Source organism: Oncorhynchus clarkii, chromosome 2 (assembly GCF_045791955.1).
Source record: "Oncorhynchus clarkii lewisi isolate Uvic-CL-2024 chromosome 2, UVic_Ocla_1.0, whole genome shotgun sequence".
Lineage (NCBI taxonomy): Eukaryota > Metazoa > Chordata > Actinopteri > Salmoniformes > Salmonidae > Oncorhynchus > Oncorhynchus clarkii.
Window position 1 is genome coordinate 56,874,249 of NC_092148.1, and position 118,399 is coordinate 56,992,647.

The following is a 118,399-nucleotide window of genomic DNA, read 5'->3' on the forward strand; positions in this document are numbered from 1 at the left end:
GACGATCCCGCAGATGAAGGAGTCGGATGTGGAGGTCCTGGGCTGGCGTGGTGCACGTGGTCTGTGGTTGTAAGGCCGGTTGGATGTACTTCCAAATTCTCTGAAACAACGTTGGAGGCGGCTTATGGTAGATCAATTAACAATCATATTATCTGACAACAGCTCTGTTGGACATTCCTGCAGTCAGCATTCCAATTGCACGCTCCCTCAAAACTCGAGACATCAGTGGCATTGTGTTGTGTGACAAAACTGCACATTTTAGAGGCCTTTTATTTTCCCCAGCACAAGACACACCTCTCAGGTGGATGGATTATCTTGGTAAAGGAGAAATACTCACTAAAAGGGATGTAAACAAATGTAAACACAAAATATGAGAGAAATAAGCTTTTTGTGCATATGGGACATTTTGGGGATTTTTTTATTTCAGATCATGAAATAGCAGGACCAACACTTCATATGTTGCATTTATATTTTTGTTCCGTGTACATAAGACCAAAGTATCAACTCTCCCCAGACTCAATGGAACCACAGTGACGCCACATGTTCTGATCCAGTACTTCTACTAATATATTGGTAAAATCTCTGTAATTCCCCTCCATGCTCACTAGATGGCACCAAGAAATATAAATCAGACCAATATCAAGTGTTCCACTGCAAAAGCAGGATTTGTACTTTCCATTGAGCTGTATTGTAAACTTGAAGCTTGTAGGTAACAAGTCCATAGGCTTATTAATAACTCACCATACTGTGAATGAATGTATCTTAGCAATAGGAACATTGTCTGTATTTATATGATCTCTCACCATTTTGGATAATGCCAGACTTGGAATGCTTCAGGCTTGAAATCATATGCCTTATCCCAATTCTTCAAATACGTGTTTTCCAGACTTGAAATCATATGCCTTATCCCAATTCTTCAAATACGTGTTTTCCAGACTTGAAATCATATGTCTTATCCCAATTCTTCAAATACGTGTTTTCCAGACTTGAAATCATATGTCTTATCCCAATTCTTCAAATATGTGTTTTCCAGACTTGAAATCATATGCCTTATCCCAATTATTCAAATACATGTTTTCCAGACAAGTCAATTGTCATGGCTCCTGCACAGGACAAATGAAGATTGTATAATCACAACAAGTCTAGTATTAGAAGTGATTTATGTAACAGTCAAGGAGAACTGTCACTATGAAGCTTGTACAGTATCAGGTTACAGTATAATATCCCATAGGAGCTGAAAGGAGCACTGGGGGCCGAGAATAGCCATTTCCCCAAGCTAGTTTCAAACACAAATACCCTGAAGTAGCTACCAACACTGACTATGACTGCTTAATGCAGTAGCCTTTTTGATATTTGTATTGCTAGTTGCCAAGATTATAGAGAGTGGGTGAGTTCCCAAGTGAACGGCAGGCTATGCATCCTCCATCTGCCTACTCTCTCTGTCATTGTCATAAGAGGCTGTTTGCATTATTGTTTATTTTTGGCTGCATGGCCACATGTTTGAATTACTTTATTTTCCTGACAGCACTTTAGGAAATGATGACATGTGGGCATTACAAAGTAATTACATTTCCTGTGCCTTGACCCAGATGAGATTCAGTATTAATAATGAATTGAGAGTTGGAAGCTCTCTCATACAGCAGATGTGCTTCCTTGGCACGGTTGTCGTATTGGAAACAATAACTTGGTTATATTCACAATGGCTGCCCAGTGTTACCAAAGATAGGTTGAAGAGTAGATAACTAAGTTGGATAAAGACAGACAGCTAAAAGTTGGAGTATGGAGAGTATTTGCCATAGATTCACAACAAAGCTCAAAACATAACTATGAAGCAACAATTCCAATCAAGACAATAGCAATGAAGTGTTAAAACAATTCCAATCAAGACAGTAGCAATGAAGTGTTAAAACAATTCCAATCAAGACAGTAGCAATGAAGTGTTAAAACAATTCCAATCAAGACAGTAGCAATGAAGTGTTAAAACAATTCCAATCAAGACAGTAGCAATGAAGTGTTAAAACAATTCCAATAAATACAACAGTTGGACAATGGATGAAGATAGCCCAAATTTTTATATTTTTATAATCCATCAGATATTGACTAAATTATAGCACATAAAACATTTTTCTGGCGCAGACAAATCATGAATGGAGTTCAGGGATTTTGGTGGGAATTCAGGTATTAAACTTTTTTCTGTAACGGCTGTCGTAGGTGGAAGAAGGAGAGGACCAAGGTGCAGCGTGGTACATGTTCATGATCTTTTAATTACACTGAACACTAGAACAAATATAACAAAACGGAACAAACGAAACAGTCCTGTCTGTTACAGAGACAGAGACAGAAAACAACTACCCACAACTAAAGGGCAAAATCAGGCTGCCTAAGTATGGTTCTCAATCAGAGACAACGATTGACAGCTGCCTGTGATTGGGAACCATACCAGGCCAAACACATAGAAATACAAACATAGAACAAAACATAGAATGCCCACCCCAACTCACGCCCTGATCAACCTAAAATAGAGACATAAAAAAAAGGAACTAAGGTCAGGACGTGACATTTTCTTAGAACGTACTACACACTTTATTATTGTATCAGGTATTATTTTGTACATTTCGTGTTAAAATATAGACAATTATATGTGCTTAATTTGCTAAATATTGCAGGTGTATTTGCATATATGAATCAATAAAGAATAGAGGGGTGGAGCAGGGCTGCAAACACCAAACATTTGCTCTGTCTACCCTCCCTGCTCTGTCTACCCAACCTGCTCTGTCTACCCTCCCTGCTCTGTCTACCCTACCTGCTCTGTCTACCCTACCTGCTCCGTCTACCCTCCCTGCTCCGTCTACCCTCTCTACTCCGTCTACCTACCTGCTCTGTCTACCCTCCCTGCTCCGCCTACCCTCCCTGCTTCGTCTACCCTCCCTGCTCCGTCTACCCTCCCTGCTCCGTCTACCCTCCCTGCTCCGTCTACCCTACCCGCTCAGTCTACCCTACCTGCTCTGTCTACCCTCCCTGCTCTGTCCACCCTACCTGCTCTGTCTACCCTCCATACTCTGTCCACCCTATCTGCTCTGTATACCCTACCCGCTCTGTCTACCCTACCTGCTCTGTCTACTCTACCCGCTCTGTCTAGCCTACCCGCTCCGTCTACCCTACCTGCTCTGTCTACTCTACGCCCTCTGTCTAGCCTACCTGCTCTGTCCAACCTACCTGCACTCACTGTGCTGTCTGGACTGCCTGTTGTTGTCACATTCTCGTGTATAACTCGCCAAATGTATCAATAGCAGGATACCCTCTGATTAAAAGTCAACACGCTTGGCTCTAGATTACACCTATCTAAACACACCTTTACATTGTTTGTGAGGTCAAACATTATATCACTATAATCCAAGTGTGCATTTTCAGAAGTTTGATTTCAGCGCATCTAATTTGTAAACATCTCAACTGTATTAAATTATACACATTTTTAATTCCGCAAAAAAATGAACACCATCAAAATTATCTTTCTTCTCTTTATTGTGATGTAGCCTAAGTGTCGAGACGGTGCGTTAAATTCCCGTCAAAGCTTTAGCGTTATAGATAACACACTGTATTATCACTTGCAGTGGAGGCTCCTAACAGGAGGAAGGCGAGGACCATCCTCAGTGAATTTCTGAAACATTTAAATAGTGAAACATTAAAACAGTTATCTTTTTTAGATAAAACTCTACAAAATATATTCACGTCACCAAATAATTTATTAAAACAGTGTTTTGCAATGAAGGTCTACAGTAGCCTCAACAGCACTCTCTGGGGTAGCACCATGGTGTAGCAGGAGGACAGCTAGTTTCCGGCTTATGGTTTTCACCCCCTTCCATAGACTTACTCAGTAACTACGACAACTTCCGGAGGACGTCCTCAAACCTATCAGAGCTCTTGCAGCATGAACTAACATGTTGTCCACCCAATCAAAGGATCAGAGGATGAATCTAGTTCTGAAAGCATAAGCTACAGCTAGCTAACACTGCAGTGCATAAAATGTGGTGAGTAGCTGAGTCAAAGAGAGAGAAAGACAATAGTTTAAAAAATGTTTATTCAAAAATGAAGGAGAAGTAAGAGGAGGAGAGAGGGAGAGAGAGAGAGAGATATTTAATTGTATTTTTTTTCACTTTCACTTACTTAGCTAGTGAATGCAGCTAGCTAGTTTAGCCTACTCAAAACACCCATCTAAAATAGAGAGGGTTGCTATGTTAGCTAGCTGGCTATGGCTATCCAACACTGGAACTCTTCCAAGTCAATGAAAACTTTTGGTTTTATTAATTTATTGCCACTGGGGCCCGTCTGTGTTGCTGCACACTGTACACTGTACTGCATGACTGTAGCGGGTTTACTAACGTGCTAGTTCTAGTAGCTATGTTGACTATGACTAGTAGCTACTGTATGTTGACTATGACGTTAGCTAATATGCTGACAACGATGTAGGCTGAGTGTAGCAGTTAGTGGTTATGGTATGAAGGTTTGGCTTGGAAAGTTTTTTTTGCCTGGTCACAGACAGCTTTTGCGTTGTGAACTGAAGTCCACAAGCGAAGGGATAAGGTGAGAGGAGAAGAGAAGAGCGAGAAGGAATTATACAATGAGCAAAGTGATGATGCTGCTATGAAAGTGAACTGGGTTTGCAGATGATCAGGGGTGTATTCATTCCGCCGATTCGGTTGAAAAATGTATCTTAAGCAGAAGCAAACGGGAACGAAACAGAGATAAACATAACGGAATTTGTCTAATAGAAACTCTTATTTGCAACTGTTGGACTAATGAGTATGCATCAGCTAGATGTAGGCAAGGGTGTGCAAGACGGTATTCAATGTGTCGCTGTCTGTCACCTTGATTACAAAATAAATTATATCAACCTGTGCACCTACATTGTAAACTTTCATTTGTCGGCTAGGTTGTAGCAACCTCATGATGGGTATAGGGCAAATTTGAGTATCATGTAGTTGCCTAAACCTATCGATGTTACATTGAACTGGGTGAATGGAATATTAATGCCAGTCATCCAATATGCTGTAGCTAATAGAAATAAGGTCATGCTCATTAAAATTAAAAAATCATCCTCTCTCATCATAAACGACACCGACTGCCACTGATGCCTTGATCTCTTGATCAGTGGTGTAAAGTACTTAAGTAAAAATACTTTTAAGTTCTACTTAAGTCGTTTTGGTGGGTATCTGTACTTTACTTTACTATTTATATTTTTGATTATTTGAACTTTTACTTCCCTATTTTACTCCATACATTTTCCCTGACACCCAAAAGTATTTGTTACCTTTTGAATGCTTAGCAGGACAGGAAAATGGTCCAATTCGCACACTTATCAAGAGAACATCCCTGGTCATCTCTACTGCCTCTGTCTGATCTGGCGGACTCACTAAACACAAATGCTTTGTTTGTAAATTATTCCTGTGTGTTGGAGTGTGTCCCTGGCTAGCCGTCAATAAAAGGAAAGACAAATTGTGCAGTCTGGTTTGCTTAATATAAGGAATTTGAAATTATTTATACTTTAACTCTTACTTTTGACACTTAAGAATATTTTCTCAATTACATTTAGTTTTGATACCTAAGTATTTTTAAAACAAAATACTTTAAGACTTCTACTCAAGTAATATTTTACTGGGTGACTTTCACTTTCACTTGAGTTTTTTTCTATTGGTATCTTTACTTTTACTCAAGTGTGATATTTGCGTACTTTTTCCACCACTGCCCTTAATCACTGCCCTCATACTTTAGAGTGTTTTAGTATACTGTGTAGAATACTATACAACAACTAAGGGATAATCAACGAGGGGCTAACCATTCTATGGAAAATAATTAACTACATGGAAGGTGAGTTTTCCACAAAGCACGAGCAGAGTGGAACGGACCTTCCACAGAGTTGCATTACTTTCCAGAGAATGCATAGAGCCCAGAGTTGATTATCCCATTCATACCACAGCTCTAATTGATCACATTTGTGTTCATTTTCAGGTAGAAATGTGTTCAACATCCACTGAAGTAGCTAGGAAGTTTACTAGATAGCTACAGTAGTTGCAGTGGTAAACTAACAGACTTGCTAGTGTAGCTAACCAAACCATTAGTCCTAGCTTGCTAGTGTAGCTAACCAAACCATTAGTCCTAGCTTGCTAGTGTAGCTAACCAAACCATTAGTCCTAGCTTGCTAGTGTAGCTAACCAAACCATTAGTCGTAGCTTGCTAGTGTAGCTAACCAAACCATTAGTCCTAGCTTGCTAGTGTAGCTAACCAAACCATTAGTCCTAGCTTGCTAGTGTAGCTAACCAAACCATTAGTCCTAGCTTGCTAGTATGAAAATCAAATTCAAAAATACCAATACTGTTTTAAAATCTGACTTTTGCTGTCAAAAGCAGCTCAGGCAAAACATGTAAAAATTAACTATAGCCATTGAATTCTACCGGGCAAATATACAGTGCGTTACAGGGAAATAATGCACGCTCTAGAATGCCATTCAGAAAGGAATATTCAACAATGCCATGGTATAAACTGTATTATAAACTGGGTGGTTCGAGCCCTTAATGCTGATTGGCTACCACGGCTAAGGACTGTATCCAGGCACTCCACGTTGCGTCATGCTTAAGAACAGCCCTTAGCCATGGTATATTGGCCATATGCAACATCCCCCCCCCCCCCCAGGCCTTATTGCTTAAGCACCCCTTGATCACATGTTTACTTTTGAATTTTTAAATCGGTATTGGATTGTTAGCTAACTTTACTGCTATCTGCTAGCTTTGTCAATGCTGTTTTGATTTGAACGTGCTGTCCTTGGGGAGCTCATGCCGGGGATTTCCTCTGAGGTTCCCCAATCATAGTATTGTGACGACCCTGGGTTTATAAGCACGGAGCGCCAGACCTCGGGCTCGAAGGTCGAGGGTTCAAGACCTGCTCCCTGCTGTTTCTTTACAGTATAGTGCTTACTATAGAACTTTGTAGTATACTGTAGAATACTATCCTCAACACTGTAGTATCCCTTGATTGATTACATTTAATTTAAAGATTTAAAAACACAATAGAACCGCAAAGAATAACGAGAACAACACAAAAAAGTTTAACAAATATATTTCCATTGTTGTCCCAGTTCAAACATGTTACCCACATGAAAAACTACTATATTACGGTCTAAATACTGTAGTATAACTATATTTGCACTGAACAAAAATATAAGCGCAACATGCAACAATTTAAACGATTTTATTGAGTTACAGTTCATATAAAGAAATCAGTCAATTTAAATGAATAAATTAGGCCCTAATCTATGAATTTCACATGACTGGGAATACACATCTGTTGGTCACAGATGTCTGGTGAGTATAGAGGCCATGGAAGAACTGGGACATTTTTAGCTTCCAGGAATTGTGTACAGATCCTTGCGACATGGGTCTGTGCATTATCATGCTGAAACATGAGGTGATGGTGGAGGATGAATGGCACGACAATGGGCCTTAGAATCTCATCACGTTATTTCTGTGCATTCAATTCGCCATCAATAAATTGCAATTGTGTTCCTAGCTTATGCCTCCCCATACCATAACGTTACAGCCACCATAGGGCACTCTGTTCACAACCTTGACATCAGCAAACCGCTCACCCACATGACACCATACACGCTGTCTGCCATTTAACAGTTACAGTTGAAACCGGGAATAATCCATGAAGATCACACTTCTCCAGCGTGCCAGTGGCCATCCAAGGTGAGCATTTGCTCACTGAAGTAGGTTACGAAGACAAATTGCAGTCAGGTCAAGACCCTAGTGAGGACGACCAGCATCCCTGAGACAGTTTCTGACAGATTGTCCAGAAGTTCTTTGGTTGTGCAAACCCACAGTTTCATCAGCTGTCCGGTTGGCTGGTCGCAGACGATCCCATAGGTGAAGAAGCCGGATGTGGAAAGGGAAAGGTGGATACCTAGTCAGTTGTACAACTGAATGCCTTCAACTGAAATGTGTCTTCCACTTTTTACCCAACCCCTCCGAATAAGAGAAGTGTGGGGGGCTGCCTTAATCAACATCCACATCTTCGGCACCCGGGGAACAGTGGGTTAACTGCCTTGCTCAGGGGCAAAATTACAGATTTTTACCTTGTCAGCTCTGGGATTCGATCCAGCAACCTTTCGGTTACTGGCCCAACACTCTAACCACTGGAGGGGCTGGTGTATCCCCAGCACAAGGTGCACCTGTGTAATGATCATGCTGTTTAATCAGCTTCTTGATATGCCACACCTGTCAGGTGGATGGATTATCTTGGCAAAGGAGAAATGCTCACTAACAGGGATGTAAACACATTTCTGCACAAAATTAGATAAAAACGCTTTTTGTGCATATGGAACATTTCTGCTATCTTTTATTTAGGCTCATAAATCATGGGACCCACACTTTACATGTTGCTTTTATATTTTGTATAAAAGAGGAGAAGAAGAGGACTCTCACCAGTTTTTTTTTGTATAATTGATATTGGCTCCTAATGACTGTGAAATGCTAGGGGCACAGTCAAGCAGCCATTTTGAGTCTATTGATCTGTTGTACTTGGCACTTGTACTGTTAATGGACACCTGTTAATGCTAACTAGGATTGTTTTATTGCTATGCTTGCTACTTTTGTTAGCTTTATTTTGCTTACTTACTTGCCATGCTATGCTATGTAGCCATTGATGAATTAGCCTGCTGCAGCATGCTATTGATCCCCCTTTCTGGCCATTCATTGTTAACTGCTGCTATATTTATGCATAGGGTTACCAATTTATATGCTTATTGCATTTATATTTTCATTGATTATTGCCATTAATAACAGTCTATTAATTGTGTATGTTCATTGCTGTTATTGTCCGTTATTGTTTGCACCTTTCTGTCTCCTTTTAGATACACCATACTCTATACAAAGCCAATCAAGTCTCCATTCAAGACAAGTCTCATTTCAACGACGGTCAATCATTCTCTGCCCTGTATCATCTCCATTACCTGAATCTATAAAGACTCTTAAACTGAACTGCATCTCTGCCTCCACCTGCTCTTTAACAGGAGTCCCACGGTAGATGGGCATCACCATAACCCTCACCTAAACTTCAATCAGTTACAATCGTGTAACTGAAGAATATTGTGACAGGCTAGGAACCAACGTTTTGGTCAGTTTCCCTTTATTAGGGGAGGACATGCAGGAAATGTATAAAGGCATGCCTTTGTCATGTTCAGGTGAGAGCGTTCTACTTGGAAGGGCCTTTGTGTGTATAGGCTGTACAGTGTTGGGGATGTTGGTTTATTTCTGTACGCAACCATTTTGTGACCATGCTGTCTTGAAGAAGGAAGTCCACTCGAATTTCAGTTTTGGTTGTGGGTTAAAAATGTCCGTAACTGATAAAAGAAAAAGCTGACTTGTTGGGGAAGACATTTGGTAGGGTACACAGTGGGGTTACTTTGGATTAAGTATATAAGCAACGCAGGTGTGAGATTTTAAATCCTCATGTTAATGTGGATCAGAAAAGGGATACTGTTGACTCTTCTTTGGATGCTGTTTTTACTACACATGAAATGCATTCAGCCGTAATAGACTGTGGATATACAGCCCCAGGTCATGATCAATTGTGCTATGGAATGTTTAATCATCTACCTGATGAGATCATAGATGCTCTGCTGGTATTATTTAATAAGATTTGGAGTGAGGGGGTTATACCTTCTGGTAGAAAACGTGCAGTAATATTGCTGGTGACACTGTCTGTGATTTATTTAGAAGGCAAAGGGTGGCTACTTTGAAGAATATCAAATATGTTTTGATTTGTTTAACACTTTTTTGGTTACTACATGATTCCATGTGTTATTTCATAGTTTGATGTCTTCACTATTATTCTACAATGTAGAAATATTAAAAATAAAGAAAAACCCTTGAATGAGTAGGTGTGTCCAAACTTTTGACAGGTACTGTATATATATATATATACATATACTGTATACACTACCATTCAAAGTTTGGGGTCACTTAGAAATATGTCCTTGTTTTCCATGAAAACATACATGAAATTAGTTGCAAAATGTATAGGAAACATAGTCAAGACATTGACAAGGTTATAAATCATGATTTTTAATTGAAATAATAATTGTCCTTCAAACTTAGCTTTTGCCAAAGAATCCTCCATTTGCCACAATTACAGTCTTGCAGACCTTTGGCATTCTAGTTGTCAACTTGTTGAGGTAATCTGAAGAGATTTCAGCCAATGCTTCCTGAAGCACCTCCCTCCCATAAATTGGATTGACTTGATGGGCACTTCTTATAGTCAAGCTGCTCCCACAACAGCTCAATAGGGTTGAGATCCGGTGACTGTGCTGGCCTCTCCATTATAGACAGAATACCAGCTTACTGCTTCTTCCCTAAATAGTTCTTGCATAGTTTGGAGCTGTGCTTTGGGTCATTGTCCTGATGTAAGAGGAAATTGGCTCCAATTAAACGCCGTCCAGAGGATATGGCATGGCGTTGCAAAATGGAGTGATAGCCTTCCTTCTTCAAGATCCCTTTTACTTTGCACAAATCTCCCACTTTACGACCACCAAAGCACCCCCAGACCATCACATTGCCTCCACCATGCTTGACAGATTGTCACGGTCTTCCTCCTCTTCATCTGAAGAGGAGAGGCGAGAAGGATCGGAGGACCAAAATGCGGCGTGGTATGTGTTCCTGATGAATATTCAATTAAAGAAAGTACTGAACACTGAATACAAAAACAATAAACAAATAACGACCGTGAAGCTATCATAAGGACTGTGCTGACACAAGCAACTAACATAGACAATCACCCACTAACAAACAGTGCAACCCAGGCTACCTAGTATGATTCTCAATCAGAGACAACTAATGACACCTGCCTCTGATTGAGAACCATACTAGGCCGAAACATACAAATCCCCAAATCATAGAAAAACAAACATAGACTGCCCACCCCAACTCACGCCCTGACCATACTAAATAAATACAAAACAAAGGAAATAAAGGTCAGAACGTGACACAGATGGCGTCAAGGAATCCTTCTGCATCTTTTCTTTTTTTCTGCATCTCACGAATGTTCTTCTTTGTGATCCGAACATCTCAAACTTAGATTTGTCTGCCCATAACACATTTTTCCAATCTTACTCTGTCCAGTGTGTGTGTTCTTTTGCCAATCTTTCCTTTTATTGGACAGTTTTTCTTTGCAACTCTGCCTAGAAGGCCAGCATCCCGGAATCGCCTCTTCACTGTTGATGTTGAGACTGGTGTTTTGCGGGTACTATTTAATGAAGCTGCCAGTTGAGCACTTGTGAGGCGTCTTTTTCTCAAACTCTAATGTACTTGTCCTCTTGCTCAGTTGTGCACTGGGGCCTCCCACTCCTCTTTCTATTCTGGTTAGAGACAGTTTACGCTGTTCTGTGAAGGAAGTAGTACACAACGTTGTACGAGATCTTCAGTTTCTTGGCAATTTCTCGCATGGAATAGCCTTCATTTCTCAGAACAGGAATAGACTGATGAGTTTCAGAAAAAGGTTATTTGTTTCTGCCCATTTTGAGCCAGTAATCGAACCCACAAATGCGGATGCTCCAGATACTCAACTAGTCTAAAGAAGTCCAGTTTAATTGCTTCTTTATTCAAAACAATGATTTTCAGCTGTGCTAACATAATTGCAAAAGGGTTTTCTAATGATCAATTAGCCTTTTAAAATGATAAACTTGGATTAGCTAACACAACGTGCTATTGGAACACTGGAGTGATGGTTGCTGATAATGGGCCTCTGTACACCTATGTGATATTCCATTAAAAACCAGCCGTTTCCAGCAACAATATTCATTTACAACATTAACAATGTCTACACTGTATTTCTGATCAATTTGATGTTATTTTAATGGACAACAATTTGCTTTTCTTTCAAACACAAGGACATTTTTAGGTGACCCCAAACATTTGAACGATAGTGTATATATATGCAGAAGCATGTGGATTTGGCTGTTTCAGCCAGGTGTATAAAGGTGATAGGTGAATAAAATCGGGCACAGCCATGCAATCTCTATAGACAAACATTGGCAGTAGAATAGCCTTACTGAAGAGCTCAGTGACTTTCCAACAAGTTAGTTTGTCAAATTTTGCCCTGCTAGAGCTGCCCCGGTCAACTGTAAGTGCTGTTATTGTGAAGTGGAAACGTCTAGGAACAACAATGGATCAGCCGCATAAGTGGTAGGCCACACAAGTTCACAGAACTGGACCGTCGAGTGCTGAAGCATGTAAAAAATAGTCTGTCCTCGGTTGCAACACTCACTACCAAGTTCCAAACTGCCTCTGGAAGCAACATCAGCACAATAACTGTTCATCAGGAGCTTCAAGAAATGGGTTTCCATGGCCGAGCAGACGCACACAAGCCTAAGATCCCCTTACACAAAGCCAAGCGTCGGCTGGAGTGGTGTAAAGCTCGCCGCCATTGGAGCAGTGGAAAACACAGGAGGCCGCTGAGGGGATGACAGCTTGTATAATGGCTGGAATGGAGTGAATGGAATGGTATCAAACACATGAAAACCATGCGTTTGATGAGTTGGATACCATTCCATTTTTCCATTGCAGCCATTCCCAAGATCCCGTCCTCCCCAATTAAGGTGTCACCAACCTCCTGTGGTGGAAATGTGTTCTTTGGAGTGATGAATCACGCTTCACCATTTGGCAGTCCAACGGATGAATCTGGGTTTGGTAGATGCCAGGAGAATGCCACCTGCCCCAATGCATAGTGCCAACTGTAAAGTTTGGTGGAGGAATATTGGTCTGGGGCTGTTTTCATGAAACACAAGCATTTAGCTACATCTGCAAATCTGTGTAAGCAACCAATAAACTTTGATTTGATTTACAGTATACTACAGTCAAAAATGCAAAAAGACTACATTAAAGTCTGCAAAAGCACTAAATGAAATACCATAGAATACTACAGACGTACGCAAAAATATTACAGTGAATATATTATATACATGTATTAATACTGTAGTATTTAACCATAGTAGTATACTTTCATGTGGGAAGATCTGGGATTGGTTTTGGGAATGTCCCCAGAATAGAATTTTCTGGCTCTTGGATAGCAACACTATCCTGTGACTGTCCTCTTCCAGTCAGCCCAGCTAGACACAGTAATCCAAGAGATTTTCACTGAGATCCGACGTTTGACCAAACCGTCTTGCAGTTGAGATTGCTTAAGAATCAGAACTGTCTGTTGAAAAAAGTATTTTATTAATGTCCATCTGGCAGTCGGTTTATTCGGATTCTTTGCAACTCAAACAGTGTTTATCCAGATTTGGGGAGAATTAACATACAGTGCCATGCAAAATTATTCAGCCCCCTTGGATTTCTTTCATGTTATTGTGTTAGAAAGTTGGATTGAAAGGAATTTAATTGAAACATTTCTGTCAACAATCTACACAAACTACACTAATGTCAAAGTGGAAGAAAATAAATGTTTATCCTGAAAATCTCCACAGTATTTGTCAAGCCTACTCATACGATGATGCTGCCACCTCCATGTCTTGGATTTACCACAAACATAGAGCTTTTACATTTAGGTCAAAAAAATGTATTTCTTTGTTATGTTTTTTTGCAGTACTACTTTAGTGCCTTGTTGCATACAAGATGCATGTTTTGGAATATTTTGTATATTTGTGTTCTTCTTTTCACTGTCATTTAGGTCATTATAGTGGAGTCAATACACTGCTGCTGAGCCATCCACAGTTCTATCTCATCACAGCCATTGAACTCGGTAACATCGCTGACCAGTTTCCTTCCTCTCCTGCAGCTCAGTTCAGAAGCATGACTGTATCTTTGAGGCTTCTGAGTGGTTTAATACATAATGCACTGCATAATTATTAACTATACCACGTCTAAATAGATATTTAATGTCTGATTTGTTATTGTTACCCATCTACCAATTACTAACCTTTTTTTATGAGGCTGTTTGAATCTGTGCTTGAAATTCAATACTTGACTGAGGGATCTTACAGATGTAGTATACACGGGGGACAGAGGAAGGGTTATTCATTTAAAAATAATGTCAACCCCTATTATTTCACACAGAGTGAGTCCATGTAACTTTTTATGTAATTTTTAAGCCAAAATGTACTCCTGAACTAATTTAGTATTTCCTAAACAAAGGGGCTGAATACTTATACATTTACTATGTCTTTTTTCAGCTTTTATTTTTCATGGAAAACATAGTCCACTTTCACATTAGAATATGTTGTGTCTATTGTTAAAAAACAAATGACAAATAAACCCATTTAATCCCACTTTGTAACACAATAAAATGTGAAGAAATCCAGAGTCTGAATACTTTTGCAAGGCACCGTATTTACTGGCACAGCTCTCTGTATACTAAGTGTTTCATATTGCGATTGCTCCCGTGGAGGAGAAATAGCTAAGTGGTATCAACACATTTGTGGAACACAAAGCACCTGTGATGGTCTATGAAAATTAACAACAGATTCCTGTCAGAGCCGAGCATTCCACTTCTCCACGCGATGATGGGTCACATGCGAGAAACTACAGTAACTTGGGAAAATAAGGTTTGAGTGGATTGATGGAGGAATCAACACACACAACAAGTATCCCTGTCATTAAAGGGTCTATCCGCAGTTGAAACCATAACAATGCGACAGCACACCACTTTGTTTGGTAAAAAACTGAGGTATAGGGCTGGAGAAATGTTACCACAATCAAAGTCATAGTACATTAGATACAAGGACCAACCATCCATGATATAAAAATGATAGATTTAACTATGTTTTGAGGCTATACAGTGTTTGTTTGGTGTTCTTGTTAATGTTTTGTATACTGTGAATAACGACTACAGTATTTCAGTGCGCGTTTGGGATTATCAAGGCATTTTCAACCAAGACCACAAGGGGGTTTATTGATCCATTCGCTTCGTTCTGCTTTCCTTCACACCCTGAAAGCGGGTACCGTCTCTCTCCTCTCCTCTCCTCTGTCGCACTCGTGCAGACTGCTGAACAGAGGAGCGTTTCAGGGACTGGGAAGATTGCTTTGTTACAACCTCTATTGCCTACCCACCTGTGTCGCCGACTGACCGATGCCAGTAGTATAACATACCGTATAAAGTAGCTCGCACTGAATGGAATAATATCTCTTGGTGATCCGGTTATCACAAATGTGGGATTTGTAAAAGGCTACTGAGCTGTTGTGACATCGTTGGATTGAACAGTACTGCCTCTTGGAAGTGGACAAAACATGGACTAATTTTGATTCACAATGGGATTAAAACTATTTCTTGTCCTCGGTTTATTCTGCGTCACCTCAGGTAGGACACACATTTGCCATTGATCATAATGTCTCGTAGCTAATTAATGTCAACGACTTGAGACACCCACTTTACAACATACATGATTGTAGGCTATCATCTAACTGGGTTGTCATTGTCGTGTAATTTACTATTTTCCTATCCACTTTCAGCTATTATTAAAAATTGCAGTTGTAAATGTCAGATATATTTCTGAACACTTAGATGCGCATCTACCCAGCATCAATAACCTTTCAGGACAGGTCACGGAATATGCTATGAATTTTGTCCTTCATGCGTAGCCTATTGTGTTTGTTTTTCTATCAATAAGTTTTAGGTTTCGGGGTTGATCCTGCTCTACGCATCAACGTGTTCGATGAATTGACGCTTGGAGAGGGTTTTGATGGAGTTACTCAAGTCCAGGGCTTTCACAGCGAGTCTCGGGCGTTCCACTTTCAAGGTAAAATGCTGCCATAAAGACATCCAATATGCTGTGTTGGGCTGAAGGAGACAGGGCAACAATGATTGTTTGCAGTTTTTTCTTCATAAGAATGAAGTCCAAACTCATCAAACATGGTAAGGGAAAACACTTGTTTTGTACTATATAATATTAGATTGACTAATGGTAAATGGGCGTTGATGCTCTTAGAAGCTCTCACAAAAAAATGAACCATTCAATTTATGCATCTTCTCCACAATACAACCTGTTTGCACAACCATCTCTTTTGACATACAGTAGCGTTGTGTTGTCATTTTCTCTTTGAGTTAGGCCAGGGGCCCAGGATGCCACCTGCCCATAACAAAGGCAATGGTTCCCATAATAGAGAGAGAGAGGGGGGGTGACACAGATCGGGGCAGACACAGACATGCAAATAATGATGGAAAGACGGCATAATGAGATTAGTCAGCAACAACACCCCGGGCTCGTGGAGATGTATGGAGCGTGGACGACGGTGAATTGGCCGCTCTATGGACCCTAGTCAGACTGGTCCTTCAATGATCCCCCGGTGTCTGAAGTATATTTGATTATATTTGATTTGATTATGGGTTGTCTAGTCTGAACCTGTATTAGTTTGTCAGAGATAGGAGCCATTAGTAAGAATATCACTAGAAGCAATCTCCACGTTTGTCCCGTCTTAACATGCTAGTCTTGATCAAAGTGGTGGCGTGTTGGACAGAGAAATGCCGTTTGTCACAGGAGTTCTGCTGGTGTCGCGCTCTAGTTGTAGGTTTTACTGCTCTGCCCTCGCACCTTTTAAAATAGCACTAAATAATACATCATTTTAAATGAGGGTAAATCCATTTGAATTCAATCACTTTTTGACAGCACCTATTTTGTTTCGAACAAAACCTTCCATACCCATTTGGCCATTGTAGAAGTGCTAAGAAAGTGACTTTTTGGACCTGAATGCCAAAGCAGTTACGATGTAAAGGTACACAAATTTGACCCATTTTTTGACCCACCAGGGGTGTTGTTGCTAATTATCTAAAAACGCACTAACTCCCATTGTTGTCATATTCACGTATGTTGTAGCTTAGCCCCTGTTTTACATCATCTAAGGTGTTTGTGTTGTGTCCGCCCTCGGTTGAGACAAAACATGCTCTTCAGTACAGGGTGGGTGTCATGTTTTGGCTGATAAATGTACTAAAATGGGAATACATTTGAAATGTCAACTTTCAAGTGGTACCACAAAGATGATTGTAGATCCACACGTCAGAGAATGTTGACTTGAATGGGAATATCTGTTGTTTTAAATTATACTGTCAATCCCCCAATAGATCATTTGCTGTCATATTTGTGGTCGTAATTCGAAGTTACAGTACAATTTCAGTCAAATTTACATTTCAATGGTGTACCAGCTAAATTGCAGTAGTCTGAAGGGATAGGTGAAATATGTTTCTATGATTGAAATGACACCCAACCCGTGTTGAAGAGCATGTTGTGTCTCAGCTGATGATGTGAAATAGGGTCGAAGCTACAACAACAAAAAAATCAGAGTTTACGCGTTTTTAGATAATTGACATTAAATAAATAAAATAAAAATAAATAAAGAAATAATCAAATCGTTTGACAACACTTTTTAAAAAGCTTTTAAATGACATCGAACTCAGCCGTTTATATTTTCCAGTGGCAAAAACATGGATGGTGGGGAATGCATAATGGGTCAAAATTGAACACCTTTATCTTCTGAAGGTTTTGGCATTCGGCTCCAAAAGGTCCCTTTCTGGCCACTTCTACCATGTGCAAACATACATGGAAAGAATTCCTTAAATCAAAAGGAATGCTGTCAAAAAAATGATTGAATTCAAATGGATTCACCCATAGGTGTTTGCATGGTAAAGTTCTCTGGAGAAGAATATCAACCCGTGTACGTACACATGAACAGATAAAGCTCTATGCATCCAGATCAATGTCTACAAAATGTGGAGTTATGCCTTCAAAAGGAACCTTTGGCATCTTATAGCATATCATCCAATACTAAAAGGATGAACATTGATGTTATAGGAATATCTCATTTCCAAATCCTTCTACTACACATACCTCATGTCTATCCTCTCATTTAAATCTACTGCTCTGTAGCCCTGCCCAGCAGGTCATGGCTAAAAGGGATCCTGCTTTTGTCAAATTCACATCAGATTTGACTTTTCATAGCAGGTTAGGATAACGTATTCATCATGTTAGGAGAATTAACGTAGCAGGTTAGGAGAATTAGGTTAAGGTTAGGAAAAGGGTTCATTTGACAAAAGCTGTATCCCTTCTAACCATGACCCTGCCAGCACATTTACGCACAGTGCATCAATGTCTGCAGCTAGAGCCCCTTCTCCTCTTTGTAACGTCCCATCCTCTACTATGCCACCCTCTCTCCTCCAGTTCGCCATTGGTGTCACAAAATGGAAACATGACTCAGACTCCCCCGTACATTCTTCAGTGTGCCTCTGTCAATACAGCCCTTATTTCTCTGGATTACCTTTGAGCAGAGTTTAAGCACATTCAATTACCCACCCAGCAGAAAGGAAAGCGCTGCCTTATTTATGGCTGCTTCTGCCTGCTGACATCATTCATTTAGGATGTCTCTGTTAAGTAAGTGATGCTGGGTGTAGGCGCGGTGCGGAGCGGCAGCCAAACCTTCTGGCCTCTGTAGTGTATTCACTGGATATAGAGCTGTCTGTCTGATTGGAGCTGATAGACTGTAATCCAGATGTGTGGCTCTGGCTCGGCTAACATGGCTGCATGGGGTCATTCCTACGCTTATTAGAAACCAATCTGAATGTATACAGGGCTGTGGCTGCCTGTTTCTCTGCCTGCCTGCCCATGGGGATGGCTGGTATCTCTAGGAGGTGGGCGAAGGCGAGAAGAAGAGAGGATTCTGGAGGTGGTAAAGGAGGGGAGGAAGATAGGGAATGTGTGTGTGCTAGCTTGCATGCACGTGTGTTTGTGAGAGAGAGAGAGAGAGAGAGAGAGAGAGAGAGAGAGAGAGAGAGGGAGGATGGGATTGCATTTTAGAACGACCCCCCCTGCAGCGGATCGTCTTTGAAGGTATATGTCAGCAGTACAGCAAAGCGCAGTTCACATAGAGAGGCATGCCTCAGGGACTGGTATGGTAAAGCTGGAGGAAGGAATGCCCCTGGTTATATCAGTCACACCTAATTGGGGCAGGTGGCACCCTGCAGAAGGAACTTTGTTCATCCTATGTTTTGGTTGCAAACACGACATCTTCATGATTAAAATAGGGTTCAGAGTAGATCCCTATGTGGTACATATGAAGCACACCCACAAACAGCACTGAACTCCTATTGGACACAGTCTTACTACAGTAACTGATGCTGGAAAAGCAGCCTGCCATGGTCAAGACAGTAAGCGGTCAGCGAGCGATGTCCTATCCACAATGCTGCATGCGCGTGAACCCAGAGCCTTGCGTGCCGTGTGATGCTTTTGTGTCACCAGCCAGCCAGAGCTGTGTCAGAGAGGCATTAGTTCTTGTGGGATGGAAGAGACTCATTTATTATAGAGCAGCACTCCCTGTGTGTGTCTTTGTCTCTCTCTCTCTGTGTGTGTATGTGTCTACCAACCAAACAGGAGGCATCTAATAGGCTAACCTCTGGGGCTACAGACAGCTACTAAAGCTATTCCGGCAGAAACACAGCATTCGCATCTGACTGTTTCTATGTGGAAGGACTTGTGACAGTAACTTGGCCCACAAATCAAGGTGTTTTTAGCCCTGTCAAGCCAACCTGATCCTTTGTTCCAGAAGTGCTGATGGTGGTTGGGGGTTATTTCTGTCACCTCCAGGCCACCATACACCATACATTTACATAGATAAAGGACTGGTGGCTGGCTGACACCAGCTCAAAGACTCTGAATGTCAGACAGTCAGTGGCTGGCGGACTGACGGCAGTGCAGAGTCGATCAGAGAGTTTTGGAGACAGTGCTGCCCCAGCAGTCCTGGAGGTGCCCTTGGCTCAGTTTAGTGTTTGTTCCAGTAGAGCGGACACACAGTAGAGGGATAGACCATCTTCCGAATGCAGATTGCCTGAGCCGGCCGGAGCCGGCGCTGGTATTGGATTATTCAGTTAGAAGCTTGCTAGCCAAAGGGGGGTAATGGAGGGTTTGGAGTTGCTGTTGAGTTTATCATTACTGTTATCTCCCAAAAGAGACGTTCTCGGATCCAACCCTCCCACGCAGATACCTCAGCCTCACCTCCAATGTTTAAAACAAAGAGTGTTTGGGGAAAATTCTATGTCATTTTCTAACTGGCGGTGTTACCCAATGTTGAGTGAGGCAGGAATGTATTTATCTGCTATATCTTTATCTGTGGTATATTTTGTTCTCTTTGTTTGGGGATTTTTAGATGTTTGGACTGACTGGTCCCACTTGGTCATTCTGTGCTAAACATATTTTATGCATGGTTAAATTTTGAGAGCTGAAGAGATTGCATATTTGTGAAATGTTAGAGAGGAGTTGTTTTAAATACGTGGCCAGTGCTATTTTGTTCCAGTAGTCCACTTGATAAAGTTAACACTATCCTCATTATTTAGATCAAAACATCGCTGTGATTAGTGATGCACCGATTTGACATTTTTGGCTGATACCAATATCCAATATTTTTCTTGCCAAAAAAACACAATTCCGATAACCGATATTTAACATTTAGCGTCTTTTTAAGCATTCTAGTACAATTAAATAGTTAACACACACACATGGACACAGCGGTCTACTGCACTGCATCCCAGTGCAAGAAGCATCACTACAATCCCTGGTTCGAATCCTCGTTGTATCACATCCGGCCGTGATTGGGAGTCCCATAGGACGGCGCACAATTGGCCCAGCATTGTCCGTGTTTGGTCCGGGGGAGGCCGTCATTGTAAATAAGAATTTGTTCTTAACTGACTTGCCTAGTTAAAGGTTACACACACACCACTGACCAAAATGTTATTTTGTTGCCGTTCACGTATGTCCCCATTACCAGTAAAGCATAATCAAAACCTACTTATTTCACTTACTTGCTGTGCTGTTTGGTTGTTCATTTGTTCAGTCGTTTAATTCTCAACAAGGATTTCATCATACATGTCAAGCAGTGAAGTTTCAACCGTGGCCTCTCTTCCTCTGTGAGCACAGTCACTGTGTCCATTTTCATCTTTTTCCAGCTGTGTATGTAACATTTCACGTAAACCCTGTTTCTTGTCTGCATCGAAGTAGTGGTCCTCGTACCTAGTATTAAGCATGGTGGCGACACAGTAAAGAGGCTCAGAGAGAATGCCACCAAATTGCTTGTTCACAGCCTCGAGTACTTTTGTAAGTTTTAAACCCACGGTCTCTGTCAGCAGTTTTGTTGAGCAGGCGTTTCAATACCATGACAGAGGGTATCACATCTGCTACAGTTGCAGTTGATTAACTTATTTCTTGAGTCAGTTGTTCGAATGGCGCTAGGAGTGTGTTCATGTTTCCAAGCCAAGTTTCTAACATGTTCTCAATTGCCATTGAAATGGTAGCAGCGGTATGAGAACCAGCACATTCCTGAGCATGCAATACGTCTTTCCTCAGTACAAAATCCTCGTCCACCCACTGTGCTGTCAGACTCAGCATGCTCATGGGGCTGACATCGCTGTTCAAAATGTCAGTCGTGAAGCTAATAGCAGTAACACCCATAGCAAGTGGCTCATAGATGTACATTTCAACAATACTGTGTAACTCTGGTAGGGCAACATCTGAAAAATAGTGTGTACCGGGGCTCAACCAGTCGGCGAAAGCCAACATCATCCACGACAGAGGACAGTTGATTGTCAAGGGCAATGAATTCCATTATCTTGGCGTTAATGGATTTTACCTTTGAGTTGTCTCGCTGAAATGTTCATACTCTTTCAAATGACTGCTGAACTTGAACTGGTTTAGTTGTTGGAAGTGTGCGCTTAGTATTTTTCTGCCTTTGTTCTGTGTAGCGCTGTATTTTTAGTGGCATCATTCCGTCATCTACCTACGTTATATAGGTATGCACGTCATCTACCTACGTTATATAGGTATGCACGTCATCTACCTACGTTATATAGGTATGCACGTCATCTACCTACGTTATATAGGTATGCACGTCATCTACCTACGTTATATAGGTATGCACGTCATCTACCTACGTTACATAGGTATGCACGTCATCTACCTACGTTATATAGGTATGCACGTCAGCTTTGACAGTTTTGCACATCAGCGTTATATTAGACATTGGGCCGATGCCGGCATTTTTAGCTAATATCGTCCGATTCCGATATGCTCACCGATATATCGTGCATCCCTAGCTGTGATCTTTAACTTGCTATTATTGTTGGCCTCTGTTCTGGGTCAAGTCAGGCATCTTCATCATTGTAAATTAGGGCCCGTGCAACTCTTATGGAATGATAAAAAAATAAATATCTATATGATCTATGTAATCTATAGATGTTACCCAGTGAATGAGCGGGTAGCCTAGTGGTTAGAGGCAGGGTAGCCTAGTGTTTAGCGGCGGGGTAGCCTAGTGGTTAGAGGCAGGGTAGCCTAGTGGTTAGAGTGTTGGACTAGTAACCGAGCTGTCACCCCCGAGCTGACAAGGTACAAATCTGTCGTTCTGCCCCTGAACAGGTAGTTAACCCACTGTTCCTAGGCCGTCATTGAAAATAAGAATTTGTTCTTAACTGACTTGCCTAGTTAAATAAAGGTTAAACCAATTTAAAAAATGAATATTGTCCTTGAGAGGCTGTTTACATCCCTGTACAGTGTACACTTAAGGAGTCACAGTGTACGGTGTACATGTGTACGGCGTAGGAGTTCATTCTGAAAATACTGGAAGATATGTGAGCAGTGTGAAAGGATTGTGTGATAGTTAGGCCAGGTTTGGAGCTCTAAAGGCACCTGTTCCAAATGATGAACCATTGATTACATTGGCATTACCCCCATGCGTTTCTAAATAGTTAACCAATAAGCTACCCGGACTATCTGCATTGACCCTTTTTGCACTAACTCTTTTGACTCATCACATACCCTGCTGCTACTGTTTATTATCTGTCCTGTTGCCTAGTCACTTTACCCCTAGCTATATGTACGTATCAACCTCACGCACCCCTGTAGATCGGAGATCAACTCAGTACAGGTACCCTGTGTATATAGTCGAGTTATTGTCATTGTGTATTGGGAAGGGCACGTAAAGTAAGTAGACACTTGTTGTTTACGAAGTATGTGACGAATAAAATGGGATTTGATTAGCCTCATAATAATAATATTTCTTAGACAATTGGAGGGGAGCATTCACCGTTGTGCACAAACTTGGAGTTCAGACTGATAGAAAAAAGTAGCATTACTCAGTTAAAGATTACCATTAAAGAAACCATTAAAGCTGTATACATTCTGCAGATAAGATTAGTGTGCTGGCTAGGCTACCACAAAGCTCTGCTTTCCAGGAACCCTCTCTGAGCCTGATGCTTTGAACTTCTCACTTTGTCAATGCATTTCTTGATGCCTGAAAATTAGTGTTTTTCCCCCTTAATTAATCTGTGTCCGTTAGTTCAATGATAGCATTGAAAGCGATGCCGATGTGAGATAAGGTATAACACGGATGTTCCTTTCCAGGCTACTTAATGTCTGTTTTGCCCATGTTAGAGTGGTCATTAAACGCAGGTGGTCGCCCCATGCAGGCGCCTGCCAATACCTAATCGACTGATGGTTTCTGATGGCTCCTGCCTTGCAGTGCAGTGCATGGGGATGGGGCCTAGGGTATTGATTTGGCAGAGAGCGGGGGAATCTGGCCCTTTCATCCACTCCTCTTTCATGTGGAGGGTTTTTGGGAGGGTTACTGGTAGGGTACTGTCTGGGGCTAATCTTATGCCCTGTGTGAGCAGTACCGACGCAGAGGTCCTATCTCTATGCTTTTGATGCGGGCGTCTCCAAACACAGCCGTGCTCATCAGTAAGTCTGAGAGAGGGGTCCATCTAGCTCCCTAAAGCCCCACCCTACCCCATCCTCCCAACCAGTCCCTCCCCCCATTTGACACTCCCCACCCCCCATGGGGAAGCAGGATGCGTTCTGAAGAGAAGAGGTTACCACCAGATCACAGGCTGTTGGCTTGCTGTGGAACCCCGGGCTCAGTCCCTCGGCCCCTCGTCCCAAACTGTCCCCAACCTCACCTTCATTCTGCCCCTCCATTGTGCCTGGGATTGAGATATCAGTGTGGTACCCTTTTCTTGGTCTGTCACACCCGCCATGCTGAGGTCTGGCACGTGACTGACAAGCACAGCACTGTACCATCTGCGGGCCAGAGCCTTTTGCTTGGGTTCAGTTTTGTTTTTCAAATCTGACAAATGGCTCATTGTATTTCTGTTGTAGGGAAAAGTCACTAAACCATTATGCGTCACCCTATTTGATCTGTAATTACGATTCAATGAGGTAGTCCACTAAGACACCTCAAAGCATTAATAATTTCCCCCAATGTCCTACATTATTATGAAGAGTGGCCACTTAGATTTAATTATTCATTCAGAGGCTTTCTGTTGCTACCATCAGGTTACTGCTGGGCAGACTAATCTGGTACATGTCACCGTTGCATCTGTCCCACCTCAGCCAATGACACTTTAATGACACCAGCTGTGGTGAGAGGACGCAGTCTAGCGTTGCATCTGTCTAGTGGACCTAAAAACCAGACAACCTTTTTTGTTGTTGACAGAAACGACTCAAAACATGGCCTCCCCATGGAGTAGCCTAGCCAGCATCCGACAGATGCTAATGCTAGCAGCACACGTTACACTCCTTCCCCGAAGACTGTATAACGTGCTTGTCTCCTATCACACGCATCGTCGACTACTCTACATGCTCTCCCTGCACAGTGCCAGGCGTCATCGTGGCCTTGGTAGTGTTTGCAGATTGCATTGTGTTAATTGTCTACTCCCACCAGCTGGAAGTTAAATGTTTATGCGCTGAGGAGAGGCAGCGATGCTAGCTTAGCTTCCCGTAGTGCTAAAGAATGCCATCCTGCATGCGTCCCCTGGCTGGGAGTGAACCCTTTGATGTGATCGCTTCTGAGAAATGTCATCATTTATTGATGCTTCCATTAAAGTAGCATAGACGTTTGGGGAGAGTCAGGGGAGAGGGTGGCACACTGGTGGGACTGGAGAACTGAAGACTAGCTACAGAAGACTAGCTAGGCTACACAGAGATCTGAAAATAATATGTAATATACTGTATATATACAGTACCAGTCAAAAGTTTGGACACACTTACTCATTCAAGGGTTTATTTTTACTATTTTCTACATTTTCTACATTTCTACAAAAAATAGTGCTAACATCAAAACTATGAAATAACACATATGGAATCATGTAGTAGCCAAAAAATTGTTAAACAAATCAAAATTGATTTTAGATTTAGATTCTTCAAAGTAGCTACCCTTTGCCTTCATGACAGCTTTGCACACTCTTGGCATTCTCTCAACCAACTTCACCTGGAATGCTTTTCCAACAGTCTTGAAGGAGTTCCCACATATGCTAAGCACTTGATGGCTGCTTTTTCTTCACTCTGCGGTCCAACTCATCCCAAATCATCTCAATTGGGTTGAGGTCGGGTGATTGTGGAGGCCAGGTCATCTGATGCAGCACTCCATCACTCTCCTTCTTGGTCAAATATCCCTTACACAGCCTGGAGGTATGTTGGGTCATTGTCCTGTTGAAAAACAAATGATAGTCCCACTAAGTGTAAACCAGATGGGATGGCATTTTGCTGCAGAATACTGCGGTAGCCATGCAGATCACCATGCACAATGCCAAGCGTCTGCTGGAGTGGTGTAAAGCTCACAGCCATTGGATTCTGTTGCAGTAGAAATGCGTTCTCTGGAGTGATGAATCACACTTCACCAGCTGGTGAAGGAGAACGCTACCTGCCCCAATTCTTAGTGCCGACTGTAAAGTTTGGTGGATGAGGAATAATGGTCTGGTGATGTTTTCGTGGTTTGGGCTAGGCCCCTTAATTCCAGTGAAGGGAAATCTTAACGCTACAGCATACAATGACATTATAGACGATTCTGGGCTTCCAAATGTGGCAACAGTTTGGGGAAGGCCCTTACCTGTTTCAGCATGACAATGCCCCTGTGCAAAAAGCGAGGTCCGTACAGCAATGGTTTGTTGAGATCGGTGTAGAAGAACTTGACTGGCCTGTGCAGAGCTCTGACCTCAACCCCATAAAACACATTTGGGATGAATTGGAACGCCGACTGCAAGCCAGGCCTAATCACCCAACATCAGTGCCTGCAGCAAGTCCCTGCAGCAATGTTCCAACATCTAGTGGAAAGCCTTCCCAGAAGAGTGGAGGCTGTTATAGCAGCAAAGGGGGGACCAACTCCATATTAATGCCCGTGATTTTGGAATGACATATTTGACAACCAGGTGTCCACATACTCTTGGTCATGCAGTGTATATATATATAATTTTACATTTCACAGGAAATTTCCTTCAACAACAGGGTGACCAGATTAAGATCCTACATCTGAGCAAATAATGTTCATGTTTGCTCAACCGTAATGCTATCTCAGATATATCCATTATTTCTGGCATAATGTGTATTAATGACAGGGAGACCGGTGTTACTCTGAAACTTTACATAAAGACAGTAGGATGCAGGAAAATTAAACAAACCACAAACAATTCACGATGCCTCAGTTGTTGGTACAGACAGGCAAAAGAAACAATCCACTCTTGAAATTACAGCAGAACACAGCTGGCTATTTCAGCTCCTCAAAACCTCTGATCAATCTCCGACAGGCAGCTTCAGAGCTCCACCTTCGGGTTTCAGCTTTATCTGCCGAGACAAATCGATAGAAAGACATGGAAGTGAAGAAGAAGAAGAACGCAGCGGCTCTGTGTTATATATGTATATACATATACATATATATACATACATACATACATACACACATACATATATACAGTATGTAAATGTGTCCACCACACAGAGCCCCTGCGTTCTTCTTCTTCACTTCCATGTCTTACAATATAAGTGAATAATAAGAAGAAGAAGAACGCAGCGGCTTTGTGATATATATATATATATATATATATATATATTTGTCTCGGCTGGCAGATAAAGCTGCAATCCAAAGGTGCAGCTCCGAAGCTGTAAAGTTTCAATGACAGAGTAACATCGGTCTCCCTGTCATTAATACACATTATGCCAGAAATAATAGACATATCTGAGATAGCATTACGGTTGAGCTATCATGAACATTCTTTGCTCAGATGTAGGATCTTAATCTGGTCACCCTGTTGTTGCAGGAAATGTCCTGCACAGCAGGAAATGCAAACTTATAGTGTATTCACGGTTTAAAAAGGCTTCTAAAGTTTGTAATTTCCACTTTCAGAATTGATTTGCCCTAACGAAACATATCAACCCCCCCAAAAATGTCCATTAATTATAATCCACACAATAATTCACATTTCCGGTTGCTGCAGAATAATTTTCCTGCTGTGGGAGAAACTGGTCAAATTAAGTTCCTGCATCTGTATGTAACATGCAATGAGGTATTAATATCAAGGATAACCAATCTGCAACAATGATAGATAACTTCTAATGAATGGAAACACATGGAAATGAAATGCGTAAATTAATAATGCTAATGTATTTGAATTCTCAAGTGCTACTACAATATTGTCTTTTTAATTATCAAACTGCCACTTGTTCTTTTGCCAGGTTCGTCCAGGGAGGTGAAGGCCCCTGAGGATGTGTCTGCGCGGATGCTCCAGAAGTTGAGGGGCCGGACTGAGTTCACCGTGCTGGTCACCCTGAAACAGGAGCACCTCAACTCTGGGGTCATCCTCTCCATCCACCACTCTGAACAAAGGTACGACCAGAGTCCTTACAATACTTACTGAATACAATGCTGGAGTCCTCACAATACACACCGAACCCAATGTCAGAGATCTCACAAAGCACACTGATCAGAGTATGAATGGCTCACCTTTGCAGTGAAGTCTTCTTAAAATATGGGAGTGTCATTTGTGTGTAGAATGTGTTGAGGGTACATACAGTATGTTTGTGTTTTTGTGTAACTGATGCACACACACACACACACACACACACACACACACACACACACACACACACACACACACACACACACACACACACACACACACACACACACACACACTAATTTGTTTAAATGTAGGTACATTTTAAAGTATTTTGTCTTTAATGTATTTTCCGTTATGTGTCGGACCCCAGTAAGACTAGCTGTCGCTACTGGCGTCGGCTAATGGGGGTCCTAATAAATAAATAAAAAAGGAAAAAATACTGATTTGATACCTGCAGTACTAACAGACCTGTAATGGGTGCGTGTTGGTGGCAGGGAAGTCAGGCGCAGGAGAATGAACTTGGTAAAAACGGAGTTGTTTAATAAATGCTGATAAAACTCCAAAAAACAAAATGTACAAAATAACAAAAGTGGGAACAAAACCCGTCACACACCAACATAATACATGCACATCACATACAAACATACAATCTCCGACAAGGACATGAGGGGAAACAGACGGTTAAATACACAACATGTAATTGATGGGATTGGAACCAGGTGTGAAGGAAGACAAGACAAAACCAATGGAAAATTAAAAATGGATCAGTGATGGCTAGAAGGCTGGTGACTTCGACCGCCGAACACCGCCCGAACAAGGAGAGGGACCGACTTCGGCGGAAATCGTGACAAGACCAGACTTAGCAAATGACCGTGTACACGTTTTATTCCTAGTGCAGCACTAAAGCAAACACAGGCCCATTGGGGTTGTGAACAGAAAGGTGATGAGCCTCCCTCCCCTTCCCAGTTAGTTAGCATGCTGATCTGTTTTCCATTAGCTAGCTGTGCAGCCAGCAGATCAGACTGGTAATCAGAATGCCACATAATGTGTTGATTGAACTGTGTACATTAAAGTCAGCGCAAAGTAAAGACCTCACTGCAATGTTAATGACTTTCCCCAGCTCTGATAAGCCCATCCAGGCTGTGTGTTCACTGCACGCTACAGGCTCGCTTCACTGTTTCATTTGGTTTAGAAATGGTTTGCTGAGTGATCCCGGCAGGCAGAGTTACTGGATTTGTGCAGCTGGTATATTGTGCATGGCTGGGGCAGAATAACTCGTTATATCGGTTTGTAGATAAATCAACTCCAGTTCCTCTTCAGTACAGTTCCTCTTCTAAGTGGTTGTTTTTCTTTTGAATAATACTTTGAAGCGAGTAGCTCCAAAGAAATCTCTGTCTTTAAAGCCAGAGCTGATGACTCTTTATTGGCAACTCGGGCAGCTCTTTCCATTAGTGTCACTTCATATAGGGAATCTCTATGGACTGGATAGATGGAAGGCAGGGGTTTCCTGAAATACCAATGTACCAATGTCCCCATGAGTTTACTCCTCTCACTCACATCACATGGTTGTACTAGTGTTTGGTGTTGTGGCTCACTGAAGCTCTCATTAACAGCCATCGAGTAGCATTAAGCTTGCACATATTCCTGGGATTGAATCTTGAAAGGGTTATCAGACCTAGAGAGACCATGATTCTTTGAAACAGGGTGAGGCAGTTATATTTCACCATGGGGTGTGAGGTGAGAGATCTACTTTACTGAAAGGATTCTGGGAATGAAGAGGAACTGTTCAGCTGTCTGTAGAACTATGGGTGTGGTCAGTCCTTTATTGTACTGCCTTTTACCTCTGTTAGAGATGTTGAATTGGGTAGAAAGGGATGTGTGTGTGTGTGTGTGTGTGTGTGTGTGTGTGTGTGTGTGTGTGTGTGTGTGTGTGTGTGTGTGTGTGTGTGTGTGTGTGTGTGTGTGTGTGTGTGTGTGTGTGTGTGTGTGTGTGTGTGTGTGTGTGCGAATAGCAATTCCCCTCTCCATATTCCATCTGCTCATTATTCCTGGTTCCACACGAGACAAACTCAAAGTTCCAGTCAAAAGTTTGGACAGAATAACAAATATGGAATCATGTAATAACCAAAAAAGTGTTAAACAAATCAAAATATATTTTAGATCATTATCCCGTTGAGAAACAAATTATAGTCCCACTAAGTGCAAAATAGTTGGGATGGCGTATTGCTGCAGAATGCTGTGGTAGCCATGCTGGTTAAGTGTGCCTTGAATTCTAAATAACACAGACAATGTCACCAGCAAAGCACCCCCACACCATCACAACTTCTCCTCCGGTGGGAACCACACATGTGGAGTTCATCCGTTCACCTACTCTGCATCTCACAAAGACACAGCGGTTGGAACCAAAAATCTCAAATTTGGACTCATCAGACCAAAGGACAGATTTCGACCGGTCTAATGTCTATTGCTCGTGTTTCTTTTGTCTATTGCTTGTGTTTTTGTCCTTTAGTAGTGGTTTCTTTGCAGCAATTCGACCATGAAGGCCTGATTCATACAGTTTCTTCTGAACAGTTGATTTTGAGATGTGTCTATTACTTGTACTCTGTGAAGCATTTATTTGGGTTGCAATCTGAGGTGTAGTTAACTCTAATGAACTTATCCTCTAGAGCAGAGGTAATTCTGGGTCTTCCTTTCCTGTGGCGGTCCTCATGAGAGCCAGTTTCATCATAGCACTTGTTGAGTTTTGCGACTGCACTTGAAGAAACTTTCAAAGTATTTTGACATGACTGACCTTCATGTCTTAATTAAAGTAATGATGGACTGTCATTTCTCTTTGCTTATTTGAGTTGTTCTTGCCATAATATGGACTTGGTCTTTTACCAAATAAGGCTGTCTTCTGTATACCACCTCTACCTTGTCAACACAGCTGATTGGCTCAAACGCATTAAGGAGGAAAGAAAATGAACTTTTAACAAGGCACACCTTTTAATTGAAATGCATTCCAGGTGACTACCTCATGAAGCTGGTTGAGAGAATGCTAAGCGTGTGAAAAGCTGTCATCAAGGCAAAGGGTGGCTACTTTGAAGATTCTCAAATATTAAATATAATTTGATTTGTTTAACACTTTTTTGGTTACTACATGATTCCATATGTGTTATTTCATAGTTTTGACAACTTCACTATTATTCTACAGTGTAAAAAATAGTAAAAGTAAAGAAAGACCCTTGAATGAATAGGTTTGTCCAAACCTTTTGACTGGTACTGTATGTCTAAATCAATTCCTTGTCCACTTGTCCATTCAGGTTCCTGGAGTTGGAGAGCAGTGGGCAACGCAGTGAGGTGCGTCTCCACTACCGCACCAAGGGTCAGCAGGCCCACACTGAGGTGTTTCCCTACAGCCTGGCAGACGGACAGTGGCACAAGGTCTCTGTGGCAGTCAGCGCCTCCCACATCATATTGCACGTTGACTGCAACAGGTACGCTTCATAAACAGTGCCATAATAATGAAACTAATCAAGTTTCATTTATTCCAGTATCAGTATCAGTGTTCATTCATTGTCCGTTTAGGATTTTTACTTGACCTTCTATAACAATATTTTAATATTTGATTTGTTTGCAATAAATAATTCCTTAATGACTCAAAACAATTATGGAAAACATCAGTTTTTATTGTTGTAAAACAACTGCTAAGTTGAGAACTGCTAGCTAACTTTCCAGCACAAGTCAACAACTTCGGGAGGGCAAGCTTGCAAAATAGATACAGAGAAATCTGACTACCCCTAGTGGCGAAAGTAAAAAGTGCAACCCGAGTCAGTCAAAGAGGAGAAGCATTCTTCTAATAAAGGAAATGTTTGTTTGATGAAATAGAGCCATACTAAGACAAAATAAATGTGACACAATGTGTAAATGATAACAAATTAGTGCACGATATTAAGACATTTATGAAAATTCTGGAACTGAATTCTGAAATTGAATGAGAGGCTACAAAATAGGATTTGGATTCCTATGCAACGTTCTACTAATAGGAATACTTCACTGTTAGTTTTGTCCTTTTATTCTTTTTGTTTGAACAGTAAAACAGTCAGCATGGAGAAAGGCCAATAAAACCACTTAGAAGTTATTTGTTGCCATGCACTGCCCATAAAGCATATTTAGAACTTGTATTATTCAGAAACATAAAATATGGTCAAAAATTTGAGAAAATCTGTGATATGATATTTTGGCCATATCGCCCAGCCCTGAGGCTAAGTAAGATGACAGAACAGGGTGTTTTTAGTGTTAGGGGCATTATTACTATTCCGTTTATTCAAATATTATTGTTTTAGTGGTAGTAGTAATAGAAGGTGTGGTGTAGTTGGCAATTGTGTTTAATGATTAGCGGTAATCATTTTTTGTTGACCCTCTGTGTTGTTTTGACCTGTTTCTGTCTTTCTGTCTTTGTAGGATCTATGAGAGGGTGGTGGAGATCCCGTTCATGGACATACCTGATGACGCAACTTTCTGGCTGGGACAGAGGAACAGCGCCCATGGCTTCTTCAAGGTAAACATGACATGTTTTGTAAAGCTGAAAACTCTTCACGGTGGCCTGTGTTTGACGGTGCGTCATAAACGGTGATGATGCTGCTTGATAAATTATTCAAATCATTGAGGAGAAAATGAAGCTCATTTTCATGGACCTTGTTTTCCCACAATCCACATACTCCACACCCACTTCCCATCCTTGGCTGTTTAACCATTGACTTTATTTATCAAGTCTGGGAATTGAATTGGTCACATTTCTCAAGTTTGCCAATGTAAATGTTACATTCTTTCTCTCCCCTCCCTCATATTAAGAATGAATTGACATGTTTGTCCCATATATTGTGTCCCCCCCTTGTTTACTGCTGCTGTGCATAGCCGGCGTAATTATCCCACATAATTATCCCAGAAATCTGTAAAGGCCTTTGGAATGGACCGTGCTCACTAAACATGCCCCATTGTTATATCAGACTAGAAGATGTATCGCCCCTCACACAGGTTTAATCCCCCAGGAACACCTTCCCACAAGGATAAGTTAGAGTATATTGTCCTCTCATCTGCTTTTAACGACACTGGTGATCCTTTGTGTCTGCTGTCGGGACAAACTGATCACCAGAATGTGTCTGTGTCTGTGTACATATTGCCTCTGTGTGTGTAGGTACGACTGCCTCTTTGTGTATCGGTCTGTGTGTGTGTGTGTGTGTCGCTTCTGGCTGTTGCATTTCCCTCAGCGTTAATTGGCAGATGAAAGAAGACTTGGAGGTCACCCACTAGTCTTGTCGTGTGCCCACCACACCTTTCCCTCCCTGATTAGTGCTGGGAAAGGAAAGCCACATCTCTTCTAACGAAAAAAAAAACCTTAATTAACATATCAGACACTCTCTCTTTGTCTCTGTTTGTATAGGGGTTTAGAGGAAGCAAACAAAAGTTGCTTCCATAACAGTCTAGTGGCAGACACTTTTATCACAGAAATGGATGATGCCCAATCAGCAGTTCAATATTATACATCCTTCATACACTGAGTATACCAAACATCAGGAACACCTCATGTTATACCATGATGTATATAAGGGAGAAATGACTCACAATTGACGACTAATTAAGTTGCACTTAGATCCTAATCTTTCATTACCAGACACTTTGCACGGTTTACCCCTGTAGGCTACGTCTAGGAAGCAGCTCGTTTTGACAGTAATCATCCGCTCAATAACATTTAACACGTCATGCATACATTCATCAGTGATACATACATGCGTTATCTTCCCTAGTCTGGCGGTTTTTCAGCCTTCCACTGAGTCAGAGTCTAAATTACCGGGAGACGGAAACATGTGTAACGAAACATGACTCATGCCTGCTTCCATCTGACCTGATGTTGCCATGAGGAATCAGCCAATTGGGTTCTTTCGATTTGAATGTATGGCCAGTAAATTGAAGTAGCAAGACAATTTAAAAAAACAATTTCTCATAAGTTGCGCGGCTCCAAAAAATCCACTCAAGGAATGGAAGGGGCCAGGTTTCCATGGTTACCGAGTGTCTGGATGTGCGGTTCGGCCACAGGACGAAAGGCTATCAAATTAAGAGACCTATGAATCAAATTGAAACTGTATCTCATAGTTATGCTTATCAAAGGGAATCAGGAGAAAACAGAAATTGCTATTACATTCATGACTCCCGTATCATTGGTTCACTTTGCATCCAATTTCAGTCCAATTATCTCACCACACAGACTGTACCAGTCCAGAGAACACATAACTCAGAATAAACTTGTCAGACTGCCTCCCCGATATTGAAACACACATTTCCAGTAACATTCACTAAATATTTCATACATTTGTTTTCTGATAACAGTAGTTATTGAGGTTGTGCAAGATTTGAAGATGATAAATTGCGTGTGTGTGTGTGTGTGTGTGTGTGTGTGTGTGTGTGTGTGTGTGTGTGTGTGTGTGTGTGTGTGTGTGTGTGTGTGTGTGTGTGTGTGCGTGTGTGCGTGTGTGTGTGCGTGCGTGCGTGCGTATGTGCCTGCATGCCACAGTAAATGAACAATAAACTAGACCATGTTTCATCTCTGTTATCTCTCCTCAACCTATTGCGCATTAGTTTCCTTAGCTTCTCTTTATATAACACCATCCACTGCATTGATGATGGCTATCCTCTCATTTCAGGTGCTATCTGTGATCAAGTAGGACACATTTAGTCTGAAGAGACAGTATGCTCTGTGCTGGCTGTAACTAAGTCTGGGGTTTTTTCTGTGTGGGTGTGTGTCTGCAGGGTGTAATGCAGGATGTTCAGATACTAGTCCTGCCTCAGGGATTCATCTCTCAGTGCCCAGATCTCAACCGGAGTGAGTCCACACCTATTGTATTGTAATGTTATTCACCTGTAACATTAAGGCATGTCTACACATTTTGGATCTGTGGTTGGTTCTTTTCTAGCATGCCCAACCTGCAATGACTTCCACGGACTGGTGCAGAAGATCATGGAACTGCAGGATATCTTAGCCAAGACATCCAGCAAGGTACTGGGATGTATACCTGGTTATACACCTTTATACACCTGGGTGATAGCTTGGGCTATTCGTTTCTGCTTCAACATGTTTCCTTCACCATCAAAGATGCAACCATACTGGCTATGGTCTACCTTCTTATATAAATCTAGTTTGATAATGTTATACTGTGAAGATCTCCTTTAGTGCATGGTCGACTGTAGCAGGGCTTGAAGTAGGACTTGTTTCATGTGTATAGAGATGGATGATATGCACCGATCTGAGGCTCACTCCCCCCTCTCCCTCCCCCTTCCTCCCTTTGTATCTGGGCTTGGCGTGGCCAGCTGTCCAGGGCGGAGGAGAAGATGAATGGTCTGGATGGATGCTATTGTGAGAGGACCTGCAGTGTCAAGGGGGTCGTCTACAGAGAGGACGAGTCCTGGACAGATGGCTGCAGGAACTGCACTTGCACGGTGGGCTATGTGTGTGTGTGTGTGTGTGTGTGTGTGTGTGTGTGTGTGTGTGTGTGTGTGTGTGTGTGTGTGTGTGTGTGTGTGTGTGTGTGTGTGTGTGTGTGTGTGTGTGTGTGTGTGTGTTTGTGTGTGTGTTTCAATGGCCCCATTGTAGACCCTGCCTTTGTTTTGGGCTTCAGTTCATCAAGTGTTGGTGGGGAGGCGGGGCCATACCCCATTGTCGATGGCTTATGTTCTCATTACTGCATTGGATTGAAAGGAGTGTTGCCCTAGATTCCCAAATAAAACAGGACAGAAAACAAGAAGGATAGAAAATGTACGCAGTAACTTGGATTATACAGATAGAGCTGCAGGACAGCCATGCTGGACATACCCTCTCTAGGGTCTACTTTCCTCTTCACCAAGCAAGAATGATTAGAAAATGAAGTTATGAGCATAAATATATACCACATCAACAGACATATTTCACCCCCTGTCATTCTACCAGCTATAAGACACCAATTCCTCTCTATGCCACTGAACTAGGAATGGGGGTTTGAAATAATTTCACAATTCGAGTAATATCATTTTTCGTCAGATATCCAGATATTTTAGAAAGTATATATTTTTTACGTTTTTAACTTGAGCACTGCTGCGCAAGGGAGAGAGGTTGGCAAGGGAGAGAGGTTGGCAAGGGAGAGAGGTTGGCGCTCTATTCCTGCAGCTGTGGAGGGGCTGTGTGTGTGGGAGCAAGGAGACGAAGGGAGAGAGAGAGAGACGCAGTAGCCGACTCGGCTACAGCCAAGACGAACTAACTTGTAGCAGCCACAATGTTATTTATCATCCCATATTACAGTGCCTGTCTTGGCTGGAGTAGACTAGAGAAGCCAGCCAGCTAGCTAAGTTAGCCAGCTATAGCTAGCTAGGCTAATTGAGGCCAAATGCTGCCCTTTCACCCCAACCCCATTCAGATAAAACAACAGCCTAGCTATTGCTTGCTCATTGGAGCCTACTCCTCATTTCACAAACCTTTAATTCCGAAATTTTATTCCATCTTGCATTGCATTAGTGAACTCTCACTCCACTTGCTACACATGGAGCCACTTTGACTGACCAACATAAACAACAATCAACACACGTGAAGGCTACCTGTGGGCTACCGGTCTTTTTATGGGGCGCACATCATAAAAACCACATTGAAAAGTTTTTTGTTTTATTAAATGAATAATTTGAAATGTAATGTTATATCCTTGTATGTAACAATGTCACATGGATATTTTTTATTTACGTTAAAGGTCCAATGCAGCTGTTTTTATGTCAATATAAAATCATTTCTGGGTAGCAATTAAGTACCTTAATGTGATTGTTTATTCTAGGACTGTCTGGGAGTGATCTGAGTTGTGAGGGAAAACTGAAAACTGGCTGTTATTGGCAGAGACGTTTAGAACTCTCTTTATTATTGTTCTATCAACTCATTTACCGCCTGGTGATGTCATCAGGCAGGCCAAAACTCCATCCCACCAACAGCTTGTTCACAATTTCACAGTATTATTCCCTCATCAGTGTGTAAATATATCTAAAACCCAGGGAAATCATGTTTTTTGACTGCACTGGGCCTTTAAAATAGGCATAAATGAATACAATATTCAGTTTTCGAATACTAACGTCCGTTCGGATATTCGAAAAATAACTGTGAATATCCCTACAATGAACTCCTCAGCTGATGAGATCCCATATTGCTTAGTACATTATATTGGTATAATGTGAGTATCATTTTTTATTCAACTAGGCAAGTCCATTAATAACAAATTCTTATTCACAGTGATAGCCTATTGTTCACCACCCTATGGAACTCCCAATCCCAGCCAGATGTGATGTAGCTTGGATTTGAACCAGCTACTGTAGTGACACCTCTTGCACTGAGATGCAGTGTCTTAGACCGCTGCGCCACTCAGGAACACTGTGAATGTATATATCTTTCACCTAATTACTCTCCACAGATGATCATTATCAACAGCGATTTGTTTCACCCACTCGTCCAAGGAATCGTCGGTGCTCATAGACTTGTCGTGTCCTCGATGAAGACTGCAATTACGCCATTAGATAGACATGTTCGTTACGTTACGTGTGGCAATTAGCCGCAACCTTTCAAACTAAAAGGTCACAGCATTAAGATGGTATCAAATATAGTGGATGAGTCAGTCCATGTTTCTTTAAGTAGAGTTCAGTTCTCAGGGAGGAATGTGGGTGAGTTACAGAGGTAGAAGCACCTCGTACTTATTCAATTCTTAAGACTGAATATCTTATAGAGGCTCTAGGGGAAGAAGGCCGGGGCATCATTTCATCTTAACCTAGGTTATGGCAAACATTTTTTTTACGCTCATTTACTGCATTTCTACACAATTTAAAAACTCTGAAATGCCATTTGGAGAGCCGCAAAAACAAGCAAAATGGACTCCATCCATTATCACCGTGTACAGTAGCTGTAGCTCTATTCACCTCAGTCAATAGGGGACTGAACATTCTACAAACAGCTGCCTGCTTATGCACTAGCTCAGCACCGGGATTACAACTTTAGTTGAGTTTCATGTCTAGTCAAACAGCAGTTCCCTTAGCCAAAGCCTTCTACTACAGCCATCTTTACCTCTGCAATGTGTTGAGAAAAAGTCCTGCTGGTCCCTGCAGCTGTGTCGATGTGCTTTCCCACAGAGAGGAAGATGTGAAGCGAAAGGTTTCATTCTCGCCCAAATCTGTCCAAAATAAGCCCAATGCATTTCTATGGGCTTATTTTGGTCCTAAGCTTGTCGCCTTGCCTTCCCGCCTTTGGGACAACGACTTCCATTGTTAGGGCGGAGACATGAGCATCTCTGCTCTCCATAAAGCGAGCCGGACATTACAAACAGCCTTCCTTCCTCTCCAAGGCATCCGAAACTCCCAATTGAGGTCAGTGGAAGAAGGTTGTGTTTAATACTGTTGCCTGTCAGTTTCAGTGACTTCCTGTCATTTCTCTCTCCCACAGAATGGCACAGTGCAGTGTGAGACCATCTCCTGCCCATCCCCTCAGTGCCCAGCGGGCACCACGCCTGCCTACGTGAAGGGCGCCTGCTGCATGGAGTGCCAACGTGAGTGAAATGTCTTAACACACACACATACACATGCACAGATCGACGTACACACAGATGGACGTACAAACACAGATGGACAAACACACACACACGGACACGGACACATGCGCATGCACACACAAAAACACTCCGTAAAGGCTGCCTGACAACTGACCACAGCTCTGCATTGCTAAACTGCTCCCTGAGATGCTCCGTCCTTTTGCATATACATGGACCAATTATTTAACAGCCAGCTTATCAACACAGGTGGCTACATTGACACAAACGGGAAACAGACACCAGGGTTCCGCAGGATGTGAGATGAACTAGTTCCTGTTTACACTAGACAGGATGATGCTACTGTATGAGGCGGGGGAGCTCATCATGGACTTTCAAATCGAATTTAAAATTAAAAAAACGTATTTGAAGTTGAGGAAAAACAACATGAAAACCATGTTTATCTGGAGAAAGAAAAGGGAATTATGAGATGGATGCAGGATGCCGTTGGAGTAGCCTTGTGTCTGGCTGAGCAGACCATGAAACATTAAGATAAATGTCTGTCTGTTTTATTTGATCAATAACCGCTTAGCCCGTGGATGTGTTCTTTTCAGATAAATAATTCTGTTTCATCACGTATCTACACAGAGAGGTTTTTTCTAGCAGACTCGGAAGATAGGAGGAAAGCAGCGCTATTATCCTCCTATATACAGGACCTTACCACTTATATTTCCTCAATTTCTGTTTTCAACATAGAGATGGATTTCAGAGAATATTAGCTCCATAGTGAGTGATGTGTTTACCTTTCAAAAGCAATAGAAGCAGTATAGTTCCTGAGATGACATTCCTCTTAAACATGCATGCTGTACGTCACAACATTCCAAGGTTCTCTCAACATTGTGTTTGGTCTCAATAAGCCTCTTGTTATTACTAAGAAGAGCTAGTTCCACTGTATAATGTGTGGCAGACTATATATTTTTAGAGGCCTGGGTTACACAGTACATCTTTTCAAGTGTAAATTTAATTCAATTTAAACTCACTGCCATACTCACACACACACACACACACACACCATCAACACACACATAAACACGTGCAAGCTGATCCATGGGAATCAGACTCAGTCAAGCTATTCATACCACATTCGGTTTGACTCTTTATCAAAGGGAATCCATTAGCTTAGCTCGCTAATCATGCTGTGTTGGCATAAACACTCCCTCTCCCTACCCAACTCTGCACTGCGCTGTGACAGGCGCAGGGGGTTGAAAGGCCTTTAAGCATCCTAATCTGACATCAACACACTGGTATAAATCCTCCTTAACTCTGCCACCTCTGTGTCTCTGTGTACAGCACTGAGGTAGACAAAGACAGGGCTCATTAAGCTTGCTTTGGTGTTAGAGACTCAAAGGAAGACTCCCTCTCCAAATGCAAACCTTATCTGTTCACCTACTGTACATTACCTCCTCACGGAGCGGGAGGCAGGGAGCTAGGTTCTGTTTCGAATGACTTGTCAAGCACAATGTTTTTAATAGCTTTTTCAAAACTTCATCAATGCTTTTCCTGGTAATCAATTTAGTTTGTTTTACTGGTTCTTGTGCCGATATAATAATTCACAGTTTGATTGACGGGCAATTTGACGGGAAATGGCTTGTGGGTTAGGGTTTGGCCTATATATGCAATTCTGATAATCAGGTAGCCTATCCACTCAAACCTCCACATCAAACTGACATATTTAATAGGATTTTCTGCCCAAGTAAGATCATCGCCTTTCCCCCAGTCATACTGTGTCACGTTGAAGTCCAATGCTCCCACTCTGTTTTCAGATAGGGACAGACATGAAAATCTTTCTTATGTGGCTTCACCACAGTAGGTTGCCACAGACTGCCACAGTATAGTGAATATCACATTTTTTTTGTGCGCTGCCATTTGTGTGTGTGTGTGTGTGTGTGTATGTGTGTGTGTGCGTCTATTTCCAGTGGTATGCCTGTTCAAAAAAGAAGAGTTGGTGGAGGGAGCTCAGAAAGCTGTACGCGACAACTCCGGCAGATGCCAGCTGTCCGAGTGCAGGGTGAGTACACAGCCATTATGAAAGCATGCTATTGGTGTTTTCTTACCTACATCACTACTTGGTTTAAACAAACTCCCACAACTGCCACGAAAAGACAATAATTCAAGCAACCAGGCACTTACAGTGTATTAATTTTCATCACAAGGTGTAGGACAGCCTCGTTAAATAGTGATTCCAGACTAGAGTTGCTCTCATCAGGCCAGAGGCTAAATCAAGCCTGAATGAGAGACTGCAGTCGGCCGTCAACATCAGCTAAATTTATTGATCTGTTTTTTCCTATGCGCTCTATGGGGAAAGTAAATGGGCATAACTGAGTAATTGAGTTTCCAGGAGGGGCCCAAACCGTCACAGCATGTCAATCACTGTTTCGATCAATCATCATCAAATATAGCTCCTATATTCCTGTTTGACCATATAGATTGTGCAGTGTGAGACTGATGGCTGTATGGTGAGATCAGACACCTGGCCCATTGGCAGCCCTTGCTTTCTGACTGCAACTGCTGTCTTATACAGACACAGGCACTGACATAGCTACAGACACGTACAGACACATAGGCACAGACGGACACGGAAGCAGTCCCAGACAGCTGCAGATCAAAGGGCTGTGTAATGGGGACAGTGTGAGACATCCTGGTCCTACAGTCTCAAGCAGGATGGCCGTCTGGGTAAGCAAGCCTAAGTATCTTAAATTGAGTGATAATTGTTTTTCTTTCATTTTTCTTACCAAGCTAAATTATCATTGGCACATCATTTTGCTTTTATATTAACCTGACAATGGCCTAATACAAGTAATATATCTTATGTCAACATATTCTTCTAGATATTTTACCTAATAAGATGTTTAAGGTTAAATAACATGATTGAGGTAAAATATCTTTAAAAATATCTGGGGGAAAAATGAATTACCTGTTTTAATTTTGCTTATGTTGACCTAAAAAAGCCTTATCTGCCAATGACGTTAGATCATTAAGCTAAAAAAAATACTTTAAGTGAATTACTTAAATTTAAGATATTTAGTCTTGATTAGATGTTACTTTTTGCAGTGTGCTGCTGGTTTTGGGAGTTTTTGTTGTTGTTTGGGGGGGGGGGGGGGGGGGGGTGACAAACATAGGGACACAACTATTTGTTTTATCTTTATTGTGGCTGACCTCACCCTGTGTGGAACGTAGCTAGTCATAGATGTGTTCTGAGTTGGTTGGTTTGATTGGTATTTCTCTGGCTGAGTGTTTCTCGGTTGTGTGTTAATGATGTTATTAAGGATCATGAATCAGCATCAGTCAGGTAGACAAGAGTGGAGAGGAGTCAGGGCATTAAAGATGGCTGTTAAAGAGATGGTGGGAGAGGGAGCCCCCTAATTACATTTACTCAGTCTAATCACACAATCGGGGACAATTGGACTGGTTTCATATCCTTCTCTGTTCAATTTGTTATCATAAACCTCACTAGATAAGAGAATCAACATGCAGAGTCTTACTACAGCGCAGCAGCGCTTAACACTAACCTGAAATATGTATACATTACTGCTATTCACCATCATTATGTCATTTTAGTTGGGAAGTTGTGCACAGTAGAGAGGGAAGCACACCATGGATGCCTAATTGCCTCTGATTAAATTTGTGCCTTATCAAATCTGTGGGAAACCAGCAGCTGAGCAAATCTAACCCTAATGAGGTTGTGTCTCATATTGTTTCTCATTGTTTCCCTGTTACTAGGAGACGGCTATGCATCGGGTCGTCATGACTACCCCCTGCCCTGAGCTCAACTGTCCAGAGTCCGAGCAAGTCAACCTCACCGACAGGTGCTGCAAAGTCTGCAGAGGTATGGGAAAATACACACTCCTGCCTATAAAGGCATTTCACTGTACATTAAAACGTGAAACTCTATATCAGTGATTTCCAACCAGAGGTACTAGGACCCCTGGGGGTAGTTGGCTTAATAAAACTCATGAGACTATAGGAAATATTCAGTTGGTGGTACAGTAACCGAATAAGGTTGGGAACCACTGCTCTACAAAACAGATGACAAACCTAAAAAGAATCAGCAAATCATTACAGGAATCATTGCAACAACAAAAAAAACACCTGGACTCAGTCTGAGAGGAGTGCCCTGTGTGTAACCTCTGACCTCTGTGCCCTAGGTCATGATTTCTGTGCGGAGGGTCACGACTGTGTGGAGCACTCTGACTGTATTAACTTGGAGGCTGGGGCCCGCTGCAGCTGCAAGGATGGCTTCCGCCCGCTCAGAGATGACAACGCATACTGCGAAGGTACACAAAGGATTCTAGTAGAATAACACTAGAATTGATAAAACACCTTCGATTGAACTGTTTATCTCCAAGAGTGGCAGAATCTCTTTTCATTTTGTGAACTTAGGTCGAACTGCAAGGGCTTTGTGACAGCATCATTTTGGGGTTGCAAAAATTGAAAGAAGAAAGTCTTCCAACACATTGAGAGATGACATACTGTTGTAGTCATAGGTACGGATTGTGCGTTCACATGCTATTCGGAACTAGGACACTCTGAAATGTCCGACTTGCTAAGTGATTGTAGTTTATATACAGTATGTGCCGCGTTCTACCAGTTAGCAAGTCGGAAAGTGTCCGATCCAGGGACTTACTTTCACCGACAGTCAAATCACTGTATGCTTTTGTCTGCTTTCGGTCAGTCTCTACTGTGTATTGACATGAACATACAGAACGCTCCCTAGCTGTGTTTGTCTCACTGCCAAGAACGCATGATGAGCAGAGACCCTCATAAGTAGTGCTATTCATCATGAATGCGGGAATATTCATTGCTGATTGCATGTCACACTGATGTTTCAGGCCATGGTGTTAACTCTAGTAAAACAAACGGGGCCAATTGCAGCCATCGACGGCTACTATATTATTCCCAGCTGATCTCTCGTTAAACCATCAATACGCGCTAAATTCACCCGCACAGCTGATCTCTCGTTAAACCATCAATACGCGCTAAATTCACCCGCACAGCTGATCTCTCGTTAAACCATCAATACGCGCTAAATTCACCCGCACAGCTGATCTCTCGTTAAACCATCAATACGCGCTAAATTTACCCGCACAGCTGATCTCTCGTTAAACCATCAATACGCGCTAAATTCACCCGCACAGCTGATCTCTCGTTAAACCATCAATACGCGCTAAATTCACCCGCACAGCTGATCTTATTTGCAACCATTATTGGTTGCCACATTATCGCTCCCTGAAAGATGATGTCGGCGTTAACTTAGTCCTGCGTGCTACCAAAGTCTTTCGAGATATTTTCACCCTCTTGTGGGTGTTATCATCAAAAACAACTTGGGACCTACTTTTTGAGAAGACTAAGGGTGGTTGATCTATTTGACAATCATCCTGTACAAATGAATTAAAGTATTTCCTCATTAGCTGTGGCAATGTACCGACACATTGTATGAATGGAAAACTAATGCTGGTGTAGCTCATGTTATTTTATTTGTTTTCAATTCATGTAATCCATTAAATGCAACTGTCTTATCAAGATAAAATATCCCAGGACTATTTGAAATGTGTAACTAAATCAAGTCGATTGAGTTTTATAATCTGTATTTTTTTAATCAAATGAAAAATGCAGGCTAATAGTTATTTCAAATGAATATATATTATATTATTTAGCCATTAAAGGTGAAACGTTTGAATGAATAAGACCTATTACGTCTATATTCTTATACTCAAATGCGATTTTGTTTACATTCTTACTTACGGTTTCCGGTGCTCCTGATAGGTCGATATTTCACTGGGGGCGGGAGTAAAGAGCAGACGCAGCTGTCTGGTATCATAATCATTTGACACGGAAACAACGAGAGATCAAATGATTTGCGGGGGTTTTTGGTTGCAAGCAAGTCTGCTTTAACACACTAGTGCATGTAATCTCCCTGTTATTAGCGTTTGAAGAAATCCAGCTGTAATGCGTAGCACATCGCTACGTTCCGCCTGTTGGTTGCCATACACCCAATGCGTTTGATCTTTTCATGATTGTTTTCTTATATAACAGATGCTGATATGTTTTATACTCTATGGCGATTTGGCCCTCCACTTTTGAAGATTGGAAAATGTGTCAATACTTCAAGGACATTTAATCACATGGACTGCCTACTAAAATACATGCAAATAAACATTATATAAACAAACTGTGAATATAGATGTCTTCGCCGGTCCTTCCCTTCCTCAGTGGAAATTCTCACATACGTCTTTGCTTCTTACTCTACGGAATCTTCCTGGGATGATCAGAGAAGTGACTTCTCCATCTGCGGTGCTGTAAAATCTACAATGTTCACCCAACTCATAGTAATACATGTGGGGTTCCGGGAGCTAAATCTATGGATGACGTTGATGACAAGCGCAAATAAGCCATCAAATCTCGACTCCATATCCCTTTCATCCTCGTTGCTTCACTCCGTGCCTGTATGCATACATGCCCTACTTTTACCAAGCTGATGAATTCCCTCCAACTTCTCTCTTCTGTCACCTTCACCAGCATCAGTGCGATGTCTTTGGTTACATGTTCATTGGCTCTAATAACCAGGAGGGGAAAGGCATGTGGTAAGAAGATAACAGCCATTCCTGACCTCCTCTCAGTCTGTTTTAACATGCTAAATATGATCAGTTGGTCAGGTAATTATAATGTCTCAGGGAATTTGCATAATTGAAGATGCTATCAGCCCCCTGTCTCCAATTAATGGAGTATAAAGGTCTCTGGGCTACAGGTTAAGCTCTTGCCGCATGGCACCACCTCCACCTCAACTCACCACCTCCACCTAAACTCACCACCTCCACCTAAACTCACCACCTCCACCTCAACTCACCACCTAAACTCACCACCTCCACCTCAACTCACCACCTCCACCTAAACTCACCACCTCCACCTCAACTCACCACCTCCACCTCAACTCACCACCTCCACCTCAACTCACCACCTCCACCTCAACTCACCACCTAAACTCACCACCTCCACCTCAACTCACCACTTAAACTCACCACCTCAACTCACCATCTAAACTCACCACCTCCACTTCAACTCACCATCTAAACTCACCACCTTCACCTCAACTCACCACCTAAACTCACCACCTCCACCTCAACTCACCACCTAAACTCACCACCTCCACCTCAACTCACCACCTCCACCTCAACTCACCACCTAAACTCACCACCTCCACCTCAACTCACCACCTAAACTCACCACCTCAACTCACCACCTAAACTCACCACTTCCACCTCAACGCACCACCTAAACTCACCACCTCAACTCACCACCTAAACTCACCACCTCCACCTCAACTCACCACCTCAACTCACCACCTAAACTCACCACCTCCACCTCAACTCACCACCTAAACTCACCACCTCCACCTCCCTCCGCTGCGTACTGGCTGCACCACTTCTCAAGCCAGCAGAGACTGGTGCTTCTGCCCACTCTAAGTTGGAGGGAAGAAGTTTGGTAAATACTTGTAAATCTAGGAGGAAGACATGTCCAAGTTCCTGTACACCCAGGGTAAACGTGAAGGTCGAAGTTGTGGGCCTATTTCAATATAGGTTTTGGCTCTATTTCACTTACATGTAGTTGCATCCAGTATCCCCTTAGAGAAGATGCTGAAACACCCAACAGCAGTATTGTGACATGTTTGGAAATGAATAAGATCTGTAGTTGTTTCAATGCCAGCCATTCCATTCAACACAGTGGTGGTTAGAACCAGACTCATCTCGAGAGCGACCCAGGTCCCTGTATGAAATTGGATGGGGGTGTGAAGAGGGTTACTTCTGAAACTGCGGAGGGACAAAATTGACTCAATTTTCTGATGTTCTCACAAAAGCAATTGATTTTTTTGAGGGGCTTCTGGAAATCATTTACACTATGAGTATTGTGCCCTGCAAAAATAATCGGAACCGCCAACATAGTTGTTTTGAGGATCACACAAGTGTCTGAGAGAATGTTGGTGTTCCTATAATAGTCAGGACAAAGGTAGCTACACCATTTTGCTGTTGAGGGTTGGTATGCGTCAGTATACAGATGGAATAGCTGTTTGTCAGCCTCAGTATCAGACCACAGAACACATGAGATGGATTCCAATAGACAGGCTCATGTGCTACACACAATATACATAATGTACACAATATACATAATGTACACAATATACATAATGTACACAATATACATAATGTAAATAAAGTACGCCGTGTACACATACAATTCCCTTCAGCCATCTGGTTGGCCTCAGATCGGTGTGGTATCTCAGGAAAATACATACACTGGCTCTTTAAAACAGTCCTAGGTCACTGATGTGCTGAACATAGCCTATGAGATCACTCCTGTGTAAATGTTTCATAGAAGCAGTGGTAGCAGAGCCTCAGGGGGAGACTCTCCTCTCCCAGCCTCTCTCTGCTCATAGAGTGCTGTTCTCTCAGACAGAAAAGCACAGGGCCCCATCCCCTTAGAAGGCAGTCATGTAGAAGGCGTATTTTCCAACACAGATCCATGTGATGGGTAGTGTATTAAACATCTCTATTAGAGTGAAAGCCAAGCTGCTGTGGCCAAGTGACAGACTGTGATTGGCTCTAGATTGAGTCATCTGTAAAGCGCCCAAGGTTGAAGCTAATATTAGTACTCTAGTACCACAGGAGAAAAGGGACGGAGCAGCTCGCATTGTTTTCTTATACTCAAATAATTGTTTTCATATTATTTTCTGCCGTATCTGAAAATGAGTATAGTGTCTCTTTTCTTCAAAGACCTCCTTTATTCAGATGATTCACTCACACAGGCTTATTTACACCATTTTGTCCCGAGATCAAAAGGACATCGTTCTAAATGCTTCTCCGTTTTGACTATTGCTATTTGCACATTGGTGGCATTCAAATGCAAACCAAATCACATTGGTTCAACTGGTGTATGTTTTGCATGCATATCATTGCTTTGGTGGAGTGGCATGGAGTAGTAGAGTCGGGCGCTTGCAGGGGTTGCACACATGGGCACATTTTTAGGCTGGGGTCTGGGGGAAAAAGTGGCCTTTTTATAAACGAATTCCATGCAATTCTGAGTCATTTTACTTGACTAGAGACTTCGGCAGAATCTTTTTTAATATCGCACAAATGATCGAAATGACAGGCTACTTTGACACCGACAAACTGAGCTCCCGAGGTCAATTAAAACGGCCTTGTCTTGAATCCATCAATAGTGTAGGCCAGGTGTGTGGAGACACATATATTATACAATATGAGGAGGAAATTATAGTCCTACAAAAGCTTTGTCGTTTCACTGACTCACCCAATGATCTGCAGCTCCCTCACCGTTGATGGCCGATGCGCTCATGCCAAAAAATTGCGAAAGGCTTGTTCACTGATAGATTTGCTGTGTGCTCTCGACTATACGCTATGCTTTGTGATTGGGCCACACACAATCCACAGCTAGGCAATTTTTTTTTGTTAAGCTATTGATCCTCTGTGGTTAAATTATAGGCCTAGTACTATTCTGAATGATTTCATTTATTTCTGAACAGACAATAGTACTGTAATTCTATAACTTCGGCAAATACATTTCAACTCATCTGGGGAGCTGCAGCACCTCCAGCATCCTTCCAGCAGCTCTGATTCTATAAGGAAATAAATGATGAAGCGCAACACTGGAGAGATGAGAGTTGCAGGCTCATGTCTATCAGAGCAGAGAGAGATCATAGACAGTGAATCTCATTCTAGTTCTGTGAGATACAGGCGCGCTTCTCTCTCACCACAGCAACGGCCACACGTTGGTCTCTAGGCTACAATGTTGCGGAAACCATAAACCTGGGCTGGCCCAACCCGAATCAATACTTAGAATATCAGGCGTGGCTGAAAAGCTAGGTTTTCACATTAGACAGGAGAATTACAGAGGAGGCAACTCGAATGAACTCTGATTGCTTTAGTTATAATGTTAACATTGCAAACAGGGACAATTAATTTTCATGCCATGAGAGCTACCGGAGACAAAACAGGCCAAAACTGAGAAGTGACGGATTAAATTAAGCACTGGTTGTATCCCATCCAGTGATAACTAGGTAGCCTGTGGCATGTTGCTGTTTGTTGTAATGTCACAAGATGGAGGGGGGCTAATTGGCATTTACCAAAGGGCATCCTACTAGGCACAGGCGCCAATTAAACGTCTTTTCAAAGTTGATTCAACGTCATTTCATTGAAACGTGGAAACAACATTGATTCAACCAGTGTATACCCAGTGGGATGGCTCATCCCACATCACAATCACTGCTGGGATGAGCCTGAGGTCTGACACACACACACACACACACACACACACACACACACACACACACACACACACAAACTCCACTATCCCGAACCCGCTGTGTGCCAGCAACACCAAACACTCTCTGTGTGTGAGCGTGCAAACACCACAAGAGCTGACAAAAACCCTGCCGTGCTGAAAACCAGGCCAGTGTGGAAATAGCAACAGTACACGACAACAACAGCGCTCCTATCCCTCAAAAATCACCAGGCAGAGACACTGTTTGTCAGCATTACCTAGCGCTACTAGCACCTTATTCATTGGTTAGACCTCTGCCCCTTCTCTGGGACGCAGAGAGAAGGATGACAGATGATGGTGGGGATTCATTGATTCATGCAAAGAGGCAAATCTCCTCAAGATTAATGCGTGTCAGGAAGGAGAGTAAGCCCACTCACTCCGTCAGCCAAATGTCACCATCATTTTCTAACATCCCACTGGTCACAGATAGTTTTGATTTACATTTGGTTGAGTTGTCAACGAATGTGAATCCAACAAAAACAATGACTATGTATTTAGGTTAAAGTGTGGGTGACAAAAATACTAAATTCTCTTACGTTGCTGACGTTTTGCAAGTCCAATCCATTTCCCACATTGATTCACCGTCATCACATAGAATTTCTGTTGTTGAAATGACGTGGAAACAATGTTCATTCAACCAGTTTTTGCCTAGGGGGATGTTTGATAGCCTAAGCAAGGAGTTTATTCCATAAAACACATTAGCATTAATCTAGCTTGTTGTGGCACACACACACACACACACACACACACACACACACACACACACACACACACACACACACACACACACACACACACACACACACACACACACACACACACACACACACACACACACACACACACACACACTGCATTCCTCATTGTCTGGTGATTTTGTTCATACCAGTCCATTATTCTAAACTCAGGTACTGTACTGGGCTAATTCCTCTCACTTCATTTGCCCTGTGATTTATCACTTGTGGTTATTGCCCTGCTAAAAAGACAATGCCTCTGCTTTTTAAGAGGAGACGGATCTGTTGTTGCATCCTAATGTGCTTCTTTTCAATCCATTGTGTTAATTGTCTCGCTTCCCAAAACAGTTTGAGGCTTTTCCATGTTTGTTTTGGTCTTTTTAAAAGATCACTCATTGAGGAAATAATTACCTGGTGTTTGGAAGAGATGAAGAGATGTTGAGCACCACATTTTCTTGTCTCTTGCCCATTAAAACACAAGCAGCAAAGCATATCATCTCCCTACCAATGTTTAGGTAATTGTTCTGAAGAGATAGTAATGGCCTCCTAGATGTTTTACTGAGAGGCCCGTTTGGGTAGAGTGAATAAAACATGTAGTTTGGAAATAATCGGAGGCTCTGGGGATTTTAACAATAAAGAAACAAGCGGATTAAAAAATTGTTCACTCCTTTATCAATTACAGCAGCAGACTTTGCTAAATAAAGAAATTGGAGTTACATTGACTCTCCCTCCTACTGTTGAGGCAATAGTATCACAATAAGTGGGGTACTGCCTAGACATATTGAGCACCTCTTTTGTTATCATAATACATAGAATCGTTAGGAACATAATACATACAGTAAGCACGTAGTGAATTGTCTGAAAGACAGAAATGTCTACTTAAAATCTCTCCAAACAGAGAAGCCTGTCTTTATACTCTGTTCACAGTCGAGGGCTAGCTAACTGTGCTGTGGTGAATTTCATTGAGTTGCTTTACTGCTCAGTCTGTTGAGACACACAGCCGTTGTCTTTCCTCTGACTACTAGCCCTGCCGTGGTGGGGGACTCTGGGAACTGTGTGAGAATATCAGCAAACAATCTGGCAGCCCATTTCAGTAGCAGTAGCAGAGATTTTACATCAACTGTTTGGGTAAATGAGCCCAGGCAGCAGCGAGAGGCTGTTGGCAGCATGGGGTGGGTGGTCTGGGAGTCTTTGTCGGCCCTCCAACAGGGACGCCACTGTTATCTCCTGACTCACAGACTTCCACACAGCAGTATGGTTCACAGATAGGAGGCCGCTCCACATTAGGAATCCACAGGGGCGTTTTATGGCTCTGGAATGACCAGGATGTGCAACAACTGGAATATGATTTCTATCTGAATTGATATGACTGAGTCTACACATTATGTTTTAATGTAATGACAAATAAACTACTCCGGCTATTGAGTTGAAATGATACTGATTACAATTATGTTTCGTATTCTTATCTTTTCTTATTTTTTTTATTGTTGTTGCATTGTCGCGAAGGAACCTGCCAGTAAGCATTTGCTTGAACAGTGTATGACATATGTATCCTGTACATACGAGTATATAAGACTGTCGTCTTAAACAAATGAACCTCTGACTCATCTACGTATGACTGTGATGGATTCAGCCTTTGTAGAGAGGGGGGGGGGGGGGGTTGAGATAAACGAAAGTCATTCTCTGCCCATCCATCCAGCGTGCCAATGACTTGATCCAGATCGTTCCATTGAGAGATAAAAGCCGCCGGTGACTCTGCCATTCTTTTAGGGTGGCACATCGCATGTCGCTGTAGTGACAGGCCAATCAAGGAAATGGACTGGACTAATGGAGATGGAGATTGTTCATGCTCCCTTGCTGGCCGCTTGGCCACTACGCAGGCACGTTCCAACATATTGTTTCATCGAGCGTTATGCGTGTCACGGGGGGGAAGACGGATGACGTCCTACAGTTAATAGGCTCTAAATCAAAGCCGCCGCATAGACAGCCAATCGCAAGCCCGAACAAGTGTCACCTAGGGCCCCCGCTCAAGGTTACCGCCCGCTATAGCTGCCCGCTGTGGAGAAACAGTCCGTACCTCTCTCTCTCCCCCCCCCCCCTCATCTCACTCTCCATCCCCCTCTCACAGCCAGTAACATGGTTCATTTAGTGAAGGCCAACTCATTTAGTGGGCGACGTGTTCAATAATTGGTGGGATTCATTGTGTTTTATCTGGTATTCAGTGGATGGTTGAATAGAAGGAATGATCAAGAGCTGGGGGCAAAGCAGAGTGTCAAGTAGAGTGGATTTGAATACAGCACAGCCAGAGATGGTGTATGCTGTGGTGGTTGGAAGAGGCAACCAAGGACATGTAAGCGGGTGAATGAGATGCATATACAATGCATTTTCATATCAAATGATGATGTTTTCAAATATGGTTGACAAGGAAGCAGAGAGTGAGTAGCCTAAGGTGCACATGTGTTTAACTACAGAGTGAATAAATTACTTCAGGTCAAGGACCTCTATCTCAACTCCAAAACAGTTGGGTTTTCACAGTTGGTCTATTTACATTTGGCGTATTGCAATCTACAGCACCACTGCCATATTAATACAGTTGAGCTCTGTTTGCATTTCACTACGTTGCATCACCATGTGAACGTCTGTTTAGTCCCGTCAGTTTCATGGAGATACAGCGTCTCGTGTAAGATGCTTTCAACTTGGCTGTTTCTTCGTGGACCACGAAGAGTTGCTGTTACTAAAGGTTAGCAGCTAATGGGATTATGAATAAATGAATAAAATATTGAATCTACTGCCTTGTGGAGTGTCATGATGCATAAGTAAAAGATATATAGAGTTTTGGGAGGTTGGACCAAATGGGAATTGACTACCTGACTACCCCATTAAACACAGTACGTAGACCACAGTAAGAGTAAAGGATTTTCTTCTTTGAGTACATGGAACATCTACAGTAGAACCATAGCTGCCTCCAGTGTTTCCCTCTCCTCCCCCTTATTTCCCCCAGGGTCTCCACTGATAAAGATAAACTATCCATGGGCTCTCCCTGTCTCCCTCTATGAGGCGTTAAGGCTGAACTGGGGTCTGAACTAGGTCTTTAGTGTAGCCCCAGTTAGAGGAGCCTAGTGTTGACCATGCGTGACCTGCTCACCCCGTTCTCCCTCTCTCCTCACTGTAGATATCGACGAGTGTGCGGAGGGGAAACACTACTGCAGGGAGAACACCGTGTGTGTCAACACCCCCGGATCCTTCATGTGCATCTGTCACAGGGGATACATCAGGATCGATGACTACTCCTGCACAGGTGAGTTCTTTCTTCTGGCAGACTGTCTTATAGCTGCTACCAGAAACCCATACTGTACTTGTTTCATGTTTATGGCTTCACACTAAACTATTGAAAGCGGCATTGGGAGGGAGTGTGTGTGACTGTGTGTGTGTGTGTGTGTGTGTGTTTGTGTTTGTGTGTGTGTGTGTGTGTGTGTGTGTGTGTGTGTGTGTGTGTGTGTGTGTGTGTGTGTGTGTGTGTGTGTGTGTGTGTGTGTGTGTGTGTGTGTGTGTGTGTTTGCGTGTGTGTGTGTGCGCGGGTGTGTTTGCGTGTGACTCATGATTGTGAGGCTTTTTATAACACCTGCAGAACAAATCATGTGAGAAACACTTTAAACACTGCATAGCCACGGACATAGCGTCCGTGGCTATGCAGTGTTTAAAGTGTTTCTCACATGATATGTTCTATCAGTGACGGAACCTGTTGCCTCAGTAGGCTACAGTAATTATGCATAGCTCATTAATTTAATGCTCATGTATAGAAATTAATGTCAGGGTTTGAGTCGCTCCTATTGGATTTGGTCCGATTACCGCAGGCCACATGAGAGTCATATGCACACAAATCAAAAAGGAATGTTTGTAATTCTGTCCACTTTGCTGCTTTATAGTGTGGTAGAATTAGTTGGCATTAGCCCGGGCCGGTGCATCTTAGATGAATACTGGTATGAATTAGTATTGATTTTGGGAAGCTATTGGCTGCATTTGCTCTGTGCTGATTACAAAGCAGATTGCTGAATACATTGCGTAATGTAATAACTGAATGGTTGAGAAACGCCGCAATTACACCATTCAATTCCAATGGTAGATTGAGCGAGAACTCAGCATTAATGTGCATCTGACCATGATTATACTGACAAAATCTACAATTATCTTTGTGTTCATTCCGCCTATTTTGTCGGCTTTTCTCTTCTGTTATGTCGTATATAGAGTTGATAACAATGTCATGATTCGCTGTTAAAAACGCTCCAAGTGTGGTTCATTTGTGCGGTTTACTTTTGTCCTCTGAAAGTTCTAGAAGGAGTTAAACGTGCATGGCCTTTTGCTGTGTTAGGCCAGATTTACTAAGTTTGCACACAGTGTTTTTCTATTGTTGTGACTTAGATGAAGATCAGATCAAATTTGATGACCAATTTATGCATAAATTCGGGTAATTCCAAAGGGTTCACTTACTTTTTCTTGCCACTGTAGGTACAGTATGGGGTGTGGTCGTCATGATTTCTGGGAGTTGCTTACAGTGTGAGTTACGAGGCTAAGTAGATCCCTGTGTGTGCCATCTCTGAAGAGGAGGCCGCACAACACATTCCTTCTCCATCTGTAATTAAAAAAAGCAATTTGCACTAATGCACACTAACTCAGCAAGGAGGAGAGGAGGCAGAGAGAGAAGAGAAGGAAGGAGGCAGAATGCGAGGAGCTGCCTGCCTGGGTTGAGACATGCCAGAGAGAAGGGCTGGTCCTAAATGGCACCGTATTCCCTTTATAATGTGCTACTTTTTACTAGAGTACCGTAGTACCAATGGTGCCATTTGGGATGCAGAGAGAGAGGATTCAGGCCCTCTGCAGTGCTGCTTCCCTCCCCCCAGCCACCCCTCCCCGCTGAGCTTCTGGGTTTGACTGAAGCAGTTAGAGTCTAAGTCCCACCAAGACAATGCAACCACACGGCAGAGTTTTTACATTTCCTGCCTGCCATCTATCCATACCTCTGGTGAGTTTTTCCCTCGTCAATGGGAATGGGAATGAGAAGAGGATATGTTAATAGGGGGTTTGAGGCTGTCTGTGTATTTCAGAAATGTTTCAGAAGGAATAATCAGGAGAATTCTCACTCATCTTTTGTTCTCTGATTTATTCAGTGAAGAAGAGACATACCTTGCCTACTCAGTCTTTTTCCATGTGTTTTCCTTAGACACACCCGGAATTTATATTCCACTCACAGTTATATTTCTATGTATCTATGAGCCGGATGCAAATGTTATTGTCTAAGTAATATGTCTCCTCTTCTGCAACCCATTTGTTTCACCGATTTACAAGGATGATTAATACCATAGCCCAGTGGATATATTTTTGTAACTATGTATTACACATAGATTCTTATTAAAATGCCTTCAAGTCAAAATTCAGTTGTGCATTTCCCTATAAAAGCCAATTTCATGATTAAACTGAGGCGTATTCAGGGGGGCTGATGTAATGACTTTCTGCCTACTACAGTAAAGTTATTGTCGTAATCTCTCTGAGTTATTGGACTATCAGTGTACATTCACAATCATTGCCTCAGTGCATGATATAGAATCGTTCATATAGAGCTACTCTCCACCTCTTATTCCAATATTAAAAAGATGAATTATGGTTCAATTGGACTTAATTCAAAACGTGTCCGAGGACCCATATGTGTCTAAATCAAATCAAACCGACATTTGATAACGTTAGAGAACATACACAAAAGGCACTCCATCCAACAATAGATTCATGTTTAGATCCAGAGTAGGCTATCTCCCCCATTCCTGTTGTTCAGTGATATATATGAGATAGGGTTGTGCTCTAAGCTAGCCAGAGGGTTCTGTTCGTTATTAATGGCAATCAAACATCTGTTTCTGTTTGAACAAGGTCCATAGGTAATGGGCTATTCCCCAAGTGGCTTAGAAAATAAATATAGCACCAGCTCAACAAAACACTAAACTAACCATATATCTCCCACATCCATTATAATAACTCATTTGGATGAAATATGAGGATCTTTCTTATTCTCCATGGATTTTTAGCAATTAATAGATTGCACACTCAGCATAAATAATGTACAAGTTGCCTAACGACACCCTTATTTCTCCATAAGTGCATGGATCTATACTAGTGTAGCTATACTAGTCCGCACATTGAGAAAGAAAATATTACAGTTACACATACAGGTATAGTGAGTAAGAAAGACGACACTTGTTTAATTTAGTTACTCTACAATTTTAACAGTAATTCTGGAATAACATTTTACTACAGTGGGATGAATCAGGGTCACACAGAGTGTTTCTTGGTAGTCTTAAACAAATCTACTTTGAAACAAAAGTATACACCTCACACACATTGTTATGGGCTTTAAAAAAAAAGAAGGCATCTGTACTGTCACATATAGAGTTGAAATGTATTCAATTTTGAGCTTGAATCTGAATATTACACTGACATAGAAACACCATATTTTCGGGGTACAAAATAAATACATGTTTATTAATTATGAAATTATGAAAAATATGAATAACATTCCACCCATGAGGCCACTAGAGGGCGATTTGATCATTTGACTGCAGGAAAGGCTAAACTGCCTACAAGGCTAAACCCAGGAGATGTTCTACAGTAACAGCATAAGGTTCTGGGTTCACATGTCCCTGGGTCTTTGGAGCCAGTGGGTTGAAGTGGACATTACATTTACATAATACACCCTGCAGTGAAGGAGGTCACTATTTCAATTCCCAGCCGGCGACAGACTCACTCCGCAGCCACACTGACTTCATGTTCTTCTCCAAATGAAATATGTATTACCAAAGCCTCAACACAACCCCTTTCCTCCAAGTCCAATAGAACCATGAAAGAAAGGAGCATCCAACGTTCCCCTGCTCTTTGACTAGCATTTTACCCTTGATGTTGAAGGTCAAGATAGCCCTTCTCTCTTCCTCCCTCCCCAAAGTGCCTGGAGCGTGCCCCTCGCTCCTAAAGATTAGTGGCTTATCCATGAAAGGTGGCAGATTGGCTGTGTGCTGCGGCCTTTGAATGTTATTAGAGTGCTGCTGTCCTGAGTTGTGTGTGGAGGGGTGTGAGGGGTGTGTATGTGCCCCCACTCTAATCCTATGATAACCAGACCAGCTCTGGCCTCAAAGCTAGAAGAAAGGGAGGGAGGGAATGAGAAAAGGAGGGCGGCGGGGGGATGGAGGAAGGGCGGAGGTGGGGATCGGTGGGCAGCGAAGATTAGAGAGGATGACATCCACTGTGTGAAGTCAAAGGGCCTGGCAGAGGATTATGGGAAAATAGTGTGCCTTGGCCCCTGTCTCTCTTCCCTGTCCTTTCACGCTTTGTTCACAATCTATTCCATCTCAGATAGTGAATCTAATGATGAATTTGATACTCTCTCAAATATGGAAAACAAACGAACACTGTTTCAACACAGCCTTCACATGTAGACATGTTATTATGATGTGCCTGTCAAGGCCCCAGAATATCTACATTTTGCATAAAGATCAATGAGTCTCTCGCAGAGTTGTCCACGGGTTTGTAAGTATCTCGATTAACTGTTACAGTGACTGTTTTCCCACGGCCTGATGCAGTTTTAGAGACCGTGTGTCAGTCAGTTTGTTGGACAAAGGCTGAGTAGGCTCCGGGCTGGGCTGGGCTGAGGCTCTAGTCAGCCAGCCAGCCAGTGTGCTGTAGCAGCAGGAGATGGAGAAGAGGACAGCAGCACGCTACCAAGGGATCCCTGGTGACAGCCTGTAAATAATTGATTGTTTATCTGTCTGCCGCATGAGCAGCACAAGTCAGGAAGAAAAACCTTACACAGAGACACACACACACACACACACCTGGTCTGCCAATCCCTCTGTCCTGACGATTCAGAGTGATGGCACGCTGCTCTACTGGGCCCGGCAGGCATAGACAGATGTGACCTTGGGCAAATCTCCTCTCTCTTTTTACTCCCCTCTTATATTACAGTTTTATATGCTGCCTGTCTCGGTGGGGACTCAGACCAGGTATGCATCCCAAATGGCACCCTACTCCCTTTATAATACACTCCTTTTGACCAGGGTAAATGTGCAAATAGTGTGCTATATGGGGAATAGGGTGTCATTTGGGAGCCACCACAGGCAGGTTTTAATTCAGGACATCAGCAGTTGTGATACAGTGCAACAGCAGGACCAGTCTTCCTCCACGTCCTTCACTCTGTCATATATACATCATATGCTCAAAGGAGGAGCTCATCACCATGTCACTTTCAATTTGTTTGAGCCCGATACTGTTCAGGAGATGTAATGGATGGGATGATGACAATGAAATGGATGGAGCTCAGGTCTCTCCCGTGGCACGCATTCTGACTCACATCCCATCCATCCTTCTCACATACAAGACGTTCAAGTTTGAGGGTCCTGCATTTGTTGGGTTAGCTGTATAGTACAATTGTAGAAGTCTGTCATATATGGAAACATTTAGATGAAAGGTTAGGACACAACAGTTCACCTGGCACAAGACTGAATTCAAACATTACACTTGATTTTATGTGCATTTTACATTTGCTGTATTTTTCGCTGCGTTTGTTGAAAGCAAAATATGAAAATACTCTGGCTACATTCAGTAATACGATAAGACTGTTCCTGGAGAATGTGGGGTTATTTATAATGAGGGTTACCTGGAGAAAATCGGACCTTTGAAATGAAAATGGATGGCCATCCCTTCAGTAAAATGTATTTTTACCAGAACCTTCCTGAACGCTTGAAGGAAAAAAGTGACCCTCCCTTATACCTAAAATAATAATTAAAACATAGTGGATAGAAGAGAACGTGCCCACCGTTTACCCTCCTAGCACAGACCAGAGCCTTAGATATACCGTTTTAAAAACAGCTCTTCATTTTGTAAGCATTACATGGCAAAGTAAACAGAAGGTTGTGGATTCGCAGACCACCCTGTCCATGGTAAGGGTGAAAATATCTCCATTATCTATCATCTTATTTGCAGCCTAAAAAAAATAGCCTTTTATGAACGCATTTCATCAAATTCTACGTAATTATCATAACTGGAGACAAGTAGAATGTTTTTTAATACCACAAAAGCACGTTTTAATTTCTATACGGGCTATTGTAGTCTTAAACAAATCTACCTTGAAACAAAAGTTTACAATCCTATGATAACCAGACCAGCTCAGGCCTCAAAGGGCAGAAATGGGCAGAAAAAAGACACCAGTACCATGTCAGATATAGAGTTGAAATGTATAATATTTTGAGTTTGCATCCCAATATTATACTTTATAGGCTACCTGGCTACTTTGTTTACTTAGCAGCCAGATATCGGGTAGGCCTACACTGAGTGTACAAAACATTAGGAACCCCTTCCTAATATTGAGTTGCACACCCTTTGGCCCTTATAACAGCCTCAATTCGTCAGGGCATGGACCCTACAAGGTGTCAAGTGTTCCACAGTGATGCTGGCCCATGATGACTCCATTGCTTCCCACAGTTGTGTCAAGTTTTCTGGATGTATGTTGGGTGTTGGACCATTCTCGATACACACGGAAAACTGTTGAGCGTGAAAAACCCAGCAGCGTTGCAGTTCTTGACACACATTCCTCCTTAGGCGACCTGGCTTGCTCCTGATTGATTGAGTGTTAAGTATGTTGTTTAATAGCCTTTGAAATTATTGAACGTCAGTTGATAGTGACCCGAATCACATATTACTTCTCAAGCAAAGTACATGTTTTTGTCTCCTCAGCTATAGAAGGTTGTAGCGCAGCCTCTGAATGGCAAAGAGACAAACTAAATAAATCCCACATGCGTCGGAGTCACGTCTTTCCTCTGCGTTATACGGGTTGTTTCTAGCATTGCAGACTAAAGCGTCGTCATAGATTGCTTCATATAAACCAGGTCCATTACATTTTTTCAAACTTGTAAGCTAACAAGGGGTAGCCTACGCTTTTAGACATTTTCTTTCACAAAAGCCACAATACCCTCGCATACCCCTTCAATTTGAGCCCTGGTTTTAACTTAACACACCAAGCCCTTCACTGACACGGGAAGTATTTAAGGAGTGCATGGTGACTGAAATAATTGGCTGATAAAATCTATGGATAGCAGACTGATTTTGTCTGTCAAACAGGTCGGCCCACCTCTTATTTCTTGAGTAGGAAGAAATAGACTCCAGTACAAAGTGCTCTTGTTGTTAGTAGCCTAAAGTCAAATTATGAATTTTTAAATGAATTAGGCCTTATCAAATTAGCCTACTTTCAGCACCTATGTGCTGTCCATCTCCATGGCTGCCACTTCATAGCTACAGTATGTACATTACCTGAATATAGCTTATTGTGAGGTCAATAACTCTGATAAAGAGATTCATTGTGGGTACCGAAACATTGTTTTTATTCAACACTATTATAGCACTAGCAGGCTTACCGCAGGTCCTCATCTTCGGGCGCTCCCTCTCAAACTTAATATATTATTTTTTTGGGGTGGGTGGGAAAAAGCCTTTTGTGCTGCCTAAAGAAGCGAGTCAAAGGGTTTATTTACATCAGCAAGAGCAGGGCTTATGATTGGGATAGCCTATCCATTGCAGTGTAATGTAGTGTAGTCTAGTTTCATATACACCATCCCAGCAGCGCAAAATCTCAAAGGAATTACATTTTCTTAAAAATATAACTTTGCCCTGTGCTTCTCCCCGAGCATGCTCTTCGTATAGCCCAGGTCTATAGTATAGGCTATGGATCATTTGATTGAGATCATACTAGACACACTTGATTGTTGCGTGCCCATTGGAGCATCAGGGGTGAGGGGCAGCATCAGGCACACATGAAGATATAATGAGCAACTAATTCTCAAACACTGAGCAATATGACATTTAATTGATTACAAATTACATGACCCTCCCCTGGACAAAATAAAATAAAAATATACCCTCTCCATGACTGAAATTGAAAAAGCATGACCCTCTCCATTTTCCTCCAGATAACAATTATGTACATTTCAACCACTCCCTAAAATTAAAAAAATGACAAGAGTTTGAGTGAGAGGACTAACTGGTGTCTCCAAGTGGCCACACACCTCTCCAAAGTGTGCACAGTTCCTAAGTAATTTCAATGCACTATTATGACTTAAAGAAGAGTCTTCAACTAAGTTACGTTCCCCAGTAAGAAAACCAAAAATGTCACTCAAACAGAAGGGTGAACTAACAAAGAGTCACTGACAACAGGCAAAACGAAAGAGGTGGGGTTTTAGGAGGGGTTCTGAAAGACACTAATTGGGGTGTCCACTGAAAGTTGCATAGCAACAACAACTGGGACCTAAAAGACACCCACCACGGGCACCCATCAAATTTGCCCCTAAGAGCCAAACAAAAGAAAAACCCACACCAATCTTAGAGACAGGAAGCAAACTAAAAAAGTTCAGGAAAACAAAAACAGGGACCGTTAGACAAAGGAATGCTTTTCTAGCAATCAACTAGGGAGCTAAAAGACTCTCCACATCTTTCAAGACAACTGGAACACTGGGCTAGCCACTCTTAAATGTCACCTGAGCCAGAACAGGTGAAACACCTTCCAACTAACGAGATGGACAAGCCAGCACAGGTGTAACACATAAACATGTATTTTTGCTCTTCTAGCTGTGCCGTTGAGGAACTAGAGCACACTTGTAATTGTTTTGTTTGGAACACAGCGCTGCATCTCCGACAGCAGACAATTACTGTTGTTGTTTACGTAAATACAAAAACGGTCCATTATAAATCGCAATCTGGGTCAGGTGGGCATCATTTGAAAGCCTATTCTATTTCCAACATGACTAGCTAAGTTTTAAAATATGATGTTACAGTGTTAGGCTTTGTCGTGGTTATATCGTATTTCACAAATACCGGAGCATTGTACTGGAAAATTCACAATAGCTTTCACAATGTAATTGAGGAAAACAGATCCACATTTTGGTACGCATAGAAAGGAGCCATGAGTGCATTCAGCTGTGTGTGCCCTGGCAAACTTCCATCACAATTGACAAACACAGGCTTATTCTGTTACGAACAACCCAGGGTGTGACGCCATGTCATCCTCTAACTGTACATTAAACATAACGATTGCTGATTTCTTTAGATTTTCCCATGATGTCAAGCAAAGAGGCACTGAGTTTGAAGGTAGGCCTTGAAATACATCCACAGGTACACCTCCAATTGACTCAAATTATGTCAATTTGCCTGTCAGAAGCTTCTAAAGCCCCGACATAATTTTCTGGAATTTTCCAAGCTGTTTAAAGGCACAGTCAACTTGAGTATGTAAACTTCTGACCCACTGGAATTGTGATACGGTGAATTATAAGTGAAATAATCTGTCTGTAAACAATAGTTGGAAAAATTACTTGTGTCATGCACAAAGTAGATGTCCTAACCAACTTGCCAAAATAATAGTTTGTCAACAAGAAATTTGTGGAGTGGTTGAAAAACCTAAGTGCATGTAAACTTCCGACTTCAGCCGTATATAGGGGTACGAGTGTAAAGGGCTACAAAATATATGAATACTGTTCTTTATTCTCATTGTTTAGTAAGATTCATGAGAGCTAGTCCGTGCGTGAGCACAGGAGAGAAAGCTGAATGTGATATTTTAGTCCCCTGCCAGGCTTAGGATGGCCCAGAAATCCACTAACACAAGTGGAAAGAGGACAAAGTGTTACCCAGAGATAAGCAATACAATGTTATGTCCCATAGGTTTTCCTCTAGTATTATTGATAGATTTGATCAACTATTTCTGGTTCTGTCATTTCACACTGCAGAGCAGACTCAATCAGGATTAGAACATTCTCTCTGCCAAAAGGAGATGGATAGTTGGATAACTAATGCCAGGTTTGCGTCCTTTGGGACCTAACTTTTTTGTGTCATTCTAGAGACTGAGTCATCTAAGTTTAGTTTTGTTCACGGAATAATGGTTCACATGAAGTTTCCAGTAGTTTTTGGAAAGTCACAATGCCAAAAAGTTTAGTAACCAACTGCCTTAAGTAGTATACAGTAAGCAAATACTTATCACGAAGAAGCAATTATAAAACCTCTGCAAAGCTCCACACAGAATAGATGTATTCCTGTGCCCGTGGTATAAAAATCTCACTGTGTGTTCATGGTCAGTTCGAGGGCATGCAGCAGAAATTGCTCGTTCAACTTTGCAATGTGAGTGAGGGAGGATAGATAGATTCCCGAGATAGGTTTGCGTGGGTGGGAGTCAGATACAGGTTTGTCTGCCTCTGTCTCCTGCTGTTAACATGTGATTGGTCTCTGGATAGAGGGGAAGTGTGAAGTTTTTGTTTTTGTCTCCAAGGTGCTGTTAAGGTGTGATTGGCCTCTGCAAAATGTGACCGACCACCTCGATTCAATCTTATGTAGCCATATTTGAAATGGTGTTTTTAACATTGGATAAAAGTAGAGAATCAGAGCTAGAAAATTGTATATCATACACTGCAATTGAGGAACAATGGGAAAGTAATTATACTATGAAAGTTGATCAACTGGTAACCCCACTTTTGAGAAAATGGCCCTTGAATGTTTTGGTACACCTACTGGAAAGCTCTTCTTTGTCAACACCCATTCAGCATTGTTCACACCCTCTTAAGCCTTAGCCCCACCCATCTCTTTGGATTCACAGGTGAGGCTATGTGATACACACACGCTATATCAAATCAAATCTACGTTTATTTGTCACATGAACAGGATACAGAAGTTGTAAACAGTACAGTGAAGTGGTTACTTATATATTAGCAATATCAAAAACAGAAAGTATCCAGATAAAATGTTTTATCATTATTAGATGACACTTACCCGACACACTTGTCTCTATTGATGGGTCATGTGAAGGAAATGCTATAACCACCCCCCAGCCACATCTACTAAGTGGATGGGTCACGAATGTCCAGACATGTACACATGTTCATGAAATATAATAGATGGCTGTAATCACCCCCAGACACACCTGACTAATTTGCTGGGTCATGTAATAATTCGGCCAAAGTGGAGTCTTTTGTTTAGACATGTCGCTAGCTAGCTAAACAATGAACCGTTATAATCCCAACTCATACTACTACCAATACAAACATTTTCATAGCTGTAGTATGAATCTGCAGGTAGCTAAATCTAACAAACTAGGTTCAATGTTAGCTAGCTAACATAATAACTAGCAAGGCAAATAGGTTTCTGATTTGAATAATATTACTACACAGATCATACACGTAATTTTAGCTAGCGAGCCAGCAAGCTAATGTTTGCTAACTAACTAACAGTATGCTTTAACTTGCAATAAAAATGACTTTCTGTCAAAATTAAAAGCTTATGTCTGAAAATGTAGCTAGACTCTTACCCATATACATGGATGAATGCTTCATGGCAGACTGGCACCATTTAACTCTGTTTTGTTTCTAGATACATCTTGTTTGGCCAGCATTGTGTCAAGTCACTCCAGTTCACACTGACCGTGGCGTGTTCAGAAAGTAACTGATCTGTCGATAGAGCCTGCTAAATTCGGGGCATCAATGTTGTTGGGAAAATTAGCTAAACTTTTGTAGTTCTCGATGTCTAACGTTATATCTTTCAAAAACGTCACGGTAGAAAGGACTGTCAACACATACTGAACAGCTCACATTACAGACAGAAACATGGAACATGGAAGACCAATCCAAACTCATCTCCAGGCATGTCCAGCCCATCCATTATCTCAGCCAATCATTGCTAGCGGGAAGGTTCCTGTCTTTTCCTGTGGCTAAACCAACTACCCTCGTAATTTAACAATTTGAATAGTTTTTATGGATGGAATACATGTTTGTTGTTAAAGCACATGAAAGTTCACATGTTCCAGAAGGCATTTATGCCAAAACGCATTTTTATAAAATAATACATGTTTACGTTCAAATGCCGCTTCTGTGAAGTAGTGACGTGCAACATACACCTAGTTTTCTGAAACGAGTCACATAAAGAAGGCCAGGTGAAGTTTAGTTTTGGTCTTAAAGGTGCTGCTAAGGTGTGATTCACCTTTCTAAGGGGGTTTTCGTTTTGGTCTCAAAGGTGCTGTTAAGGTGTGATTGGCCTCTGTAAAATAGAGGGCCAGGTAAGGTTTTGTTTTGGTCTTAAAGGTGCTGTTATGGTGTTATTGACTTGTGTAAGGTGACGTTTAGTTTGGCTCAGGTGCTGTTATGGTGTGATTGACCTGTGTAAGGTGAAGTTTAGTTTGGCTCAGGTGCTGTTATGGTGTGATTGACCTGTGTAAGGTGAAGTTTAGTTTGGCTCAGGTGCTGTTATGGTGTGATTGACCTGTGTAAGGTGAAGTTTTGTTTTGGTCTTAAAGGTGCTGTTCTGTCTGTTTGTTTTTCTGTTCCAGAGCATGATGAGTGTGTGAGTGGACTACACAGCTGCGACCAGAATGCCCTCTGTTTCAACAAGGTGGGAGGGCACAGTTGCTCCTGTAAGCCAGGATACACTGGTAACGGCACCGTCTGCAAAGGTAAGCTCTACTGACCAGAACCACACACAGACAGATAAAGTACAGATAGTCTCTTGTAGACCATTACTAACGTCCAAAAAGTATGTCATTATTTTATCTCTCTCAATTACATTAATCATTACTAAGAAAAATGTTTAAGAACTGTAATGATATATTAAATCACATTAGTAAATGAGCCCATCAACTGTATCCAAATACATACTACAGTCCTAATTAAAATGATAATCTATCTAAGTTAATATTGAATAATGGCTGTGGGATACCTGTGGTCCTCTAGCGATGTGCGATGGCCTGTGCCAGAATGGAGGAACCTGCATCTCCCCAAACAACTGCATCTGCCAGCAAGGCTTCACAGGGAAGAGGTGTGAGACAGGTAAGACTTCCTCTCTGTCTAGTCTGCAGTCCTAATTAAAACACTGCATCAAGACTACACAGAATATAAAGTAGGAGGGAAGAGGTGAGCTGTGGAGTTCTTCAGATAGATTTGATTTGTATTTGAAGAAGGAATGACTCAAGATGAGACGTTGTTTGCTAAAAAAATCTTAAGATGATACTTTCAGTGTTATCATCACTTTGGTGTCAGAATTGATTTAGTTCTCTCAATAGAACAGCCTGAGCTCAGATCCTCAGAGCCCATGATGTCATCTGCATGCTTGTTTAAAATACTTATTGTAGCATTTGGAAGGCATTTGACTGAGACATCAAATGAGACTGATTTCCATTGTAAGTGTTGGCCCTTACTGACCGTCTTTACACGCTCACTGTAAAAATGACATGTGATACACTTTAAAAAGCAAAGGTTGCTGGAGTATCCTTTAGAGGTTCTTCAAATTGAAATAAGTTATTTGAATAACCCTTTAATTTAGTTCATACAAGGGACAACCCTTACCTTAAATTGAGGAGATCTTTACATTTTTCAGTCCTTTCAAATTAAAATACAAATGTTTCAGTGGGGCAGTTAGGTTCCTGCAAGAACCACCACCAACTTAGGAGGTTCCTCGATGAACCCCACCTCCTATTGGGTTCTTGGAAAAACCTTTTGGGGGCAATTTTCAGTGCCAAGTACCCTAAGGTTCTTTGAAGAACTTTGAGGATTTTAGAAGAAATCTTGTTGAACTCCTAATTTTTAGAGTGTATAACTAAAGTGTTACTGAGCTATTTCCCTATTCACCAGCTGTTGTTTTCACAAAAAGCACCAGTCTTCAGTTTCCCCAGAACCATTATCCATAAATACATGGCTCTTACTTTCCCCATTTCGCCTGTTCATCCTCCTTTATCCCCTGTGTGGCTGGGTTCTGTTCTGTGGTGACTAATGAGCTAGTTCCTGTTCTAATGGGCCATTTGAGGATTTGAACTGCAGTTGTAGCATTATGGGAATGACTCTGTCTGCATCACACCTGATATTAATTACAATAGCACACTGACACTGATGCACTGTGCGTTATAGTGCATAATTTTTATCTTTGTCTTGGCCAAGCATTATTAGGATCCCCAATAGCCGACGCCAGTAGCGACAGCTAGTCTTACTGGGGTCTGACACATAACGAAAAATACATTACAGACAAAATACTTTACAATTCACATACATGTGACATTTAAAATCATTACCATGGAGTGTGTGTATCTATCAGTTACACATACACGTCAGTACATGCACACAATAAGTAGGTCACATGGGGAGAGTCATTGTGCCGTGAGGTGTTGCTTTATTTGTTTTTTGAAACCAGGTTCTGTTCACTTGCGCTATATAAGATGGGAGTTCCATGCACTCATGGCTTTGAATAATACTGTACGTTTCCTTGAATTTGTTCTGGATCTGGGGACTGTGAAAAGACCCCTGGTGGCATGTCTGGTGTGTGTGTCAGCGGTGTGTGTAAGTTGAGTATGCAAACAATTTGGAATTTCCAAAATTAATTTTTCTTATAAAAACAAGAAGTGACGCAACCAGTCTTTCCTCAACTATTAGCCAAGAGAGACTGGCATGCATAGTATTAATATTATCCCTCTGATTGCAATGAAGAGCAAGACGTGCAATTCTGTTCTGGGCCAGCTGCAACTTAACTAGGTCTTTCTTTGCAGCACTTGACTATATGACTGGACAATAATCAAGACAAGAGCCTGTAGGACTTGCTTTGTGGAGTGTGATGTCAAAAAAGCAGAGCATCTCTTTATTACTGATAGACCTCTCCCCATCTTTACAACCATTGAACCTATATGATTGTTTACAATCTAAGTTAACACTAAGTAATTTAGTCTCCTCAACTTGTTCAACAGCAACACAATTTATTACCAGATTCAGCTGAGGTCTAGCTTAGGGAATGATTTGTACCACATACAATGCTCTTTGTTAAGGATTTCAGTGACTTCATTAGCTGTGGTTGCTGATGTGTATATGGTTGAATCATCAGCATACATGGACACCCGTGCATTTTTTTATGCCAGTGGCAGGTCATTGGTAAAAATAGAAAAGAGTAGAGGGCCTAGAGAGCTGCCCTGTTGTACACCACACTTTACATGTGTGACATTGGGGAAGCTTCCATTAAAGACAACCATCTGAGTTATATTAGATAGACAGCTCTGAATCCACGATATGGCAGAGGTTGAAAAGCCATAACACATACATTTTCTCAAATGTACATTTTCTCATTTTCTCTTTGTCCTTCTGCCCACAATTGCATTTAAAGTTGTTTTCCATCATTCTTTATGTCATTGACCTTGACTATATAATACAGTTTATTTTTCAGTGACTTCATTAGCTGTGGTTGCTGATGTGTATATGGTTGAATCATCAGCATACATGGACACCCGTGCATTTTTTATGCCAGTGGCAGGTCATTGGTAAAAATAGAAAAGAGTAGAGGGCCTAGAGAGCTGCCCTGTTGTACACCACACTTTACATGTGTGACATTGGGGAAGCTTCCATTAAAGACAACCATCTGAGTTATATTAGATAGACAGCTCTGAATCCACGATATGGCAGAGGTTGAAAAGCCATAACACATACATTTTCTCAAATGTACATTTTCTCATTTTCTCTTTGTCCTTCTGCCCACAATTGCATTTAAAGTTGTTTTCCATCATTCTTTATGTCATTGACCTTGACTATATAATACAGTTTATTTTTCTGTTGGTTTAGTTCAGTCACAACATTTCTCAATTCGGAGTAAGTCGGCCAGTCAGATGTCCAGCCAGACTTATTAGCCACTTCTTTTGCCCCATTTCTTTCAAATATACAGTTTTTAAATTCCTCATCAATCTATGGGGCATTAAAACAGTTCTAACAGTCAGTTTCTTAAGATGTGCATGTTTAGCAATAATTGGAAGAAGCAATTTCATAAATATTTTTAACATCTTCCACGTAAGAGTCACAGCTTTTGGAACTTTGGCTTTCCTGGAAATAGCCACTATATTGTGATCACTGCATCCAATGGGTACGGATACAGCTTTAGAACAAAGTTTTACAATATTAGTAATGTTTGTAAACACCCTGTGAGTTTGATTAATAACCTTAACCAGATTACAGGCATTGTTTACAGTGAGAAGCTTCCTCTTGAGCGGACAGCTTGATGTACACCAGTCAATATTCAGGTCCCTAAGAAAGTAGACCTCTCTGTTTACATCTCTTACAGGCATTTCACACACATTATTTTGATACTGACTGTCAGCCTTATTCTAAAATGGATTACATTTAAAAAATCCTCAGCAATCTATACACAATACCCCATAATGACAAAGCAAAAAACAAGTTTTTAGAAATTAAAAACAGAAACAGCACACACCTGTCTATATAAGGTCCCACAGTTGAAAGTGCATGTCAGAGCAAAACCAAGCCATGAGGTCGAAGGAATTGTCCGTAGAGCTCTGCGATAGGATTGTGTCGAGGCACAGATCTGGGGAAGGGTACCAAAAAATGCAGAATTGAAGTTCCCAAAGAACACAGTGGCCTCCATCATTCTTAAATGGAAGAAGTTTGGAACCAAGACTTCCTAGAGCTGGCAGTCCAGCCAAACTGAGCAATCGGGGGAAAATGGCCTTGTTCGGAGGGGGTGATCAAGAACCCGATGGTCACTCTGACAGAGCTCCTCTATGGAGATGGAAGAACCTTCCAGAAGGACAACCATCTCTGCAGCATTCCACCAATAAGGCCTTTACGGTAGAGTGGCCAGACGGGAGCCACTCCTCAGTGAAAGGCATATGACAGCCCGCTTGGAGTTTTATTTGACCTTTATTTAACTAGGCAAGTCAATTAAGAACAAATTCTTATTTTCAATGTCGACCTAGGAACAGTGGGTTAACTGTCTTGTTCAGGGGCAGAAAGACAGATTTTGTACCTTGTCAGCTCGGGGATTCTATCTTGCAACCTTTCGGTTACTAGTCCAACGCTCTAACCACTAGGCTAAAAACTCTCAGACCATGTGAAATAAGATAATAATAAGATCTGGTCTGATGAAACCAAGATTGAAATCTTTAGCCTGAATACCAAGGTGAAGGTTCACCTTCCAACAGGACAATGGTGCTAAGCACACAGCCAACACAACACAGGACTGGCTTTGGGACAAGTCTCTGAATGTCCTTGAGGGGCCCAGCCAGAGCCCAGACTTGAACATCTTTGGAGAGACCTGAAAATAGCTGTGCAGCGACGCTCCCCATCCAACCTGACAGAGCTTGAGAGGATCTGCAGAGAAGAATGGGAGAAACTCTCCAAATACATGTGTGACAAGCTTGTAGCGTCATACCCAAGAAGACTCAAGGCTGTAATCGCTGCCAATGGTGCTTCAACAAAGTACTGAGTAAAGGGTCTGAATACTTAAATAATGTTTAAATAATCAGTTTTTATTTTTAATAAATTAGCAACATTTCAAAAAAACTATTTTTGCTTTGGCATTGTGGGGCATTGTGTATAGATTGATGAGTGAAAAAAAAACTGTAACTTAACAAAATGTAGAAAAAGTCAAGGGGTCTGAATACTTTCCAAAGGTACTGTATACAGTAACACCTCCCCATACGCATTTCTGTCACTTCTATAGATGTTATATCCTTGTATTGCTACTGCTGTATCATCAAATGATTATCTCAGTGAGTCTCATAAATTGCTAATATATGAATGTTATCTGATCTTAGCAAGTTATTGATTTCATGAACCTTATTTCTAAAGCTACATACAATATGAGCTATTTTCAGCCCTTTCCTGGGTACCTTATGATAATATGCAAAAGAGCAAACAAAGTAAGAGAAGAAAATATATACATTCAGCAGTCCATTAATCAGTTGGTGTGTGTAAGTATGTGTGTGTGCTGTGGGGTTGAAGCTACGAAACCATAGGCTTGGCTCGCTCATCTCTTCAAGGCTTTTGGGAGGGATGGTGGACAATGAGCCTGTCATTGAGGATGTAGCCATGTCCCCACATGCTCAAGCAGCTTTCATTGCTGGGATAAGTTTTTTCCTCTTCTGGCTCACAGCTTCAAGATAGTCCTCATTGAGGAAGATGTACATTCCTCTCAAGTTCTTGGCTCTTTCCAGAACATCTACATTGTCCTTGAACTTCAGGACCTTGACCACTATCGTCCTGGGCCTGTCTCCTGGGACGGTGGTGGGTTTTCCAGTCCTGTGTGCGCGCTCCACCTCAATCTTCCTGTGGTCCATCTTCAGTTTCTCCGAGATTATTTCCCTTACTTTGTCCTCAGACTCCATCCAGGTCTCATGTTGAGATTTCTCCGTCATCGTTATCATGGATTCACCATACAGAACTGATGTCCTCTCTCAAGGATGTACAGATGAACCGCTATGCAAACAACTCATCCTATATCTATTGATTGTATTTTGTTTTCGTAGATATTTCCATCTGCAGTGGCTTATGTGGGAGCATCATGGGAAAGGGGCTCATATAGCAGCTCCTTATACCTGATCTATACAACAGATACTTTGCTTTCAGCATGTCGTACATAGGAGAATAGCTGTCAGGACAAGACAACAGTGAAAGCTAATAGAAATCAGAGGCATGACAGTTTGAGACTCTGTTTCTCAAGCTTCCAGACAGGGCAGAAACAGAGAGCTGCTGAGCTGCAGGTATTGATTGCACATAAAGGACCTTTATGAGGCGTACCATTTTACTGCCTGTCTTAAAGCAAATTACTTTTCTCAAGGTGCTGTTCTGTCCTGTTCTGTGATGCTGAGAACGGCTGAATGGAATGCTGGAAAGCTGGCTGGTGTTAGGAGCATAATAACCATGATCTCTTATCCACCTCTGCAGTGGACCAGCTCTGATGACCATGTATCCTAGTAATGATACGGTCAGAGCTCTCAACCATTTCATTATCTTCACTAGGCTGGGCGTCGCCTTCACAATTTTTTCTCTATAGAATCTGGAACAGTCTGTACTGTGGACAAGGAACAGCTGCTAAAAGGGGAAATTGTGAGATGTTCTTTTTTTGCTTAATAGAACCATTTAGAATGGAATGCTCAGAGTGTAATTAGTGACAAACAAACAGTTGTGGAGCAGAATGACTGTCAATCTAATCACAGAATGAGGGGAAACTGTGACGATGTTGTTGAGCTCAGGCCTCTGTTTATTTTGGGCTCCTATCTTCCCAACAGTTAATCATCAACGTTGATTATAATTCAAACAGTAAAGGTTTGAGAACACAAACACACTCAAAAAGATTCCCAGAGAGGGTGCCTCAGTTGACAAGGCGTTTGTCACCACTTCTGCAGCTGTCTTTCTCTTCTATCTCCAGAGCTGTGCATTTCCCCTCCGATAGTCTTTCCCGCCTTTCCACTCTGTCTCCAGCCCCGTCAGGCTTGTGACAGCTCTTGCCCTGAGTGCCCTCAACACAGAGCTGGAGCCACCTCTGGAGGCCTCTAGCCACTGCTACTGTACTGCAGAGACCTCACCGGGCAGTCAGTCCGTGGATAGACTGGAGGAGTCAGTCCGAGTCGCCATGTGTCTCTTAACGCAGTGACGTGCTCCCAGAGAGAACTCACTCTGCTGGATAGGAGCAGTTCATACTGGAGTTCCCACTGTTCCCACTCCTAATATAAAACTCCCCAGTACTCACTCTGGGAGAGAAATAGAGGGATGGAGAGAGAGCAGAGAGAGCGAAAGAACAGAAAGGGGTAGAAACAGAGAAAGAGAGAGTGATGGAAAGAGAGAGCGTGAGGGAGAAAGGGGGAGAAACTGAGAAAGAGAGAGAGAGAAAGTGAGAGAGAGAGACTAGGGAGAGGTGGGGCTAGGGTTAGCTCCCTTCATCCTGCCTGGAGGGCGAGGCGAGGTCGAGTAAGGCGGTGGCTGAACATGGAAAAGCTTTCACAGCGGCCCGCTCCCCCCCACCGACCCACTGTGCTGCTTTTAGTTCCCCCCTGGGACACACACTGACTCAAGAACAGTGGTAGGCTGCCTGCCTATGACAGCTGAGAGAGAGGTCCTAAAACACAGAGTGAGTATAGACACGCACATACACACACACACACACACACACGCACACATGCACACACACACACACACACACACACACACACACACACACACACACACACACACACACACACACACACACACACACACACACACATCTTACAGCCAAGAGCTGAAGTCCTCAGAGCCCATGATGTCACCTTTGTGTGTGTTAGGGGTGCATGGGTCAGCTGTTTGTTCACCTGCACCTTCCCATAATTTCTAATAATCCATCCTAAACCGCCCAACTACATGTGAAAATCTGAGGCCCGCACCCGACTGACTCTCACCTGCAAATATAGAACAAATGCGCTGAAACTACAGTCAGAAATGGCAGAACGATTATTTTACAGCGGGTGTAGGATTCTTTGCCAAATAAGATGTTTCTGACATTTTGGTAGGCTTTTTGTTAGTCAACTTGCCTATTATTAGATACATGCAGCTTCTCATGTATGTTGCCCTAGAAAACTAAATAAACCCTTGCTCACCAGAATAATGTAATAAATCACTAGAATGAAATCAATGCTTCAATTTAGTTGACATGGGTAAAGTTTTCTCTGTCATCTCTGCTTCTTTCGCAGAGCAAAGACATTTAGGGACCGGTGAGAAAATGCACAAAAAAAATAAAAAAATAAAATAAATTATTGTACAAAATGTCCAAGTGACCGGTTGAATGGAAATTGAAAGCTGAGAAAATGACCCAACATGTCTCTGATAAGATTTAAATTCAGCTTGGTTTCATATTTGATGTGGTTGAAATACTATCATCGTTTATGATGCTGATAAAGAGAGCACCTCTGCATAACTGTTCCTTTGCGTTCTCTCAAGATGCTGAAAGAAATAAGTCATATTTCTCCATTCCTGTTCCCGAGGAAAGTGTACATTTGGTTTATCATTTTATTGCAAGAAATGATTCATTCTGCAGGAGTTAATATGAAGGCTATGTGAGAGGTTATAGATCTACAGACTGTGTCCAGATTTCAGTTTCCATTTAACCCATCTGAACAGTTCCCTTGACGTGCCATAGGCCTATTTGAAGTCCCGTCTTGTGACTGTGGGATTTGTACAGCGCCTCACAATCATCACACACAGCATCCTCTTTTACAACTTCACCAAATCTTTCCCAAACATGACTTTTCTGGTCCTTCCTTCTCTTTATTGTCAAATCTCCATTTCACAGCTTTTCTCTTATTGAATTCAGCTCTGACATTGTCCTTACATTTTCAGCCCATTCCCAAAAGCATTGGCTATTCACGTGTAGGTTATTTGACAGGCATACAGTGACGCCCTAAAGCTTAGGCTTATGCACTAAGGCCAGATATCTTAAAAATAATGAAAGAAAAACCTCAATGTAGCCAATAGATTTTGCACAAGATTGATACATTCATGTTTTTTTTATGTATTGTTTTCCCTTTATTCAACCCGCCCGCCACCCACACAATATTTCATGACACTAAACTCGACCGGCCTCGCGAATATAACCCATGCATCACTAGTGTGTGTGTGTGTGTGTGTGTGTCTCTGTGGCATATCATCCCTGTACAACAAAGTGATGGCCGGTGGCACATTGCACTGACAGACAGCAACAGACTGACAACTCTGACACATCATGCATTATTCAGTATATGGCTGCTATGGGGAGGCTACTTACAGCTAGGGATGTACAGGAGTGACCATGGCATATTGGCTGGCATATTGCATAGTTGGTTGATATGCACTGTAAAACTTTTCTGTAATTTAACAGTAACACACGGTAGAAATCACTGTAAAATAAATTAAATGTGTTTTACAGAATTAATGCTATAGATCACATTGCATTATGGGTAAAATAAGAATTGTAAAAATACTCAAAAAAATACTCTAACATACTTTATTTCTTTACAGTAATAGTTTATGCCTACAGGAGATTAACATTTTCAGTTTAAGGCGTCAATCTCATGCTGTCAGGTGAGCTCAGTCCATTTTAGTAAAAAAAAAAAAAAAACCTAGATAATAAATTGTTGTAATGATTAGGCTTTGCTGTACTGCAGCTTCTGGGTGCCATAGTGAGATAAAAATGTTTTTTTTTTATATCAGATCAGTGACAGTTATGTTTGCACCATTGCTATAGAGAAAATGGCTTGTTTATAGCCCAAACAGTTCAAAAGATATGACCCATAATACAGGAGCAACAGTTTTTCATTCTATGGCAACACTGTTAAAAAATCTTGTTGTTTTTACAGTGGACTATTATACAATAAAACTAACAACAATGTACCGTATAATTCATTTCAGTAAATTGACCTAAATCGCAATGCACTCTGGGTGATTTTAGATGTAACTGGTAAATTATACAGTAAATTTCTATTAAATGTTGGTTTAACAGAACATTACTTTAAAGAAGTACTAGATTTGAAATAGTACTGTAATTCCAACCCACAGAATACAGTACCCAGTACCCCGTATTTTTGGAGCACCAAAAACCTTTTGACCACTAGTGTTTGCATGCTATTGTTGTTTCGGGCTCATTAACATATTTTGAGGAGTGCCTTGTAAGAGGCTACATTTGTTTTACCCGTGAGTGAGAGTGCTATACCAATTTAACTGGTATGTGGCGCCAACAGTAAATGTGTATAGGGGACAGATTGGAGTGGAAGTGAGTCGAAAACATTTAATAGTGGAGTATGTGCCATGTCCTTGGTCTGTTATGCCCAGTACATTTTATGTTACAGCCTTATTCTAAAATAGATGTTTTATTTATTCCCGCATCAATCTACACACAATACCCAATAATGACAAAAATTCAAGATAAAAAACAGATATTACATTTAAATAAGTATTCAGACCCTTTATGTACTTTGTTGAAGCACCTTTGGCAGCGATTACAGCATTGAGTCTTCTTGAGTATTACTCTACAAGCTTGGCACACCTGTATTTGGGGAGTTTCTCCCAATCTTCTCTGCAGATCCTCTCAAGCTCTGTCAGGTTGGATGGGGAGCGTCGCTGCACAGCTATTTTCAGGTCTCTCCAGAGATGTTCGATCAGGTTAATGTCCAGGCTCTGGCTGGGCCACTCAAAGACATTCAGAGACTTGCCCCGAAGCCACTCCTGCGTTGTCTTGGCTGTGTGCTTATGGTCGTTGTCCTGTGGAAGGTGAACCTTCACCCCCATCTGAGATCCTGAGTGCTCTGGAGCAGGTTTTCATCAAGGATCTCTCTGTACTTTTCTCTGTTCATCTTTCCCTCGATCCTGACTAGTGTACCAGTCCTTGAAAAACGTCCCCACAGCATGATTCTGCCACCACCATGCTTCACCATAGGGATGGTGCCAGGTTTCCTCCGGACTTGGCACTTGGCATTCAGGCCAAAGAGTTTAATCTTGGTTTCATGAGATCGAAGAATCTTGTTTCTCATGGTCTGAGAGCCTTTACGTGCCAAGCGGGCCTTCATGTGCCTTTTACTGAGGAGTGGCCTCCGTCTGGCCAATCTACCGTAAAGGCTTGATTGGTGGAGTGCTGCAGAGATGGTTGTCCTTTTGGAAGGTTTTCACATCTCCACAGAGGAACTCTAAAGCTCTGTCAGAGTGACCATCGGGTTCTTGGCCACCTCCCTGACCAAGAACCTTCTCCCCCAATTGCTCAGTGTGGCCGGACGGCCAGCTCTAGTCTTGGTGGTTTCAAACTTCTTCCATTTAAGAATTATGCAGGCCACTGTGTTCTTAGGGACCTTCAATGCTGCAGACATTTTTGGCACCATTCACCAGATCTGTGCCTCAACACAATTCCTTCGACCTGGCTTGGTTTTTGCTCTGACATGCACTGTCAACTGTGTTACCTTACATAGACAGTTGTGTGCCTTTCCAAATCATGTCCAATCAATTGAATTTACCACAGGTGGACTCCAATCAAGTTGTAGAAACATCTCAAGGATGGTCAATGGAAACAGGATGCACCTGAGCTCAATTTCGAGTCTCATAGCAAAGGGTCCGGATACCTATTTAAATAAGGTATTTCTGTTTTTTATTTTTGCAAAAAATATATATATTTGTCATTATAGGGTATTGTGTGTAGATTGATGAGGGAAAAATGTATTTAATCAATTTTAGAATAAGGCTGTAACGTAACAAAATGTGAAAAAGTCAAGGGGTCTGAATGCACTGTTTATATACAGTACCAGCCAAAAGTTTGGACACACATACTCATTCAAGGGGTTTTCTTTATTTCTACATTGTAGAATAATTGTGAAGACATCAAACCTATGAAATAACACATATGGAATCATGTAGTAACCAAAAGTGTTAAACAAATCAAAATATATTTGAGATTCTTCAAAGTAGCCACACCGTGGTTGGATTCACAAGAAGTTCATATTTAAGCGTGTCTTGAAAATGTAATGGCGCCGGAGGAGATGGCTGGGCTCTTAACCAATTGTGCTCTTGTGTGTGTTATTTTTCTCACTTTATTTGTAACTTATTTTTTACCGAAAAGAGCTTCTGGATATCAGGACAGCGATTACTCCCTTCGTACTGGATGAAGATTTTTTCTTTAACCTCTCTTGGGTATGTGGGATGCTAGCGTCAAATTAAAATACAGAAATACTCATTATAAAAATTCAGAAAACAAAACAAAAACAAAATATTTTACATAGGTTTAACCAACATAGCTACCACAGCATTCTGCATCTGGTTTGCACTTAGTGGGATTATTATTTGTTTTTCAACAAGCCAATGACCCAAAACACACCTCCAGGCTGTGTAAGGGCTATTTGACCAAGAAAGAGAGTGATGGAGTGCTGCATCAGAAGACCTGGCCTCCACAAATATCAAATACCCGACCTCAACCAAATTGAGATTGTTTGGGATGAGTCGGACCGCAGAGTGAAGGGAAAGCACCCAACAAGTGCTCAGCATATGTGGGAACTCCTTCAAGACTGTTGGAAAAGCATTCCATGTGAAGCTGGTTGAGAGAATGCCAAAAGTGTGCAAAGCTGTCATTAAGGCTAAGGGTGGCTACTTTGAAGAATCTCAAATATATTTTGATTTGTTGAACACTTTTTTTGGTTACTACATGATTCCATATGTGTTATTTCATAGTTTTGATGTCTTCGCTATTATTCTACAATGTAGAAAACAGTAAAAAATTAAGAAAAACCCTTGAATGAGTAGGTGTGTCCAAACTTTTGACTGGTGCTGTATGTAACTGCCAAAATAATTTAAAGAATTGAGTAAATGAGGGATACAAGGTATACTGAAAGCAGGTGCTTCCACACAGTTGTGGTTCCTGAGTTAATTAAACATTTAACATCCCATCATGCTTAGGGTCATGAATAAAAATGCTTAGGCAGGCTATTATTTTGGCCACTTTGGCTATGTCCCCATAGAAGGACAATGCACCCATCCACAGAGCACGAGTGGTCAATAAATGGATTTGATGAGCATCAACCCCATTGAACACGTGTGGGAGCTTCTGGAGTGGAGCCTGAGACCGCATTTTCTACCACCATCAACAAAACACCAAATTATGGAATTTCTTGTGGAAGAATGGTGTCGCATCCCTCCAATAGAGTCCCAGACACTTGTAGAATCTATGCCACGATGCAATGAAGCTGTTCTGGCTTTTGGTGGCCCAACACACTATTAAGATACTTTATGTTGGTGCCAACCTGCTTGCACCAATCCCATGCAATTGTGGTAATACAAACCCAGTCTCTCCTCAGTAAATGTAATTTATTCATTACAATTACTGTATAAAGATTACATTATTGGTACAGTAAAACTGATTACAGTAACATGCTATATCAGTGGTCATCAACCTTTTCTGAGTCAATACCACTTTCAAGTCAAAAAGCAAGCTAAAATCTACTGCTCATATTTATTTTTTTACATTAACCTCACACAAACAGTTTTGTAGGAATGAGGTTTGGGCAGTAAGCCTAATACATTATCACAGCATATTGGCTATATGATTTGCCTGCCAATATTGTTAATCAGACCATATTATATTTCAAAACTCGAGCTTTGATAACAAAATAGATCAGTTGGTTTGGCACTTGTGAGGCACTGTGGAGCATGAATTGAAATCATTTTAATTTTTATTTTACTGGACTGATGGTACCTGCATCGGATGGTCAACGAGGTCAAATCACAATGTCAGTGATCTTCAGGTCGAAAAGTCAGAGCTCTAGAAAGATGCCTGAGTTTCCGACTTGGAATTCAGAGTTGGATGACCGTTCAAAACAATTTTTCCCAACCGCCTCTCATGGTCCCTGCTCTCTCCTTCCTTTCCTCCGGTGAGACTGACCAGAGAGGGGACACCGTCTCCACCTGATGGCGCAACTCGAGTCGCACCGCATCTGCCTCATGCACAAATTCATGTTGTTCCTATGACCAGAGAAAGTTAAATATTCCTTAATATTAAAATCTACACGACGAGCTGCTAATAACAATACAACGCAGGGCTATCTATACTTTGCTACTCACTCATTGCAGCTGCAGCCCGAGCGGAAGTACGGAGAAGCGCGTTTTGTAATAGTGTTGAATAAAAACAGTGACAGTGCTGAATATAAACTTAAACATGAACTCATTCATAAAAACAGCAACTCTTTGCTGTATTCGTTGACAGTCTATCTGTAGTCATGGTTTTAAAAGTTATTAAATCTTACGTAGGCTAGTAGCCTGTTGTTGCCAGGGTCATGGAAGCTCTGTAGCCACGGGGATTTGAGCTATCCGATTGGGCAGCACAGTTGGTGCACTCGATTTAGTCACAGATTTGCCGGTCCGCCAGGTAGGTGGAATATGTCTCATTGGAACACCTTGAGTGCTCGGCGGCCGGAACTTTTGAATCAAGTGCACCTACGGTTAACAGCTCAACGCGATTTTTAAAAAAGTAGCGCAAACCTTTATTGTTCGTTGGCTTTTCTACAGAAATATTTGGTGATCGACTAGGAATGCCTTGAAGATCGACCAGCATTATACTGGCAGCAGAGTTGCCAGAAAATTACTGACATTATATAATACAGCTGTGTTGCTGTAATGATTACAGTAGCCTCATTTACAGTATAATGCAGTATTGTATAATACAGCACTATTTTTCTTACTGTAAAACATTTTACAGCATCCCTGCTGTAATGCAAAATTACAGTATTTAGCGTAACTCTGCTTCTTGTACAATGCTGTACATTTACAAGGTAAAGTTTGACAGTGTGGCCGTCAAGTCAGTGGTCATGGTTGATGCATAAATGACTTAATAATACGATTATACATCAGTGCATTATCACTTGTCTACCTACAACATATTTGTCTGGCTATTCAAAATAACTTTAAAGCCACGTTTCTCAGTTTCACTGTTGGCGTTGTTAGTGTAGGGTAGTATGATAAATCGAATCCAATGGCTTCAATACTGTGGCAGCTGCATTTATATAGACAATATCGCCATTGTCTGTAACCAGTATCACTGTCAACTGAATGATTTGTATTCTGCTATTTAATTAAAGGCATGACCTATTCCTATAAAATATGCCCATTTTAATTGATGTGCTAACTTGCTGAGGTGTTCCATTGTGATGAATCTTTATTTTGTTTTCAGCTCATTTTATTCTCCTTTCATTTCTGTTAAAAGTAATTCCAAGCTTGTTAGGCTTTATTGTTGTTTTGTTCTCTTCTCAGATTGCCAACTGTGCCTTCAGTCGCTAATGGCAACCCGTTGTTGCCCTTGGCGGCAGTTTTCTGTGGATACAATAAGACAATGAAAGCAGCCAGAAGAAGAGTGGTCTTGGTACTTGTCTCATTCCTACTGTTTGTGACTCATCTTCACACAAAAAAAGTAGTCAGGCTACTCTTAAGAATGTGCTTCAAGGATGCAGAAATAAGGACTTATTTTAGATGTTAATTATGTGGAGAACAACTTGGTAGGTAGCTTTGAAAAGCTTTTAACTATTCAAGGCTAGTTTTTCAGACTATTACAGTACTTTCATACTCAGGCTAAATTATAATGTGATATATAAAGTGACATCTCAAGAAGTCATCTACCATTTTGGTTTTACTGTTATCTTTAGTGGACAGACGACGTAAACATAAATGGTGCCGTGGATCTGTCATGATAAAACGGGATGCGTAAGATCAGCAGCATTAGTTCCGGTGCTTAGGTTTTTTTTGTCACTTATTTGGACAAATCACAATTTCGCAGGTGTTAGCATGTTTAGAATTTCAGAAGATGAGGGGACATTATGCTCATAGACTTGCCTGTAACATGCAAAGAGAAAGGGTGGAGGACTTTGTTCTGGTTCCGATCCTCGCTATATCTCTTTTCTTACATATATGGACCCGGAACTTAATCGAGCATCTGACCAATTAGGCAAGACTTTAGTTCTGGGTTAACCAAGATTCATTTTACTGTAGTGTTTTCCACAGTGATCATGTTTGATCCACAGTATCTAGATGTACTATTGACCATAAGAGGATATAATGTACTGTATCTGGTTATAAGAGCTAGGCAGGCAGGCAGGCAGGCAGGCAGGCAGGCAGGCAGGCAGGCAGGCAGGCAGGCGGGCGTCTACCCATTTTAGATGAAATATCCTTGGAGTGTTCTAACATCCACTAAAATGTTGTGCACAACATCTGTAACAACCACCACAGAACATTCTCCATGTTTGTATAAAACATTTGCCTGATGTTGAAAGAACGTTTCTAGAACACATTTCCTCTGTTCTTTAAAGGTTCCCAGAATGTTTCATTAGGTTGGGGGAACAGTCTGGTGGGAACTTTGTGGGGACATCCCAAAAGATATGTTCCCAAAACGCAAAAACTGTCCAGTTGTGCTGACATTCAGATAATGTTTGTATCAGGGTGCAAGAATGTTGACAAAACAGCCTTTCTGAGTTTTTAAAGGTTCCCAGAACAGGAAATTACATTGTGGGAACAGTGTGGGTACATTACAAGAGATTACAACCAAATATGCTCAGTTGTGATGACATTCCTGCAATGTTTAAGTTAGGTTGCAAAGGACACTCCCTTAATTTTGAAAGAATGAAACAGCCATTTTTCTTTACACTTCAGATGTTGACAATCGGCATATGATTTAATTCACAGGACAACATTTCATCATACAAACACAACCATATGTTTTTACACTTCAGATGTTGACCATCTGCATATGATTTAATTCACAGGACAACATTTCATCATACAAACACAACCATATGTTTTTACACTTCAGATGTTGACCATCTGCATATGATTTAATTCACAGGACAACATTTAATCATATCAACACAACCATATGTTTTTACACTTCAGATGTTGACCATCTGCATATGATTTAATTCACAGGACAACATTTAATCATATCAACACAACCATATGTTTTTACACTTCAGATGTTGACCATCTGCATATGATTTAATTCACAGGACAACATTTAATCATATCAACACAACCATATGTTTTTACACTTCAGATGTTGACCATCTGCATATGATTTAATTCACAGGACAACATTTAATCATATCAACACAACCATATGTTTTTACACTTCAGATGTTGACCATCTGCATATGATTTAATTCACAGGACAACATTTCATCATACAAACACAACCATATGTTTTTACACTTCAGATGTTGACCATCTGCATATGATTTAATTCACAGGACAACATTTAATCATATCAACACAACCATATGTTTTTACACTTCAGATGTTGACCATCTGCATATGATTTAATTCACAGGACAACATTTAATCATATCAACACAACCATATGTTTTTACACTTCAGATGTTGACCATCTGCACATGTGGGGTTTGAAAGTGCAGTGCTAGGTTCCCAGGTCTTTTATCCTCTGCACCACCATGGAACCCCTCTTTAATCTTTTTTCCTGTATATGGCCGTATGATCAGTCAGGAATTCCATGCTTCCATTTTAGCCTTCTTAGACATAACTAACCCAGGGAAATACTGGTAACTGGGTTATTCACCATTACTTCACCCATCCTCTTTATATGCTGTGTACTTTTGGGCCCATATTTACAAGGTAGTTTACAAGTTAATGAGTGCTGATCTAGGAACACTTATCATGATAAACAAAGGGGGCCATATCAAGTGTCTCAAAGTATGAATTCTATGGGGGTTTTTTTACACTCCTTTCTTTTAGTAAAGTATGTCTGAGCCTCCATTTCACTTGTTTCTACAGAATATGTGGGTTGGAGACTGCAATCTTTAGCTTTGACTTAATATCATTCCTTTTTGCACTAACTATTTTGACTCATCACATATGCTGCTGTTACTGTTTATTATCTATCCTGTTATCTAGTCACTTTTTCCCTACCTATATGCAATCATCTACCTCAATTACCTCGTACCCTTGCACATGGACTCGGTACTGGTACGCCATGTATATAGCCAAGTTATTGTTACTAATTGTGAATTTTTTCCTAGCTTATAATTTGTATATATATATTTTTTTTTATTATCTCTGCATTGTTGGGAAGGGACCGTAAGTAAGCATGTCACTGTTAGTCTACACCTGTTGTTTACGAAGCATGTGACAAGTACATGTTTGATTTGATTTGATTTCTTTAATGGGCAACTCAACCGACTGGTAGAGCAAGAGTTCCTGAAATTGTAAAACAACAACATATTAGTCATTTAATCATTCTGAAAGGATGTTTGAAAGGTCAACAACATTTGTACATTGTTGTCATATCCCATTTTATACAACCGTCAACATTCCATGAACCTCTACACAACACATCAAAAGTGTTCTAGGGACGTTCTTCCAACATCAGGTGAATGGTTTTGTACAAACATTCTACCATCATCAATGGACAGTTTTTGTGTTATGAGAACATTTGCCGCGACCTAACGGATGTTCTGGGAACCTTCACAGAACCAATTTTGGTTTGCTGGGTAGTCTCTTCTAATCACGTCACTGTTTCCTGAAGAAGGGAGTGAGTGTTGGAACAATATGGCAGTGATTGCTTTTCCTCCCTTAAAGGCATAGTTCATCCAAATTACATATTGGTTTCCTTACCGTATAAGCAAACGTTTGCATGGGGAAACAGTGCTAAGGAAAATAAACCAAAGCATGGATTGCTTTCATACCTTGTCCATAGACTTCTTACAGGGTAAGGAAAGCAAAGTTTTATTTTGTAATTTGGGTGAACTATCCCTATAATAGCCCCCATGAAGCTCCCTCCCTCCCTCCCTCCCCATGAGTATCCATGTGACTCAGGGGTGCCACTCTAGTTGATCTCAAACGGGTTGTTTGTATTCATTATTTATTTAGAGCCTTATGAAAGAGTACTCCATCACGGTTAATTAGCACGTCTTTAATTAGGCTGCCTACTAATGGCCTGATGAGTTGTCGTTTAGCTAAGCACAACCTGCTGCTGCTGGCTAAATGACATATCTCACAGGGGGAGAGCTGGGGAGAACACAAATACTGTGAACACTGTACTGTGGAAAGCATCACTGTACTGTACGTTTTTGGCTTCGAGCTGATAGCTTTTACCAACTCGCACTGTGGAAAGCACAGCTGCACTTTACTGTACTGTCCTATACTGTAAGCCTTTAGATATCAGGTTCTGTTCTGTTTCTGAGCTGACATTAGCATGTACTCACACTGTAAAACATCTGTACTGCACCTCTGTACTGTACTGAAAGACAAGGTCCCTGGTTCCATTCTCATTCTTTTACTCTGTCTTCTGTCTGTGCTTCCTATTGTTCTCCTCTCCTCTGTTCTCCTCTGTTGTCTGTCTGTGAGTCTGTCTGTCTGTCTGTCTGTCTGTCTGTCTGTCTGTCTGTCTGTCTGTCTGTCTGTCTGTCTGCCAACATATTAAGGAACTGGACGTACACATGTCTCTCTGTTTTCTTCCTACCTCTACTACACTCACCTCTGATCTGTCTCTGCTAAAACTAGCATCCTTTCCCACAGCACTGGTACCAGAAGACCAGGGGACCACACTGCCTGTGCTGGCCCCCAGCAACATCCTAGTTGTGAATGAATAAACACATTTATTAGATACAGAATAAATGCCTAATAGATTACCCATGGCTCATAATACCTTATGAAAGCCTAACTACTTATATTGCAAATATATACTGAGTGTATAAAACATTAGGAACGCCTTCCTAATATTGAGATGCACCCCGTTTTGCTCTCAGCCCTCAATTCGCCGCCGGGGCATGGACTCTACCCCCCTCTACCCCCCCCCCCCCCCCCCCCCCTCCATTTTGCCCTCAGAACAGCCTCAATTCGTCGGGGCATGGACTCTACAAGGTGTCGAAAGCGTTCCACAGGGATTCTGACCCATGTTGACGCCAATGCTTCTCACAGTTGTGTCAATTTGGGTGGTGGACCATTCTTGATAGACACTGGAAACTGCTGAGCGTGAAAAACCCAGCAGCTTTGCAGATCTTGACACAGTAGTGCGCTTGGCACCTAATACCAAACCCTGTTCAAAGGCACTTAAATATTACGAATTGCCAATTTACTCTCTGAAAGGCACACATACACAATCCATGTCTCAAGGGTTAAACATCTTTGATTCCCCTTCATCTACACTGATTGAAGTGGATTTAACAGGTAACATCAATAAGAGATCATAGCTTTCACCTTGATTCACCTGGTCAGTCTACTTCAAGGAAAGAGCAGGTGTTCCTAATGTTTTGTACACTCAGTGTCAGTTCCTGGCTGTCATACATGTCCCCCTATCCTAAAAGTTAATTACTATTACATATAGACTGATGGATTGATTTCCAGCGTTGTGCTTCATTTGACAGTATGCAAATCCTTCTGTCAAGAAGTGACGCCTTTCAAATTTCAAGCTTAAATATCACAAGTACAGTGAAATACCTTTCTTGCAAGCTCAAAACCCAACAATGCAATAATCAATAACAATATATTACTAGAAAAAAAACACACGAGGAATAAGAAATATGAAATACACAATAAAATAAATATGTAAGCATTATATATACAGGAAATATTTAAAAAGTCAGTTCCAATAGCGTATTTACATGTGCAGGGATACTGGAGTGAGGGAGGTAGATATGTACAGGGTTAAGAGGACTGGGCAACAGGATATAAGATATACAGAGTAGCAGCAGCTTGCATGTGAGTGGGTGTATAGAGTCAGTGTAAATGTATGTGCATATTATGTGTGAGTGAGCAAATGATGGAGTGTTTGTGTGTGTGTGTGTGTGTGTGTGTGTGTGTGTGTGTGTTGGAGTGACAGTGTGTGTGAGTGTGTAGGGCCCTGTGAGTGGGCATAGAGACAGTGCAAATATTGGAATAAAAGGTCAGTAAAGATACAAGGTAAACTTGGTCCGTGTAGCTCTTTAATTAGCTATTTATCAGTCGTATTGCTTGGGGAAAGAAGCTGTTCAAGAGCCTGTTGGTGTCAGACTTGATGCACCGGTACCTCTTAGTGTGAAGCAGCAGAGAAAATAGTCTATGGTTTGGGTGGTTGAGGTCTTTGACGATTTTCCAGGCCTTCCTTTCACACCGCCCAAGTGATGTACTGGGCAGTCCACACAACCATTTCTAGTGCCATGCGATCGAGGGCGGTGCTATTGCCCTACCAAGCAGTAATGTAGTCCACGATCAGCTCCTTGGTCTTACTGACGTTGAGAGGTTGTTGCTCCGGCACCACACTACCAGATCACTGACCCCTCCCTGTAGGCTGACTCATCGTCGCCAGTGATCAGGCCTACCACCATTGTGTCGTCAGCGAACTTGATAATGGTGTTGGAGTTGTGGTTGTCCACACAGTCGTGGGGGAGCAGGGAGTACAGGAGGGGACTAAGCACACACCTCTGTGGGGCCCTGTGTTAAGGGTCAGAGTGGTGGAGGGTATGTTGCCTACCCTCACCACCTGGGGTCGGCCCATCAGGAAGTCCAGGACCCAGTTGCAGAGGGAGGTGTTCAGACCCATAGTCCTATGCTTGGTGACGAGCTTGGATGGGATAATGGTGATGAACACTGAGCTCTAGTCAATGAACAGCATTCTCACATAGGTATTCCTCTTATCTAGGTGGGTAAGGGCAGTGTGGAGAGCAATTGAGATTGGGTCATCTCTGGATCTGTTGGGGCGGTATGCAAATTGGAGTGGGTCTAGGGTGGCTGGGAAGGTGACGTTAATGTGTGCCATAACCAGCCTCTCGAAGCACTTAATGATTACAGAAGTGAGTGGTACAGGGCGGTAATCATTGTGGCATGAAGCCTTAAGAGTTCTTAGGATCAGGGATGATGGTGGTCATCTTAAAACATGTGGGGATTACAGACTGGGACAAGGACAGGTTTAAAATGACCGTGATTATGCCTGCCAACTGTTCTCTGCATGCTCTGAGAACGTGCCCTCGAATACCGTCCGGGCCCGCGGCCTTGTGGGTATTGACATGATTAAAGACCCACATCGGCTTCGGACATTCGAGGTCACCCAGTCCTCTGTGTCTGTGACGGCCCTCACCCAGCGCGATGCTGTTGTTGTCAAAGCAGAATAAAAATGCATTGAGTTCATCTGGTCATCTGGTCATCTGGGCATCGTTGGGCAGATCATGGTTGGGTCTTCCTTTGTAATCCGTAATGGACTGTAGCCCCTGTCACATACGGCGGGAGTCAGAGCCAGTGTAATATGATTCCACCTTATTCCTATATTGTCCTTTAGCTCGTTTGATTACTCTGCAGAGGTCATAGTGGGCCTTCTTGTACTTATTCCGGTCTTCGGCCATAGCATCAGGGTTGTCTGCGATAGCTTTGTGTGCAATAGCTCTGCTCTTTAGGTCAGTGCCAACCTCAGTGTTAATCAAGGGCTTTTGATTGGGGAAGCAGCGAACCCTCACCATGGGTACAACGTCGTCGATGCATTTTCTAATGAAGCCGGTCAAGAAGTTGGTTAGCTCGTCAATGTCAGGGTCGGAGTCTCAAAAACATATTCCAATCAGCGCTAGCTAAGTATTCCTGTAGCATACCCTCTGATTCTGGTGACCATTTCTCAACGGAGTGAATCGCGGGTACTTCCTGTTTCAGCTTCTGCTTGTAAACAGGAACAAGTTTCTTGCTTGTTTATATCAATCAATCAATCAATCAATCAAATGTATTTATAAAGTCATTTTTACATCAGCCGATGTCACAAAGTGCTATACAGAAATCCATCCTAAAACCCCAAACGGCAAGCAATGCAGATGTAGAAGCACAGTGGCTAGGAAAAACTCCCTAGAATGGCCGGAACCTAGGAAGAAACCTAGAGAGGAACCAGGCTCTGAGGGGCTCTGAGGGGTGTCCAGTCCTCTTCTGGCTGTGCCGGGTAGAGATTATAACAGAACATGGCCAATATGTTCAAATGTTCATAGATGACCAGCATCAGGTCAGCACCTCATAGCCGATCATTCAGAGTTAGAGACAGCAGGTGCGGTAGAGAGAGAGTCCAAAACAGCAGGTCCGGCACAAGGTAGCAAATCTAGTGAACAGGTCAGGGTTCCACAGCCATAGGCAGAACAGTTGAAACTGGAGCAGCAGCATGACCAGGTGGACTGGGGACAGCAAGAAATCATCAAGCCAGGTAGTCCTGAGGCATGGTCCTAGCTCAGGTCATCCGAGAGAAGTGAGAGAGAAAGAGAGAGAAAGAGAGAGGAGAAAGATAAATAATTAGAGGGAGCATACTTAAATTCACACAGACTGACCATAGCGCTCCGACACATAAACTATTGCAGCATAAATACTGGAGGCTGAGACAGGAGGGGTCGAGAGACACTGTGGCCCTGTTCGACGATAACCCCAGACAGGGCCAACCAGGCAGGATATAACCCCACCCACTTTGCCAAAGCACAGCCCCCACCCCACTAGAGGGATATCTTCAACCACCAACCTACTACCCTGAGACAAGGCCGAGTATTGACCACGAAGATCTCCCCCACGGCACAAACCCGAGGGGGGCGTCAACCCGGACAAGAAGATCACGTCAGTGACTCAACCCACTCAAACGACGCACCCCTCCTAGGGACGGCATGGAAGAGCACCAGTAAGCCAATGACTCCGCAATAGGGTTAGAGGCAGAGAATCCCAGTGGAAAGAGGGGAACCGGCCAGGCAGAGACATGAAGGGTGGTTCGTTGCTCCAGAGCCTTTCCGTTCACCTCCACACCCCTGGGCCAGACTACTCTCAATTATAGAACCTACTGAAGAGATGAGTCTTCAATAAAGACTTAAAGATCGAGACCGAGTCTGTATCTCTCACATAGATAGGCAGACCATTCCATAAAAATGGAACTCTATAGGAGAAAGCCCTGCCTCCAGCTGCTAATAAATTCTAGGGACAGTAAGGAGGCCTGTGTCTTGTGACCATAGTGTACCTGTAGGTATGTACGGCAGAACCAAATCGGAAAGATAGGTAGGAGCAAACCCATGAAATGCGTTGTAGGTTAGCAGTAAAACCTTGAAATCAGACCTATCCTTAACAGGAAGCCAGTGTAGAGAGGCTAGCATTGGAGTAATATGATCAAATTTGGGGGTTCTATTCAAGATTCTAGCAGCCGTGTTTAGCACTAACTGAAGTTTATTTAGTGCTTTATCTGGGTAGCAGGTAAGTAGAGCATTGCAGTAGTCTAATCTAGAAGTGACAAAAGCATGGATACATTTTTCTGCATCATTTTCTGACAGAAAGTTTTTTATTTTCGCAATGTTACGAAGAAGGAAAACAGCTGTCCTTTAAATATTCTTGATATGTTCGTCAAAAGAGAGATCAGGGTCCAGAGTAACGCCGAGGTCCTTCACAATTTTATTTGAGACGACTGTACAACCATCCAGATTAATTGGCAGATCCAAAAGATCTCTTTGTTTCTTGGGACCTAGAACTAGCATCTCTGTTTTGTCTGAGTTTAAAAGTAAAACATTTGCAGCCATCCACTTCCTTATGTCTGAAATACAGGCTTCCAGGGCGGGCAATTTTGTGGCTTCCCCATGTTTCGTCGAAATGTACAGCTGTGTATCGTCCGCATAGCAATGGAAGTTAACATTATGTTTCCGAATGACATCACCAAGAGGTAAAATATATAGTGAAAACAATAGTAGTCCTAAAATGGAACCTTGAGGAACACCGAAATGTACAGTTGATATGTCAGAAGACAAACAATCCACAGAGACAAACTGATATCTTTCCGACAGATAAGATCTAAACCAGGCCAGAACTTGTCCGTGTAGACCAATTTGGGTTTCCAATCTCTCCAAAAGAATGTGGTGATCGATGATATCAAAAGCAGCACTACGGTCCAGAAGCACAAGGACAGATACAGAGCCTTGGTCTGACGCCATTAAAAGGTCATTTACCACCTTCACAAGTGCAGTCTCAGTGCTATGATGAGCTCTAAAACCAGACTGAAGCGTTTTGTATACATTGTTTGTCTTCAGGAAGGCCGTGAGTTGCCGCACAACAGCTTTTTCCAAACTTTTCGAGAGGAATGGTAGATTCGATATAGGCCAATAGTTTTTTATATTTTCTGGGTCAAGGTTTGGCTTTTTCAAGAGAGGCTTTATTACTGCCACTTTTAGTGAGTTTGGTACACATCCGGTGGATAGGGAACCGTTTATTGTGTTCAACGTAGGAGGGCCAAGCACAGGAAGCAGCTCTTTCCGTAGTTTAGTTGGAATAGGATCCAGTATGCAGCTTGAAGGTTTAGAGGCCAAGACTATTTTCATCAATGTGTCAAGAGATATAGTATTTAAAAACATGAGTATCTTCCTTGATCCTAGGTCCTGGCAGTGTTGTGCAGAATCAGGACAACTGAGCTTTGGAGAAATACGCAGATTTGAAGAGGAGTCCGTAACTTGCTTTCTAAGTTCATGAATTTATCACTGCTGAAGTGAAAGCCATCCTCTCTTGGGGAATGCTGCTTTTTAGTTAGCTTTGCGACAGTATCAAACACAAATTTTTGATTGTTCTTATTCTCCTCAATTAAATTGGAAAAATAGTATGATCGAGCAGCAGTCTCTTCGAAGCTGCATGGTACTGTCTTTCCAAGCTAGTCGGAAGACATCCAGTTTGGTGTGGCGCCATTTCCGTTCCAATTTTCTGGAAGCTTGCTTCAGGGCTCTGGTATTTTCTGTATACCAGGGAGCTAGTTTCTTATGACAAATGTTTTTTGTTTTTAGGGGTGCGACTGCATCTAGGGTATTACGCAAGGTTACATTTAGTTCCTCAGTTAGATGTTTAACCAATTTGTGTACTCTGACGTCCTTGGGTAGGTGGAGGGTGGAAGGACATCTAGGAATCTTTGGGTTGTCCAAGAATTTATAGCACGGCTTTTGATGATCCTTGGTTGGGGTCAGAGAAGATTATTTGTTGCGATTACAAATGTAATAAAATGGTGGTCCGATAGTCCAGGATTATGGGGAAAAACATTAAGATCCACAATATTTATTCCACAGGACAAAACTTGGTCCAGAGTATGACTGTGGCAGTGAGTAGTTCCTGAGACATGCTAGACAAAACCCACTCAGTCGATGATGGCTTCGGAAGCCTTTTGGAGTGGTTCTGTGGACTTTTCCATGCGAATATTAAAGTCACCAAAAATGTGAATATTATCTGCCATGACTACAAGGTCCGATAGGAATTCAGGGAACTCAGTGAGGAACGCTGTATACGGCCCAGAAGGCCTGTAAACAGCAGCTATAAAAAGTGATTGAGTGGCTGCATAGATTTCATGACTAGAAGCTTAAAAGACGACAACGCAGCCATTTTTTTGTAAATTGAAATATGCTATCGTAAATGTTAGGAACACCTCCACCTTTGCAGGATGCATGGGGATATGGTCACTAGTGTAACCAGGAGGAGAGGGCTCATTTAACACGGTAAATTCATTGGGCTTAAGCCATGTTTCAGTCAAGTCAATCACATCATGATTATTATCAGTGATTAGTTCATTGACTATAACTACATTGGAAGTGAGGGATCTAACATTAAGTAGCCCTATTTTGAGATGTGAAATATCACAATCTCTGTCAATAATGACAGGAATGGTGGAGGTCTTTATTCCAGGGAGATTGCTAATGCGAACACTGCCATGTTTAGTTTTGCCCAACCTAGATCGGGGCACAGACACGGTCTCAATGGGGATAGCTGAGCTGACTACACTGATTATGCCTGTGGCAGACTCCACTAAACTGGCAGGGTGGCTAACAGCCTGCTGCTTGGCCTGCACCCCATCTCATTGTAGAGCTAGAGGAGTTAGATAGATAAGATGAGAGCACCCCTCCAGCTAGGATGGAGTCCGTCACTCCTCAGCAGGCCAGGCTTGGTCCTGTTTGTGGGTGAGTCCCAGAAAGAGGGCCAATTATCTACAAATTCTATATTTTGGGAAGGGAAGAAAACAACAGTTTTCAACCAGCGATTGAGTTGTGAGACTCTGCTGTAGAGCTCATCACTCCCCCTAACTGGAAGGGGGCCAGAGACAATTACTCGATGCAGACACATCTTTCTAGCTGATTTACAAGCTGAAGCTATGTTGCGCTTGGTGACCTCTGACTGTTTCATCCTAACATTGTTGGTGCCGACGTGGATAACAATATCCCAATTTTAGCCTTAGCCAGCACCATCTTCAGATTAGCCTTCACGTCGGTAGCACTGCCCCCTGGTAAAGTGTATGATTGCTGAATTATTTTTAAAAAGTCTAATACTACGGGTAATGGAGTCACTAATGACTAGGGTGTTCAATTTGTCAGAGCTAATGGTGGGAGGTTTCGGCATCTATGGCCCTGTAACAGGTGGAGGAGAGACCAGAGAAGACTCGGACTCTGACTCTGACCCGTTGCTTAATGGGGAGAACCGGTTGAAAGTTTCTGTCGGCTGTATGAGCGACACCAGTTGAGCATTCCTACAGCATTTCCTTCCAGAAGCCATGAGAAAATTATCCGGCAACAGGGACTGTGTGAGAGGATTTCTACCACTATCTGTACTTATTGGTGACACAGACTCTGTTTCATCCTTTCCTAAACTTAAAATTACCCGCGACTAACGATTGTGTCTGAAGCTGGGCTTGCAGCACGGCTATCCTCGCCATAAGGGAAATGTTCTCCTGTATATTATGAGTACAGGCACTGCAATTAGAAGGCATAATGTTAATGTTACTACTTAGCTTCGGTTGGTGGAGGTCGTGTAGAACCATGTCCAGGTAAAGCGTCCGGGGTGAAAAAGCGAGGGAAAAATTTAAAAAATATAAAACGATTTAAAAGTAAAATCCGTAAAGTTGGCAGGTGGCAAAGAAATGTTAGCAACACACCGCACAGGAGCACGTAAACAAGTCTACAAGTTGTGACTAGAAATGATGATAACATATTGGAAGGAACAATAGACAACAACGAATTGTAACTGCTCTATACATTCCACTTCAGGACAATAAAAATAATAATCTGGCGAATAACAAACTGTACAATAGCATTGTACAGTGCATTGTACAGTTTGTTATGCGGCAGTTTCTTATTTTTATTGTCCTGAGGTGGAATGTATAGAGAAGTCACTATTAGGGCTGTTGCGGTGACAGTATTACCGCCACACCGGCGGTCGCGAGTCATGAAGGCAGTCAAATACTCACTATAATTAGGCTTCTCCAAGCTCTGATGCTGCTGATGGTCATTAGTAGCCTGCCAAACATGCTAACTGCCCAGTACTCAGCACTCCATTGTCCCTCTAATCACTCTGACATCACTGAAAATGTATTCAAAAATCTAATCAAACACTTGAGAGGCTATGCTATTGAGTGAGAAAACAGAGTGATGGCCACTAATAAAAAGAGGAGGATCCCATCAGCTTTCTATAGGCTAGGCCTACTACATTTATTTCTAAACTTTCCTAATATTAAGCACTTGGCTTATATTTGCAACAGGAATATAGCCTATCTGGCTGGCATGAAAATAGACCACGGGAAAAGCGTCCTCCAAATTAATTAAAATGTCACACATATTATTTAGTACATGTAAAGACAATATTAAATCAAGAATTGTCTGATGGGTGACAATATTAGCCTATCAATTGTGAAATATATATTATCACTTGTGAATGATGCCCAGCATAAGAAGAAATGCCTTTTTTTGTGTGACTTTTTCTAATCATAGTTGCACACCTCATGTAGCCTAGCCTATAGGCCTATATGTTTTAATAAGGTTTGTATCACAACTAATAAGTTTCAAGTTTGGGGAAGATCATTTTCACCATGAAAATGCACCTTTATAATAAAAGCATTACATTCATGAATGCATTTGCGGTCACTTTTGAGAACGGTGTTTTCCTCTTATGGAGCATTTGCGCTTATAGCCTACTACCATGTGCGCATTGCTGTGCTTATAATGTGAAGAAATAGTCTAACAGTCTTTTGGACTATCGGGGATAGTAGATTGACATAGGCTAGTGCTTTTGCTGTTCGTTAGGCCTACAAATCTTTTTGGCTGACGAAAAGTATATTTGGACAGTTCTTCCAAAAGCTTCAATATGCACCGCATAATTGGATTAGGATGCGTGCAGTTACGTCCCCGACATGTCTGTCTTCACTTGTAGCCTGTGAGAAAGACTTGATCATGTGAATGAGAGCCATGTGAGTGGGAGGCACTTCGGATTGCGCAGCACACTCAGGGAGAAGGGCACAACGCAGCACTCCGGGCCGAAAAAGGCATGGATATTTTTAGGGTGCATTACGACCACAAAGGGGATGCTGCTGTAAAAGTCGAGGCATTATCAAGTGCTTGTCAAATTGTGAATGAGAGACGATTGGAGTGTTTACAGCCTGTGCAAAAAAAACAAAGCAGAGCTCAGGCCTTTCAAGCAACTTTTTTCAAATCATCATTGGAGTCTCATCATGCAGCCTTATAATGTATTAAACATCAAAACATATAGCCCACCATTTGTGGAACAACTAAAGTTACATTAATAATTCTAAATTAATTATATAGGAGTACCTATTTCTTTAACCGCTCAACATAGAATAGCCACATGTGCGCACTCCCTCAAATCGTTTGGAGAAAATATTTATATTTTACTTTGTTGGGTAGGTGGACTTTGTTCAATTGTATTCTTCATACTATAAAATAATATAAAATAATGCCACGGAAATTATAAGCAAATCTTGTCTGCAACTAGTGTAGCCCACAGCCATTTGGCATAACCACATCGGGACCTAACATAAGGACAACTCAGAGTATGCTATTCTTTTCTTCTGAAATATACTAAATTTTCTTCATATCATGCTTCTTTAGACCTGTCTAAAATATATAATGGATTTATTGTGAAGGTGTAGGCTATATTACATGGATTTATTTGACTTTTTAAAATGTGTGGAAGCCAGGAGATGCCAAATGTGTTTATGCTAATTAACGGTCAATTACCGTGAGACTGACAGTTACTTGCTTGACAATCACCGGCTGACTAAATGTTGTGACCGCCACAGCCCTAGTCACAATAACAGCTGAAAACTCATTTGGGAGGTAGAAGGGTCAGCTTTTGACCATAGATATTTCAAGATGGGTGAACAGTGGGTTGACACTCCCACCGCGCTGGAATTAGCACACCAGTTGGAGTTGATGAAGACACAAACCCCTCCCCCCATCGATATCCCCGACTCCACTGTCCTGTCCGCCCGGTGAACGGAGAATCCATTGAGTTGGATAGCCGTGGGGGGTATCTTGTCTGAGAGCCATGTTTCAGAGAAGCAAAGAATATAGCAGTTCCGTGAGCTCCATTGGTCGGAGATCATCCATTTTATTATCAAGTGATTGTACATCAGCCGGTAGAATGGAGGGAAGAGGTGGCCGGTTTTCCCTTCGCCTTAATCTCACCAGGATGACCCCTCGCTTGCCTCTGTAACGCCGCCGTTTCCTCTTGGGTAGCCCGAAAATTGGGTTGGTATTACAGAGAGAGAGCAGAGCAGATGAGTCGAAGTAAAAGCCGTTATTGGGGTAAGTAACTGCTGATCTGATGTTCAAGAGTTGTTGTCGGTTGTAAGAAATAATAGAGGATACATTTTGTGAAAATAGAGTAAAAATAAACAACAACATAATCACAAAACAGCATAGTTGTGCCGGAGCAAAACGGCGGCCATCCAGTGGCGTGCCAACTTGTTCCAGCGAATTAAATAGGCGGGACTTTCCAGCCTCCAGTGGCGGTGGCTATGTAATGTAATCCGACAACAGAGTCACTCGTTACTACAGCTCATAAACTAAGACTGGCTAAAGAGACTGAGATTTAGAAATTAGAAGTGAATAAACATTGATAAAAACAATTCAAATACACAGACAGTCCCCGAATTGACCTTTAACAGAGGATTACTTAGAAATTATTATGCATTCAGTGTTTCATTGTAATACATGACTTGTAATTTAATAAAAAAGCAGTAGCACTGTATTTAATGTCTAATAATAGATGGCTATTGGCTTATGTGTTATAAAAGCCGATCGAAATCATTTTTGGGCTATTGCAAGTTAGTTCCTGTCATATGAGTTCCCCTGAGTGTTAATTAGCCTACTATTTCATATGATATACAGCCAAAATATGAACTGGCAGCAGCAGACTAAATCTGTGTCAGAGTGTGTGACTTTTTATTTTTTCTCCTTACCGCGAATGCACTGTCTTCTGCAGCAGCAGCTGATCTGTCAGTGCTATAAGCCTAGCATCATTTCTCAGCACAGACACAGTCATAGCACTCAGACAAGCAGAACCAGAATTTTTAGTTGGTTGGTCAATTTCACCATTTAAAAAAAAAAGTCTAGTTAGTGTTCAGTCAGATAATGAACTGGAAATCTATCTATAGACTTCACTTCGCCATGCTTTTCCTGTTACCGAGTAATGAGCCCGTCCTCCTATAGCCCCTCCCACCAGCCTCCACTGGATGCTACTGTTGTTGCTTTGTACGTGCAGACTACTTTAACGCACCACTCTATTCTCCCGACACCTCGCCTGGATCAGTAATCTTTCAAGTCAACACCAAATTTTAAATCCACTTAACACCAAAACATGTATACAGGAGACGACAGCAGAATTGTATTTGAAAAGGGATTAGGAAGTGACGTGTAACAAATAATATGTACTCCAAGTTCAGCAGATCAGGATTATCCTTCATTTCCCTGTGAAAAATAGAATATTGTCATTATATTGAACAGTATGTGAGATCTTCTGTCTGCAGCTGGTGCTCTGGGTGATAGAATCCTATAGAGGACTGTCCAGGCCCTGAGGTACTGCTGTCAGTCAAGACGAGAGGAGAGAGCCTCTACCTCTGTATCTGCCTCTGCACATATTTAGAGAGAGAGAGAGATGGTGAGAAAAGAGAGCAATAGAGAGAGAGGAGAGAGAGAGAGAAAGAAAGAATGAAAGAAAAAAGAGAGGGAGAGAGAGATGGAGAGGGAGGGTGAGAAGGAGGACAAGCAGAAGGAGGGAAGGGAAGACGTCAACCCACTATTTGAGTGTCCTTGGAGAGCAGTTTTAATAGAGCCTTTATTTCCAGCCTGTCGCTCACCATAACGAGCGAAATAACCATGTCTGTCCAATCAGCCCTCTCCACCTCCCTTCCGCTCTCTTTCTTTATTCCCCCTCTCTCTCCCTCGCTTCTTCATCCCTCTCGCTCTTTCTCTCCCTGTCTCTCTCTCCTCTCTCTTTCTTTATCCCCATCTATCCCCCTGTTTCTCTGTCTCCACCACTATCTCTCTCTCAGTAGCCAAGGAGACCTGTGTTTGGCCTTGACCTGCTTGGAGAGAGAGATGGAACTCTCAGCTTTCTGTTATGTGTTGCTGTTTTTCACTGAAAATAACATATTATACAATTCACGGCCAAGCTGAAATAGAATGTGATTTTTAGACTGGAATCAGGCTGCTTATTGGGATTCACAGTCATAATTCCTCACGCTTTCTTGTACAGTGAGTATACAAAACATTAAGAAAACCTACTCTTTCCATGACATACATGTATTTAGACTGACTAGGTTAATCCAGCTGAAAGTTATGATCCCTTATTTATGTCATTTGTTCAATCCACTTCAATCAGTGTAGATGAAGGGGAGGAGACAGTTTAAAGGATTTTTAAGCCTCAAGACAAATGAGACATGGATTGTGTGTGTGCCATTCAGAGGGTGAATGGGCAAGACAAAATATTGAAGTGCCTTTGAACTTGGTATGGTAGGAGGCAGGAGGTGCCAGGCGCACCAGTTTGTGTCAAGAATCGCAATGCTGCTGGGTTTTTCACGTTCAACAACTTCCTGTGTGTATCAAGAATGGTCCACCACCCAGAGGACATCCAGCCAACTTGACACAACTGCGGGAAGCATTGGAGTCAATATGGTCAATACGTCCCTGTGGGACGCTTCGCTACCTATTAGAGTCCATGCCCCGATGAATTGAGGCAGTTCTGAGGGCAAAAGGGCGGGGGGGGGCAACTCAATATTAGGAAGGTGTTCCTAATGTTTGGTATACTCAGTGTACATTCAATTTACACACACAGCCACCATGTTGTTTTTGCTCTTAATGGTAAATTGAAAATTGAAAGATGTAGTTGTGAATACGTGCCTTGCATTTCAATTCAGATGTGACAGGAAGCAGTTAAAGAAGAAGCCTTTTCCGTTTTAGAAGGTATATTTAAAGCCACTGTCAATTTGCCAAAGGCCTCAGAAGTACTTTGCTGTAATTGTGATCAACAGCTGTGGTGTCACATAAAGGAAGTAGAGGGTGAAACGTTTCATTGGAAACGTAACCTCCTGGGCATGTAAGCTTAACAACAGAACAGTTTTAATGAATATACGCTGAAAATAGTTCCATTTGTGTATATTTAGAACTGCATTGCCTCTAGTTTATAAGTAGTGACTAACCGCTCTGTCTTTCTGTGAACAATTCCATGCAGTCAGATTGGATAAACTATGATTTAAAGGCCCAGTGCAGTAAACATTCAGTTTTTCCTGTATTTTGTATCATATTGGGCAACAGCTGCTTTTTAGCAGTGTTATTTCCTTTATAGTTGCTGGTTGAAAATACAATCTACATAGGACCTTCTAATGTGCAGGTTTGTATGGGCGGGAGTTTCAGCGTTCCATGGTGACATCACCATGCAGTAAATTGGTTAATAGGCCAATAACAAAGAGAGTTCCAAACCTCTCTACCAATAACAGCTGGTTTTCAGTTTCCCCCTCCCCACTCAGACCACTCCCTGTCCTAGCAAAATTCTTGCTTGAGAAATAGTTTTTTGCTAAAAAGCTATTTTTGCCCATTTTAATGGAAATCTATTACAGTAAGGTACTTAATTGTTACAGAGAAATTATTTGATATTGATTTAAAACGGCTGCATTGGGCCTTTAAATAGATTCAGCTTTTTTCCCCTTCTTGGCTCGAGACCACATGCCGCTTCTCTATTTCAAAGCGTGTGAAGCTCTGTCAACTGACATTCACTGGCAACAAAGAGCATGAGAGATTTCACTATGACTGAGAGAATAGAGAACATGCTTAATTTCAAGCATAGTTATTCCTTTTGGTGTAACCAAATGATATGCTTTTATCCAGAAAACACAGTTGACCGAAATACTTATTTCCTGAAGGAAGAACATCACCATCCCCTAGACTTAAACATGATGTCTATATCTCTCTACCTGCTGTAGGACTGTATACATGTAACGTTTAACCACCTCTGTGAGTCCCTGCATGAATGCATATAGTTCCCTTAAAGACATGTTGAAATATGTCATGTATAGGAGCACAGAAAACCTGCTGTGTTTGACTTAGACAAACGTTCACATCTCTTAAATAGATAAGGGCCTAATCTCCACGACATTTGATCAATGGTTAATCTGCTGGAGAAATTCTATTAAAGGGTTGAAGGCTCATTAGCCGATAGATCTGAATCCTATTACTGCTGTGGCAGAGGGAGAAGACACGGGGAGAGATGAGAGGGGAGGAAAGGAAAGGAAAGATGAGAGGAGAGATGATAGGGGAGGAAAGGAGAGAAGGAGAGATGAGAGGGGAGGAAAGGAAAGGAAAGGAGAAAGGAGAGATGCAAAATCTGGATCCCTACAAATCAGCTGGGCAAGACAATCTGGACCCTCTATTCCTAAAATTATCCGCCGAAATTGTTGCAACCCCTTTTACTAGCCTATTCAACCTCTCTTTCATATCGTCTGAGATCCCCAAAGATTGGAAAGCTGCCGAGGTCATCCCCCTCTTCAAAGGGGGAGACACTCTAGACCCAAACTGTTATAGACCTATATCCATCCTGCCCTGCCTTTCTAAAATCTTCGAAAGCCAAGTTAATAAACAGATCACCGACCATTTCGAATCCCACCGTACCTTCTCCACTATGCAATCTGGTTTCCGAACTGGTTATGGGTGCACCCCAGCCACGCTCAAGGTCCTAAACGATATCATAACTTCCATCGATAAAAGACAGTACTGTGCAGCCGTCTTCATCGACCTGGCCAAGGCTTTTGACTCTGTCAATCACCACATTCTTATCGGCAGACTCAATAGCTTTTGCTTCTCAAGTGACTGCCTCGCCTGGTTCACCAACTACTTCTCAGATAGAGTTCAGTGTGTCAAATTGGAGGGCCTGTTGTCCGGATCTCTGGCAGTCTCTATGGGGGTGCCACAGGGTTCAATTCTCAGGCTGATTATTTTCTCTGTATATATCAATGATGTCGCTCTTGCTGCTGGTGATTCTCTGATCCACCTCTACGCAGACGACACCATTCTGTATACATCTGGCCCTTCATTGGACACTGTGCTAACAAACCTCCAGACGAGCTTCATTACTCTGGACGGTTCTGACCTAGAATATGTGGACAACTACAAATACCTAGGTGTCTGGTTAAACTGTAAACTCTCCTTCCAGACTCACATTAAGCATCTCCAATCCAAAATGAAATCTAGAATCGGCTTCCTATTTCGCAACAAAGCCTCCTTCACTCATGCCGCCAAACATACCCTCGTAAAACTGACTATCCTACCGATGCTTGACTTCGGCGATGTCATTTACAAAATAGCCCCCAACACTCTACTCAGCAAAATGGATGTAGTCTATCACAGTGCCATCCGTTTTATCACCAAAGCCCCATATACTACCCACCACTGCGACCTGTATGCTCTCGTTGGCTGGCCCTCGCTACATATCCGTCGCCAAACCCACTGGCTCCAGGTCATCTATAAGACTTTGCTCGGTAAAGCCCAGCCTTATCTCAGCTCACCAGTAGAATGCGCTCCAGCAGGTATATTGCACTGGTCATCCCTGAAGCCAACACTTCCTTTGGCCGCCTTTCCTTCCAGTTCTCTGCTGCCAATGACTGGAACGAATTGCAAAAATCTCTGAAGCTGGAGTCTTACATCTCCCTCTCTAACTTTAAGCATCAGCATCAGAGCAGCTTACGATCACTGTACCTGTACACAGCCAATCAGTAAATGGCACACCGGACTACCTCATCCCCATATTATTACTTACCCTCTTGCACCCCAGCATCTCTACTTGCAAATCATCATCTGCACATCTATCACTCCAGTATTAATGCTAAATTGTAATTATTTTCACCTCTATGGCCTATTTATTGCCTACCTCCCTACTCTTCTACATTTGCACACACTGTACATAGATTTTTCAATTTTTCTTTTATTTTGTGTTATTGACTGTACGGTTGTTTATGTGTAACTCTGTTGTTGTTGTTTTTGTCGCACTGCTTTGTGTTTATGTTGGCCAGGTCTTTATGTTGGCCAGGTCGCAGTTGTAAATGAGAACTTACTTATTTAACCTACCTGGTTAAATAAAGGTGAAATAAAGAAAAAATTAAAAGATGAGAAGGAGAGGTGAGGGAAGGAGAGAAGGAGAGATGAGAGGGGTGGAAAGGAGAGAAGGATTAGAGAGAAGAAGAGGACAAGAAGAAGGGAGAGGCCAAAGAGAGAAGAGAGGAAAGAATGAGGGGAAGATGAGGAGAGGAGGCCTGAGCTGTGCTCTCCAGGGGATCCTGCTGGGTTCTGTTTTGTCTGGGGGAATCGAATGGGAAGGTCACTGACAGTGCAGGGCCATTTTCATAATGAGGAACTGTGATAATGTATCACACATGCACACAATCATAAAGAAGCCATCAGTGCCTACACAGACACATTTAATCAATCTAAAACCTGGGTCCTCATATTTAGCCCCCACCCTGTTTTCACTAGCATCTCTCATCTAATTAAATATGGGTTTAAATAGTAGGGCATTTTCTCATACGGTGCAGTTGATTCAGATGTTGAATGTATTTACACCTCGTTCCTTTGTAAGAAATGGGTGCTCCCTTCGTTGTTCGTTGAAATAAATTGGTTTACAATAGGCTAGTGATGAGAAAAGAGAAGAATGGGAGAGATAGAGGGTGGGATACAAGACTTGTGAGCATGTGACGAATGCTGTATTGTGGAGAGCATAATTAGAGTCAAGGTTGAAGCCTGGTTCCTGTGCTTTTTACCGTCAATGAGACCTACAGCAAGAATGGATTCACAAGCTTCCAAGGTCTTCCAAGGGTTTTTAACACCCCTCTTCAGGGGACATTTGTTTTGTGCTGTAATGAAACAAAATCAAGTAAATATGTAAGATTCATTACAATTGCCATGTTCACAAACTGATTTCTTCTATTGATGAATGTACCCGTCTCTCGCTGTGTTTTCATGCCAGATCGATACAGCGTGCATATCCTATCAAATCCTGGACACGCTTTTGTATCAATTATGGATCAGTCAATGTTGAAAAGCCTATCAGGCAAGAATGAAGCTAAGTTCTGTATTCGGTTCCTGCTGACATGATTCAGAACAAAAAACTATTGGAGATTGAGGTATGTTCTTACATGTCTCTCTCTCTTTCTGTCTCGCTCTCTCTTTCTGTCGCTCTCTCTCTCATTCTCTCTCACTCTCTCTCTCTCTTTCTCTCTCTCGCTCTCGCTCTCCTGATAGACATTGATGAGTGTTCTGATGGGTTCGTGGAGTGTAATGACAAAGCCATCTGTGTCAACCTGCCCGGCTGGTACCACTGCGAGTGTCGTGATGGCTACCACGACAATGGATTGTTCTCGGCCAATGGGGAGTCGTGCATAGGTGAGTTGACCCGCCCTTTTTCTCTCAATACTAAAAGAAGCTCCGTGGTTGTAGGCAAACTTCATTCAGCTCGTCACATGATAATGCCTATTGAAATTCCATGCATAGAGTATATTAGCACACTAGTTTGTGCGTTTCCATTATTCTAGTGTATTCTAACATTGATCATAGCAGCATATCTAACCATTGCAGAGATATAAATTTCCTTGGCCTTCTTTTGGCCATTTTTTTGCTGTCTGGTGCAGGTAATAGTGTTATTGGACATACCATTACTGGTACATTTTCCTCCAAATCCCTGTCTGCTTTTTACTGCTCATGGAATCTTTCTGAAACATTCTCTAGTCTAAAGCAACCTGTCAAGGGCTTGTCAAAATGGAAGAAAACCCTCAATCTAGCAGTGCACCTCAGCAGTAACAGTGCTGCAGCTCTGTCTGTCTGCCTGCTCTATAGCCTAATTTTACCTGTCAAGTCTACCTGATCGACACAGCCCACTGGGCACAGACGTCAATTCAACGTCTATTCCACATTGATTCAACGTAATTTAATTGAAATGACATGGAAACAACGTTGATTCAACGTTGATTCAGTGTGTAGCCAGTGGAAGAGCACATTAAAGGGGAAGTTTACCTAAAATCCAAGATTTCGTAAGTGAGTCCATATATTGAAACTAGTTTCCCCGATTCTATTTTGGGGGAGAGGCGAAGACAGTAGCCAAGCATTACAAATGAGTTATACAAAGTAAAACAGCAACCTACAAACATATGCTTATAATCTGTAATACATTTTTTATGGCTATGGGGCTAAAAGTAATTATATTGTTAGGATACTCATGGCCACTATTCTGTCTATTCTTCAATGTATTTATTTTTTATTTAACCTTTATTTAACTAGGCAAGTCAGTTAAGAAGACATTCTTATTTACAATGACGACCTACCCCGGCCAAACCCGGACAACGCAGGGCCAATTGTGCGCCGCATTCCAGGCTGTATCACGACCGGATAAAATTATATTGTATTTGTCACATGCCCCGAATACATCAGGTGTAGACTTTACCATGAAATGCTAACTTAGGAGCCCTTTCCCAACAATGCCGTTAAAAAGTAAGAATTACTGTCCATAACAATGTAAGATGACACAATTACTGTCTAGCTCCTCAACATATGCTAACTGGTAGAACACCTAGACTACAACACAATAAGATCAACTCAAAATGCAATGATTAGACTATACATACGTCCACACGCTCGCTTTGATGCTTTCTCTTCTCAGAGGACGTGCGTGAAGCTAGCCACAATAAGGATGAGCCACAAAAGGGAATTTGCGGTTCGCCTTCAAAATAAAAGTCCTCCATTGAAAATTATTTAAAACGGATACAAGTAGTGGAATCATGTCATATTTGGACTAGATGATGCTAAACAAGGTAGGAATGTTGTTATTTAAATCCAACAAAATATAATCATGTATTTATTATTATGGTTAGCTTCACACAGGTGGCTGTAGGAGTGTTTACATCGTATTTCCTGTTTGTATCGCTAGTAGCCATCTTCTGCATGTGTCTGTATCTTTCAATGGAAAGCAGTGAAATGCGCCTTCTTTCCTAGATTTATTACATAAGTCCAGCCAGGGACCGATCTCTTTAGGCTACCTGTGATACATCTTTTAACTTTTGCGCCTGCTCCTTCTCCCTCCTATAAAACTCACATGTTACATCAAGCTCCAAATAACGGCAAATACCTCACAGAGTTGCCCCACGAGAGCGCAGTTGTTACCCATGTCCGCTGTTGTTGCAGTCGGCCACATAATATAATGATATCAAATAATCGAAAAAGTACACATTTCCTGACTCAAAACCAATAGTACTTTTGTAAGTCATTTGGCCATACACTTTCAATAAAACAAAGAATTTATCCACAATTTGCGGATTTCTCAATCGCTCTTTGACAACGGAGCAGGTCTAGCACAAAGACACGTCATGAGTCACGTGATCCGTTTTTACAGCTTTTCAGTTCTAGTTTGGAATCATTTGTCTTTTTTTAAGCAGTAAGATGTGTGAATTTATGCATAAGCTACGGTAGTTGAACTGCGTTGAGCATATGTGTGAAGTCATCTCTCTTGCTCCCTACAGATATCAACGAATGCAAGATGGGGAGGAACACCTGTGCCAATGACACAGTGTGCTTCAACTTGGAGGGGGGCTATGACTGCAGGTGCCCCCACGGGAGGAACTGCACTGGAGACTGTATCCTTGACAACAAAGTCAAACACAACAGGCAGATCTGGGTGCTGGACAACGATAGGTGCTCCGTCTGCTCCTGTCAGGTGAGACAGAGAGGTAGATGGGTATAACACAAACAATGGTCAGAACAGTGGTGTTCTATTAGTTGATGTTAAACAATATGATGATTGGTTATCAATTCAGTTTGATATATGTTTAACCCAGAGGTCTGAACATGTAAATGCATCAACCAGTTGTTTGGAAAACGTGGTTTTAAATTAACCAAAATTATATCTATATTTTCCCTTGTGAATCTACGGCTACAGTCTTGAAACGTTTAGTAATTTAGTGTTTCCTTTTTGATAATGTCTGGCAATGCTAGCAGGTGATTATAGAGGATTAGTATGGGTATTGAATGATCAAGCATCACATTATTAATTTGATTACAGAGGAGGAGGGCAGAAATTAAGCTTAAATGAAACGAGTCGTTTTAATTGATTGGAAAAATTGAGAACCTGCCTGTCAAAATTAGCAGTATTGAACGGCTGAGTGAACAGAGAGCATAAACATGTTGTTGTTTTGGAGCAGTCACGGTCAGCTAGTAGGGAGCAATGGTAATTTTGAGTGTGTGTAATTAACCAATAACCAAGGTCAACTAGCAAAGATTGTTTGTGGGTTATAGAGCTCAAGACGGTACTTTGAGACTGTACTCGAGTCGTGTGTCGATTGATAGACCATGCATCTGCCCACCCCTCTGTGCAGACTGGCCAGGTGATGTGCAGGAGGATGGTGTGTGACTGTGAGAACCCCACAGCTGACCTGTTCTGCTGTCCAGAGTGTGACCCTCGCCTCAGCAGCCAGTGTCTGCACCAGAACGGCCTGCTGACCTACGGCAGTGGAGAGTCCTGGGTGGAGAACTGCCAGCAGTGCCAGTGTCTGGTAAGTACCAACAATACACAGCCTATAGAGAGATAGGACACACTGTACTCCGTTTTAGGAATTCATGTACGGGAGATACTGGACATCAGAGTGGTGGCCAGGGGAATAGTAAAGGTGCGTTTTTACGGGCATGTGCAGGTCCCTGTGTCCACACAGTGGGTGGCCTCAGAGAAGTGTTGTGGATAAGCTTGTTAGCTTGTCCTGGCAATATATAAAACAGAATTATGACGTGTCAAGAGCGTTCTTTATTGAATCTCCCATGAAGAAATGTGCACTGTTTGCATCGACTCTCTCCACTGTGCCGACCTTTTCTAAGGTTCCCGCATCCCTGCTGTTCAAACAACAGGAAGGCTTTTTTATGAGGATTTCACACTAAATCTGACAGAACATCACTACCTACCGCCTCCGATACGCCTTTCAGACGCACTTTACTACCATATATATTTTTATTAAATGCAAATGTCACGCTTGGCATTCTCCCTGGCCATTCTGCTCCCAGAGAGAAGTAACACTTAGCTGCATTTGTGTCACTATGCCTTTGCGTCGACCCACAAATCATCGTTCTGTCAGCCCTCTCTCTCTGCCGCCCGCCAGTCCCCTCCGGAAGAGTGGTATTACTGTTGGTCATTTTCTCCCTCAGATCAAACAGAGTGTTGTAGAACAGAAACACAGACAGCCATGTCACATCACTCTCCTTCTGTGATTAGCATATGAATACAGGGACACAAATGGTGCAGGTCCATGCAGGATTTAACCCGGTGTTTTACCCAAAAGGCTCAGACTTTTCTATTTCCATCTACGCGGGCCGTCACCCGTCTCTCACTGGGCCATAGCTGCGGTGGACCTGCTCTCACTTGGGGTCAAAACCACGCCACTGGTACTTTTCAACTGTCATTTATGTAGCAATGTCTAACTGTGAACTTTAATACCTGCCTGCAAAACAACTGTTTTTTATTATGCAAAGTTGATGATTCTGCTCATTACAAATCCTCACTGTCAGCCCTAGCTATGGAAACACAATTTCCCTAATATAACATAGGGTGTATACACTGGTGTTACAGTCGAAAAACAGCATAAGTCAGATCCATAGATAGAGTAGCAGGCAGCATAATGTTGTTCCCTTCTCCCATTGTGATGCTGTCCTTAAGGGCCTTGGGTGGATTACTTACAGCAGGCCATTATAGGGCTGGAAAAGTGTTGGAGAGGCAGGTAGATGTAGGCTGCTCCCTCTCTCCCTCCCCGAGGCAGGCACTCATATCCACGCACTCACACACACGCACACGTGCGCACGCACACACACACACACACACACACACACACACAAACACACACACACACACACACACACAGCCACCAGTCAAAATGGTATAAACAGCAGCGCTTGAAAGAGAGGAGCGGAGGAGAATGGTGCGTAGAGATAAGCGTGGGATCCAGTAGCATGACAGGGACGTGAAATGGACCCTGAATGCCTCCATAGTTATCAGAGCCAGAACCATACGGGCTCCGCTTAGACAAAGATACAAGCCACCTTTTACTTTAAATTTACTTGTGCACTCAAGCAAATGACAGAATATGTTATTTGACGTATGTACAGTATATATACAAAAGTATGTGGACACCCCTTCAAATTAGTGGATTCGGCTATTTCAGCCACACCTACTGCTGACAGGTGTATACAATCGAGCACACAGCCATGCAATCTCCATAGACAAACATTGGCAGTAGAATGGTCTTACTGAAGAGCTCATTGACTTTTAACGTGGCACCATCATAGGATGCCACCTTTCCTACAAGTCAGCAATGTCAAATTTCTGCCCTGCTAGAGCTGCCCCCGTCAACTGTAAGTGCTGTTATTGTGAAGTGGAAATGTCTAGGAGCAACAACGGCTCAGCCACGAAGTGGTAGGCCACACAAGCTCACTGAACGGGACCGCCGTTCAGTGAGCGGCGGTCCCGTTCACCTTTGGGATGAATTGGAACGCCGACTGCGGCCAGGCCTAATCGCCCAACATCAGTGCCCGACCTCACTCATGCTCTTGTGGCTGAATCGAAGCAAATCCCTGCAGCAATGTTCCAACATCTAGTGGAAAGCCTTCCCAGAAGAGTGCAGGCTGTTATGGCAGCAAAGGGGTGACCAACTCTCCATGATTTGGGCATTAATATGGAGTTGGTGATATGTATATCGAATTATATATGTTCAACGAGCAGGTGTCCACATACTTTTGGTCATATAGTGTATCTCTGACTCGCTACAATAGGTATAGAATGCTATGGGTATAGGATACTCTTTTAGCCATAGACCTGGAGACATGAAACATGGTTGTAGGAGGACACAAGGTTGTCTAGCCAAGGCAAATCTCTGACAAGGCTCACTAAACCAAATGTCACCAGTAAATGTCATTCTTCGCAGACGTTTTTTGGACGGACTCTGACGTGTACTGAGATTCAAAATACTGTTTCTGAACTAGAAAAGGAAAGATTGAAGAAATTAGTTTCTGATCTAGAGAAAGAGATTTTAGTGACTGACCCACCTTCCAGGGCCCATGTGAAGGTGATTAAATGACATCCCATACTGTGTCATGAATACCTATTGCCTCTGGCAATGGGGAAAGAGTTCTGCTTCAGGGGAATCACACTTAAAATGTTTACTCACTAAATGAAGGCAGGGAGCACACATTAGCACAGCATGTGCCTGTATTTTATAGCCCACTAATTTACTACAATATCACTAAAATGCAGAGCTAGCTGATTTTCAGCGATATTAAATAACCCGATGGGAGACTTACAGCAAACTAAACTCATAAGCAGTTTTGAGTTTCTGTGTGTTTGTGTGTGTGTGTGTGTGTGTGTGTGTGTGTGTGTGTGTGTGTGTGTGTGTGTGTGTGTGTGTGTGTGTGTGTGTGTGTGTGTGTGTGTGTGTGTGTGTGTGTGTGGTTTTTTTTCTTGCGCATGCTGATTTTTACATTTTCCAAAGAGGTGTAAACCACTCACTTCAGGGATGAAAATGTTATCAGAACTGGGTGATGCGGAATCATATCTAGGAAGGTGGCCAACATTATGACCTGTATTCACTGGCTTATTGAAACGGCTGCTGGAGAAATCCAATAAGGGTTCCCCAACTGGTGGGTGATTTCATTTGACCCCCACCAAGTTTTCTGAGCAAAAAATGAATTATATTTTTTATTATTACTGTTATTACTATTATTACTATTTTAATTTTGGAAATCTGTTCCAAATTGGTCTCACGCTACATGACCAAAAGTATGTGGACCTGCTTGTCAAACATCTCATTCCAAAATCATGGGCATTAATATGTAGTTGGTCCCTTCTTTGCCGCTATAACAGCCCCCACTCCTCTGGGAAGGTTTTCCTGTCACGGTCGTTTAGAGAGGGATTGGACCAAGGTGCAGCGTGGTAGGCGTACATTTGTACTTTTATTAGAATGACACCGAAAAACAACAAAATACAAACACGAACGTAACTCTACGTACAGAAAGCAACTACACACAAACAAGATCCCACAACTAAAGGTGGAAAAAAAGGCTGCCTAAATATGATCCCCAATCAGAGACAATGATAGACAGCTGCCTCTGGTTGGGAACCATACCCGGCCAACGAAGAAATAGAAAAACTAGAAAGCCCACCCAAATCACACCCTGTCCTAACCAAATAGAGAAATAAAAAGGCTCTCTAAGGTCAGGGCGTGACATGTCCACTAGATGTTGGAACATTGCTGCGGGCTCTTGCTTCCATTCAGCCACAAGAGCAATAGTGAGGTCGGGCACTAATGTCAGGCGATTAGGCCTGGATCGCAGTCGTCATTCCAATTCATCCATGTAAAATTAATTCATGTAAAAGGTGTTCGATGGGGTTGAGGTCAGGGCTCTGTTCAGGCTAGTCAAGTTCTTCCTCACTGATCTCGACAAACCATTTCTGTAAGGACCTTGCTTTGTGCATTGTCATGCCGAAACAGAAAAAGCCTTCCCCAAAATGTTGCCACAAAGTCGGAAGCACAGAATCATTGAGAATGTCATTGTATGCTGTAGTGTTAAGATTTCCCTTCACTGGATCTAAGGGGCCTAGGACGAACCATGAAAAACAACCCCAGACCATTATTCCTCATCCACCAAACATTACAGTTGGCATTATTCATTAGGGCAAGTAGCGTTCTCCTGGCATCCGCCAAACCCAGATTTGTCCGTCGGACTGCCAGATGGTGAAGCGTGATTCATCACTCAAGAGAACGCGTTTCCACTGCTCCAGAGTTCAATGGCAGGAAGCTTTACATCACTCCAGGTGATGCTTGGCAATGCGCATGGGGATCTTAGGCTTGAGTGCGGCTGCACGGCCATGGAAACCCATTTTATGAAGCTCCCGACGAACGGTTCTTGTGCTGATGTTGATTCCAGAGGCAGTTTGGAACTCGGGAGTGAGTGTTGCAACCGAGGTCAAACAATTTTTGTATACACCTGTCAGCAACGGGTGTGGCTAAAATAGCCGAATCCACCAATTTGAAGGGGTATCCACATACTTTTGTATATATAGTGTATTTGATCATAGTTATGGCGCCGGAGGGGATGGCTGACATTTTACAGGCTTCTATTTTAGTTTGTTTTTTCACATTGTTTGTAACTCATTTTGTATTTATTATTCGTAGCTGTCTATTTACCACCACAAACCAATGCTGGCACTAAGACTGCACTCAACCAGCTGTATAAGGCCATAAGCAAACAAGAAAAGGCTCATCCAGAAGCGGCGCTCCTAGAGGCCGGAGACTTAAATCTGTTTCACCTCATTTCTACCAGCATGTCACATGTGCAACCAGAAGAAAAAAAACTCTAGACCACCTTTACTCCACACAGATAGATGCATACAAAGCTCTCCCTCACCATCCATTTGGCAAATCTCACCATAATTCTATCCGCCTGATTCCTGCTTACAAGTATTAATGTATTTATTTTATTTAACCTTTTATTTAACTAGGTAAGTCAGTTAAGAACAAGTTCTTATTTACAATGACGGCCTATCCCGGCCAAACCCAGCCAAACCCTAACCTGGACGACACTGAGCCAATTGTGAGCCGCCCTATAGGACTCCCAATCATGGCCGGTTGTGATACAGCCTGGAATCAAATCAGGGTCTGTAGTGACGCCTCTAGCACTGAGATGCAGTGCCTTAGACCGCTGCGCCACCCGGGAGTCCAAAATCTCTATCTTTACATGATAATTTCTTGTCGCCTCAAGGTAGTATATAAGTATACTGAAATATTTGACAAGGGACAGGAACTATAAAATTGTAGGGATAATTGACTGTATATATTACTGTCTATCCCTGTCCCAGTGATATGACTCCAGTATATCTGTCTGTCTCTCCCTCCCACAGCAGGGTCAGGTGGACTGCTGGCCCTTGTCGTGCCCGCCAGTGGACTGTGAGTTCACGGTGGTGCCCGAAGGCGAGTGCTGTGCCCGCTGCATCATCGACCCCTGCCAGGCCGACACCATCCGCAACGACATCACCAAGACGTGCACGGACGAGCACGGCATCCAGCGCTTCAGCGGCTCCTCCTGGGTCAAACATGGCACTGAATGCACCCTCTGCCAGTGCAAGGTAACAGCCATGGGTATTTATTATATCTATGCAGACTTCGGCCAACTATCCTCCATATTGGTACCAAACTCTCCATGACTCTATCGAGGTTCTAAATGTCAGACCAAATTTGCCTTTCAGTGAGAAAAGTAGAAATAGCTCATTCTGAAGTAGAGAAAATTCAAAGAGAAGAACTGTATTGTGGTTGAATTCTAACAGCGACTCACTCTAAAGTGTCTCTCTCCTCCCCCTCTTTCAGAATGGACATATCTGTTGCTCAGTGGACCCCATGTGCCTTTAGTTCCTGAAGCTCTGAAGGCACCTCCCTGTACATTGTTATCCATGTAAAAACAACCTGCATTTTCCACCCTCCTGTCCAACTTCTTTATACCAAATACAAACATGTATCATAGAACACAGATGATGAACTACAGTAGGCCTTCCCACATGCCCCCTCTCTGTGTTCAGCCTCACCAATCAGGGTGACCCATGTGCATTGAGGAACACCCCCGAATCATCTGCAACATGACACTGTAAAATACTATTATGCTGGCATGACTGTGCTCATCGTAGAAACATTTAGCTGATTTCTAAACTTTTAATCTCTAAATGATATCCTAGGTAGTGATCGTTTTAGTCTTCATTTTAATTTGCCACATTATGAAAGTTGTCTATATTTTGTGGTCCTCTGTAGGATTACTTTCCATTTTGTATTTATTTCAAGGCTTGTTATTGTGTAATAGTGAAATAAAGTATTTCCATTTACATTAATTGAGTTTGTTTGAGCTTGTCTTTTTTCATGACATTCTTGTATTGCTCATCTAGAACTTTGATATCCATTTGATTCCAAGCATTACTCTTACTACACATTCTGTGGTCACAATAATGTCAAAAACTCCTCCTCCCAGGTCTCCTTCAATCAACACAGATGATGACAAATCGCTTGAGCTTTGCCTTCTCAGACGTCCCCACTTCCTGTGATGAGGACAGTGAGGTGAGAGAGAGGTCCTGTCAAAACATATGTAAGCTTGAAAGCGTGTTAAAGGAGAGGAGAGCTCATCTTGGATGTGACACCAGCAGTCACAGCATGTAAGAGGTACACATCCTCACGGCTAACCTTTCACATCTATTATTCATTCATTGCGCTGGTGGGATTCCTCTGTCTGCCCTGCTGCCTGGGTACATCGTGGTGGTGATTACATCGTTTATTAAAAAAGCACGATTATTTCACCTTTATTTAACCAGGTAGGCTAGTTGAGAACAAGTTCTCAATTACAACTGCGACCTGGCCAAGATAAAGCAAAGCAGTGCGACACAAACAACAACACAGAGTTACACATGGAACAAACAAACATACAGTCAATAATACAATAGAAAAAAATCTATATACAGCATGTGCAAATGAGGTAGGATGGAAGTAGGATGGAGAATGGAGGTAAGGCAGTAAATATGCCATAGTGGTGAAAAAATTACAATATAGCAATTAGTGATAGTAGTAAATGAGTGTGCAAGTAGAGATACTGGGGTGCAATGGAGCAAAATACATCAAATTAATAACAGTATGAGGATGAGGTAGTTGGATGGGCTATTTACAGATGGTCTATGTACAGGTGCAGTGATCTGTGAGCTGCTCTGACAGCTGGTGCTTAAAGCTAGTGAGGGAGATATGAGTCTCCAGCCTCAGTGATTTTTGCAGTTCGTTCCAGTCATTGGAAGCAGAGAACTGGAAGGAAAGTCAGCCAAAGGAGGAAATTGCATTGGGGGTGACCAGTGAAATATACCTGCTGGAGTGGGTGCTACGGGTGGGTGCTGCTATGGTGACCAGTGAGCTGAGATAAGGCAGGGCTTTACCTAACAAAGACTTATAGATGACCTGGAGCCAGTGGGTTTGGCGAGGAATATGAAGCGAGGGCCAGCCAACGAGAGCATACAGGTCGCAGTGGTGGGTAGTAATTGGGGCTTTGGTGACAAAACGGATGGCACTGTGATAGACTGCATCCAATTTGCTGAGTAGAATGTTGGAGGCTATTTTGTAAATGTCATCGCCGAAGTCAAGCATCGGTAGGATGGTCAGTTTTACGAGGGTATGTTTGGCAGCATGACTGAAGGAGGCTTTGTTGCGAAATAGGAAGCCGATTCTAGATTTCATTTTGGATTGGAGATGCTTAATGTGAGTCTGGAAGGAGAGAATGCAGTCTAACCAGACACCTAGGTATTTGTAGTTGTCCACATATTCTAGGTCAGAACCGTCCAGAGTAGTGATGCTGGACGGACGGGCAGGTGCAGGCAGTGATCGGTTGAAGAGCATGCATTTAGTTTGAGAGTTGTATGGCATTGAAGCTCGTCTGGAGGTTGGTTAACATAGGGTCCAAAGAAGGGCCAGAAGCATAAAGAATGGTGTCGTCTGCATAGAGGTGGATCAGAGAATCACCAGCAGCAAGAGTGAAATCATTGATGTATACAGAGAAAAGAGTCGGCCCGAGGATTGAACCTTTGGCACCCCCATAGAGACTGCCAGAGGTCCGGACAACAGGCCCTCCGATTTGACACACTGAACTCTGTCTGAGAAGTAGTTGGTGAACCAGGCGAGGCAGTCATTTGAGAAACCAAGGCTGTTGAGTCTGCCAATAAGAATGTGGTGATTGACAGAGTCGAAAGCCTTGGCCAGGCCGATGAATACAGCTGCACAGTACTGTCTCTTATCGATGGCAGTTATGATATTGTTTAGGACCTTGAGCGTGGCTGAGGTGCACCCATGGCCAGCTCGGAAACCAGATTGCATAGCGGAGAAGGTACGATGGGATTCGAAATGGTCGGTGATCTGTTTGTTAACTTGGCGTTCGAAGACCTTAGAAAGGCAGGGTAGTCTGTAGCAGTTTGTGTCTAGAGTGTCTCCCCCTTTGAAGAGGGGAATGACCTCGGCAGCTTTCCAATCTTTGGGGATCTCAGACGATACGAAAGAGAGGTTGAACAGGCTAGTAATAGGGTTTGCAACAATTTTGGAGCATAATTTTAGAAGGAGAGGGTCCAGATTGTCTAGTCTGGCTGATTTGTAGGGGTCCAGATTTTGCAACTCTTTCAGAACATCAGCTATCTGGATTTGGGTGAAGGAGAAATGGGGTAGATTTGGTCAAGTTGCTGTGGGGGTGCAGGGCTGTTGACCGGGGTAGGGGTAGCCAGGTGGAAAGCATGTCCAGCCGTAGAAAAATGCTTATTGAAATTCTCAATTATTGTGGATTTATCAGTGTTGACATTGTTTCCTAGCCTCATTGCAGTGGGCAGCTGGGGTGAGGTGCTCTTATTCTCCATGGACTTTACAGTGTCCCAGAACTTTTTGGAGTTTGTGCTACAGGATGCACATCTGTTTGAAAAAGCTAGTCTTTGCTTTCCTAACTGCCTGTGTATATTGGTTCCTAACTTCCCTGAAAGTTGCATATCGCGGGGGATATTCGATGGTAATGCAGTACGCCACAGGATGTTTTTGTGCTGGTCAAGGGCAGTCAGGTCTGGAGTGAACCACGGGCTATATCTGTTCCTTGTTCTACATTTTTTGAAAGGGGCATGCTTATTTAAGTTGGTGAGGAAAGCCCTTTTAAAGAATAACCAGGCATCCTCTACTGATGGAATGAGGTCAATATCCTTCCAGGATACCCGGGCCAGGTCGATTAGAAAGGCCTGCTCGCTGAAGTGTTTTAGGGAGCGTTTGACAGAGATGAGGGGTGGTCGTTTGACCGCAGACCCATTGCGATTGCTGACATCCTGGTTGAAGACAGTTGAGGTGTATTTGGAGGGCAGGTTGGTTAGGATGATATCTATGAGGGTGCCCGTGTTTACGGATTTGGGGTTGTATCTGGTAGGTTCATTGATAATTTGTATGAGATTGAGGGCATCAAGCTTAGATTGTAGGATGGCCGGGGTGCTAAGCATGTCCCAGTTTAGGTCACCTAACAGCACGAGCTCTGAAGATAGATGGGGGAAATCAATTCACATATGGTGTCCAGGGCATAGCTGGGGGCAGAAGGTAGTCTATAGCAAGCAGCAACAGTGAGAGACTTGTTTCTGCAAAGGTGGATTTTTAAAAGTAGAAGCTCAAATTGTTTGGGCACAGACCTGGATTGTAAGACAGAACTCTGCATGCTATCTCTGCAGTAGATTGCAACTCCGCCCCCTTTGGCAGTTCTATCATGTCAGAAATTGTTATAATTGTTATAGTTAGGGATGGAAATTTCAGGGTTTTTGGTGGTCTTCCTAAACCAGGATTCAGACTCGGCTAGGACATCCGGGTTGGCAGAGTGTGCTAAAGCAGTGAATAAAACGTAATGTTAACATGCATGAAACCAAGGCTTTTACGGTTACAGAAGTCAACAAATGAGAGCACCTGTGGAATGGGAGTGGAGCTAGGCACTGTAGGGCCTGGATTAACCTCTACATCACCAGAGGAACAGAGGAGTAGGATAAGGGTACGGCTATAGGAACTGTTCGTGTAGTACGTTTGGAACAGAGAGTAAAAGCAGCAGGTTTTTGGGCACGGTAGAATGTATTCAAGGCATAATGTACAGATGATAGGATGTGAATACAGTGGGGGTAAACCTATGCATTGATTGACGATGAGAGAGATATTGTCTCTAGAAACATTGTTTAAACCAGGTGAGGTCACCGCATGTGTGGGAGGTGGAACAAAAGGGTTAACTAAGGCATATTGAGCAGGGTTAGAGGCTCTACGGTGAAATAAGACAATAATTACTAACCAAAACAGCAATGGACAAGGTATATTAACATTAGGGAGAGGCATGCGTAGCCGAGTGATCGTTGGGGTCCAGTGTGTAGCTCGGCGGGCCGGAGACAGCTAGCGGGCCGGGGCTAGCAAGCAAGCAGAAGGTCCTTAGAGGGACGTCACGATGGAAAAAGTCTGTTGTAGCCCCCTCATGCTGTTACGTCAGCAGACCAGTCGTCATGGATCAGCAGGGCTCCGTGTAGTAAAAGGGTCCAGGCCAATTGGCAAAATAGGTATAGTGGCCAAAGAATTTGGCTGATGGGCCTCTTCAGCTAACAGGCTGCGGCTAGCAGGCTAGCAGATGGGCATTCAGGGGACGTCGCGATGGAGGAGCCAGTTGAAAAACCCTCTCGGGCGAATTAAATCGGTAGTCCAGTCGTGATGGGTCGGCGGGGCTCCGTGTCGGCAGTAAAAGGGGTCCAGGCCAATTGGCAAAATAGGTCCGTCAGCCCAAGGAGTGGCTGACGGACCTCTTCGGCTAGCCGGGAGATGGGCCTAGAAAAGGCTAGCTACAGGCTAATTGGTTCTTGCTTCGGGACAGAGACGTTAGCCAGAAGTGGCCACTCGGATAGCAACTAGCTGCGATGATCCAGGTGAAAAGGTTCAGAGCTTGCAGTAGGAATCCAGAGATATGGAGAAAAATAAGTCCGATTTGCTCTGGTTTGAGTCGTGCTGTGCAGACCGCCGAGAGTTGTCCGGGCTAAAGGTACCTGATGACTGCTAGCAGTGGCTAGCTGACTACTAGCTAGTAGCTAGTTAGCTGGCTAGCTGCTGTTGGGGTTCCTGGTTCAAAAGTTAAAAAAAATAGCAGATCTATACCACATTGGGTGAGGCGGATTACAGGAGAGTATGTTGAAGAGGTTAAGAAAAATATTTTAAAAAGACGACAAGACGAGGACAAAAGACGTCTGACTGCTACGCCATCTTGGATTCAAGATTAGTAATAATAATAATAATGTATTACATTTCTATTGCGCTTTTCATAAGAATTTCAAAGCATCAAACTAATAAGCAATACACCATCATGCGTAGCCTAGCTATAGTTAGATCAACCAATAGAGGCTGTCTTTGAGTTTATCCTCCAAAGATGCAGAGGTGCAGTTCATGGCTTGATCAGAAGGTGGTCAGGGAGATGGTTGAGGAAGATTCTATTGACGATCGTGTAGAGGGCTACTCTGGGAACCAGCCTGAGTCGTGTAGCTACTGGACTTCTCCTTCATAATGTACAGCACCCACTTGGGTGATGCCTCAGCAACTCTGGGCCAGAAAGCTCACCCCACATAGCTCAGTGTAATAGCCAGTCATCCTCACTATGAGCCCTCTGCCTCAGCACTGCATTCCTTTACTGCATCTCACATTCCTCTCAAACTTCAGGTGACTCATCAATTGACCAGGGCTCCCGAGTGGCACAGCGGTCTAAGGCTGTGATTGGAAGTTGCATAGGGCGGTGCACAATTGGCCCAGCGTTGCCTGGGTTTGGCTGGGGTAGGCCGTCATTGTAAATAAGAATTTGTCCTTAACTGACTCACTTAGTTAAATAAGGGTTAAATGTAAAAAAATTATTACTGTTTTCAAAAGATCAGGAACTAGCAGCCAGGTGAAACAAAAAAGCTCAGATGCAGCATTCAAACAAAAACTATTAGACAGCTAGCTAGCCAAGCCAAAAAGAGTCTATCTGCAAATCTGTGGGTCAAAACAACCAGAAATATGCAATAAAACTCAATAAAAAAACGTACAAATAATATATAGTGCAGTTCAGTAGTCAACCCCGGGATCAAGGACCATCAACGTTGGTCTGATTTTGAGTGGTGTTTGAAGTTTAGGACTTTCGTAACTCTGCTAATACACACGCAGTACTGGATTTGATGGAGAGCTCTCATTGGTTCAATACACATCTCATTTGTTCAATACACATCTCATTTGTATTGTTCCGGGTGTTTCCTGTATCTCCAGAGGTAATGTTAACACTTGTATGATTCACCTTATATAATTAGCATATCAATTTACGGGCTGGCTGGGAGGAATGAGTTGTGCCTAAAGAGACTATATATTCCTCCAGTGGGAGTAGCCTCTGTCTAACCAGCTAATTCCCTGAGTTTCTCAAGCCGCAGCTACTTACATTAACACCTCTCTCTCTCCCCTTTTGACCTGTCAAAAGATGAATACAGCCTTCTGTAAACTTGTGTGTGTAGCACCCATATACAGTGGAAAGAAAAAGTATGTGAACTTATCAGGTCTCAGGTAAAAACCTAAGTGCAGACTGTGTTGAAGTAACAATGTTTATTGCAGCAACAGGGGCAGGCAAACGACAGGTCAAAGCCAGCAGCGGTCGAAAATCCAGAGTGGCGCTAAAGGTACAGGATGTCGGGCAGGCTCAGGCAGATGGGATCAGAGTCAGGACAGGGCAAGGGTCAAAACCAGGAGGACGAGGGGAAAAATAGCGACTGGGGAAAACCAGGAGCTGAGAAACCGCTGGTTGACTTGAACAAACAAGACAAACTGGTCCCAGACAGACAAAAAACACAGGTATAAATAAACACACAGGGG

The 118,399-nt window shown here is 42.3% G+C and overlaps 1 protein-coding gene across 1 annotated transcript; it reads left to right on the plus strand.

The window, feature by feature from the left end:
- Nucleotides 1-14,953: 14,953 nt before the first annotated feature.
- Nucleotides 14,954-111,849, plus strand: LOC139381677 (protein kinase C-binding protein NELL2a-like). Its single transcript, XM_071125371.1, has 20 exons — nucleotides 14,954-15,342; nucleotides 15,653-15,781; nucleotides 27,515-27,665; nucleotides 30,981-31,154; nucleotides 32,122-32,218; nucleotides 34,465-34,537; nucleotides 34,629-34,711; nucleotides 35,023-35,151; nucleotides 38,150-38,252; nucleotides 40,208-40,299; nucleotides 42,012-42,117; nucleotides 42,437-42,565; nucleotides 52,527-52,652; nucleotides 64,734-64,856; nucleotides 65,134-65,229; nucleotides 102,198-102,338; nucleotides 104,465-104,658; nucleotides 105,317-105,493; nucleotides 110,875-111,099; nucleotides 111,338-111,849. Exons 1-20 carry the CDS (start codon nucleotides 15,294-15,296, stop codon nucleotides 111,377-111,379), a joined length of 2,439 nt encoding a protein of 812 aa, XP_070981472.1. The 5' UTR covers nucleotides 14,954-15,293; the 3' UTR covers nucleotides 111,380-111,849.
- Nucleotides 111,850-118,399: the final 6,550 nt, after the last annotated feature.

Bases quoted from the DNA above. Each gene is read 5' to 3' on its own strand.
- LOC139381677 (XM_071125371.1), top strand. From the start codon at position 15,294: ATGGGATTAAAACTATTTCTTGTCCTCGGTTTATTCTGCGTCACCTCA. The intron at 64,857-65,133 runs GTAAGCTCTACT...GTGGTCCTCTAG, and splicing joins TAACGGCACCGTCTGCAAAG to CGATGTGCGATGGCCTGTGC. The intron at 102,339-104,464 runs GTGAGTTGACCC...TGCTCCCTACAG, and splicing joins CAATGGGGAGTCGTGCATAG to ATATCAACGAATGCAAGATG.